Source organism: Quercus robur, chromosome 7, assembly GCF_932294415.1.
Source record: "Quercus robur chromosome 7, dhQueRobu3.1, whole genome shotgun sequence".
In the NCBI taxonomy this organism is placed as follows: Eukaryota; Viridiplantae; Streptophyta; class Magnoliopsida; order Fagales; family Fagaceae; genus Quercus; species Quercus robur.
In genome coordinates, this window is record NC_065540.1 from 41,463,317 (window position 1) to 41,601,461 (window position 138,145).

Sequence of the window (138,145 nt, forward strand, 5' to 3'; positions counted from 1 at the left end):
AAAAGTTTATTTATTTGTTGAAGTGGGTAAAACATGATTGAATACCATAAGTTTATAATCTTTAATGTGAAGAAATGAATAAATTAAAGAAAAAGTTGTGACATGAAATATTAATATAAAAAAGTCCATGCTCTAAATAACGGTAATAGATGATGATGATAAGAGCCCACTTTGCAAAAACACTGTTTTACCTAAAATCAAATCTAGGCTAGCTTCTTTTCTAGATTAAGAGAAAACAAAATTGAGAGAGAACAAGAGAGAGGGGACCATTGAACTAGAAAGCCCAAAGACAGGGGAAGAGAGGGACCATATATATGCATGCGAAAAAGCCAATGCTAATTAGTATTCTACCTGTCAAATTCTAAGTGACAAGCCATGTGGTGACGCCAGATGCCTCCTCATCCAACTTTTCTATAAGCTGATTCATATTTCATTATAACAATACCCACTATTCACATTTTTACTCTGGTTTTCGGGAAATCTTTAGGTATTTTCGGAACACGGAGAAATAATGTTCTCTCCTCTTACATTCATGATAAATTTTACCATAAATGTAAGATGATGAAATACCATTCTTCATACTCTAGGAGTATCTAAGAATTACTCCTTACTTTCTCAGTGACTTTGTCATTGCCTTTGTAAGAGAACGTTTCAACCCAATCACTTCCAAGTTAGATATGCAGGGGCCAGAGATGAAGGCAAAAATCTAGATGGGTCTTGTATTGTCTATTTCATATAATTTTCATTTAGTTTTGTATGTGTATATTGCATGAGAAAAAAATGGCACCCGTCTTACTCATACTTATTGAATCTCAATTAAGGGTTCGATGTGCTTAATTTGGAGTGAGATGCAAATGTAACCAATATGACATGGACAGTCCAAATCTCATGTGTCTTTCACTTTTTCCTCTCACCTACTTTGATTTAAATTGGTAGTTTTGGTAGCACTCTTTGCATAATTGCATGATAGAGAAATTTTTAAGCTAAACATCTTAAAGCAATATTTCTAAGAACTATAATGAATTTGGTGGCATTGTTTTGCGTCTCGATTAAGTTTAGATATGTTTCAATCTAATAAACATATGAAATTAGTGGCCACAAGATGTACGGGAACTTTTTTTGGCCACAATTTTTTTCCAATATATATATATAGAAAAATAGGACCGACATACCCAAAATTTTAACTAAATTTTAATTTAATACTTTCTCCAAAAAAAAAATTAATAAGTTATCTCTCCATTTTAATCACTCATTTTCAAATAAAAACAAATTAACCATTTAAGAGATTTTAATTCCTATTTTATAAAAAAGCGACCAAGAAGGATAGTGCAGAGATATTCTATGGCATCAAAAATAGTTTTTATTTTATAAAAAGTTTTTAAGAGTTATTTCATTCCCAATACTAATATTAATAAAATATTTATTTTGGTCCCTAGCTTCGGACGAAAGGTAGCAAAACCCAATGCAATATTGTCTTAAAACACAATATGTCATTTCTTACAAATATCAAAATACATAATAATTATCATGATTGTTTATTTTAAACATTTTATATTTGTTATATTTATACATAATAATTATTTATTTTATTCTAAGTGCGGTTAGAATAATTTTACAATATAAACAAGTTTATGTTTATTAAAATTGTTGTTAGTTGTTCTTGTTTGTATGCTATTGGTATTTGTATTTTATTCTTGGTCTACTATTATTATTATTATCCCAATCCTATATAATTGATTTTGTTTAGAAAATCTAACTTTTGATATAAAATCTTTTAATGCTTTGTGAAACAGTACAAATTTGTAAATCTATCCTTGTTAATTTAAATTCTAGTGAATTAATGATATTGAATTTTTTTTTTCTTTTTTTTTTTTTATAAGTAAAGGATAAGTTTTTTTTAGTAGAAGGCAAAAGAATAGTTCGCTCTGTGATCACCGCATGGCTGCATAAGTAAAGGATAAGTTAAGAATGAAATAGAGAACCAATAATTTGGGATGGATAAAGTATTATTACAAGTGCATAAAATAAAAAACTTTTTTTTTTTTTTGAGGAGAAGAATAAAAGACACTACTTGATCATGATAAGTTGCAACCAGTTATAAAGTTTTACCATATGAAGTGGAGAAGGGAATTGGTGCCACCGCCATAACTACAATAAGGTATCCTAGGTCTTCAATGTCAACCAAAAATAATTGCACAATAGCTCCAAAAATGGGTAAGAAAGCAGACATTAAAAGTTGTTAGGAAGTCAATTAAGGAAATGTTTTTTGTAAATTCAATTGCATACAGCACAATATTCAAGCCAATCAAATGTTGGCTGACTTAAGCTATTGTTTTGATAATTAATGTTTTTCTAAATAAAAGTGATTAGAATGAATTCCTATATTTTGTGAAAAAGGTACATATGGTTGATAATTTTCAACTGGTATATAATAAATATTCACTCACAGAAATAGAAGTAGATGCAAGTGACCTGCATTTATCACTAGCGTACCCAGCTTCTCTCCCTCATTACTTCGAGGCCAGCACGAGTTACAGGTTTTGAGGTTGTCGCCTTTTTTATTTCTTCATTTGTCATTAAATTTAGAAACTAGATTGTTTTAATGCAGAAAGTTGGATTTGCAATTATTTTTCATCGATGGGTGTGCTAAATTTGTTCTTCAAATTATTAATAACAATAATAATAATAATAATAATACTAAAATAATAATAATAATAACAATAATAAATTCAACAATAAAATTACCAATACCAAGAAAAATAAAACTAAGAATAAAAATAAAGCCAATAACCATTTTAATAAAACATAAACTTATGTTTATTATTGATACGATACTTTACGCACAAGATTTTTCAATTTTTTTTTTGAGCCTTAAAATTTCTGAAAATTGCATGTTTCATCTAGACATTAGGAAACTGCATCCCTATTGGATGTTGGTTGCACCAAGTTTATAATTTAGGAGACCAAAATTCCAAAATTACTCCTGTAGATTCAATTTAACGAAATCTATCTTCTAAAGCCATTTAACCAAGTTTGGCCAATCTTGATCGAGGTTTGACCTTAATTTGACAAAAAATCCAACATTCCAATTGTGATGAATTCGTGCCCATGTGAAAGATCATAAATTTTTCTTCGAAAGGTAGCTTATGGACCCAAATCGGAGTTGAAACACGCAAGATATTGTAAAAATACTGGAAATCTAACCAAAAGACAATCATTTTTTATAAAGTGACGTAAAGCTTGGTTATTGTTTAATTGATTTTAAATCACTATCAAACGGCATCAGATTAATGTGAGAAGTTGATTCTCAAAAAAAAAAAAAAGATTAATGTGAGAGGATGTTGTAGGACGTATCTACTATCTAGTAATAAAATTTAATTTGGCATGCTTAGAGCACAAAATATCTCACAAAAATAAAGTGGAAGGACAAGAAATACCAAAATAGGATTTTCTTTTTCAACAAAAAAATTATGTTTGGGATTGTCTTCCACAACTCATAACCATGGTTTTAAAAACCGAATTGTTCAATAAACTTGAAAATGAAGATGTTTAAGGCTTTGAGTTTAGACAGAGGTTCAATCAAGGTCAAATTGTAATGATGTCAAAATTAATTTAATAATTAATTAAAATACAAATGAATTTATATTAAATGTGTAAAAATATGGAAATTTATCCAAGAAAAAAAAATATAAAACAATTTAAACAACTTTTAAATGAATTTTCATTATTTTTATAAACGTGAATAGAAAATAATAAAATATAAACATGCTTTAAAAAAATTGTGTTTAGTAATCATTCAAATAAAAAGCATTTTAATCAAAAATAAAATAAATTTTAACTTAAATTTACAATTTCACATTCCATGAATTGATGCAAACAAATAATTCTTGAATACAAATAAATTTATCAAACACTATTAAGTAAATGGTAATAAAATTAAATGCAAGACTATGAATCTTGTAATACAAAAGAAATATAATATAAATTCAATGGAAATTACGAGGAAGGTAGCCAATGTAGTGGTTAATGTGCAGAACATCAATCTTAGATGCATGGGGATCACTGTTCAATACCTCAGATTATAACTTTTTCATATTTCCTTAACAGTATGTTACTATCCATGATTTCAAAATGTTTCAACCCAAATCACTTGCAAGTTTTTTTTTTTTTTTTAAAGAAAGATAATTACAAATGCTGCTAACCTCACGGTTCGAACTATTTTTTCCTTAAACCACCAAGCACTTAATATATGGGGAGGTATCAATTCAACTACAAAACCTACAAAACCCTTAGCCAATCACTTGCAAGTTAGATATGAAGGCCGGATGATGAAGGAAAAAATCTAGATAGGTTCGATGTGCTTAATTTGAAGTGAAATGCAAATACAACCAATATGATATATATACTATATAGTCCAATATTCATGTGTCAATCTTTCACTTCTTCTTCTTACCAACTTTGATTTCAATTGTGTAATGCTCTTTGCGTGATAGCAAATTCTAAGCTAAACATCTTAAAGCAATATTTCTAAGAACTATAATGAATTATATGAATATAATGTCATTGTTTTGCGTTTTGATTAAGTTTAGATATGTTTCCATCTAACAAAGATATGGAATTAGAGGCCACAATATGTACGAGAACTTTTTTGGCCAAGAAAAAAATTAATGGAAATGAATTTTCAGTATTTTTGTATATAAAAAAAAATACATTAGTCAAAAAAAAAAATAGAACATTAGGATTGACATAACCAATTTTTTAACTAAATTTTAATTTATTGAGTTATTGGATAAATTAAAATTGCCATCAAGATTGTGCTCTCCACATCACAAGATCTTTGAGAGAGACAGAGAGGACCAAATGAAAATTTAATTGCTAAGCTACAATGCTAGTCAAATTTGACAATTACCGTAGCTCGCATTTGCCTAATGACAATTTAGCCCAAGAGAACTGATTTTTTAGGTTGGACGTGTAAATTTTAACTAAATTAACTAATCCAATTGTAATGTTTTTATAACCATCAAACTATAATTTTTTTATTGGATACTCAATATGGTTTGGTTTTTTGCTAGTCTCTCTAATAAAGTACATGTATCATCCGTCTATGCCAAAAATCAATATTCTTATAGCTAAGTTGGCACCTCTTTATGCATAAAGTGTTTGAGAATTTAGAGAGAAAGGGTTTATACTGTAGGGTTAATAGAATATTGTAAGATTTCGAAAAAAAAAAATCTTGAAACTTTTTTTTTTGAAAAAAAAAATCTTAACTTAATGATAAAGAATAATCATTATAGAACAAATGCCAATAGTTGATATTCTATTTTATCTATAAAAATGTGAAAATCATATATAGGTAAAAAACAATCATTCCCAATTTTTTTTTTTTCTATTTTGTTCTTCGCCTCCAGCCCAAAGGCTATTTATATACTTAGTATCCGTTTGGATACGGATGAAAATTCACACGTCTATGTTTTTGTCTTTTTTTTTTTGGTGACCAATGTCTCTTGCATTATTCATGGGACATAAATAGTACATTAAGGCAAATATACAGTGTTTGGGGGATTGAACAGTAACTCAAAAAATATTTTTTTTTTATTGTTTTTAGCAATAAGTTTTCAATTTTCAGAAAAATAAGCGATATCCAAACACATTCTGCCTTGTGTCTAAAATTAGCCTTCATTGTTTTGTATTTTTTTTTAATCCAACAAAAACATCAAGCCAGAGCCAACTAATTGAGTGTTTTTTTCCTCTATCCTATTTTGTTTCTTTACTCTCCTAATTTGAAATATTTCACTATTATATGGTTTACTTTTAGAAGTCAATAAGCACGGTTTATATACTTCTTTTTCCGGTTTATTTGAAGCACTTGTGCATTACCAATGTAATGGAGAGAAAGAACTGTACTGAAAATTTCCTTCTACAAGCTTGGTATGTATTGCATGCTATTAAAGATGGCAGTAGCGTTTGTTGGGCTAACCTGAGGTGACTAAACCTTATAAAAAATTTTAATTTTAATTTTAATTCAGGTTTCTTTTTTTATTGAGAAATAATTCAGGTTTCTAATGTGTTTGGTTTTTGAAAAGAGATTAGTTTAGACTTTTTAATCAACATATTTTTAACTATTTCAATAACAATTACAATATATATTCATAATGCCTTATGATATCTATAAGAACTTGGGTTCAAAACTTCTTATCAGCATCTTGGGACCATCCTTAAAGAATTTCTCCCTGTAATAATATGGTGTGTGTGGAATGGAGAAACTATATACACTGGAGGGAAATTATGTTCATGTATCTTAGGTTGAGTGGTTAAAAGTTTATTCTTAACCAAGTTAGCTATAAGTTCAAGAAAAAATAATTAAAGTTGGGTTGAAGTTGGTTCATGAATCCCTCTTGCTTAATCTTGACAATCTCCTAAAGATTCTAAGATTAAAAAAATCCTTCATACAGTTTATATGGACGGAAAGTAGCTTTAACTATGGTTTAAATGTTAATAAAAATAAAAATAAAATAAAACTATGGTTTATAGAGCTTGTAAGAATAATAAAATGAACAATTAATAGAGAATCCCGAGAATGATTTAATGGTCCATGAACAACCAAATGTCCTTGGTGAGACACTGGTAGGGTCAAAATGATGATGAAAAATGAGAGAGGGGAACATGTAAGGTTTCTTAAGTAGTTGACAAACATCGTTAGAATCTAACTATTGCAGGGTGGTACCACTGTCCATCATGGTGGAACAATTGCCTAGACCTGTCCTTCCAATCCATTTCATTAACTACCCATTAATCAATTGGGGGCAACACACTGTAGCCATGGATGTGATCACGTTCACTAGACTAGAGATTTGACAAAAAGGTGGTTTTGGGTGAAGATTTTGCCAGAAGAATGGTTCTCTGTCTCAGATGGCCATGCTAAATCAAATTACACTTGATTTTTTGTCTTAATCTCGGATTACTTTTTATAATTAACAAATCATTAACCACTTCTTTCTAATTCTCTGTATTTTATTGCCTTATATTAAGCCTCAGAACTTTAATTGATCCACTTAGGTCAAATTTGGAACACCCATTGGTTAGCAACATCAATAGTTTAACTCTTTGATTCTCAAAAAAAAAAAATTTGTTTAACTCTTTAAGCACATGAAAGAATAGTTCAAAGTGCCTTGGTCACCAACAAGGCATTGTAAAGCTAACAAAGTACTACAAAATTAGCTTGGCAGATTCTATAATTATTTTTAATTTGTTTTTAGGATAGCTAGATAGTCAGGGGCAGGGGCAAGGGCAAGGGTAGGGGAGACCTGAGATTTGAACCACTAATTTGAGGTATCACAGTAAAGGATGTTTCTAGACTCAGTATCACTAAGCTATCACCTAAGCCTCGCTTTATAGGATTATATAATAAAAAATCAATGGCTATAAGATCATTTAAGTAGACCAAAATCTTTCAATTATATGGAATAAACTCAAGTACTTGACCTTTCAAATAATAGTCCCTTCAAATCAGGGGTATGAACTCGTTTAGATGATTTCAACCATTCAACTATAAATGAAGTAGATTTTAATTAACTCAACTGGTACAAAATTTTGTCATCAAATAAAAGATTTAAAGTTTGAACTTTATTTATACTAAAAACTAATTGGTATTTTGGCCTGATGATAAAAAACAATCATCATTGAACAAACACTGTAAATTGAAATTTTATTACATTTATCCAAACAAAAAATATAAATGAAAAAAAAAATCGCAAGAAAAAGAAAACTGGGGAGGATGAGGACAGATTGTGGCTTATAAGCATTGAAGCCATTCTCAAAGCTATAGTACTAAAGGGGTGTTGTTCTTTAGTACTATATAAATTTCAAAAACAATGCAATCCGAACCCAAAAAAAAAATATATAAATATATATATATCTGTATATATTAAGAGGATTCAGAAAGTTAGTTATTACTTTTTTTCCTGTCAAAAATACCCCTAAATTAATTAACCAACAATTTAAAAATAGGGTTAAAATAGTAAATTGACAGAAGAAAGTTAGTTACTGCTTTTTTTACTGTCAAAAATACCCCTACCTAAAACTTAAAAATGGAGTTAAAATAGTAAATTGACAAAAATAATAAATTCATACTCCTACGTTGAAATGTCTTCTTACTTCTAATAAACTCCTACTTTTATGTTAATTTAAATTCCTACTTTTACTTTCTAACTCCCTACAAAATAGAATCACTCTTTTGTTAGTTTTAAAACTCCTCAAAACTAGAAAACTCACTTCACGTAAAAATCCTAAATTATAATAAATACAAATTATTACTATTTACTCAAAAAATAGAAAAGCCTCTGAGCACGCGCGTGAGCGCGTGGTCAGAGGCTAGTATATATAATAATAATAAAAAAAAGGAACCGACCCGAGTGGGTCCAATCACTTTCGGCAAGGCAATTGATTGAAATCGGACTGAATCGGTTCGGGTGTCTAGTTTAATGAGCACCCGACCTGACCGATTACCAAGGCAATGACTATTTGTACAGTGGCTCTATGTTATTACTTATTGGATGCACACCCCCTTGCAACCTCTTTTCCTTTTTCTTTTTCTTTTTTCATTTTTTTCATTTTTTCTTTTTTCTTTTAAAGTTGAGGAGAACATTAAAGTATAAGATTTAACAAAGTTAATTCTTAACAAATAGTTTATGATAGGCCAAGAATGTATTGGCTCATTTGGTAAATTAATCAATTAATTAGTCAAATTTATTAATTAGATTTAATTATATGCAATAAGCATGATATTACATACAAATCACCAACTAAGTTAAATGCAGCGGAAAATAAATTTGACATAAGTAATTTGTTTATGAATGAGGAAAACTAGCGAGGCAAAACCCTACTTAGTGAATTTAAGGTCACCACTCCCGAGAATCCACTATTATCAAAACAAGTAGTTACAAGTAAAAGGAATCTCAGTACGTAATACCAACCTACAGTTGAATCCTTACCCCAATACCCAATTGAACTTGTAATGTAGCGACAATTTCTCATTTCAATACACGGCTCTTATTATGTGACTAATCAATAATGCACGGATCCTAGTACATGACTAACACACCAATTTGAGGAAGATGTTGGCTACAAAGTTCTTCAGTTCATCCAATAATAAAGATCAAGAAGCTCCTTGATTACAAAACCCTTGGCGCAAAGACGCAGTAGCTTCTACAAAGAGGAAGATAAACTAGGGCAAATTGTCTTCGGTCACAATATACATGTATTATCACTTTACATCAAGTTGCATCAATTTGCATCCCCTTTGACGGTCCTTAAAATAATCCTTATATATGTTTAAGGTTATGAGAAAAGAAACTCTACACAAATACATATAGATATACGTGAAATCAGATCTGAAAATCTGAATTTTGTAATACTCGATAGATATAGTTTCTATCAAGTTGCTGTCGAGCATTAGCATTAAATCTCGATTGATATGATTTGTCGAGCTATCTATCGAGATTTAATGAACAACACTTCTTCACTTGTTTCTTGGACAGATTTGCATGGTTTCAATACTAAACTTGAACTCTTATTCCTTGAAATACTAAACCCATCCTAGATCTACTCAATTACAAGTAAAGTGTACTTTGTCAAATGATTAGCCAATTTACATAACATATGTTTCTAACAAGTCTCACATATGTCCTAACAGTTTATATAAAAAATATATAGTAAACAATTAAATAGAAATTTAATTTTTCTATGGTCTTGAGATAAAAATAATAATAAATTAAAAATATGCAACATTTGTTGTAATACTATATTCCAATCAATTGACATTTTCTTTGAACTATATTGATTTTAAGTGATGTTATTGTAGGGACTGGGTTCGAGCGTTCCTTCTATTGGACTAAAAGTCTCAAGCCCAACTAGTCCAATACAATAAATTTTTAGAGAATGAGTTTAAGAACTAGGTCTTAGTCCGAACCACAATCACTAGACACGGTTGTGTGTGGGCTGAGTAACAAGGAAATGGGTTCTTTCAATACTAGGTTACGGAGGTTTTCAAGATCATGCAGACTGCCACAGCTTCCTCCTTTTTCTCCTCTCCTGCTCTTTTCTTGCAATCCCCCATTCTTGGAATGTCTCTCACATTATATACTTCTTTCCAGTCGATCTTGGCCCTCCACTTATTGATCATGCAGGTCACTACTCGAGTGCTCGTCCCATTAGCCACCTTCCCAAACCCTCTGTGAGTTGCGGCAACCAAGGTCACACTGTTCAGGGGTCATTTCCTCATTAATACAGCCAGAACGTTAGTTGGGTGCATTCAATGCGGAGGTGACAGTTTCTCCTTGGATTGCTCCTGCACCATACGTCTATGGGTATCCTACTGTACTTACCCTTCTCCTCGGGGCGCTCTGGGAGGTTGCCTTTGCCGATGCGTTGTTCTCTCCCCTTGGGATTTGGGGTGCCGAGAGCAGGATCGTCCTCGGCAACGCTTCTGGGCCATTTGGACTTTCTTTGTCCATCCTCGGACGTTTCTCCCTCCTCGGCACGGGTCTTAGGCCCAGTATAAAGTGGGCCGGGGTTGTCAAATTCTTTGGCCCCACAGTTATATTTTAACAAATTATTTAAGAAAAATTAAAATAATTGGAATTAGTTGGTTGATATTGTCCTTTTCTTTGATAAGTTCTTTGAATTTGTTTTCTAATTTATCATTGGGATAGTAATAATAAAAATTATTTTCTTCAAGATTCGCAAAATTTACTTAATAGGATCTTTTAGAATTTTAATTGTGACTCATTATTTTTTAGATGTTTGTCCCTAATCTTAGTTAGTTACAAGTATATATTATAAAATTAAAAGTTATAAAAAAAAATAATCAATATATATTTCGTTATCAAAAAAATAATTTTAATAACTAATTACCATTGGAAATCTATTATAAGAAATTTAAATAAAAAATTTGATTATTTAAAACTAAACTGAGAAAATAATATATATTAGAAGTATTAAAAGTATGAAAATATATCTAAATTTTTTTCTATGAGTATTGAACTATTGATTGCTTCTAAAAAAAATTATATCGCATCCAAATAAGTAATTTTTTTATTATTTTAATTTTATGTTTATATACGGCTTTATAAAAATCTTTGAATGTTTAAATTAAAGACATTTAAAAAAAAAAAAATTGAGAGAAAAGAGGGGGGAGGGGGAGTTGATCGACCCCTTTTGGCTCCACCTTTGCTTTATGACACACGTCCACCTTATTTACTTCTTTTCCTCTCTCTTCCTCTCTCCACTTCTCTCATTCTCCGTTATTTGACCATACCTCACGATTGTCATCAATTTTGCCTTTGTTGCCGTCCCTTCCCATCCTTCTATTATCTTACTTGTCATCAGCATCACACTTTTCCACTCCTTCATTATCAGATCTAAAAGATCCTCACCTCACCTTGTTGATGTCCTCGTCACCTTTGAATTACTTAAATCTCCACTTGATCCCCTCCCTTTAACATCCTCGACGAACCAAACTAATGGAATTGGTCAATTCAATTTACAATTTTAAAAAGGAAATTCAGTCTATAATTTAATCCTTCTACGATTAACATCTGTTGCAAACTTCCAACTTGAGGTGATTGGTCAATTGGTAGGATAATGTTGAACCCGACTTGAAATCAACAATAGTATTCTATTTAGAATGGGTTTAAGACTTCCCTTATGAACTTCATTCTCCCTTCACCTCAAATTCTTTTTTTCTTGAAATATCCAATTAAGACCCCTAAACTTAATTAATTAATTAATAGAATAACTTAATATAAATTCTACACAATACAGATAGTCCAACCATAGTTATCATCACCAACTGTAATAGTAAAAACAATAAAATCAATACATAGATTTTGGTGATAAAGTGGAAAAACAGTAGAAGAAAGTTTCAAGAAAAATATAACTCCCGGCAAATCTCAACTCTATAGGAAAATCACTATAGTAGAAATAGCAACAATAATCTATACTTACAAAGTCTTTTACAATTCTAAACGTTCTACGCAATCTCAATAAGAGTCTGTTTGAATACCGCTTATTGCTGAAAATTAAAAACTGAAAACACTGTAGTAAAATAATTTTCAAATGTGTAAATAGTATCATGGGACTCAGTTTTAACTTAATTTTTGTTGTTTTTCGTACCTGTGGGTCCCATGAACAGTAGACAGAACCCACTGTTTAAATGCCAGACGCAAAGACGACAAACGCAATCCAAACTCAACCTAAATGACCCATTGGCCTTCACACCATAATGGCCACTAGAATAATATTGGGTCCTAAGCAAGCAATATACCAAACAAATTTAAATGACATTGTGTTATACAACAACATTAAATTCAACCTTACAAAATACGTGACCAAATTATTGTACTCCATCAATTGACAGCTCAGTCAATAAAGCTTTGCATTAAGAGCAAAATGAGAAGGCTAAACTATACAGCAAATATGTGATGTAAAAGCTATGTTTGTTCAACACAACAACTACTACTACAACATCTACAAGGTTGATCGAGCGAGCTAAAACAGCAGGGCAAATCCAGCATGTTTGGGCAATTGCTTATTTGGCCCCCCACAAAAATAAGCTTCTATAATCTAGCAAAGTATGGATTATATGTGACAGGTTGTACAATGAATTAAAGTGTGTCGGGGAATCTTTGCTAGGAAATAAAAAACAACAGTACCAATTTTAATGTAACATGCTATCCGATGTGGGGATGCACTCCTTGTAACAGGGCCCTCTTTTTAATCAATCTCTCTAATTTATACATACTTCACATTTTTTAGATGTCAGCACAGGTAAAATGGGAGGGTACTATCTAACCCAAAATATAATAATGTATATTAAAAAGAGTTTTTCCTAGCTTTCATATACACATATATATATAATATATTAATTATGACAACAAAAAAAATATTAAAACATAAATTGTCTCCTTATGATAAAAAATTGCGGACCGCAAATTTGAGCGGAATTTTTATTTAATAGTTAAAATACTCATAAAAAATCTTTGTGGTAATGTGGTCATATTTTGTATGAAATGCATTTAACATATCAATTACATGTTTAATATTTCATGTTTAGTATAATACCACGATGATCATAAAACCATATTTAATTTCCTATTTAGACTAAAAAAATTCTAACCTAAAACCAATCGCCAAAAAGTTTCACAAATTTTTTTTTCCCTATCAATTAACAGTAGTCACATCACTTTTGAAAAATTCTAATTTTTCAATGGCAATAGCAATTTCCTTACCATAATGAGAAGTAATCATTTCCAATAGGTTTTTTTTTTTTTTTTTTTTTTTTTTTTTTTTAACAACAAAGGAATTTACTAAATTAGCTAATACTGACATTTGCTATTTTCTATAAAGAAAATAAACCCTACCTTTTATAAAGATAAATTAGATAAAAATTGACTGTTTATAACTGTTAATATTATGTAGGTATGATACTTAAAAAAAAGAATGTGTATTGTAGAATGACCGCCACCAAAGGTGGTGGTTTAATTGTCATTAGACTTCTCTCAATTGGTTTTGGTGGATACTAGGTCCTTGGTTCAACTACTATAATCGAAAGCACCTATGAATTATTGATGAAACATTGGCATAATCACATCAAGATTTATCATTTGAGAGAAAAATTACATAAGAGGCACAAAATGTATGCACTGTTTCAATGCTACCAAATTAATCTATGTGAAATGCACAGTTTAATCAATGATTTCTTTTTTATTTCTTCTTCTTTCCTTTGTTACTATCAAAAATAACGAAGTTGGGTATTCAAATTGAAATGATTTCAAAAATTTCAGACTTGAATTTACAAAATTAAAAATGTGGGATCTAATATGAAATATGGCATAAATTTTGGGTCTTTTATATAATTTTCCCAAATTATAAAGTCCTAACAAGATGAATTGTAATTTTTATTATTGAATTATATGTCAAAGTTTAATTTTATTCCTAAATTATTGATTGTGTTTATTTCCTGAATTTTCTTTTAAATCCCATATATCCTTGTCCCCATACTTTTCTTTCACAAAAATACTGATTTTTTGGAATTAATTTTATAAATTCAGTGATTTCTACCTTAATTTTAGTCCATACTAATGCTAAACCAAATAGTTTGAAAGAGACTAGTATATAAATATATATATATATATATATATATATATATTTTTTTTTTTTTTTTTGTTTGTATCATTTTCCATTTCATAAAAGGTGAAAAAGTAAAAGAAAAAGAAAAGGTAATTTGAACCATGCCCTCCATTCTTAAATTAACTAGGTTCATTTATAGGCTTCAATTAAAGAAGGGAACAACCCAATATTTTACTTTAATTCAGCGACAGCAAAAAAATCAAATAAAATTTCACCATGTTGTTCCTCAAATTTTACTTTAACTCAATTTTTTGTCCCTCAAATTTAAAATATCACAATTTCATCCATGGAAAAATTTAACACTTAATTAAATTCATTCTAGGTTACTTCAAATTTTTTAATATGCCTCGTCAACGCTCCAATGTCCAATGGCTGTGTATGTGTTCCTTTAACTACATATAATCAGGAAGACAAAAGAAATATAAAATGAATTTTTATGAGATAAATTCTAATTTATTAATTTTAAAGAACAAAAATCAGCTTTAATCAAATTTCATTAATGAAAATTATTTTTTTAAATCTTGTTTTGTATTTTCTTTCTCAATAAAACAACTAAAAATAACATCTCTTCACGTTTTATTCTTCTTCTTTTTTGACTGAATGTTTTTATTATTCTTTCCATTCATCTTCCTCGTACAAGATCTGAAAAGATATAAGAGTAATCGCAAAAACACTTTGACAAAGAAAAATTAACGCGGTTTATCAAAACAATCACGACCTTTAAATGGGGTCATGCCCATCCAATCAAGGGAAAGAAAAAGAAGTAAATTTTGAATATATAGGCCATATTGGCCCACTTTTTTTGTGCTTTTTATTTTTTCACTTTATCAATCTCTACCATGTGCAACATTTTCTTCATCTTTGTGTCCACAAGTCTTATCCTTTATCTATTACTAAGAAGAATGCAAGATATCAGATGATTATGAAGATCTCATCATCATAATGATATTTGACATAAAAGACACACACATGCACAAAAATTATAATGGTTTTGCTATTATAGTTTCTAGAGGGTCAAAATCAGTCTAATAAAATTTCACACACTATGGGTTCTTTGACCCATTCGTTCTACATGATAATCCTGAAGAAACTTCTCAGCTTAAAGACAAAGGAAATCCCATTCAAAATATGAATTAGAAAAACTTTCCCTGCAGCTTGAATAGCTAGTCAATTTGATGGATTTTTCGAAGAAAAATTTGTCCTACTCTATTCATGTAACTTCCTTTTCACAATGCTTGGTGAAATAGGAGAAAAAACGTGTGCACTGTTATACTTTAGGACAATCTATCAATATTAGATTCGCAAACTATGTACTGATGAAACTTGAGGCCAAATCAAGGTAAACATTGATTTTTGCCTTTTCTTTTTATATGATACATTAGGAAATCGAAATAATTACTATTTAAAAGAAGTTTGTTGTAAATTTTTAATTTTCAAAACAATCTGTCATCATCTGCTACTGAGGTCAAATAGCCAAATACTGCCTCTCCCATTTTATGAAGAGGCAGGAAAGGGAACTCCAATGTAAAGAGGCATCAATTGGATTTTATTTTAAAATTTATGCTATGGACTTTGTAGTTGGACACTGAATTTTACCTTTAATTAAATTTTAAGAAGATGACCAATATCGCTAATGATTCTGCATATCAAAAATTTATTATGGAAAATTTGTCAACCTCATAAGATAGGACAAGAATCCTTTCAATTTTAAATAAATTCCTAACCACAAAATGAATACATTTGAAATAGAGAAGATTCCATTGTCATAAAATAAAGTGTGTAATAAAAATTCTTCTTATAACAGTGGGTTTATACGGTATAAAATCATGTTATTTAGACTCTGAGATAGATTTAGAAATTATTTTAAAAGAATACCATCTCCTTTCTAATGCTATCTTCATCAGAAAAATTATTAGAATTAATTCCTTTTCAAAACTTTGAAAAAACATTTCACATTAAAAAATTGGACATTGGAGCACAAATTATATGCATTGGTAGTAGTTAGGGACATGCAATGCATTCTTTTCTCCACGCTTAGCTCCTCCTCATCACTCCTAGCCATTATGCATACACTTATTTTAGAAACACAATTCACATTAATAAGTGTGACATTTGAGCAGAAATTATACACATTGTAGGGAGCTTAGGGGCATTCAAAGCTTCATAATTCTCCAAGCTTTGCCCCTCCTGTTTACTCCTAGCCATTATGAAACCTACTTGCATTTATGTGCCTTATTAGCATAAAATTAAAGGGACCTTTTTCCCCAACCATAAAGCATGACACTGGATCACATACCAAAAGATCCCACACAATAACTCTTCTCTCATATTCTAAAATTATTTATCGTATTATTATTCTTATTATTAAAAGTAGGTAACAATTTTTTTTTTCCACTCTAAGGATGTGCATAGCCCATCCACTTTGATTACATAAAAATTACAAACTGACGTATTACCAATCACTAAATCATATTTCAAATATTCATTTATTAGGTGATTAAAATCCAACAACTATATACATTGTGACATCAGTTTCAATGAATCTTTTAGGATAATTTCAAAAAAAAAAAAAAAAAGTCAAATGTACTACAAATTTTATTACTTAAAAACTTACAAATTGATGTTACAATGAATATGATTAATGAATTTCAACCATTAATAAATAAACTATTAAGTTTTTTTTTTTTTAATTGATGACACATCAGTTAGTAAGGATTGCATAATAAAACTAATAATACATATGTAATTTACTCATTTCAAGATATTGATTAAAAGAGTTAGATTCCAAAATCTCATAATAGATCACATCAATTCTTTATAATCCCACCAGGTGGTATAAGAGTTAAAACAGGAAATAGTTATATTGGTATACTGATTATAAAAAACACTATATGATATTGGGGATTAGGATGCATGAATGTTTGGTGTGGTAATGGGGATGATGAATGGGTAGATGGATGGGCATGGGAAGCAAATCTTAAAAGGGAATCAAAAGAAATTGCCCTCTCTTTGCCACCACTCTCCCCACCTGCTCAAGATATGGTAAGCGCCACATGATTTCACACCCAGGGAAAAAGGTACCTCTGCTGACCTCACCTGTATCTCTTGGGGGATTTTCTTGGGTCCCACTCTTCTCCTCTCTTACCCACCTCCCCCACATCACTCTCTACTCTCCCAAGCCCTTTCTCCTTTTGCTTTCATCCCATAACTTTCTTTTTTATATTTCCATTTTTTTTTTTTTATCTCTTCCTATTAACTCTTTTGGTATATGTAGTAGTGGTGCTATAAATAAAGCCCACCTTCCATCAACTTAAAAATATTCATTCTCAAAGAATTATTTCTTTTGGGTTTGTTTTATTCTTTTATTATTTGGATCTATATTTTTTGGGTTCCTTATATATTTTTTTTTCATTGCTTGCCCTGTAATTCAAATCAACTTGGAAATTTTGGAAGATTTGGGATGAAATCTGGTCGGATCTTGCTTTGTGGGACGTGGGTTTTGGTTGGTCTTATTTCAATACAAAGCTCCTCTTCTTTTCTCCTCCTTCTCATCCCATAGGTCTCACAAATCATACCACCAAGAAAAAAAAAAAACGGAAGTAACAAAGAGAGAGAGTAAATTCCACTTTCTATTTTCCTTGTTCTGTGGCTTCAAAGCTTGATCTTTTATCTTCAATTGGTGCAATGGGGATGGCTGCAGAGTCACAATTCCATGTTTTGGCTGTAGATGACAGCCTCATAGATAGAAAGCTGATTGAGAAGCTCCTCAAGATCTCATCTTTTCAAGGTACTTTCTTGGTGGCCAAACATAGAAAAGAGATTCTCAACATTTCTGTGCAAACATTGTATTCATGGGTGGTCGTTGTTTCTTTTGCTTATGTTATTCTGTCTTGCTTTTTAATATTAGTATACTCTGTTTTTTTCAATGGCAGTTACCACAGTTGATTCTGGTACTAAGGCTTTAGAATTTCTGGGTTTGCATGAACATGACCAAAGCAAACCAAGTACACTTACTATTTCCCCAAACAATCATCAGGTATATTTCATTTAAGTCCACTCTTTCAGTATTTGAGATTCCCTACCTTTCTTGTTAATTTTCATCACTTTTTTTCTGTCTCCTGGGTTTCTGAATTTCTTTGGTGTTTTGTGGTTTTGCAGGAAGTGGAAGTGAATCTTATAATTACAGACTACTGTATGCCTGGCATGACAGGCTATGATTTGCTCAAGAAAATCAAGGTATTCTTTGGTTTCTAATGCTTTGTCTTCTTTCTCTACTATCATAATATTCCCTCCCACTTTCTCCCACTTTCTCCCATATTTCCTATTGAGGATCATTTTTTCTTTCCTCAAACGCTAGTCCATGTCAACACTTTTCCCATATTGAAATTCTGCATTCCAACTTGAAAATTGAAATGCTTTGAAATTTCCCATCTGGGTCCTTTTCTTGTCTCACCACTTGCTCAAAGAAAATCTCTCAGAGTATTTTCCCACCTACTTTTAACACAAACAAAATCAGGTTCAAGATATTCCATAGATTTTGTTTTCTTTGACTTTTCATGAGTCTTTCTCAGGCCATCTGTTTTAGAAACATCCATGAAAATTCATAGGATTTTTTTTCCTGATATTTGCAGGAGTCTTCCTCCCTTAGAAACATACCGGTGGTGATTATGTCATCTGAGAATGTGCCTTCAAGGATCAGCAGGTAATTGAGGATAGAACAAAAGAACAATTTTTGGAAATTTCTTTTCTTGGAAAGTTGTAACTTTCTTGCAATTTGGATTCCTAAGGTGAAACTTATTAATGGGCACTATTGGTTTCAGGTGCTTGGAGGAAGGAGCAGAAGAATTTTTCTTGAAGCCAGTGCGACTGGCAGATGTGAATAGGCTTAGACCCCATATGATGAAAACAAAGTTGAAGGATCCAATACAAGAAAAGCTCGAAAAACATGAAGACAAAGATGATGAAACAGAAAAGCCAGAGTTTCAATCACAAGAACAAGAGCAACAACAACAACAACAACAACATCAACAACCACAACAACAGCAACAACCACAACAACAGCAACAACAGCAACAGCAACAATCACAACAGCAACAACAACTTTCAAGTAGTAACAAGAGGAAGACCTTGGAAGAAGGGCTTTCACCAGATAGAACAAGACCCAGATACAATGGCATCGCCACTGTGGTTTGACAAATTAATCATGGAAAATATTTTCCACTTTTAATTTGAACAATGTAATTTCTATAGTTTTTTCTCACTTTTTTTTTATTTTTTTTTTTATTTTTACTTTTTAATTTTTGACGTTGGTTAATACAGAGGCCCAATAGGAGTGTAGAGCGAGTTGTTTCATGTACACATTTTACATGGAAATATTTTAATCCAATTTTTGTCTTGCTAATTCTAACCAAAATACAATAAAATAAAATAATAAATAAATAAAATGTATTGAAATGTGAGATTCATGGATCTTGTAGATCGATAGATTTGATGTTTTTTTTTTTTCATTTGGGATGGGGTTTACAAGTTACAACACAAACAAAGTCATTTGAAATGTGAGATTCATGGATCTTGAAGTTCAAGTTGTCTCAACGGATAAGGAAATAGAAAGACAGGCTTCAATTGATATGGAGTTCGAAAGCACATTATCCTCCGTAAAAGTCTCTCTGCTTCTCAATTAGTGGGACTCTCTCAACCACCATAGGCTCATTTTCTTTTTCTCTTTAGGGGGAGATAAAGGTTCAAGGCTTGGTTTGAGGATAAAAAGGCACGTTTTGCTGCTTGAAGTCCCTCTCTCTGATCTTATGAATTTTGTCCATATCCAGTTGGCTTTTTCAACTGCCGATTCTGTTTTCTTTTTTACTTTTGTTTTATTTTATTTTATTTTTTAAGACAATTAATTTCAGCCATAACATTGTGGCATATATCGCGTATATATTGTAAAAGTTCTTGTTCAGCAAAAAAAAAAATATATTGTTAAAGTTCTTAATTTGAAATCTACCGATTCCCTCAAAAGTTTAAATTATTAAAAAATATTTATAAAGAGTTTCAACGTCTGCTCCTGATAATAGACCAAAACACTAATTAGTTTTTAATGTAGGCAGGGATTGAACACAGATCTTTTATACAATCATCAGAAACTTTATCAATTGAGTTAACTGGAACCCACAATTATTAAAAAATAGTTGATTTAATTATTTAACCACATAATTCTAACACCCCCTTCACGTGTGGGTTTAAACTCATTTTTAATAAATGAGGCCCAACACATGAGATTTTAAATGGGAGAGTGAGACTTTCTGCTCTTTCTGATACCATATTAAATTACCAATTTTCCTAAAAATTTAAGCTATTAGGAAATTGTGGATTTATACCATGTTAAATTATCAATTCTCCCCAAAACTTAAGCTATTAAAAAATCATAAATTTAATCATTCAAACATATAATTTTAACAGATATCTCTTTATAAAGGCTAGCTCAATATGTGATCTAAGAGCATCTGCACCAGTTGATGCAAAAAATCTGTCTATTTTGCAAAAAAAAAAAAAAAAAACTTGCTTTTTCTATTTTTCACATCTATTTATACAAAACTCCCATATCAGTTTCTTTATTATACACATTTATTCAAAAAAATATTCATTTTTTCCCACAGTCATCTCTCTCACAGACCCAATGCAACCCACACAGCCACCATCATCCAACCACCCAACCACCATCAACAAGCCACACAACAACCCAGCCACCATCCCATTCAACCAAGCTACCATCAATGAAATTCACATACCCATTCAACCGAGCCACCATCAACCAGCCTCCAAAAACCCAAATCCAAAGATCCATCATCAACCTACCCAATCACCATCATCAAGTCACACAACAAAAATCCAAAGATCCAATCACCATCATCAACCTACCCAAATCCAAAGATCGAAAAACCCATTTATCAAAATCCCAAAACCCACTAGAAACAAAGGAAAACCATCAACGGTAAAGGTCAGAGAGAGTGAGGGACGGTGATGACCCAACCAACACGTAGATTAGAGCGAACAACGAAGCTGATGGTGAAGCTTGAGTTAGAGAGAGAGAGAGAGAGAGAGAGTGAGGGACAGAGGGAGTGTTCAAAAAGAGTGAGGGAGTGAATAAAATGAGAGAGAGAGAGAAATAATAAAATATTAAACGCAAATGCTACAATAACCATGCATATATGCATGATTACTATAGTAATTGTGCATTTATGTACAATTTTACACTCACTGATGTGCGTGTTTTTTTGGTTAAAATGTGTAAAATGAAGGGTTTTTTGCATTTTACAAGATTTTGCATCTACTGATGTGGATGCTCTAAGGCAACAATCTAAAGTAGGAAGTGAAAAATATTAGTTTCCTCCAATATTTTAACGTTGGTACTCACTAAACACTTCTTTGCAAATCCATTGATTTAATATTTTTTAGCGATGGTCACTCCACAAGTATAAATGCTTGTGGGGTATTAGGGGCAAAGGTTGGGATTTAAGTCTCTAGGAGGAAGTTTCACACATATATACATTTAGATTAGGTTAGAGTAAAAATTCTATCTTGTATCAAAATATATAAATATATATATATATATATATATATATATTTATTTATTTATTTATTTATTTATTGTAGCAGCTCTCTGCCTCACTGATACAACGTCACAAACAAACAACTTTGAACATATATACACCTTGCAAGGCCGAACTATGATTTTGTCTTTGAGATCAAAATATGAACAAAATTTTTCGTATGAAAAAAAAAAATGACATCTTCCCAATATTAATAAAATGAAAATATAAAGAAAAGAAAAGATACTAAATGATGGTCTTTATTAATATATTTTAACTAAATTTAGTGTGATATATCAAAGTGGAACTCATTCATTTTTAAACTGTGAAAATTATTTATGATTAATTATGTATTAAATTTCACTGCAATTACACTTTTAATGTAGAAATACAACAATTCATTAGAAAACCGTCTTTCATTTTGTTGCAAAACCTAGTTTTGACAATATTCCTAGATTGAAATTCTTAATTTGTAATTGCAATGGAAGCAAAAAGAATAAGTAGTGTTACTAATTTCTAGGTAAGGAAAAATACCCAAACACAAAGATAGAAAACTAATAGTTATTCAGCAAATAGGTTTTTTTTTTTATTTTTTATTTTTTTTTTTTTTTAAATAGGATTGTATTTGTTTGTGCTACTCCCAATTTCTCTGTGAAACGATTTAATGTTGAAATATTTTATATGAGGCTGTATATAAAGAGTTTTACACTAAATCCTTACTGAATTTAATTGAATTTAGTCAATCATTGGTGCAAATGTTAAACAAACAAACTTGATTCATTCATATTTCTCAATCAAAAGATTTAGCACTAATCTAATCCTCAAAGTGTCTCTGATCAATTTTTTTTTACCAAAATGTCTTCATAGGTTTTTCTATTCCTCGTTGCAACTTTACCTCCTCTTTCTTCTTCCTTTTTTATTGTTTAATTTTTTTTTTTTTATAATATTAAAATTTTTTTTTTTAACAATAGGGTTAAAACGTAAGTTATAGGCCAAGACGGAGGGTTAATTGCTAAGCCATTGGGCTTGCAGTCAATTTTTTAAAGGCCCAAAAAATTACAAAGCAGGCCCGAATCACGAACCTCTAACTCAGATGCTAGGGCCCAAACAAAAGCAACAAAAGAATTTGCATATGTGTGTTTTAAGAAATTGCTCATTTCTATTGGGATTTAAATTAGTGGGCTTAGTGTTGGACTTGGTCTTTTTCATATTACAAACCCACAACCAGCCCGGTCACTTGTGTCACGCGTGTAAGATGCTGTAGAACTCAGGTTGTGGATGCCCAACCCAAGTCCACCGTGCCATCAATTTAGAAGCTTCAACTTTGGCCTTTATTAGACTAAACTGCGTACTTAGAAAACCATTAATAGGACTTGATGAAACATCTGGTTGCATCTTGGAAGTACAATACACTTACAGTGGAAGAGTAAGTCCATCTTCACATTCCTCATTCCCCAATGTAACGATGTTGATTCAAACATCACATTCCTCGTTATCTACCTACAATATAAACTTTTCGGCTGAATATGGAAAGCTCCAACCACTTTTTACATATTTGGCAGAATTGAGCTTCTTTGTATTAACTATGGGAAAAATGTTGGTGCAAACACAATAATTATGAAAATAACACAAAGAGAATAATTTGGCTAATCTATATCAATATCATATACTATATAATAAAAGTTGGCTTAAATGCTATGGTTACACCAAGAAACTTTACCATATTGCAGAATTTTTTTTAGATTTTTAGATTAAAAAAAAAGTCTAATCCATTTTAAATTGCAGCAATGTATACTATACTAAAAAAGAGAGGCCCTAATGCATTTTGAATTTCAGCAACTCAGACATAGTGTAAAAAAAAGGTCTACTGCATTATTTTAGCAATGTAGTGTATTATAAAAATGTACTATAATAATAAAATAAAATTTAAAAAAAAAAAAAAAAAAACAGTAACTACTTATTAAACAACCACTTATTTGTTTTTATATGTTTTTTTTTTTATATTGGATGTATTTGATTCTTACATCACCTACAAATTTATCCCCTGCATTGTTAACCTTTTTTTTCGAGTTTATGAATTATCAATAATTTTTACTCTCCTTTCCGTCTCCAAGTTTATCAACAACTTTAGATTAGATCATAAAGAATTATTTGATGGAGGCTTATCAATCTGAAATGCTAAAATCATATTTATCTCCAAGAACAGTTCAATGGAGGCTAATCAATCCGAAATGTTAAAATCATAAATATCTCCAAATATATCTAGAGCTCTACTATTGCTAGAATTGTTCTGAAACTAGAAAACCTAGTTATCTATTTCTATTTAGAAAATGAACGGAGGCTTTTGCACTAGAAGTAGAAATCTATTTCGCCTAAGAGCAAGGAGCACGTTGCTTTTTCAAGCAGTCAAACCAACGAATCAACGGACACATGATACAGTACATCTTTCATGGCTTTCCATGGTTTTAATCTTAGAAAACAATCAAGTGGCACATGAACTTGCTTAGCTTCAGTCATCTATTATATGTATTTTGTTGCAGTTTTTCATAGCCTTTTGTACTTTGCCTAATCTTTTGATGTTTGTGCATATATTGTTAATTTTATTTTCCCTTGGTCACTTCTTTTATACTCTTTATATGGATCCCATGCAAGCATGCATAAAATTAAATTTTAATTTTGTGGTTAGAAAGCTTTAGATTTATTTTCTTTATGTGGTGCTCATTACGGGAAAAAAAATTTTAATTCCAGCCATTAAATCAGTTCAAAAACTTTACCCTAATGCTTTGACAATGTTTTAGATAGAGTCGATAGAGATAGATAGATAGACTAACAGACACAAAATTTAATTGTTATTATCAACTTTTTTATATATGCACTCCAAGGTCCTAGGAAACATATCACAGATGGGGCATATCAGTAAAGATGCAAAGATGGTTGTAACAAGTTTGATAGATTGGAGTTTTCAGCACACATTCTTGCATGGTATTCACAACACTTGGATTGTTTTAGAGCTTAATTAAAAGATATAGTAGATTGTATTGCTCATATTGTTAACTGGGAAGCTACTGCATTTGTTTTAATAGTCTACTATTCTCTTTGTAGTTTAAGTTTTATTCTCTATTGCTTGGCATATTGTATCTCTTCGTAGTTAAAGCTTTATCCTTGCTTTGATAAAACTTATTTTGGTGAACTAGATAGCAAATATCATACTAAGCAGTTTTTTTTTTTTTTTTGCTACTTGTTTTGTTTTGTTAATAATTACATAGATAAGTTGAGATCAAATAATAGAGATTATTGTTCACAAGTTCTCAATTCTCATCATATCTCAATGCTATTTTTTCAATTATGGATGAAAACTTATTGCCAATGTCTTAACCTTAGTTTTTCTCAACAACAAAAAAAAGGCTTGAATTATATATATATATATATATATATATGAGATAAGTTCAAGTTACACTTGGTGTAACTCTAAAAAGTTACACATTTTTTAAACTATTATATTTAAGTAGATCAAACAGTCAAAAAAAGACCCTCATTCATGCTAATATTTTGATTAAGATCTCATTAATTATCCCTCATTTATTATATTTTCTATCTATCTCTAAACCCAAAAAAAGTGTTATATTTGACTCTTTCTCTCTACGTTTCTCTCACTGTCTATCATAGCAAACCTTGAAGCTTATTCATCTATAGATTCTTCAAAAACCTGTGAAATTTTAGATAGAGATATAGAGCTCTTGTCACTCACAGGACCACTGACATAGCTTGTAGTCACTCCAAAATCAGCACCAAAACTTCCAAAACCCAACTTGGTTCTTTCAAACTCTCCATGGATGTTAAAGTTGGTTGTTGCTGCCTGTATTCCTTGAATTGTTAAGTCAGTCCGTATGTAGTCCAGGGCAGATGATTTTTATTCTTATCTGGGGCATGTGTACTTTTAAATAAGAGTTTGTTGATTTGGTTATCCAATCAATTTATAAAAATTAAAAAAAAAAAAAAAAAAAAGAGTTTGCTGATTTGTAAGCTAAGTTTTGGTTGTAATAATTATCTGATGTTTTCTGAACATTGTACTTGTGTTTTGCTACTTGAAAACTATAGATTTTGTCATTTTTTGTCTCTATTGCCTAGTTGATTCTCTTTTGAATGAGTAATTGCCATTGTAGGCATGTGTTTTTGTCAATCTTCTTGCTGGAGGAGTTACATCTTCCACAACGCCAGTTTGTTATTCTTCCAAACCATATCCATGTCCCTGAATCTGAAAGAACCAAGTTGAGTTTTGGAAGTTTTGGAGCTAATTTTGGAGTGACTACAAGCTATGTCAGTGGTCCTATGAGTGACAAGAGCTCTACATCTCTATCTGAAATTTCATAGGGTATTGAAGAATCTGTGAATGAATAGGCTTCAAGGTTTGTTATGATAGACAGTAAGAGAAACGTAGAGAGAGAGTCAGAAGTAACACTTTTTTGGGGTTTAAAGATAGGTATAAAATATAATAAATGAGGGATAATTAATGAAATCCTAATCAAAATCTTAGCATTAATGAGGGTATTTTTTGACTGTTAGATCTACTTAAATCCAATAGTTTAAAAAATGTGTAACTTAAACCCATCTCTCTCTCTCTCTCTCTCTCTCTCTCTCTCTCTCTCTCTCTCTCTCTCTCTCTCTCTCTATATATATATATATATATATACACACACACACACACATACATATATATGCCTTTTATAATACATTAGTCTCACACAATTTGCATTCATTATATAATGTAAAAGTAAAATATTCATTTATTTTTATTATCTATTTTATTATTTAATTATAATTAAATTTATATAAAAAATAGTTTACATATAAATTTTGATTAAACTATGCATCACACAAGCATAATACTAGTATATATAAAAGCAGAGACTTATGTTAAAGAGTATGAGGTTATGCCATGTGACACATTCCTTGAAATTCTCTTTATTTAGCTTTCTACTTTAACAAAGTTTGCATTTATATTAAAGTATTAGTTTATGGAATTGGGAAATTATTGCGTACTCCCAGAGTACCATAAATGCGTACTCCCTCCTCTCACATGAATGGTGGGTTCCACTAATTAAATTCATGGTGGGACCCACCATTTATGTGAGAGAGGGAGTATGTATTTATGGTACTCCGAGAGTACCTAATAATTTTCCCATGGAATTAGCCAATAGAGTAAATGCATATATTAATTATTTATTGTTGTGCATTAATTATTTATATTATATGAACTTATATGATTATTTTTATAAAATCTATATAGAAAATAATTTTTAGTTGGAATAATAATAATAAATTTAGAATATGACATTCTTACTCATGTTCAGTTATTTTGCCAACAATTGTCACAAAAGCCATAAAAAAAAATTAAATATTTGTGAATTCACTAAAGTTAATCTTAATCTTTTAAATTTCCTTATTCCTTTGTGTGTGTGTGTGTGCGTATGTATGTGTATGTGGAAATAACATTGTAGTATGTATTCTATGTAATTAGAAAGATTATTAATATAATAAATATGTTTATTTTGTAATATTAATTATTTTAAACATAATGAAATTTTAATATCATTTTTATAAGATTTATATGAGAAACAATTGGTTTTTTTTTTTTTTTTTTTTTATGTGAGAAACAGTTGATTTGAAATATGGCGTTTTTGCTCAAATTTAATTGTTTTTGCAATAATTGAAACCATATCCAACAAAAAGGAGAAAATTTTTTTAGTAACACACAATCAAGAATGCAAAAAATAAAAATAAATAATAATAATAATAATTGAAGGATATATGCAATGTTTTAGTAGGCATGAAACATGCCTATCTATATTAGCTACTATATCATGTAATTTTCAATTTGTAAACACACACACATATATATAGTATGATCAAATCACTATACTACTCTTAGTGTATTTATATTTTGTCTATATATAAAATAGATTACAATTTTTTACAATAAAATTTATTGAAATATCTTTTTTTATACATCAATAGTTGGGGGGTGGGGATCTAAATCCTGAATGTTTCTATTGGAATTTGAGGTACCAATCAATTAAGTTATAAGATTTTTGGTACAACTTATCAAAATATTGGAGAAAACTAATAATAAGTTACACCGCATATCATGGGGAACTTAACTAGTAACAATAATAATAGTACTTCACTTTGGGTATGCTTGTGTGGGGAAGTAAAGAGAGTTTGATTCAAAAGAAACTTCCTACAAGTTCAGGTTTGTTGTTCTTATATATAAATAGGACAAAGTAAAGAGAGTTTGGTTCGAAATAGACTAATAAACCGAGTTTGGTCAAAATCTCGTCCTCATGACTCATTGTCAATCAAAGAAGTGCAGTCGTTTAAAGCTGAGGTCTACAATTTGAGTACCAATTCATGGAGAAGGCTCGAACAACCAGAGTCATTAAGACGAAAATTCTTCAATATTTACTTCTCTTTTAGGGATTGGAGAAACCTGCAATTCATTAATGGAGGTTTGCATTGGATCGTGTATGCTCATGATGATAATGGCTAGTACCCATTCATTATTTCTTTTGATGTCCATGGTGAGAAATTCCATTCAATAGTGTTGCTGAAAAATGGCATAGATTTTTCATGGGTGTCTTGCAGACTATAAGGGATTGCTGGCTTGGATTACTTTAAGTGTTTCTAGACAATGAATTGTCACATGTCTATGGGTAATGAAGGAGTATGGTGTGGTCAAGTCATGGGCTAAACAAACCGTACTTCCCCAAACATTTGTTAAATTCCTTAGCTGCTCTAGCACCAGTGAGTTTCTAGTTGTAGGACATGATTATGGTCTTGCTTTGCTAGACCTTGAGACTCAATATGTGAACCATCTTGGCATTCAAGGGGTTACATGGATTGCTCATACAACTAATTCCTTAGTAAAGAATGAATGTGTTGCATTCTGCGTAAAAAGAAAATATGTGACCTAGTTTTAAGTACTTGTAGGCTCTTTCTATGTTTGAAAAGTATTCAAATGTTTTAATAAACCATAATTTTACCAAAAGTATTGTACTTCAACTAACACATCCTGATGTTTTTAATGGAGATATCCGTTCAAAATAAACCATTATTACACTATTTCTTCTGTTAGAGCTTTTATTGTGGCTATTGATATGTTCGTAATATTTTGTTTGAGTTCCTTATGTGTGCAAGATGTGCGTTCCAATCTTCCAATTCATGCCAATGTCACGGTGGTTAAATATAGATTTGCTTTTTTTTTTTTTTTTTTTTTAATAATAAATATTATACTAGTACCAGTTGTATTGGCTGATATTTATCGCACTGGCCACTAAACCAATAATGATATTACCTAAAACATACTATTTTGTGTTGGATGTGTCAATGAGTTTTTAGGTATTTTAGTTAGTACAAGAAAATTAATTTAAAAAAAAAATTATAAAACATGTTACTTGATCTAATATATTGAGTTAATATACTTAGACTAATATTTGGGCATATAAAATATCTAAATTATATATATATAGCAGTAATCTCGAAATGGTACATCGATAATAATCAATGCCAAAATATTTCGTTCTCCTAATCAAACCAAAATGACTTCTAGTATTGTATTGACGAGGTACTTTGGGTATAGGTCATTATCTCACACCCTCTATTATACAAAATTATTATTTAAACCCTTGTAGGATTTAAACTAGCGCAGTTGACCATTCAATTAGACTTTCACACTTTATTGGGCAGATAATTACCTTAGGGGCATCATATGAGTCAAAATATATGTGTATGATAATTGATTCTCAAATAACACCCTTGTCCATTTTTTTTTTCCAAGTTTAAATTCAATAAGGATGTAATGTAAAATGTCTCTTTTTTATCCTCCTATAACATAAGAAATAATTTGGCTCCAAACATGACTTCAATTCTCAATAGGAAGATGACATTTGTCCTTGTCATATGCTATTCAAATTATAATATTAATTAAGTGGATCATATGCATTGCACCTGATAAGAACAATTGTCATCTTCCTTTTGGTGGTTGGAGCCAAACTTTATCCTATTAATAATATCTTGCTACTTTCTAGGAGATTTATTTATTTGTTATGGAGATAAGATTAGGAGATTTGTTTATTTGTTATTCCGAGTTATTATCTTCTATTGTTTTTTCCTTATTTGTACGTGTAATTTGAATTTATTACAGTAGGTAATCGAGGTTTGTATTCAAATTGAGAAATACATGAATAAGAGGTAACATAAATAAAACTAAATAAAGCTCTCTCTCTCTCTCTCTCTCTCTCTCTCTCTCTCATGTTCAAGAGTTTTTTTTTTTTTTTTTTTTGAGAAACAACACTGTAATTCTATTCAAACATAAACTGAATCGGCTTGAATTACAGAAAAAAGATGCAGAGGAACATCCTCCATCCGCACCGAATACTCCCTAACATGTCTTGCATGTCTAGCAATGCTATGTACTGCACTATTCTTTTGTCTCAATACATGACTGAATTCAATATACGTAAAATCCTTAGCAAGCTCCTTTGCTTCATCAACCAAGTGTCCATATTCTGTCAAAGACGAGTCCTCACCTGCTAGAGCATCTATAGTAATCTTGGAATCTCCTTCTAGCACGATAGTGGGCAAACCAAGATCATTTGCAAAACAGAGAGCTTTAGTTGTAACTATGACCTCCACTGCTATCATCGAAAAAGGTAGTGGGAACGTTTCAGCCGTAGATGCAACCACTTGCCCATTCATGTCTATGAATCCACATTCATCAACTACATCCCTAAACAGTTGCATCTGAGCATAACCCCGATTACTGCCACCTTTCTTCTCCACTCCTCTCAAAATCTCGTTAAAACCATCATAGAAGCCTGTAAATCTCCAAGCACCTTCACTGGCTTTCCCAATAATACAATCAATATGATTTTTTGAGGATGTTTCTACTTTTAGATTCATTGTTTCCTTCCAATATAACATCAGTCCGCCTCCTCGATGAATCCGAGGTACAAAGAACATATGATCAAAATGTAATCTTTGTTTTATTTTTTCTAGTCTTGCTTCATCCGTCCATGTTTCGACAATGAATACGACGGAGGGATCTTTAGCCCAGGTTAAATCACCAAGCTCCTTCTCTGTCACTAAGTTCCCAAGCCCGTGACAGTTCCACACTAATTGACTCATGGCTTCTAGCGGGGCTACACAACAGCCTACACCATTAAATCTAATGAAACTTCGTCATCCAACACTTGCATTCGTTTACAGGGAAAGTCTGAGGTGGACGCCATGCACATGCTCACTTTTCTCTTTTTTTCCAAGTCAAGAGTGTTTGCAACTCCAGTAAGGTTAGCTTGGCGCATAATTCTCTTCCATGACCTAATGTTTGTTGGTTGCACATTAATCTCAGCTATTGATATGTTTAGCTCATCACATGAATTGGTGATCACATGATTAGTTTGATGGGAGGTGGCTAGGATTGAAACCAATGATATTTTGTCATTCTCCAAACCTAACGAATTGGTGGTAATTGCATTCAAGGTGGGGTCTTTAATGTTGTTCCTCACATTCAATTCTCCATTCAGACTCCTATACGTTGCCTTTGTTGAGCTGGAGTAGTTAAATTCCTTATCAAATTCAGTAAATTGAGAAAGGCAACCAGAGTTAATGCTCTTTCCATTAGCCTTAATAGCTTCCTAATTTTTCGGCAAAGAATGATTGTCCCTCATAATCTCCACCGAATCAATTTCAACCCCCAAAATTTGCTGTGCATTTAATTCCATAACTACCTCCAAGGTTTTGAAACCCAGACCGGACCGTACAGTCTGACCGGGAAAACCGTGAACCTCTCAGTTTTGCGGTTTTTTTAGTTTCAAGAACCGCTCTATGGAAAAAAAGCATGGACCTATGCGAATCGTGTGATCAGACTGTACGGTTTTGAGAACCGTGACCGGTTTTTGAGGTTCGGACGGTTTCTTTTTGTTTCAGCTTTTCCGGTGGATGGACCAATGTTTTGAATATAGTTCCGTTCTGACTGGGCCGAAATGTGAATACTAAAAATTTTTCATACCTTGAGAGTGAAATCTTGGGGAAGAAGGGAGATGGGAGAAAAAAAATAAAAGAAAAAATTGATAAAAAGGAAACTATGAACCTGGATCTGCAACAGGAAACGCAGGCTTGAGAACTGAGAAGGACAAATCGAAGGTGATAACAACTAGTGGGAGTTACGGTGCTGCAGAAGGAAGAAGGAAACAAACAAAAGGAAGAAGTAAAAATAAAGAGTGAATGAATGTGTGGTGGGAGTTTGCAGAGAGAGAAGAAAATGTAAATAAAATAAAGATTGTTTGGCTTTGATGAGAAGTTGATGTGACAATTGGCAGGTACGGGGGAGGGAATACATAATGAAATAAAAAGAGGGAAAATTTTTGTTTAGGATTTGGGCTTAAGCTTAACTTTTAGTTGGGTTTGGGTTTAAGCATAGCTTTTGGTCTATTTAAATCAACTCAAAATTAAAATATAACCTAACAAAGATAATTATTTTATTATTATAATACTAGGATTTAATGTTTCTTAAAGTTATGATATAGAAAATACATTTGAAAGATAGATCTCTTTGTTTCTATAAAGGAATAATAGATCTCTATATTTAATTGCACTATTTTAGTTAATTTTTTTAATATTTGTACTAATTTAATATAATTATTTATATTTTAAATAATTATTAAATTAAGTATGACGTCATCACGGTTTGACCCCGGTTCAACCTTGGTTTGACCTCAAAAACCTTGAACCTCTCCCTTTTACGGTTCAATGAACGGTCCGGGTTTCAAAACCTTGACTACCTCTTCTGTCCGCCTGTCATTCCACCCTTCCTCTTCCATGATTGGTTTGGCTTCTACCGAAGACATGGTGACTGAATTTTGGTGAGCCACGTTCTGATCACCGCCTTCACCCCTACTCTGTGTCTTTTCCCTCCTCCTTTCCTCTCATAATACCCTGGGAAATAAATGACATCCTTTCCCGCTGAAGTGTAAGGTGGCGCTCTCAATGAAGGTCCAAACTACTGCTTGTCCAAGGTTAGTGTACCATTGCTTTGGACCCATAGATCGCAATCCCTATCATCGTGAGTCAGACAACCACACCAATAACACAAGCTAGGTTTGACTAAAATAATATTCAGTTGCTCATATACAATACGATTCATTATAGATTGAGTCTTAAATTTCTTTTTTTTAAGTTCTTGGGTTAGGTTGAGGTTGGCAAAGATTTCAACCCAAGTAACCTAACCTAACACATGCTATTAATAGCTTATTAAAAATATATGTATTTTAAGTCTATTAGTTTGATTTATTTGGATTTTAAGAGTTAGTATCCATTCAGGAACAACTTATCTAGTTAATAGGAAATGAATGTAAGACCCACAAATAGTAAGATAAAAAAATAAAAAATAAAAAATAAAAGCAATAAGTTGGCTTGTAATCAAGATCCAAACAGACACTTAATTTAATTTGAGACTTTGCTTTTATTATGGTATTTTAATATTAGCCCCAATTATGTAAATTATAATTAGCTATTAGTAATGACTTTAAATATTTAAATGAAAACCCAATTTTTTTATAAACAAAAAAATTAGACTTGATAAAATGGTCCCAACCAGTTCGATGACCCAATCCCTATGGGTTGGCTTGGGTTGATTGTTAAAATAAATTGAGTTGGGTTTTAGCTGAAATTTCTCAACCCAAATAAGTTGGGTTTAGTTGAAAAATACTCTAAATTCAACCCAACCTAGCTTATGCACACCTGTAATTGCAATTAGACCAATCGACTATTTCTCAAGCCTGGATTAGCTAGAGTTAGTTTTTTTTAGTGACAAACTCATTTAGGCCCTTTATTTGGCAAACACGCATTATATATAAAAGACATCATTTGGTTCATATGATACGTGAAGATTACATGGGATTTTAGTTTTTTTGTTGATAAAAGGATTACATGGGATTGAGTAGTTGCAATGGACTGGCACAACAGCAAGCATGTAGGAGGAGAAGTCTGCCACGAAATTGCCATTGTCTTTGTCGGCTTCAAAAAACAAAAAAGAACGTACTTAATTACTTGTCATTTGTAACATTAGGATGTTTATCCAACGGAGTCTTTACTTGTTTGGTCCTTTATTTTAGTTTGAGTCCATGATTTTAGGATCTGATTTTTTTTCCCCTGAAAAGCATCTGATTGTTGTCAGCTGATAAGTAATAGTTGATTTTAGCTTTTGTACGTTGCTAGCATATAAAGCTGGTCAGGTTGTTAAGAATTATGAAATATTATCATCCCAGATAAACTTAAGGGGGAATGATAATTTAATTATACTTACAAAACATAACATTATTTGTGTTTTATTGGTCAATCATTAATGAATCCAAGTGTTTAAAATCAATTAAAAAAACAAAATGTACGACACTTAAGGCAATGTATATAAGTCCCAGATTACCTCAGATTGTTAAGCTGCCAGAGTCTCAGGCTCCGAGATGAGTAAAAAAGAGTCAATGTCGTCCAAGTATCTCCCACACGAGCTCGTTCTCGAAATCCTCACATGGCTACTAGTCAAGTCTCTTGTTCGATTTAGGTGTGTCACCAAGCTTTGGAACTCTTCCATCACCAGCAGAGGTTTCATCAACGCCAACCTCAATAAAGCGAACCTCTTATGCAAGAATAATAACAAGTCCCATTTTCTACTACTTACAGAACCAGATAATACTTTGCCAAATTTGCGCATGATTACATGCAATAATAGTAGTGAGGTTTCTAGATTAGAATTTCCAAATTCTATTCCACTATCTAGATTTGAATTTCCAAATTCTTTTCCTCCCATAATAGTGGGCGTTTAATGGCATTGTATGTCTTAGATTTACATTAGAACCAACAATATATTTGTGTAATCTTAATATTCAACTGTTTAAGGTGCTAACAACTACTTGCTTGTCAAGTTATTTAAAGCAAACTGAAATTTATGAAATGGCTGTTGGATTCTCTTATTTTTCTGAGAACAATGACTACAAGATTGTAAGAATTGTATATCTTAGGAGTCGTAATATGGAGCCATGGATTGAGGCTGAAATTTACACATTAAGTACAGATTCTCCATGGAGAAGGCTACCAACAGAGTCACTAAGATCAAGGAAAATACACTATGTTGTAATCTCTCGTAGGGATACCTGCCAATTGGTTAATGGAGCGTTACATTGGATGTCACTTGTTTCGGTTTATGCTATTAGATCCAATGGGATCAGGGCATATATCAGAACCTGCCTATCCAGTTTGTGTTTTGATCTCAATGAAGAGAGATTCCGTGAGATTGTTTTGCCTGACATAGACTTTCTTGAGGTGGGGCATAAAGAGTTTCTTGTAGAATACAAGGGATCACTGGCTGTGGTTACTATGAGTGATGCTAAGATAGATATGCCTATGGGTAATGAAGGTCTATGGTGTGGTCGAGTCGTGGACTAAACAAATCGTACTTCCAAAAATTTTTGACTGGTTCTTTAGCTGCTCCAACACTGGTGTTTTTATAGTTGAACAAGATCACAGGGCTCATTTTGTTAGACCCCGAGACTCGACGTGAGAATAATCTTGGTATTCAAGGGGTTACATGGATTGTTCATGTAACTAATTCCATGGAGAACTTAGTTTTAATTGGCAAGTGAACTTGTCATTCTTGTCCTTTAATATGTTGCCTTTTTCCTTAATCCATGCCATACATCATTTATTTGTTCAGCAATTTCATCAATTATTTAGTTGTGATTCAATTCAAGATTTTATGGAGACATGTTCTTCAAGTGATCACTCTTCTAAGTTAGTGATGTTTATTTTTCATTTTTTGATGATTTGATAGTAAAAACAAGAAGATGAGACATTTGAATCATGAACATCTTTCTTGAAAATACTATGAAGTGCCAACTACAAGACTCTTGACAGAATAATGTTAATTTTTTTTTTTTTTTTAGTAAACAAGGATTATGCATTAGCTAAATAGCAATAAGTTTGTTAGAGGCATGTCCCTCCTTATCCAAGGATAAAAATTCTTCCACCACACTCTAAATTTTATTTAAGCCAACAAACTAAACTTGGTCCCTTAATTATATCCTTGGCCTTTAAAAAAAAAACTAGGAAGCCCAATAACAATCTCAAAAAAAAAAAAAAAAAACAAACAAAGAACCCATTTGACACAACTCTTTCGCTCAGTCGGTCAGTCCTCACTCCTTCGCTCAAATAAAAAAAAAAAAAAAAAAATATATATATATATATATATATATATTGGCACAACATAATCAAATTATTCAAAATAAATAAATACAAACCTAAGAGTTTTAGAGAGAGAACATAATCAAATTGACTATCGCTTTGCTCGTTGCTCTCAGTATCTCATCTACCGGTAACTATCATAGCTCTCTCTCTCTCTCTCTCTCTAGAACTGTTTTAAGTTTCTGGTTTTGTGGATTGTGATAGATTGGTGTAAATTTATAATTTATGATAGTGCATAGTCTTATAAGTGTTTGTCCTCTTTATGATAGTGTTTAGTGTTACGAATTATTATTTGCTGTAAGAGCTGAGTGGCTGTGCTATGGGGCGTAGGCAGTAAAAAGTTAAAGGGTAAAGACAAATATAAGTGCATAGACTTTAGTTTAAACTTTAATAAATTATAAATAACACCATGTGAGGAAGTGGGCCAAGTGGCAACGAGGACTGGGGTGTGGGACAATGAATAGTGAAAGACAAATTTTTTTTGATTGAATTGTTGAGTTGAATTCTTAATAAATTAATACTATGGACACTGCAAAAGTTCTTCTTAATATAATTACAAAGGCTACTAAGTTGAGTTGAATTGTTAAATAAAACAATTGTATTTTTTTTATTGAATTATTTAGTTGAATTCTTAATAGAGAATATTTTTTTAAAAAATCTTCTTAATACAATTACAAGAATGAATAATTTGAGTTAAATTATACTTTCTCAAAAAAAAAAGTTGAGTTAAATTATTAAATATAAAAATTGTAATTAAATGGGAGATCAATAGATAAATGATTGCTTAGTTATGGACATTTAAAGAGATGTAGCTTACAACATTGATAATGAAACTAACATGCAATGATTTCAAAATATGAAAACTTGTAAAAGCTTTCACCAAAAAAGAAAACTAGTAAAAGGAAATTGTAAAATTTTATATATTTACCTTTTAAAAAAATATATATATATATATGAGGTTTTCTACTTATTAGGTTTTGTATAATTTTCGATACCACTTGTTTGTTGTTTGTCAATGAGTGATTTCTCTAAAGGTACGTTTGGTATACTGTAACGGTAATTACATATGAATATGAATAGATATTACAAAGAATACAAAATACTGTAATGTAATGCTTATTACTATTCATTTGTTTGGTGACAATACAATAATAAAACCCTGAAGATAATGGAATTAAAGTATTTTAAATCAAACTTAAGATATATTTTAGGAAATATCTTACTCATATAATTCTATTTCTTAAAAAATAATATTTTTTAAATTTGAAAGAGAGATTAGTTATTTTTTATGAATTTTTTATTTTCATAATTGTTATGTGCATATGGAAAGTTTGTTTATTTAGAAATATATTAATTGTAGAAATTAATACACCTACTAATGAATATCTATTACATCTCTTTTAGAAATGAATAATTATTCATCATTTTAAAGAATAACTATTCATAAGGAATTACTATTCCTTGTAATAAAAATATAACCAAACTACTGAATAGTTATATCATAGAAATAACTATTACATTACAATGCCTATTATAGTCTATCAAACATACCCTAAATTTCTTATTGACTACCCTGGAAAAAATTCTTGGAGCCATCACCGATTTGATCCAAGGCTGGCCAAGCCAAATAAATGAATCAGATGGTAATTAATGACGGTCCAAATCCAAAATCCAAATCTATTAAACTCCCATGAGAAATGTTATGTCCATAATATTTTCACAATAACTTCACAACACATTTTAGCTGGCATTACCTGATATGAAATGTCACTTATGATTTGTTGTAAACTTATTGTGAAATTATTGTGGACGTCAGTACTCGGGGCCTATTTAGTAAGTGATTTCAAACAACAGTTTTCAGTGTTTAAACATTGAAAACTGTGGGGCCCAAATAAAAAATAACGTGTTTGGTAGGACTGTTTTTTTTAGAAGTGTTTGAGTCACGATTCTCAATTTAGGGTGTTTAAACATTGTATTTAGAAAACTCATTCATACTAGTTTTTAATTTTCAAGTAACATTGTTCAATGGCATTTTTGTAAATATTTAGAAAAGTGTGGGACGCACTTGCTAAGACCTAACATATCTACAACTCTCTCTCTCTCTCTCTCTCATGCAACACGCCTCATTTTTTTTCTTTTTCTTTTTTTTCGTTCTTTCTTTTTCTCCCTTCTCTTTCATGCTTCCTTCTCTCTTCACTTTTAGATTTCTTCATCTTTCTCTTCACTTCCATTACTTTTCTAAAGAGGAAGAAGAGAGTAGAGGAAGAAGAAGAAGAACCGAAGAAGACCAACTATAAATAGCGTGGGAAATTCTCTCTACTTTAATAAATATTAATAAAATAATTGTGCATGTCAGAAAGTTGCCACTTTAAAAAAAAAAATATACATCCACATACCAAACACACAATTATGTTTTTTCACATTTTAAAATATATTGTTTGAAACATAGTACCAAACACATTTTTTGCATTATGAGTACTTTAAACATGTATTTTTACGACACTTTTTAAATTACAGTTTTCATATCATTTTGAACAGCAATACTTGAAAACTATTACCAAATAGGCCCTCAATCTCCCATATTTGTGAACCCCACTCTTTTCACATGTCAACTGTACGTGCAAGTTAGATTTTTAAGACTGTTAGAGAATGGATGATGGATCTAACAGTACGTTTAAGTGAAAAAACTTAAGAACAATAAAAAGGAAAACTTTAACACTTTAACGTCGAGAGAAATGGAAAGCATATCATGGAAAGTAAAGAAGGCATAGGAAAATACATGGAAGACCCTTTAGAAGGGATGGAAAACCACAAGTGAGCAAGAAGAGAATGTCCCTTACTCTTTAGAGCTCTCTATTATGTGAAATGAAAGCCTTTGTACAGGGGTGATGTTCTTCCCAAAGAAAGCCTTTTCTCTACCTCATTTTCCTACACAAATTTTCTGCTCTTTCTCCTATTTTCTCTAGGTTCTTGGCCTGATTGTTCAACAACATGTTCCTCTTATAGTACTACGAATGTTGTGAGATACATCAAGAAAACCCTTATTTGCCTATTTCAAACCCTAATATAGCTATTGTACTATACTATGGCTAGAAGAGAGAGAAAACACGCCAATGTCAAGGCAGTGGAACGGAGGGTGGCTCTGCTACTACTTGGGGAGCAAACTTTGGACAAGAAAAGTGACAACAGGGATACCAGGAGTGATACACATGTCCTCAACAGTGATCCAACATAAGCTCAGCCAATAAGGGATGTTGTGAGATACAACAAGATAGGTGTTAAACCCTTATTTGCCCATTTCAAACCCTAATACAGTTATTGTACTATACTATGGCTAGAAGAGAGAGAAAACACGTCAATGTCAGGGTAGTGGAACGGAGGGTGGCTTTGCTACTACGTGGGGCGTAAACCTTGGATAAGAAAAGTGACATCAGGGATACCAGGAGTGATACACGTGTCCTCAACAGCGGTACAACACAAGTTCAACCAATAAGGGGTGTTCTATAGTATCTGACCATAAGGGGTCGCTATCTTTTTTTTTTGTGCAAGTGCTAGGTGTCCATGTTAGGTGCAAATCTTACTCTTCCCCAAGATGGTCACTCTATTGGCATGAGCCAAAGATCCCCCTCTATAGCCAACGTCTCCTTTCTTTTACTCACAGCTATTCCATATGTACGGTCTAGATCTAGTTGTGTTAGCACTCTCACGTGCCTTCGCTGGTGTAATGTATATCAACATTCTACACTATCCACCTTGTCAACTCACCCAAAAGCATTTCTTTTTTGAGAAATGATATGTCCACAATATTTTTGCAACAAATCCTAAGTGGCAAGTTGTTATTGGTTGTTATTGTTAGGGCAAAAAAGTAATCTTAGTGTTAGGTTCAAATTTGAACCAATAACAACTAACCACTTGTGATTTGTTGTAAAAATATTATTGACGTAACATCTCTCTTCTTTTTTATCGAGTAATGCTACAAACACGATAGTTTTCATAATAAATTTCAAAACTTTACTAATTATTATCAACTTTTATACAAAAATAAATTCATAACTAACATTACTTTATTATATATCTTTTTTTTTTCTTTTTTTGATTTGGGATTTCTTTAATGACTTGTCACGTTGTAAAATTTCAAATTTGTCATGCCTCTAGATTATTGCAGCATTGGTTTGTGAATGAAAAAAAAATAAAAATAAAAATATTACTTTATATAAAAGCGGATTCCACCATAGAAAGCGAACATTTGCTTCGTCACCTTTCCATTCACTCTCTCTATCGAATTTCGATCAAAATCACCAATTTGCTCCAGAACTTTCTCTCTTAACATATTTCTCAATAACTTCACATCACAACTCTCTGCTTTTGGTTACAAAATAATCAAATTCAAACTCTTGGATGTTTGTCTCTCTTTTTTGTAATACAAAAGCGAGATTAGCTAAAACCATTAGCTCTTTTTTGTGAAATTTTGTTTTTGATGCTATCAAAGCGCTTAATATTCGATTACTCAAAAGGTTTAAGCTGAAAGTGGAGAAGAAACAGCCTGCAAACTAAGCTTCAATTCCAATATTCCTCATAGCGTTCATTCTTATACTACGAGCTTCGTTTTTTTTTTTTTTTTTTCCCACCCAAAAATGTCGAGCAGCTCACTTTAGAACAGACTCGCCCAGAGATATACAAGTGGTAAGCTTTTCAGATTTTAACTTCAAAATTTTTGTTTTCAATTTTTTTGACAAATGGGAGGATAATTGAATATAATAGTCTCCTTTTTTATTTTTGGTTTGTGTGAGTGTCAGATTTTCTAGAGTTCTTAGGTTAACTCTGTTGTAGAATTATTACAATCTTAACTAAAACAGATGTTAAATTAGTGCTAGTAAATGTTTGTTTGAATGGGAGAATTATACGGCACCTCTTGTGTATTTGCAAGTGTTTTAATGTTACTTGTTTGTTCATGAATAAATTAATTGAAATAAATGATTTTTTATATATAAAATAAATAAATAAATAAATAAGAAGAAGAAATAAACGATGTAGATAGAGTATCATTGGCCTATTTCCCAAACAACTCATTTAGTTTGCATTCTGAATCTTCCTATTAATGCTGCTATTATGGCTTTCTTTTATATTATTAGCTCTAATATTCAAGACTCCAATAGCTTTTGTAATTGTGTTATATGTTTACCAAGTTTGAACTTTGAAATCTAAAAAAAAAAATTTGCTCATTGGCCTACTTGGATATTGAGTCATCAACTAACCTGTTGCAATCGGAAGTCATGAACTGCTGCAAACTTATCACTCCTTTTTATATATAATAAAGATAGGACTTCCTCAGAGATATAGGATTGCTCAGCCCTTCAACCTTATCCAATACTTGAACAAATAAACCCAGTGCAGTTGCAGCTGCTCAAGCAATTTCTTTCAAAAGAAGAGCAAGCAAGATAAAGGCTTTTGTATTGTTGATTCATGATCAATGATGAGAAATGAGATCCATGCCCCCACAATGTTTTTAGTGGATTAAAAAAAAAAGCAAAAAAAAAAAAAAAGAGATTTCTAAAAGATTTTTTTTTTCCCCATACAATACTATTTACGTATTTGTTGCATCCTGCCCTTCGCAAACTTTATCTAGCTTGTTTTTCAGATTGGCAGAAGCTGGAAGAAGAAAAGCAAGAGTTCTTCAGGGCTTATTATCTTAGATTGTTTTTTGATATTTGATTATTTTGACAGGTTTAAGCTGAAAGTGGAGGAAAATCAGCGTGAAAAATAAGCTTCAATTTCGAATATTCCTCATAGCGTTCGTTCTTATAGTGATTTTCGTTTCGGTTCTCTGCATCCAAAAAATGTCGAGTGGTTCCATTAGAAGAGTCTCGTGCCAAGATATACAAGTGGTAAGCTTTTCAGATTGAATTTTTTTTTTTCCATAAAAAAAAAATAGTGATGTTAATTAGTAAAAAGTAATTATATAGGTTTATACTTCTTCTAATTGCTCCTTTTTGTGTATTTTGATTATTTGTTTTTAAAATTCTTTGAGCAATTGACTTGTTTAGTTCTGAATAATGATTGTTTTTTCCTCATCCTTTGTATTGTGATTTCAAAAAAAAAATTAAAAATTAAAATTGCATTGTGATGTGTGTGTGTGGTACTATTATTGCTTAGGTTTAGAGAAATTGGACGATAAGCTTAAATATAATCTTCTTATTTTTACTTGTATTTTTTTTTAATTCTGTATATATATATATATATATATTATATTGTGTGTATGTATTAATGTATGTAAGATATAAGGGGATTGAGATTTTATAGAATTTTTACGGTAACTCCATTGTAGAATCATTGAAATTTTAACTAAACAGATGTTAATTTAGTGAACTCTACTTTACCTCTAGTGTTTTGCGAAGGTATAGTATCCACTCTGATAATAACCTTGTATTTGCTTGTGTTTTAATTTTACCTTTTTGTTCATGAATAAATCAATTGAAATAAAAGATTTTGATGGGTACCATACCCTAGAGTTACCGAAAGGTTGATTCCGGGCTCAAACCCGTGATATATGCAGCTTTGTATGGAAGTCACTTGATATCTCATTGAAGTCGGTCCATTTTTTTGAAAATTCAATAGTGGGGGATGTGGTGATTTGAACTTTGGATGTCTCTGATGGAAATACTGGGAGTGCTAGTCGGACTACAAATCTCTTTTAGGATGAACCCTACCATAGAATGTTGATGACATGAAAAAATGTAAAACATGGTTTGTCCATGTATTGTATATAAGAAAAAGAATCTGGCTGTCCTGATCCTTTTTATTTCCTTTTTCTGAGCATATAGGTGGAAAATCTTATAGAGCAATGTCTTCAACTGTACATGAGTCAGAAGGAGGTTGTGGAAACTCTATTGGATCAAGCAAAAATAGAACCTGGTTTTACAGAGCTTGGTAATTATGGATACATTTTTTATAGTTGTCATTATTTTCATTTTATTTATGTGTTCTGAAACATATATGAGTAGGTTGTATTTGCACAAGCAATATATGGAGATTTCTTGCATACTCAAAATTAAAAAACTGCATGATAATAAATTAATACAGTGTAATTATTTTGATAATTAAGTTAATTTTAGAAGAGTTAGAAAATTAACTCCTTAAATTGCATAGCTTCAACTTTCTTTTTCCTTTTTTTTAAAGGAAGAAAACAGGTGAAATAATAGCATGTTGAAGGCCAATTTTGATCAAGTATCATTGGCCTATTGCCCAAGCAACTCATTTAGTTTGCATTCTGAACCTTGCTATTCATGCTTCTTTAATAGCTTTCTTATATATTATTAATTCTAATATTCAAGAAGACCATAGCTCATGTAATTGTGTTATATGTTTACCAATTAAGTTTGAACTTTGAACTCTAAAAAGAATTTTTTACTCATTGGTCTACTTGGATATTGAATCATCACCCAACCTGTTGCAATCAGGAGTCATGAACCGCTGCAAACTTATCACTCCTTTTATCTATAGAGATAGGACTTCTTCAGACATAATAGGATTGCTCAGCCCTTCAACCTGATCCAACATCTTATCTTTCCCCAGCGCTTTCCATCCAGAGCTTTATTCTAACTTCTCCTTGCCAGTTAACTTAAACAAATAAACCCAGTGCAGTTGCAGCTGCTCAAGCAATTTCTTTCAAAAGAAGAGCATGCAAGATAAGGCTTCTGTATTGTTGATTTATGAATCAATGATGACTGATGAGAAATCAGATCCATGTACCCACAGTTTTTAGTGGATTCAAAAAAAAAAAAATATTCAGATTTCTGAAAGCTTTTTTTCCCCACCTAATTCTGTTTACAGTCGTTATGCATTTGCTGTGTCCTTCTACCCTTCACAAACTTAGTATCTTGCTTGCTTTTCAGTTTGGCAGAAGCTAGAAGAAGAAAATCAAGAGTTCTTCAGGGCTTATTATCTTAGATTGATGGTGAAGCAACAAATAAATGAATTCAACAGGTTGCTTGATCTACAGGTGCAGCTAATGTGTCAGATGCAACCAAGTGGAGTTGCTTCACTGCCTACCAGTAATGGATCTCATATCTCATCATGTAAGACCTGTTCTATGTTTAGTAGCTAGGGTTATATAATCACTAGAAGTCCATTTTGGCCCACGGCTTTACTTGTAGGTTTAGTTGTTCTAAGTTTCATTTTACTGTTCTCAGTTTCTCAGCAGCCCTGATCTTCTTTTTCTTTCTTATTATTTAGCACAAACCATATCTATTTTGTTGCAACATTCAAGAACCTTATACCTGCATATTGCTCATAGTTCTGGTCATTTAATTAATCCCAGGAGTACAATTGTTTAGCATTTCCCTGGAATATATTGCTACTATCTAAGTGGATCATGTATCTTTCTCTTTGGATAACATACAGTTTGATCTGTCACTTGAAAATAGAGAAGTCTTTTCCCATTGCTGCACTTATGAGATGAATATTATGGTTGGCATAGGGGGAGTATTTCCTCCCTAACACATTTCATTTTCCCTGTTTCTTCTATTGTTTTTTTTTTTTATTTTGGGCAATATCTTGAATAATTGTTCACTAGAATTGCACCCCTTTTTCACTTTAATAAATTTTCTTAATAATATCTAGAAGAACTTGGACAGCCCCCAAAATTTTGTCTTCTCCACTACTGAATTACTTGCAAGTGTCGCAGAAGACAATTTATTCTGAGAAATTAATTTCTTATTTTTTTCATCTTCTTTTGAATCTTGAAAGCCTGTGGTTTTGGCTTCCATAGGTGGACGGAAGAAAAGGAAGAGGGGCTCAAGTTGCCCCACCATTATGAACCAGTATTTTTCTTTTTCTTTTTTGATGAACTACGTACCAGTAATTTTTAGTCATGTTATATCTCTTGATTGCATTTCATCAGGATTTGTATGGCTAATGGAAAAAACTTAAAAACCTAAAATGTGGTTTAGCAAAAATATTTAAGAACTCACTGCTAGTACTCATTATCAAATGGCTGCAGCTGTCTAAGCTTGAGAATTTGTGTGAAGTAGAATGCTATGAGAAATTCTAGAGAGAGTGGAATAATCTTTGATTTTTATCTAATCTAACTGTGACTTTAATTTTAGCTCACATGAGCTTGACCACTTCTCATTGTTTAACTGTTATAAGTCTGGCGCTGTTGCATTATTCTGGTGTGGACCATGAGCACGTAATGCAGAGTACTTGTTAGGTTGGTTGGTTGTTTGTTTACAAGAGATTAACATTCAAAAATTATAATTGAGTGGTCTTATGTAGATTCTCAACCTTGCTCAAGTGGTTCCAGCATTTGATTACCATAATAAAAGCCTCAGAGTTCTGAGATAGAACACGAGCTTGTTATTGTTAATAAATCCACATTGGTAAATAATCCACAGATTGCTTGCACAGTTGAAAATGCTGCACTTGCATGTGAACCTATTTATTTAATAATTGGCACACTGGTGAAATTTAGGCCTCCATTCCCAATGTATTTTTTTCCCAATGGAGAACATCTCAGGAAGTCAGGATGGCAAACTAGCGAAGTTGCTACTGGTTTTTTTAAAATAAGGACTACTCGTTGGCTGTGTAGAAGCCATGAAATCATATTTCGACAGGATGAATGTCTAATAATTGTAAAATTATGCTTAGAATACACCATAGATCTAAAAAAAGTCAGGATGGCAAACTCACGAAGTTGCTAATGGTTTAATTTAAATAAGGACTACTTGTTGGCTGTGTAGAAGCCATAACATCATATTTTGACAGGGTAAATGTCTAATAACTGTAAAATTATGCTTAGAATACACCATAGGCACATGCAAACAAAAGATTGATATGCTAATGATTAGAACTTATTGAAAACTGATTGCTGCGTTGGGTTTACAATGAATTGTTAGGTTCAAGAGAAAAATAAAATGAACAAAAAAAATTTCTTCTTTACAATGATACAGATACATGCACCATGTGAACAACTTTATTTCAGTTGATAATGCTTAGTGAATAGGTGTTGATCAAGGTGGTGAGAAAAGTAGGCATAGATATAATTACAGGCATAAAGCCAATTTCACATGATGGGGCATTTGACTTTTTTTGGGTGGGCTGCGTGGGGGCAAAGGAGGTGGGAAGTGAACGTCATCTGGCGCTTCCTTTGTAATGCTGGGTTAATTTTGTTCAGAATTCCATATTGTAGTCTGTTACAGATTTATTGGATGGCCTGGGGGACTGTTTAGGCACTTCTATTAATGTTTTCCTTGTTCACTCCTTTGGACAAATTTCATTTCCAGTACATTCTTGTTATGGCATGTCAAATTTTCATCGAATTGGCAATTGATATTTACTTTATTTGACAGTGCACCAGAACTCAGCTTGTTATGCTTCAGAGCATACAGTACCAGCTGTGAAGGCTGAAAATATGTACATCCCTATTGTTTCTGGTTTGCCTAATGCATTTACTAATGGTGGATCATCGTTGCACCCAAGTATGCACACTGCTGTTCAAATGCCTGCTCATTCTAGTAGGATTGATGCCCCACCAAGTATGCTATCAGCTCAAAGTTCAAACATGGGTATGATTCAAGGAATAAATGGGGGCATGATCAAATCAGAAACTGGATATTCTGGCAGTTCCCCTTACATGTATGGCTCTGACAGAAATGTCCTGGAAATGCATCCAACGATTGAAGATGCATCTGTTGCATCTTTCCCTAGTGTACAGTCTAACTCACAACCCCTGAATGAACAAATTCTGGATATGGAATCTTCTTCTTTTGGATCTTTAGGCCAGGATTCTCGAAATTTCAGTCTCTCTGACCTGGCGGCAGACTTTTCACAGAGTTCTGGTATGTTCTCTCTCTCTCTCTCATGAACCTTTTTATATTTTTCCTTTTTTTTTTGGGCTCAAGATTACTGTTCTAGTCGGTGAGGCAGCTGGAACTCAGCTAGTTTAAGTGGAGCAACTATTTTGTTCATATATTCATCTGAGAAAGAATGAAAACCCCCTCTCAGCCAAAAATGTAAAAATAAATATATACTGTTATACCCGCAATTACAGACTGTTAGGTGGAAATGCTGATTGGGTCATGAGTTCAGTTAATGACAACAACTGCACGAGTTTTTGTGTATCTTTAATTAAATAAATTTATGTACAGGATCTTATTCTGTTGGGGTAATTACAGTTTATGCAAATGTAATAATTAGGCCCATTTTAATAATGCCTACCCATGGTTTGGACTTTGTTACTTTATCTACCTGATGTGGCCTCTGTAACCCCCCCCCCCCCTCCCCCTGCCGCCTCTCCACTTAAAAACCCTCTCTACTATACAAGACAAATTAGAACTAGGATCCAAGAGATATTTCGTTCAAATTCCTTCTCCAACTTTCTTAGAAATCAAATCCTGTGGCTGAAATTGCATTTCATGATCGCAATTGTGTGAGATTAACGCAAGATTCGGCTTCTGCTACTGATTGCAAGCAAGGAAATACAAGTTTGACCTCCATTCTTGTCTCTCACAGGTAAGTGCGTGTTCTAGGATTTCAAATTTTGAAAATTTTGTACTGATGATGGGTAATGTTTGATATTTGTCCGTAGGAATCAAAAATTTGTGTCCCACTATGTCTTCATCAAGTGATTTTTACTCAAGTTTCAGTCACCATTTATGTTCGAGAGATAGATGCGCACAAAGGACGTCTTTGACATTGGATAATTTTGGGAGGAGGTTTTATGGCTGTCGCTTTTATGATGAGGTGAGTTATGTAATCATCTTCAGTTTGAAATGCTTTTTATTTTTTAAAACCTGATTAATGTTGATTAAATTGTTGCAATTGGGCTGTTTGAACTGATTTGATTTGATTTGATTTTATGTGTAGAAAGAGGTACAGACTTGTAAATTCTGTGAGTGGTTGGATCAAAAAACTTGTAAGCGTGGGTCTGAAGTTGCACCAATAGTCTTGGCAAAATTCAAGAGGTTGGAGAATGAGGCAAAGGCCTCTAATGAGAGGGAAAAACTAGCTCGTGAAATGGAGGAAAAGGCAAGGGAGAGGGAAAGGATAGCTAGGCGAAGAGAAGAAAAATCAAGGGTGAGAGAAATGATTGCTCGAGTCAGAGCAAGAATGTATAGAGTTACACTGGTTGTGTCATGGGTTCTATTTGCTTTCTTTGTATTTTCTAGTAGGATTGAGGATGTTGGATTGAAGTCATTGAGTCTTGCATAAGGATTGTGGCATATGATATGTAAGATGTTGTATTTTAATGACTTGAAGACAATTTGTAACGAATGTCATTACTTAAAACCAAATCTTTACCAAAACCTCTTCCTTTTTTTTTATTTTTTTTTTATAACTTAAAATGTTTATGGGAAAAATTAATTATCTTTTTTTTTTAAAAGAAAAATTAATTATCTTTATTACTGTTTTCCTTACTGTTAGAATTATTTTGATTCTGACACATGTCATTATATTATGCTTTGATAAAAGAACACTTGTTGTCATTGATGCATTCTCTAAGTGTGAGTTATAATTAGATATGGGCCCAGTTTTTTACCCAAAATTAATTAACTCGACACGTCTGCCAAGTCTAAGATTATATGGTGACATGTGTTATCTGCGGGTGATAGGTATCTTGTGCCAGTGGCATCGCAACCTTTATTCTATTAGAATAGAATATAGAATATAGTATATCTATTTTTCTTATTGTATAGTATAGCAAAAATTGATGATAATAATAATAATAATAATAAACTAAGGCCCCTCACTTAGAAAACAAAAAAAAAAAAAGCCCCCTTTATTGAACAATTGAATGCATTATCTATTGTGTGTAAACTTTTTAATTAAAGCCCAAAATTTTAAAAAAATAAAAATTATTTTTAGAAATTATCATCTTTTCAAATGTTGTACACTATTAATACAGTTTACTCTGGTTGAAAATTTTCAATCTCCCAGACACATGAAAGATGAATAGACTCATCATTTCTGCTTATATCAAATTAAAATCAAAATTAATAGATTTTAAGACAAATTCATTACTAAAAGCCAATGTTCAATACTAAAATCAAATATTACCAAGAGAAATAGTGACTATCTCAAACTTTGTATTTATAATGATATTGATGGTTTAGATTAATTTTCAAAATTAAAGGTTTGAGAAGAAGTTTTACAAATAGATAAAAAATACTCCATTTAATGTATTAAATTATATAAAAAGACTAGATTTTTTTTTTCTTTTGCATGTATTGCTTAAGAATATGACTAACAATACATATTACACTTGTATGTGGGAAAAGAAGTTTTCCAAAATCAAAATTGATAAAAATCATGTTTAAGATCAACTATATCACAAGAAAGACTAAGCAAATTAACCATATTGAGAGTAAAAAGGGAAACATAAGCAAGAGTTGAATATGAAAGCATAATTAGTATAACTTTTGCATCTCAAAAAGAAAGAAAAATATATTTTAGATGAAAAATTAAATGAATATTATTCGATTAATATTTGAATATAATAAAATATGTCACTTAAAATTATTGCCTTATTCTCCAAAATGTGTTGAGCAAAATATGTATCATGTGTCTTTTGCATGTATTAGACGTTTCACATTATGGTTTTATAGATGTGTAGGTTCTACTACCTATTAGACATGTGATGCATACATAAAAAAAAAAAAAAAAAAATATATATATATATATATATATATAAGGATCATTTTTCTCGATGTAATTTTTGAATTGAGAGAAAAGCCAAAGCTATGTCATTTTAGAAAGGTTTGTTCAAACTGCAAGGAATTGGCTAAGTAATTCCTAAAGCCTCATGAATGATATCCATGAAATTTCGAAACTTCTTGCAAATATCTTAAGACTACTCTTATGAGATTCTTTTTTGTAATAACCTGACGTGTACGAAAAGAGAGACTGCATATACTCGAGAGAATATTCGAAGGTTTAGATACTCTCGTTTGTTAAAAAAAGAAAAGTCAAATATGAAACCTAATTAAAATAACAAAAGTAAACTTTAAGAGACCAAAAAAGACAATTTACCAAAATTTAAAGGTATATAATTTAATATTCTTGCATTGCCAAAACTATATGCAAGGGACACAATTTTAGAATCCTATTCTAAAATAATAATTGTGAGGCATACAATGATACAAATGAATTTTCCTGTGGCCTATAGACATGGAAAACTAGAGATATATATATATATATATATATATATATATATATATATATATATAAAACACAATTTTAGAATAGGACTCCTAAATCCTAATTACCCAATCTACTATCAACTTATCAAGTCTTGGTGGAAATGTTTCTTATAAAAAAAAAGTGTTGAAAATGTTTCTTCTCAAAAAAAAAAAAAAAAGTCTTCTGGAAGTGTTATTTACGTGCCAGGCTCATCCTCGAGTCATTGTCTTTGACCACAAATTGACTCAATCCGATCCAAGACTGCAAGTGTAAACAGCAAGAAAAAACCCGCCCCCAGCCAAATTAATGAATTCGATCAGATGGTAATAATGAGAGTCCATATCAACTGATCTCCCATGCCTGTGGACCCCACCTTTTTTTACGTGTCAGCCTCCAGTACTATCCACTTCATTTTAGCCAACCCATCCAAAATCTTTTAACCTAGAAATGCGGACTCAACAGTTTTCCTAGTAAATTTAACAATTTAAAGTTGACGAGTTAATTTTGATAATTCCCATCGAAAAATTATTAGGTAGTCTCAGAGTATTATAAATGTATATTTTTTTCTCTTATATGAATAGTGGGTTTCACTATAAATTTAATTAGTGAGACCCATTATTAATGTGAAATGAAAAAATATACATTTATAATATTTTGAAAATATACAATAATTTCTCATTCCCATCCCAAATAGCACTCCTCTTAATATTATTTTATTATCTATCATTAATATATTAAATTTGATTGTATCTTTATAGTTAATGATTTGAAAGAAAAAAAAAATTGTTAACTAATGTTTTAGAAGGTATTAATTTAAACAATACTTTTAGAAACTTCTTAGAGTTTATAACAAAAAAAAGTTGATTTTTTTTTTTTACCGCGTTTTATATTTCTTATAAAGTGTTTTCAAATTTTACTTAAGAAAAAGTCTTTTAACAAATGCATAGAAGGTTGGACTTAAAAAAATTGATAAAAATGTTACTTTTATAATATTATTTTTACAATAGATTTTATTTTTTTACAACAAAGTAGTAAGCTGAAATTAAAACTCTTCCCAGCTATGACTTCTTTTATAAAATTAAAAAAGAAAAAAATTATATCAAACCGATTCCACCATAAAAAGCGAACATTTGCTTCGTCACCTTCCAATTTTCTCTCTTTCTCTTTCGAATCCAATTCCGGTAAGTTCCATTAAAATCACCAATTTGCTCCAAATTTTTCTCTCTACATATATTCACAACTCTATTGGTTTACCTCACAAATCTGTGCTTTTGGTTACATAATAATCAAATTCAAACCCTTGGATTTTCATTCTATATTTTTTTTTTTTGTAAGCGAGATCAGCTAAAATCATTAGCTTCGTTTTTTTTTTTCGTTGCTGTGAAATTTTGTTTTTGATTCGATCAAAGCGATTTAATATTCGATTATTTTGATAGGTTTTAAGCTGAAAGTGGACGAGAATCAGCGTGAAAAGTAAGCTTCAATTTTCGAATATTCCTCACAGCGTTCGTTCTTATAGTGATTTTCGTTTCGGTTCTCTGCGTCCAAAAAATGTCGAGCGGTTCCGTTAGAAGAGTCTCGCGCCAAGATATACAAGTGGTAAGCTTTTCAGATTGAATTTCTTTAATTTTTTCGATTAAAAAAATAGTGATTTTAATTAGTAAAAAGTAATTATATAGGTTTATACTTCTTCTAATTGCTCCTTTTTTTGTATTTTGATTATTTGTTTATAAAATTCTTTGAGTAATTGACTTGTTTAGTTCTGAATAATGATTGTTTTTTCCTCATCTTTTGTATTGTGATTTCAGTAAATTTTTTTTAAAAAAAAAATTTGTATTGTGATATGTGTTTGTGGTACTATTATTGCTTAGGTTTAGAGAAATTGGAAAATAAGGTTAAATATAATTTTCTCATTTTTTTTCTTGAATTAATTTTTTTTTTAATTTAAATTTTTTTGTTATTTTTAATTTTGTGTGTTTGTATGTATGTATGATATAAGGGGATATGGATTGAGATTTTCTAGATTTCTTAGGGTAACTCCGTTACAAAATTATTAAAATCTTATCTAAACAGATGTTAAATTAGTGCTAGTAAATGTATATTTAAATGGGAGAATTGTACTGTATCTCGTGTTTTTCGAAGCCTGTATTTGCATGTGTTTTAATTTTACCAATTTGTTCATGAATAAATCAAGCGAAATAAACAATTTTGATGGATACCATACCCCAGAGTTACCATAGATGATAGAACCTTGATAAAATGTTAAAGGTTGTACCCAGTGCAACAAAACTCCCAAATCTGTGGAATCTGGAAGAGGTGATTGGTAGGTAGTCTTACCGCACACACACCCCACGACATATGCAGCTTTGGGTGGAAGGCACTTGCTATCGCACCAAAGTTTGACCCCCTTTTTTATAATTCAATAGTGGGGGATGGGGCAATTTGAACCCTTAGCTCTTGGGATGAACCCTACCGTAGAATGTTGATGACATGGAAAAATGTAAACCATGCTTTTAGTCCATGTATTGTACATAAGAAAAAGAATCTGGCTGTCCTGATCTTTTTTATTTCCCTTTTCTGGGGCATATATGCCTTGATTTTTCAGGTGCAAAATCTTATAGAGCGATGTCTTCAACTGTACATGAATCAGAAGGAGGTTGTGGAAACTCTATTGGATCAAGCAAAAATAGAGCCTGGTTTTACAGAGCTTGGTAATTATGGATGCTTTTTTGATAGTTGTCATTATTTTCATTTTATTTATGTGTTCTGAAACAGATACAAGTAGGTTTTATTTGCACAAGCAATATATGGAGATTTCTTGCATACTCAAAATTAAAAAAAAAAAAAAAAAATGCATGATAATAAATTAATAGTGTAATTTTTTTGATAATTAAGTTAATTTTAGAAGAGTTAGAAAATTAACTCCTTAAATTGCATAGCTTCAATTTTCTTTTTTCTTTTTTTAAGGAAGAAAAAAGGAGAAATAATAGCATGTTGAAGACCAATTTTGATCAAGTATCATTGGCCTATTGCCCAAGCAACTCGTTTAGTTTGCATTCTGAACCTTGCTATTCATGCTTCTTTTATGGCTTTCTTTTATATTATTAATTCTAATTTACAAGATGACCATAGCTCATGTAATTGTGTTATATATGGTTACCTAGTAAGTTTGAACTTTGAAATCTAAAAGAATTTTTTGCTCATTGTCCTACTTGGATATTGAGTCATCAACGAACCTGTTGCAATCAGGAGTCATGAACCACTGCAAACTTATCACTCGACTTCTTCAGAAATATAGGATTGCCCAGCCCTTCAACCTAATCCAATATCTTATCTTTCCCCAGCGCTTTCCATCCAGAGCTTTATACTAACTTCTCCTTGCCAGTCAACTTAAACAAATAAACCCAGTGCAGTTGCAGCTGCTCAAGCAATTTCTTTCAAAAGAAGAGCAAGCAAGATAAGGCTTTTGTATTGTTGATTTATGAATCAATGATGAGAAATCAGATCCATGCACCCACAGTTTTTAGTGGATTCAAAAAAAGAAAATTTATATTTCTGAATGCTTTTTTTACCCACCCAATTCTATTTACAGTCGTTATGCATTTGCTGTGCCCTTCTCCCCTTCACAAACTTAGTATCTTGTTTGCTTTTCAGTTTGGCAGAAGCTAGAAGAAGAAAATCGAGATTTCTTCAGGGCTTATTATCTTAGATTGATGGTGAAGCAACAAATAAATGAATTCAACAGGTTGCTTGATCAACAGGTGCAGTTAATGCGTCAGATGCAATCAAGTGGAGTTGCTTCACTGCCTACCTCTAATGGATCTCATATCTCATCATGTAAGACCTTTTCTATGTTTAGTAGTTAGGGTTACTTATCAAAAAAAAAAAGTTTAGTAACTAGGGTTATTTCTATAATCCCTAGAAGTCCATTTTGGCCAACGGCTTTACTTGTAGGTTTAGTTGTTCTAAGTTGCATTTTACTGCTCTCAGTTCCTGAGCAGCCCTGAATTGCATAATACTAGTCATTAAATTAATCCCAGGAGTAAATTTGTTTAGCATTTGCCTGGAATTTATGGCTGCTATGTAAGGGGGTTATGCATCTTTGTCTTTGGATAACATACAGTTTGCTCTGTCACTTGAAAATAGAGAAGCCTTTTCACTTTGCTGCACTTATGAGATGAATATTATGTTTGGCCTAGAGAGTGTTTTTAATCCCTAGCACATTTCATTTTCCCTGCTTCTTCTGTAGTTCTTTTTATTTTGGTCAATCTTTTATACTTGTTTACTAGAATATCACCCCATTTTCACTTCCTTAAATTTTCTTAATAATATCTGAGGAACGGGGACAGCCCCTAAAATTTTGCCTTCACTACTAAATTGCTTGCAAGTGTCACAAAAGACAATACATTCTGACAAATTAAATGTCTTATTTATGACTATTCTTTTGAATCTTGAAAGCCTCTAGTTTTGGCTTGCATAGGTGGACTGGAGAAAAGGAAAAGGGGTTCATGTTGACCCACCATTTTGTACCAGTAATTTTCAGTTATGGTATATCTGTTGATTGCATTTCTTAGGGATTTGTATGGCTCATGGAAAACTTAAAGCCCTAAAATGCGGTTTAGCAAAATATCTAAAAACTCAATGCTAGCCCTCATTATCAAATGGCTCTTGCTGTATAAGCTTGAGAATTTGTGTGAAGTTGAATATTTATCAAAAAATATTTGTGTGAAGTAGAATGATGTGAGAAATTCTATAGAGAGAGTGGAATAATCTTCAATTTTTATCTAATCTAACCGTGACTTTAATTTTAGCTCACATGAACTTACATCTCATCATTGTTTTACTGTTGCATTAATCTGGTGTGGACCATGAGCAGTAATCCAGCTTAATTAGGTTGATTGGCTGTTTACGAGGGATTAATATTCAAAAATCATAGCTGAGCGGTCTTATTACTCTCTCTCTCTCTCTCTCCCCCTAAATTTTGATAAATATTATGTAGTTTCTCAACCTTTTTCAAGAGGATCCAGTGTTTGTACTATAACAAAACCCTTAAAAGTTCTGAGATAGAACACAGGAGCTTCTTATTGTTAATAAATCCACATTGGTCAATAATCCAGAGATTGCTTACATAGCTGAAAATGCTGCACTTGTATGCGAACCGTTTTTTAGAAGTTGGCACTCTGTTGAAATGTAGGCCTCCATTCTTGATGTATTAAATGATTTTTTTTCCCTAAAAGAGAACATCTCATGAAGTCAGGATGCCAGATTAATGAAGTTGCTAGTGATTTATATAAAATTAGGACTACTTGTTGGTTGTGTAGATGCCATAACATCATATTTCGACAGGATGAATGTCTAACAATTGTAAAACTATGCATGGAATGCACCATATGCACATGCAAACTAAAGACTGATATGCTAATTATTGGAACTTATTGAAAACTGATTGCCAACTTTATTTGGGTTGGTAATGCTTTGTGAATAAGTGTTGATCAAGTTGGTGACAAAAGTAAGCATAGCATGTGATATAATTACAGGCACGTAGCCAACTTCATATTATGGGGAATTTGGCATTTTTTGGTGGGCTGGGTGGGGGAAAAGGAGGGGAGGTGGACATAATTTGGTCTTTCCTTTGTAATGCTGGGCTAATTTTGTTCAAAATGCCATATTTTAGTCTGTTACATATTTATTGGATGGCCTGAGGACTGTTAAGGCACTTCAATTAATGTTTTCCTTGATCACTCCCTTGGACAATTTCATTTCCAGCACATGCTTGTTATGGCATATCATACTTTCATTAAATTGGCAACTGATAGTTACTTTATTTGACAGTGCACCAGAATTCAGCTTGCTATGGCCCAGAGCATACAGGACCAGCTGTGAAGGCAGAAAATATCCACCACCCTATTGGTTCTGGTTTGCCTAATGCATTTACTAATGGTGTGCCTAATGCATTTACTAATGGTGGATCATTGTTGCACCCAAATATGCATGCTGCTGTTCAAATGCCTGCTCATTCTAGTAGGATTGATGCCCCACCAAATATGCTATCTGCTCAGAGCTCAAACTTGGGTATGATTCAAGGAATAAATGGTGGGATAATCAAATCAGAAACTGGATATTCTGGCAGTTCCTCTTACATGTTTGGCTCTGATGGAAATGTCCTGGAATTGCGTCCAACAATTGGGGATGCATCTGTTGCATCTTTCCCCAGTGTAGAGTCTAACTCACAACCCCTGAATGAACAAATTCTGGATATGGAATCTTCTTCTTTTGGATATTTAGGCCAGATTCCTCGAAATTTCAGTCTCTCGGACCTGGCAGCAGACTTTTCTCAGAGTTCTGGTATGTACTCTCTCTCTCTCTCTCTCTTTCTCTCTCATGAATGAATGATGCGGGACAGCCTAGGTTTCACCACCTTAGAACAGTCCCACAGTTGTTTGGATTCACCACCAAATACAAACGCAATTTGCATGAATGAATATTCTTAATCAAAATAGTTTGAATACAAAATAAATCATCTGGAGCTTTATAGAGCTTCCAAGAAATAAGAGATAAAGATAAATGACTAATCCTAAGCCAAACTCAATTACGAATCCAAATACTAAACTAATCCCTATCTAAGAACATGAAATTTTAATCCCTATCACAATTCAAACTTAGCTAACAAAAACTTAAAATATAAAATTATCCAATGAAAATCCTTAATTAAATATTGAAATAATTTATGGTTGTGCTCTTGCATCAGTTTTTATATGCTCCTCCTTTATTTTTGCTCAAGATTACTCTTCTAGTCAGCGAGGCAGCTGGAACTCGGCCAGTTTAAGTGGAACAACTGTTTTGTTCGTAAAATTCATCTGAGAAAGAATGAAAACCCTTTCAACCAAAAATGTAAAAATAAATAAATAAATACTGTAATACACACAATTATAGACTGTTAGGTGGAAATGCTGATTGGGCTATATGAGTTCAGTTGATGATATCAACTTAAAAGTTGGCCATTAACTGTGTGCATGAGTTTTTGCGTAGCTTTAACTAACTAAATTTATGAACAGGATCTTACTTTGTATTAGAACATGTATCTAGGTGCATGCGTAGCTTTAATCATTCCAAGACATTGTATGTACGTTTAGTATTAATGTAATACATCTGAAAATTTCAGATATACTGGAGACTTACCCTCGATCACCTTTCCTAGCAACAGATTCAGAAAGCTTTCTCGATTCTCGTGACAGAGAACATCAAGGTTAGATTTTTGCCATATTTTTCATGTTTCATGTTTCAAAGTTTGAAACTGATATTGGTGTGTTGGCCTTACACTAGACAATAAAAGGTTGGAATCTATATCAGAGGGCTTGAGTTGTGAAGACTTTGGGAGTGAATAGTGAATAAGCTATATCTACTGGTCTGCTATTTGAGGTAGTTGCTGGGCTGCTTTCACTTATATGCCATCACTATCTCTTCAGCCAGCTGTAGTTAAAAGCCCTTAGTCCTCAAAAACACAATCTTGACACTCCTTAGTAATTTTGTGAGTCTTATAGCACAATTAACTGCTCATCCTGTGTTTTATTGCTACAGGTCTAACAAGAACCCAAGGATAGAAGTGTCTGTACATAGCATTGTAGAATTGGAGAGACTGGATTTTAAATTCCTTGAAGGTATTAATTGGTGTGTAGAAGCTCATTGACGTTATGTATTGGTAAGAATCTACATTTGGAGTGCTTCTGTAGGAAAAGAATTTGGGGGGAAGTTAAAACTGATGTTGAAAATAGGTTTTCAGTGACCATGAGAAGGTGATCTTACTGCACAGTCTGTGTCACAGAAACAAATATTGGTACTTTGGTATGATGATGATAGATTTGTGGATAATCTTTACTATCCTTTCATTAGAATTAGAGGTTGACAGTTGACAAGGACGTATGGATGCGTCTAAGGATCAAAATCTTCCATGTGGATTTTAAAGTTTTAGTAATGTCTCTTATACCCAGTGCAATAAGAATGTAAATTGGATAACATGTGCTTCATGAAACATTTGAAAAGGCTTTCTTCTTCGTTGATTTGTGTATGTGTCTCATAAAAATTTTTAGGTAAAGTTTAATTCTCTGTGCCATTTGGTCTCGAGTTATCATGCTAATTGCTAACATGAAATCCTTAGAAAATTTGGATTTAAATTATTTACAGTTTTAGAATCCCTGAAAAAAGTGAGACCCTTGCCACAAGAAAAAAAGAGCAACGCTATAGACACAACTGTTTTCACAATAAATTTTACACTCGTTGAGTTGGCAAGTTATTATTGATTGCACACTAGTGATACTACTTTATTATCTACTGTTAACAACTTGCCACTTCATACAAGTGTGAAATTTGTTATCAATTTTGGTGGGTCAATAAACTTATTCTAGAAAAAATCATGGAAAATTTCACTCTTTAGTACCATTGGGTAATTTGCAGTGAATTTTTCTGTGATTTTGTGCTGCTAGGTTTTTTGGAATAAGAAAATAAAACCTTATCGTATCAGTCAGTTGTTTTGCAGATTTGTGCCATGGGGAAAGCTAGGACGAGAAGTGGGACTAGAATGTAGAAACATTAATGAAATGAAGACAATTAAATAAATTGTTTTTTTGTGCTTACTCTTCCCGGTTTGTGGGATTCCAGTCATACATCACGCTTTTAAGCTGTCAATATGGACAAGAAGCGGAGTGGGAACATGGGGTCCTCTGTCTCTGGTAAATAGTTGTTTTCCTATTTCCATAGCCCAAAAAAAAAAATGGTGGTAACAATTTATCAATGAATATTTGTTTATAGAATTAGGTTGCCTTATCTGAATTTTAGGAAACTGATACTGTTCCAATGATACATGTTAAAATTAACCAAGACTTCCATTGGCAAAACCACTCTCTCTTCATCTTCTCTGTTTCCACACCCTTCATACTCAAAACAGTAACTCTTTCATTCAATTGCCACTTTAGAGCTATAGCTGAAATGGTTTCTAGTCTGTACATAGATTGGGACAATCGGAATCTAACATCGACTCGAGCTAGTTTGGACTGTTCTGAACATGGCTCTAACCATTCACAAATTTGTATTTTTAGCGCAATTCAATCCCAATCAATTTTCACTGTAAAAGTTCAATGCAGTTGCGTTGCTCTGATCTCAACTCGATTTTCACGCTGTATATGCTGTATATGATACTATGATCTGCTAGGGAGATGAGAGAGAGCTAGCTGTGGTATAGTGTATTATCTGGATTATGTAATCACCCTCTTATTTAGGAGGCGATCCCACTGATATGGCATCCAACCCTATCTATTACTCCATGGGAAATGTTAACCAATGTCCTAAGGGCATTGGTTTAGGAGTTATTTTTAAAAACATTTTATTGGAAGAATAATAAAAAAATAAATGTTGTTAATAACTTTTTATATTTTTCATAAAAATAGTATCAAAACTTTCCTATTGTGGTTTACTAAAAATTACTCTAAGGGCATCTGTTAACTTGACCCTTACACCATATTACATGGCAATATGGCAGGCAGCCCCTAGAGAGTAATGGAGGGAGTGGTTGAGTTATTATGTGGTATTGTACAAATTAGTTTTTAATTCCTTCATCTATACAATTTTTTAAAGGATTCTCTGCTTTAAACTCAATTTTTTGAATTTCCTAAAATACCAGCAATCAGTTAACTTAAATTTTTCAACGAATGAGAATAAGTTAAATAAAAAATAAATAACAATTTAAACCCCAATTTTTATTTTGTTTTATTTTTTTGAAAGGAGAAAACCCCCAAAATTTTAAACAGCGTACCCTCCACTTTTTTTATAGTCAAATTCAAAGTAAAAAAGAAGCAAAATCATATATTGAAATAATACAACTTCTTTGAGATAAACTTGAAACTATATAACTATTTTTTTTTAGAACAAAGTTTTTCGTCAAACTAGTTTGGAGAGAAACTCTTTAAACTTTTCATATATTTCTTTTTTTGGTGTGAATTTTGAAAATCTAACCGTTGAATTTCATATTCTTTATGTTCTTAACATACATATCAAATTTTCTTTAAATCGGATATTATTTACTATTTGATCAATTAACTTATTTTTTATATACAACTTTAGATTACAAAAACTTGAAATTATAACATTTATTTGATTACATAGCAATTTTATTTTATTTTATTTTATTTTTTTTGAGATGTATGGGCTATCCATCCATTGTGGGTGGGGGTGCCCTTAAACCCAAGGGCAAGGGGCATGCTGAATATTGAATCCACATATAGTGGACAAATCAACATATTAATACCACATCCCATCTAGGCAATCCAAACATACATTCAACCACTTTAATGCCCCAACTTGGTTACAAGCTTACGTTACTAAGCTCGGCTTGATTACATAGCAATTGATCTATGATTTTCTTGAAATTTTGTAAGCATTAAAGATGTAATAAGAACATGCAATCTAACGGTTAGATTTTCAAAATTCACACTCAATATAAATATATACGATGAGTTTGTAGAGTTTCTCTCCAAACATATGATGAGTTTGTAAGGTTTCTCTCCAAACTAGATTGGAGAGAAACTTTGTTCTTTTTTTTATCCTCTCACCTTTTTATGTTTTTTATCTCTCACTATAACTTTTTTTTTAAGATTCTGAGTTATCTTTTATATAATATATATATATATATATATATATATATATATATAATTATTAAAAGATAGAAATCTCTTTCTTTCTTTTTTTTTAAGTAAAATATCAGGTTCATCCTTTTTTGGATATTCTCAAATTATCTTATTGTTTTTATTTGGAAATCCTAGCTTATCTTCCATAAAAAAATAGAAATAAAAACAAAAATTCCAACTTTTCCTTTCCTTTTCTTTTTTTCCTTTTTGATTGATAAAATAGAATTTCATCCTACAACATCCATTCCATAATAATTGTTCTTTATCACTATTCTAAGACATCGATCAATTAATGGTGTAGACAAGATTCAAACCTAAATTTCTCATTTGAAGTGCTATGTTTATAATATTTTTACAACACTTTCACAACAAATTTTAGGTGGTAAAATTGTTACTAGTTCTAATTTGATCCCACCAATAACAACCAGTAACAGTTTGCTATTTAGGATTTTCTGTGAAAGTATTGTGGAAATAACATTTCTCAATTATTTATAAAATAAAGTATTTTTATGGTGTTTTTTCCTAAAATTCATATTAGAAGTAGTTGGTTTGAAATATGGTCTTTTTACTCAAATTCAGTTGCTTTAGCAACTATTAAACAAAATTCAACAAAATACAAAAGCAAATTTGCCCCTTAAGAAGCAATTGACAATATATAAAAATAATTGTGAGAGTAATATAGTGGAAATAATCAAATATTTCTCAATACATTCAAGAAATATGTTCATATTCTTAATTATATTATTAATACTAAAAATTTACATTTCCTCAATTTTCTAACGGCATATAATCTTTCTATACTACTAATAAGAGGATTCTTCTATTTCACCTTCAATTTTTGGCGTATCAAAATATCTTCATACAAATTCTGAAATAATATACCCTTTAGTTTAATTTTATTTGCTATAAAAGACAACAAAAAGGTTAAAAGCATAATTTCACATTATTCAAACCATCCAAGACTCTATAATCACGATCATCTCACTACATGTTAGAATTCAAATCCATCTGTTCTCTATTTGATAAGTTTGTTTCCTATTTGAATTCAAATACTATGAGTTACCCTTTTAAACAAAAATACTCTTTTTTTTTTATATAAAATATAAATAAAAATACTCTTGGTTACTTTAAAGAAGAAAAAAAAAATGCAAACTCTCTTATCAAGAATGGTTCTATCCGTTATCAAAAAAAATAAAAATAAAAATAAAAAATAAAAGAAGAATGGTTCTATCAAAAAATAATAATCAAGCACGTTTTTTATTCTTTTTTAATTTTAATCTCAAACAAATCTATACCAATAATCTATACTACTTACAAACTAAATTATCCTTACAAACAAACGTAAGAGTTAAAAAGTTAACAAATTATAATTATTAAGGGGAAAATAAGTCATATTACCAATTTTAAAAATTCTCGAGTTTAGATAAACTTCTACTCTCCCACTACAAAAATTCAAATCTCTTTAAGTTTATCACAACTAAAATTTTGGGATATTTACTTCAAAAATTAAAACCGTTTAAAACTTCTCATATATTTGAGTTTTAATTCAATTTCTCATCTATTTAACAATTATCACTAATCTCCATCCCTCCTTTTTTTTTTTTTTTTTTTCTCATGCCAAATTCAAAAGTTAAAATCACGTTTAAAGCTTTATTTTAAAAGAAAATTCCACGTTCTTTCAAAAACCTTCACATTTAAACTATTATAATCACAATTGGATAAGATATGATTATTTTTAAAATAAGAAAACTACCACACCCAACTCACAATATTTTCCCTCTTCATTGCACTATATCTCCAATTCCTTCATTTTGTGCCTATGATCTTGACGCTAGGTGGGTTTTTCTATATTTTTCATGTTGATTGATAATGGTTTTTTACTTGATTAGATGTCTCTTATCAGCCCAAATTTTCATTTATATTTACCTTTTGAAAGTGCATAAGTATTTGATTTTTTATTAGAAAAAAATAATGAGCATATTATACCTTTTTGTTTTTTGGTTATGTGCTTAGCTATTCTGATTTTGGAATAATATTTGATTCTAAAAAAAAAATTGGAATATTATACAATGGGATTAGTATGCCTTCACGTTTGTTTTGTCTCCTTCCTTTACCCTTTTGTTTTTCCGTAGTTTCGGGTTCTAGAATACAAGTTTATTTCTTATTGGATCTATAATTTGAAGTAGAAAAAAAATCCAAAGGAAAATTTGATTCAAACACGCGCTGGATAAAGGTATGGTCATTTTCCCTCCACTTTTTACATTTCATTTTTTATCCTATCATTTCACTTTCGCTCAATTGCTCACCTCATTGCTTTACCATTTTTCTTCATAATTTCATATTCACTTTTTATTTTTATTTTATGCTATTCATGGTTCTTGAGAATCATGAAAAATACATGGAAAAATTGAAATAGTTTGGATAAATAGTTTCAGGAATAATTATTATTTTAATCAATAATCAATCTGTGTTAACTGGCCCACTTTTTGGTTTCTTTACCGGTTGAAATGATAGATTAAATGTCAATAGGCCTTTTTTTAAATGTGAAAATTCCCATTCGCCCCAATTTGATATTTGATATTTTTGTGTTTATCTGATTACATTTATGCTTTGTTACTCATTGATTTGTGATGCAACCTAACATAAAAAATAATAAATAGACCAATCACACAAACTAATGACTTATATGTATATATATATATATAATTTGATAGTTACAACGGGGAGGGGATTAGAACGCCAGATGTTTCATTTAAAAATACCAATTGAGTTAAGAAAATTGCATCAATCAAGAATTATGATGAATGAAAAGTTTTGTCCTTTAAAAAAATAAATAAATAGAAAAGCTCTGAGCACACACTGCGTGTGCTAAGAGACTAATATAATTGAAGCTAATTCCTCAAATATCGTTATGCATAGTAAGCATTATATATGTGGCATAAAGATAATTTTTTACAAAATATTTCTTCATGAGCCTGAGCCTGAGCCTGTAGTATGCACATCGGACATCGGCTAGTTGTAGTCTACTTCAAAGATTGCTATGACCAACATATAAAAATGCCCATTTACAGCCTTTACAAACAAAAGGGCTGATTTGGCAAAAATGGATGTCTCTCTCAAATCCGTATACATTGAAAGCACCTCAGAATAATGCTGCACCCAAATCTAATACTACATAAATATTAAGCACGAATCATTTTATTTGTATCATTGTGTGTCAACAATTTGAAACAGATTCAGGTCATTATCCCAATCAAGTGCTTAAGGTTGGAAATCTAAAAGCACCTATAGAGGCCCAGTTCTGAGAGCATTGTCTAAATCAGCAATTAGATCATTCACATCCTCAATCCCCACTGATATACGAACAAGATCTTCAGTTAAACCTCTGGCCTCGCGCAATGCGGCTGGTATGCTTGCATGTGACATAAAGCAGGGCATGCTTATGAGGGACTTCACACTCCCTATGAATGATAAAAAGATAAAAACAATTACAAAAACTAAGAAATTTTCTGAAAATCTATACCAGACTTCATGACTTGTCAAACAACATTAGTCTTATCAAAAATACTAATTTAAAATTGATTTCCACCAAAGAGAAGGTTGACACAAAAGATTCACTACCAGAGATCTTAGAAAGGATGTAAATCATAATTTGATCATATCAGAATTTACACAACATGATACAACACTACTACGCATCAAAATGTGCATAAATTGGCTTTTTAATTCAGTTTTATAGGGAATCATCTACTACTCTTTTAGCTGTAAACTTCAAGATAAAAAAAAAAAAAAATTAGTGTTCAACTAGAAAGGCGAAGAAGCAAATGATATTTTTTTTTTTAATTCACAGTGAGGCATCGACAAACTCCTTGGCTTTGAATTTATTAAGTTTTTCACTGCTACAGATAACAGTATGCAACAAAATTTCAAATTTAAAAGGAGATACATGTTAATGAACTTTTGTAATATGACTGTCTCATGAAAGAGAACATACTAGACATAAGACAAGTGCAATGCAAAGCACATAAGACTCTACACCAAGCAACAGTTGAGAGAGAGGGTACATGGGTAGATTTCAAATTGGAGCCTGCATGGTTATTTTCCCAAAAAATCGATAGGGGTAGACAAATATGGGTTCTTGCATAATATAATAATCAAGATGGATAGAACATTTTTGTGTCAATTTTCTTAGCCATGTGATAACTTGGACAAAGTCATCACTGAGATTTTACAAAAAAATTGCATGAACTTTAGGTAGGAGAAAATTACCAAAACTAACAGTTATGCTGAAGTACTTGGTAGTCTCCACAACATGCTTTGCGAGTGCCATTGAGCCCGTCAAAAAGCTAAGCAAAGACCCCGCTCCTTTTGCCTGCAAGAGTTAAACCGATAAATATTTGTAGAAGTGGTGGGTATTACCATTGCAGTATCAATCTCAGAAAACTATCCTGTGACAGTACCTGAGAATAATGTAAGTCATGGCCAGGATGATCAGGAAGACCAGCATAGTTAACTTTCTGCACTCGTGGATGGGACACAAGAAACTCAGCAATCTTCCGGGCATTCTCCTGCCAAAGATTTGAAACATCCGTTTTCAATAGGAGAATCCACAAGCATATTTAATCATTGTAATAGAACAAGAGGCAGAAGAAATAACAAAACAGAATTGAAATATATTATATGCTTTTCGAGAATGATTCCAGATTAAACATCATATCATGGTCAAGAAGCAAAGGAGTCAGTAGGACCCCTGTCTACTCTTTATAATCAAAGTCTCAACAAAGCTATCTATATTGCCATCTATAAGATAAAATTTACTAATTCTAGGCTCTGAAAGAAGGTTTGAAATAACACCTGCTGCTTCTCAACTCGTAAGGCCATTGTCTTAATTCCTCGTAAACAGATCCAACAGTCAAATGGAGCTAAACCAGAGCCTTCTGCATTTTGTAGGAAATACAAATCTTTTGCCAAGCTGGATAATATGAGAACAGTGGTGAGGTTATATAAAGAAACGCAATAACATGAACCTAAGGTGCACAGCCTCTCTAGAACAAGGTAGTATCTTGTGTAATGGATAGATGCAACATTACTCTCATATGCATATGGGGTGCACATGTGTGAATCCCACATACATGTGAGAGTAGTGTAGTATACACCTGTTGCATGAGATAATTTTGCCTCTAGGACGCAAGTTTGCTTACATACAAAACATGGTTCCTAACAACATAAGTAGCAAGCAGAATGATTGTTAATAATTCTAGGTGTGTAATACTATAATAAGAAATGCAATTGGGATCAAGCCCTGCTGGGAGAAAAGCGTATATTTTACCACTAAACCCCAATTTGCTTGTAAATTAAAAAGTCTAATCCCCACATATTACATGACAGTTTGTACTTTGCCAAATTTCTATATATAATATTTAAAAGTTGAAGTGTTAGTATTAATTATTGTTACACTCTTGTTAAGCCACATCAACATAGCATTTTGGTCAATTTCGGTTCACTTCAGTTCATTCGACCAAGTTTGATCCATTTCAGTCCACTTTGATCCATTCAATCTATTCTGGTCCACTTCGGTCCATCCCAGTCCACTTGGTCCAGTCCATTTCCATCCACTTCAGTCCATTTGTTCCAATTAGGTCCATGTTGGTCCTTTTGGTCCAATGTAGTCCATTCGGTCCACTTAGGTCCACTTCAGTCCACTTCAATCCATTCGGTCCACTTCGATTCATTTCGATCCACTTCAGTTTATTGCGGTCCATTTCGATGCACTTACGAATGAGAAAAGACATGTTTAAGTTGAGATTATATTCTAAATCAGAATTTATTAAAAAATATAGACCTCAAACTCGTTGCCATTTAAATCATCAATACACACACATATGAACATGCATAAATAGGACCACATATAGGCAATTGATAACTTACACTAACAACCAAGGCAGGGTAAAATGTCAACCAAAAAATTTTGAGGAAAACAATTACAAGAAAAAGAAATAAGTTATCAATCAATGTATAGCCACTATTTTAATTTTATCCCAAACTTAAGTCTCAAGGACTAATTAAACAAGAATTATGCGACAGCCATAGATTTAGACACAATAACTCCAACCAGAGGAACAAGAAAAAGCCATGATAGACAATATTATTCATAGAAAACTCAAAATTAAAAGTTTTATAAAAAAAAATAAAAAATAAAAAAAAAGCAAAGAATTCTTAAGCTATTTTTTATCATGGAGTTGAGTACTTGCTGACCAGGTGGAACTTGCATCAAACCACCATCTTGAAGACCTTCTACTGGCTTGAACAACCAAACTATCTTTTCAGGGTTTTCAATCCTTTCAATACATGAAAACATGCCATTTTGGTCAGCAACAAGGTTATCAATAACTTCCAATTGGGTTCATAATTTTCCAAAGACTACATGGTTTCTTTTTTTGGAGAAGGAGAAATAAAATGAAAGTTAAAATAGTACAGTCGAAACAAATTACAAAGATGTATGCTATATGTGGAATCTGAAAGCAATGAGCAAGAGGTATTTTCAAGGAAAAAAAGAAAGAGGTATTACCTTTCCCCTCTTACAGCAAGCACGCCCGCCAGGACATCACTATGTCCAGCAATAAATTTTGTAGCTGAGTGCATAACAATGTCTAAAAGAGAGAAGGAACGGTTAAAACACAAGATTTTAAGGCAGAATTTCAGAATTGGTAAAACCCAACTTTACATCTCAAGCAGAATGTTCATAACCTGCTCCAAGTGTCAACGGTTGTGACAATACAGGGGACATTATACTATTATCCACCAACAGAAGAGCACCATGTGCATGAGCCATCTCTGCTATTTTCTGAAATGGGATCAACACAAAAAGAATTTTTTCCATTAGAAACTAGAGCCATCCAATATGATTTTTATCCACACACACACACCAAAAAAAAAAAAAAAAAAAAACCCTAACAGATAATACGATACTGAAAGTTCTTACCACATAAACACGAGGAAATCCAATCATACCAATCAGGGACAAAGATTGACACTTTTTACGGTCACCAAAAAAAGAGGTGTTGTAACTTGTAACAGATTATCTCGCTATTTAATAATTACAGGCACATTTCTTCACATTATCAGCAACAATGTTCAATGTCAAATGCAATACCAGAGCCTAGTATAGTAAACATTAATAAAATCTAATGACCATTCAGCAGTTTTTTGTCATTTTTTTGCAGCTTTATAAAATGTGGGGTTAGCTTTATAGACCAAAAAAAAAAAGATATTAATATAGGTTGTGGGGCTAATATTATGACTTTTTCTTTTATTTGTTCAAATTTTTTATTAAGTGTGGCCCACATTAGTCTAACATTAACAATCACTGCACGGTGCTTATTAACATTTGCCATAAATAATTTTGAGGGAAAACTTGGTCTCATAGTAAGGTACTTTATATTTTAAACCTTTTTTGTATTAAAAAATGAACATAAACTAATAAAAGGCAAATTTATAGAGAAAAAGAAAAAAGTATCACTGATGTATTGTCCTTGGCCATTAAAATATTTCACACATTATATATATTTATTCTTATAATTAAAATCATTTAGGAACCCACGCCTTGATTTCCCTCAGCCATTTCCACATCTGTCAAATGATGAAGACACAATCCAATCATCAAACTTGAAATTCCTAAAAGCATCCACATCAAAGCCCTCAAAAATTAGAAATGCTATTTTTTAGCATCTCGTTCCAAATAAGCACACTATGACAAGTGTTAGTGTTAAAATTTTTAGCATCTGAGCTACAGTGGACTGTTATCTATGACAATCCACTATAGCTCAAATCTTATAAATATAATAATATTTTTATTAAAATATCTTTTCTATCTCTCACTATTCCTTTTTTCTTCTCACCGGACTCTGTCTCACTATATTTTCTTCTCTCTTTCACTATCTTTAATTAATTAAGTGGTAAAAAATATAAAACATTTGATGTTGAATGTATTGTAAAGTGAGTTGTTAAAATAAATAAAGTAAATTTTTGAGATGCTAAATATTAAATTTTTTGAGATCCTTGATGAGAATGCTCTAACAGGCATTAGTGATGTTATTGGCACTTCAAACAGTCAGGGTTAGTCAATTAGAAGATAGAGCAAAATCATGAAGTAAACTACTAAATTCACAACTGATATTCCAGTTTTATGAGCTTTTGAATGCAAAACATTTATCATTAAAATGAAATGATCAATAAGAAAAGTCACCACATAATGACTACAAGTAGCTTTTGATCAACAGTATGAATGTGACTGCTAAGCTATGTTTATTTGCTAGGAAAATGGAGGACAGGAAAATAAAATAGCTCATTGAATTTCTGTTAATTTTTTCTAATATTACTCAGAACAAAGAGTTCAACTCATTGAGTTTAAAAGGTTTTGTTGGCTCAGTTGGAGTGCAGTTTTTATATTTTGCTCTCAAAAATGCAAATAAGCGGAGAACTTAAGCCTCATATCATATGGGTCTAAAATTCAAAATACATACTTCTGAATCAAAATATGCTGGGGTTTGATAGGGGCTTCAAACAAGCTTGCTGCTTATATGACATATAAGTTTTTGTTTTTGAAGTTAATATTAAACTAGCCATGAATCCGCGCATTGCGCATGATAATTATTTTATAGTGGTTTTATTATTATTTTTTTTTACAATTTAAACTAATTTAATAAAGAGTAATGTATTTCGTAATCATATTTTTATTTATTATAGGAACAATTATAAATGTAATATAAGAACCATCATAAATCATAAATATAAATTTTGTCGTACCAAAATGAAAAACAATACAATTTTTCTCAAAAATGCAAAAGGCAAGTTAATGAAAATATTCATTTTTTAATAAAAGTTATTTATAACATTTTGTGAGTCATTAAAAAGAATATAAAATTTGGAAATTATTCTTTTAGTTTTAAAAAACTTTCTCAAACCTTTTTTTTTTTTTTTTTGCCTACAATCTAAAACACCGAAAAATGTAACTAAGAAAATTAATAAAACTTAACAATGATTAATAGGAACAATTACGAAAACAATTTGTTGTAATTTCATCCACCCTAAACATATTATCAATTAAACAATTATTAGCAAAATCTAAGAATTAAATTTCTATACATGCATTGTTATATAATAATAATAATTAAAATAAAATTGCAAAAGCTAAAATTCGTCACCCATTCGATTATTTTCGTTTGGTTAACATTTGTTTTTCTCTAAATAAATGGCATTATAGTGTACTTCTAATACAGCTTTTAAGAGTACTTTGTCCATCACAAGGGATTAAAGAATAAACAAAAATTGATAAAGTCTCATAGTTTGACATCTAAACTGAGCACTATAAAAAATCATGTTATGTAATAGAAGAAATATCAATTTACCATAAATACTAAATTATCCAAATCATGTTATGTAATAGAATAATACTATATTTTTATATGCTATATTTAATTATTTATAACGTAATAGGATAACATTTAACAATCAAAGAGAACCCAAAAAAAAAAAAATTAAAACAAAACTAAATTGCATTAACCCAAAGTAGAGTTTTAAAAAATACAAAAAATTATCAACCTAAAGCAGATATGTAAGAAAAATAAAAATAAAAATAAAAATCCACCAAAAATTTGAGAGAGAGAGAGAGAGAGAGAGAGAGAGAGAAAATTTTTGTTGCAAAGGAAAACTATGCTTAGAATGGAAGAGATAACAACAAATTTATAGTAAAAGAGTGTGAATAAAAAAAAACAAAAATAAAAGAAGATGAAGGGAAAAAGGAAGAATGATATTAATTTAGATGATAGTGGGAAGATGAAAAGATAAGGAAGGGAGAAAAGTTGGAGAAGTCGTGGGGAGATGAAAAGATAAAGAAGAAAGAAAAGTTGGAGAAGTGTAAATATTATAAAAAATAAATGTTAAAAACAATTATAAGAAAATTGGAAAAAATAATAATAATAATGGTGTGGATGCTGTTATGACTCCACTGAAGCATAGTAATAATATATGGATGATGTAATTGATTTACAAAACCAACTTGGTAAACAATTAAAAGGAAAAAAAAAAAAAAATAGAATGGAGGAACCAGCATACTAGTGTTATCAAAAGATTCACGACCAGTCAAGCGGCATCAAATTTGTAACAAAGGCCCCATCCAAAGACAATATCTACCCATGACAATGTCCCTCAGTGCCTTGACCACCTTCTCAAGCAGCATTACCAGAAAAGGACTTACTCCAACATGAGATATAAGCTATTATACATAGAATCTTGGCAGATTAATAGCCATATAATATAATTCTCTTCATTGCTTATGATCTTGTCTCATAAATAAATTACCAAAAATAGTAGTAAATAACCTAATTTCTTAATTTTAGAACCAAGAGATCATACCCTAATATCAGATATTTTCTGTAGAGGGTTGGTTGGACTCTCCAGCCACACAAGCTTTGTCTGGGATCGGATGGCAGACGCAACTTCTTCCAAATCACTTGTATTCACTTTCCTGCACATTGTAAGCATTATAATGTTAAATACCGATTGGAGTTTATTAATATGAAGGAAAGAGAAGGTAATACTAACGTCACCACTATTCCTCTTTCTGGAAATACTTTTGTCAGCAACTGATAAGAACCTCCATACAGGTCATTTCCGGCAACAATTTCCAGACCTAAAATGGCACTTTTAGCAATTAATAAAGTGGACATTTTTAGATAACTTCAACAATTTGCAATCAGCAACCGACAGAAAATTCAAATCAAGAGTTTTCTTTTTTTCTTTTTTTTTATTGAGTTAATGCATAAAAGAGTCTCACAAACAATAAAAAAAAATCTGCATGCAATAAGGGTTTTACAACCCCAATGGACTCCAATCCAGCTTAAATGACTGCATATTCCTTTGACAATCCAATAAATGCATATGATAACTACATGAAACTTAAATACTAGAAATTAAGGATATAGAGAAGCACCAGGTCCAATAAGATGAGAAACAGCAACCAAAGCAGCTGTTCCACTAGTGAAGCAAAATGCTCTATCTGCTTTATCAAGCTTGGCTAGGAGGCTGAGAAGGCAGAGTGAGTTTAAGGATTATCAAAAATAAAACAGAAAAAGAACAAAATAAATTGAGAAAAAACTGATTTAACTGCATCAGCACATGCAAAACAAGCAAAAAGACTCACTGTTCTAGAGTATCCCGCGTAGGATTTTCCCTTCTTGTATAATCATAAGGGCCATTTCCCATTGCACAAGGCTGCATGACAGAGTGTTAAAGACACAGTTTAAGTCGGAACAATAAATTTAGAATATAGGGAGAACAAGTTATTTAAATTTTTTTTTTTTTTTTTTAAAGTCACACTTCTTATGTGACATATAGAGTAGAGACATCCAGAGTCCAATTAAATTCAAAATCAAAATTTATGCTTAATACCCTTTTACAGGTACAATCCTTGTGTGCTTGTGTGTGTGTGTGTGAGTGTGTTGTGGCTGTGGTTACTGCCTGCCAACACTAGTGAACTTGGTGATTATCACACCAGTCTTTGTTCAGTCCATCTGACAAAAGTAAACAGATGTTTTAGTGATTTTAACTTCCAACTCTCTACTCTCTAGTATAAAGGGAGGGAAAAAGAGATCTATAAAATTTGGAAAAAGAAAAAGAAAAGTTAAACAAAAATTGAATTATGTCCAATTAATAAAATCCTTAATTTTCTAAAATTAAAAGGTGATGACAAAGAAGCTTATGTCCAATTCCTACTTTTTAGAACCTTATATACATCAACCTTTCCTTCCCCCCTCTTAACAAAGAAGCTCTAACTAAAAGAAGAAAAGAAACTACATGAGAAGAAAAAAAGACCTCCTCCAAGAATCAAAATGGACAATAAATACACCCATCACAGATTAGAGAGGTTGCAAATGCAAGGTAATTAGTTAATCCACTTAATGAAATCAACAGTTTCCTCTTTAACTAATTGAAATACATACCAGCTACCTTTTGATTCCTTCAAAGTTCCAACCCTTCAATAAAGCACTCATTTTCCCTAACAACTACCAAAAAAAAAAAAAAATGCAACGGCTTGAATAGTGCTCATATTAGAAACATTCATTGTCCTTCATAATAACCCCAAGCCCATATTAATCCAGGTTAAATGTTATCTATTCCCCAAGAAATATTAGGCTGACATACAAATCAGTTTATATCAATTCTTAATGTCTCAATTAACTCAACTAACCTTTTCTAGAGCATTAGCATCCGGACTTCTAAAAAAATTTCATTTTACCATCTTAAAAACTATTTTATCTATTATACCATACTTAGCATTCACATCCACTTTCTTGGAACTATTCTATTTTACCATCTTAAAAGTTACTTTATCAATTATAACATACCATTTTATAACACACTCAACATCCCAACTTTTATTTATCTCATCTATTCATTAAAATATGAACTTCACCAACTCTTTCTCTCTCTCTTCTTCTTCATAAAAAATAATTAAAAATACCCACCCACCACCATAAAATACAATATAAACATTTTACAAGTTGCTACAGTGCCATCATAAAAATAGGATGGCACTGTAGCACAATTGCAAATTTTTTTGCAATTGCAAGACTTTGCAAGACCGGATAATGGGGAGTTTTAGGGCTCTGATGCTAAATATTACCAACAAATGGCATTTACAAGACCCAATATAAATGTTATACACTCAACATTCTAACTTTTATTTCAACATACAACACATTAAAATAATATAAATTATACAATAAAATAATATAAAACATCTCTCTTCTCGAGCATTCACATCCACTTTCTTGGAACTATTCTATTTTACCATCTTAAATGCATTTTATCAATTATACCATATTATTTTATAATACACCCAACATCCCAACTTTTATTTATCTCATCTATTCATTAAAATATTAATTTCTCCATCTCTCTCTCTCTCCATAAAAAATAATTAAAAATACCCACCCACCACCCTAAAATACAATATAAACCTTTTACAAGTTGTTATAGTGCCATCATAAAAATAGGATAGCACTATAGCACAATTACAATTTTTTTTGCAATTACCAGACTTTGCAAGACCGGGTAATGGGGGGTTTTGGAGCTCTGATGCTAAATATTACCAACATATAGCATTTACAAGAGTCAATGTGAATGCTCACACTCATATATGTCCAAGGGGAAAAAAAAAATTATTATACAATCTTGCTACAGTACCATCTTAGATATAGGATGGTAATGTAGCTTGATTGTAAAATTTTTTACAACTACAATTCCGGGTAATGCCCACTTTTAATGCTTTGATGCTAAATTTGGGTGTTTCACTACCCCCAATGCTAATGCTCTAAGATCAAATCCCACCTACACACACGAATAAAAATTAAAAGAAGAACAAAGTTTCTCTCCAAACTAGTTTGGAGAGAAATCCTACAAACTCCTTATATATCTTTATATTGAATGTGAACTTTAAAAATCTAATTTTTGGATTACATATTCTTATTATATCCTTTATGTTTGCAAAATTTTAAGAAGATCAAAGATCAATTGCTATGTGATCAAACAAATGTTAAAATTTCAAGTTTTTGTGATTTAAAATTGTGTATAAAAAATAAGTTTATTGATCAAATAGTAAATAACATCTGATTTGAACAAAATTTGATGTGCATGTTAATAACATAAAGAACATAAAATTCAACGGTTAAATTTTCAAAATTCACACCCAAAAAAGAGATATATAAGAAGTTTGAAGAGTTTCTCTCCAAACTTTGTTCTTAAAAGAAAGTCATTAGTATTTTAATTAGTAAAAGATAATCATCATAAAATGAAAGTCATAAGATCAAATCTTTTAGGAGCAAATCCATTCATTTTAAAATAAATGCATAAGATTTTAAAACTCAATGTAGAGTTAAAAACTCTAGAAGATCCTAATACCCTTTCTTAAGTTTTTTGGAGAATAAACTGATCTGGGTAAGCTTCATATTCAAAAAGCTCCCTTACCCAGATCCAGAATGATCTGGGTCAACTTCAAACTCCAAAAATCCAACTGCTCAGGACCTAACATTTCACCCAAAATGTGTTTGTGACTGGACCCTTGAAATGGGTTTGCAAATTTTATTGTTCATAACCCAATGGGCAATGGCCTTCAAAAACATAGTTAAGCAGAGGAATTAGAAAGAGCAAGGGCGGCTTCACATTTTGAACACCTAACCCTAAGGGCTTGTTTGGTAAGGGACTCCGACCAAACATGCGTTAGAACCTTGGCATATCATATTTTCTTAAAATTATAGAATATATAGTCCCATACACAAATACAATCATAATACATGCCTATTAATAAGTAATAATATCACCGCGCGTGCACTTTTAGTGCGATGGTCACTTCATAAGTATAAGTGCTTTTTAAAAAAAAGTAATAATGACTACCATAATTTTTTATTTTTTATTTAGACACAAAAATGATAGAGAGGAAAATTTTCTATTATGTTAAACTTTCTCATACATGCATAAGTTACAGACTAGTATAACTTATAAGAAAAATCTTTAATTAAAATCTATGTCATTAACAAGCCAAAAAAGAAATTGAATCGATAACGTTTCTTATACTTTTCAAGCCAACACATGTCTACATATACATACAAGTGTGTGTAAAGGGGGCTTAGAATCATTTTCTATTTTGTGAAACTGCAGCTTAATATTTTACCACTCAATAACTTTTTATATGAGTAATGGTTTAAAAATTCCACAATTAAATTATATGTTCTCTATATTCTTAACATAAACATCAAATTTCATATCAATCAAATATAATTTATTTATTTTATTTATTTTATTTATAAACTTATATTTTGTATATAATTTTGAAGTTCAAAAAACTTGAGATTTGCACATTTTATAGTTGAAATAATTATTGTTTTTTGATCTTCTTGCAATTGTGTGTGCATGTAGGGTACATATAAAGAGATATTATTAACTTTTTTAGAGAAACAAACACACACACAAGGGAGAGAATGCAATTAGAGCATTCACATCAGCTCTTCTAAAAGATTCCGTCTATTTTACACAAAAAACCTACTTTTTCTATTTTACACCATTACTTTTACAAAACACCCACATCAGTTCATCTATTCTATCACCTCTTTTATTTAAATAATCAATTTTCTCAATTATTTTATTATTTCTCTCAACTAACCCGTATACCCATTTTTATACCCGCTCTCTCTCTCTCTCTCTCTCTCTCTCTCTCTCTCTCTCTCTCTCCATTTTTTCTGATTTGTTGCTCTCTCTCTCTTCTATCTCTCTATACCCACTCTCTCCCTCTCGGTCTATCTCTCTATACCCATCTCTCTCCCTCTCGGTCACAAGCACCGATCCACATCATCTCGGTCACAAGCACCGATCCACAGCACCGATCCACAACTCCGATCACAGCTCTGATCACAAGCACCGATCCACAACTCCCATCACAGCCCCGATCCACAGCTACACCGATCCACAGCTCCGATCCACAGCTGCACCGATCCACAACTCCGATCACAAGCACCGATCCACAGCTCAGATCTCCCTAGCTCTGATCCACAAGCACCAATCTCCCTAGCTCCGATCAGGCAAGACCCATACCCACGAGCTCCGATCGTTCTGATAAGCACCGATCTGTCTCTTTGTTGTTTGTCCGTTTGGGTTTGTTTATGTGTGGGTGTGTTTGTGTATCTTTTTTTTTTTTTTTTTAGCAAGTGTATCTCTGTGTTGATTTTTCTGTGTAGATGTGTTTGTGTGTGGGTGTGTTTGTGTGCATCTGAAGAAAAAGAAGAAGATGAGGAGAGGGGAAGTTACTGAGTTTGTTGAGCACGGAGAAGAGAGAGAAAAAAGGGAGCGAATGGGAAATTAATAAAATAATAAATGGACGAGCTACAGTAACCGTGTATATTTACATGGATACTGTAACTCGTGTAGAGATATACACATTTTTACACAATTTTAGAAGTACTGATGTGAAGCATTTCTGGGTCAGAATGTGTAAAAAGAACTGTTTTTTGTATTTTATAAGATTATCTACAGACTGATGTGGATGCTCTAACAATGGATTTGTATAAAAATGCATTCAATAAAAAAGTTATTAAAGTATGTGACTTGATCTAATATTATAGTACAGTCCTACAGACAAAAACATCACTTCTGAACTGAGATGTCGTATTACCTGCTTAAAGGTAGCCGTTTGGTAAAGTGGTGTACTTGTTGCGTTGTAAGGATCAAACTCGTTCTCAAAATGTACTACCATAGTTGAAATACTTGGGTCCTTTACTTCCATTTCTGCAACCAAAACCCGACAGTTACCAACCACAAAATTGATGAAAAACCAAATATTCCTATAGAATCAACGAAACCAAAACCATATGTATATCTTGATATCATCAATGTGACAACCACACATACTATTTAAGCACTCTTCAACACCATCAACCAAATCGGAGTTGCTGCCCATTTCTCTGTCAAGCTAGCAATTCAACTTAATGAATCCAAAACTTATTCAGAAGTTCCTAGCCGTTAACCCCTAAACACAACAATCAAAACTCTGGTTAATGGCCCACAATATCAAGGAAAACAACTTGAAAAGAAAACAGCAACAACAACTTTTAAGACATTTTCTCTATTGTGTAGTTTTTTCAACAAAAACACACACACACACCCGCTTAAAATAAAAATACAAAGTATTCTCCACTTGCAGCCGCTCAAGCAAATTTCTTAAAAAATTAGACCAAGCAAGACAAGGCTTCGATATTGTTAACTGTTCATTCATGAATCAATTTGAGAAATGGGTTCCATGCATGCAGCCATATAGTTTTGAGTCTATCATGCAGCCAAATGATAAAATACTGTAAGAATAGAGAATTGGTCACTTGCTTGCCTTTCAGATTATTGGCAGATGCTGGAAGAAGGAAATCGAGAGTTCTTTCTCAAGTCTTACGTTTGATGGTAAAGCACCACATATATATAATATAATTTCAACAAGTGGATTTTATCAGCAGGTGCAGTTAGTGCATTAGATATATTCGACTAAGTGGACACATGCATATCTTACCATGCATGTGATTATTATGTTTAATAGTTAGCTCTAAATAATGGATAATAATTGGCCTGGATAAGGTGTTGGATGGGACCATGAAAATTATTATTTTGAAAAATATTACACTTTTAAACCCTATATATAGTTCATGAAGGTTTGAACTTAAACCCTATAAGTTTAGAAGTTATAAATTAAAAACCTTATAACTTATTGGAGATTTCAAATTAAATCTTATAGTTTTGTAGAGTTACATATTGAACCCAGAACTTTTATAATTTATTTAATTTCTTGACATTATTCAAGTGGATCCTGCATATGATCATTGTAAAACAGTGCCTGTGACAATATTTGTGGGTGTGTATGTGCATAAAACAATTTACAGATGAGATTTGTAATTATTTCATTTATAGTGCTCTTAAAAACACTAACTTGGAAAGGATTCTTCTTTAAAAATCAAGACAATGAAAGTGCCAAATATTGTCATTTTCAATACAAAATGCATACTGTGCGGATCACATGGCTTGGGGCCTTTGGGCAGATCAACTCTCTTCTCAGCCTCATCCCTTGTACAATCTGAAATTCACCACATTAACAGCTCGTCCTTTTTGAGTGGGCTGTAATTATGGTAAATAGGTACAAGTAAATGAATGATGGTCACAGGTCACCTACAAATTAAATGTTTTCTTTTTTTAGATCCACCTACAAATTAAATGTAAATGAAAATACTGTTCCGAGCAGTTGGACATTTGGACCTCCAAAATTAAGAATGAGTACCCGCATGGATGACTTTATTACTTTTTTTTTATACAAAATAGAATTTTTACTCTAATCTAATTTAAGTATATATGTGTGTGAAACTCCCTGTTGAAGACTTGAACCCCAACTCTTACCCCCCACACCCCACAAGCATTTATACTTGTGTTTCAAACCATATGTGTGAAACTCCCTCCTTAATGACTTTATTATTACTTACTAGTAAAACATCACTGTTATTTTTTATTTTTTTTTTAAAAGGGAAGATTAACCAATGCCCTAAGAACATTGGTTTAGAAGCTATTTTTAAAAACATTTTATATAAGAAAATGATAAAATAATAAATGTTTTTCATAGTTTTTTATATTTATCATAAAGAACAAAACTTAGGTACAGTACTTTAAGTTCTCTACTTAAAATTTTGACATCTGTCTAATTTAACCTCCCAAAAAAACGGCGTTAAAACTAAAAATTCTTTTCTTTTCTTTTTTCCTTCTTCCTTCTTTTTCCAATACTGCAACTGCAAGAGAACCAAGGCTTCAAATCCCCAGTTGCCTCTGATTGATGAAGCTAAAATGAAGATAATAAAAGAAATTCCAAATTCCAATCCAAAACTCAAAAGCTAAAATGCAGAACCAAACAAGAAAGATAAAAAAATCAAAAAATAAAAGCCAGATCTACTGGGTTTCAAACCAAAAAACAAAACCTTTTCAGCTATACCCGAAACTTCCACACTCCTAACATCAACAAAGCCATCGTCACAGCCTCTTTCCTTCTTTTGTCTAGAGAGAGAGAGAGAGAGAATCATAGATCAGAAAGAATCATAGATCAGAAAAAGAAGAAAGGAAACAAATACACCCACACCGAGAGAGAGAAAGAATCATAGATCAGAAAAGAAGAAAGTAAACGGATACACCCACACCGAGAGTGAAAGAGAGGGAGATATGAGATTTTCTTTTCTTTTCTTTTTTCTTTTTTTGGGTTTTGGGTTTCGAAGAGAAGCGTCATGGGTGGTTTGGAAGAAAAAGGTTTTGGGTTTGGAAGAGAAGCCGTTCAGTACAGGAAAAAGAAGGAAGAAGGAAAAAAAAATTGGTTTTAACGCCGTTTGCTTGAGAGGTTAAATTGGACAGATGTCAAAATTTTAAGTAGGGAACCTAAGGTATTGTACCTAAGTTTTGCCCTATCATAAAAGTAGTCTCAAAACTTTCCTATTATGATTTATTAACAATTGCCCTAAGGATGTGGGTTCCAATTAGCTCAACTGGTAAAATCTTTGATGGTTGTGAAATAAATTGTGCTACTAACATTTTTCATAAATTTTATATGAATAAAAATGAAATGTAAATCTAGAAAATTTAAACCACTAATAAATTAGTGTTCTCTAGGTAACAAATAGAATACCATACATCACCAATTTTACTTTCTAAGTATGACTAACACATAAAACTCAAAATACATGAAGAAAATTTTTGGGACATTAAAATTTAATGAGGCATTTTAGTTATTGCACAATGAAATATTCTAGGAATTATAAGATTTTGTTAGGATTTAACTAAGAGAGTAACAGTATGAACTATATACTTGTCTACAAAATATAAAGGAGGAAATTATTCAACTTTAAAATTGGAGGGGATGAAACTACCCCAAACATAAAGGGGGAAAGTACTTTTTTCCATAATTCTTTTTCATTAGTAAAACTATGTGTTTTTTACTTTAAACAATGTGTTAAAAAAAATGTCAGCCCAAGAAAACTGTTCGTAAAATTATGAATTTTGGCTCAACAAATTGCCTAAAAAAAAAGGCCGGAACACAATAAATGTCATGATATTTTCTCAATACCTTTATTTTAGCTATGGTGGACCTTGATATGATATTTTATAATTTTATTTTAAAGTAATGCTACATTCACAACATTTTCACAACAAATTTTAGGTGATAAATTGTTATTGGTTTTTAATTGGGACAACCACTTTAAACTATGTATTAAAAAAACAACAAACAAAAAACCAACAAAAGAAAATTGTGCATGAAACTGTGAATTTTTGCTCACCAAATTTGACTAAACCAAAAAAGAAGTCTAAGAACATAACAAATTGTCACAATGTTCTCACAATACCTTTATTTTCAGTCGTGGTAAGTTTCATAACAAATTCTAGTTGGCAAGTTGTTATTGATTTGAAAATGGACCCACAACTGACGTCACTTTTTTATCCATCAATAATAGCTTACTTATGATTTATTGTGAAATTAATGTGAAAATGTTATGGACTTAGCATTTTTTTTTTTTTTTTAGTCTATAAGAAACTGAGATCTCAACAATTATGAAAATATTATGATAACAACAAGTTTTACAATATTTTCGCAAAACATTTATTTTTAGTTGTGGTTGGTCATAGTCTCATATTTTATTATTTTATTTTGACCTATAAGAAGTTGACACCTCAATAATTGTGAAAATATTATAAAATTTGTTGTGCCAATATAACATATATATGTCAACTGATATAAATATTAAAAAAAAAAAAAAAAAAAACACTCACACACACACACACAAAGAGAACGTATGACTGGGAAAAAAAAAACACTGTAGCTACTGTGCCACTTGAACAGACCAAAGTGGCACTATTTGCGGATTGGCACTTTTTTTATATAAATTTCAACCTATAAGAAATTGACACCTAAATAATTATGAAAATATTGTAAAATTTATTGTGACAATATAACAATATATATGACAACTCATATAAATATTAAAAAAAACGCTGGCTAAAAAAATAAAACAGTGAGTTTTGCTCACCAATTGACTAAACCAAGTTTACGGTAGATAGAGAGGCATTGCCTGTTTTAATGTAGTTAGTAGAAGTAGATGGTAGAAATATGATAAGCGCACTGATTATTAAAGTTGAAAGTGTATAAGATCATAGGAATTATTAAGAGGAAGACTGCTGATCAACATAGAGATGTAAAACAATAAGTTAACGATGATAGTCATTCACTATACACACACTATACTCATGAAATCGTTTTTTTAAAACAGTACTTCACACAATTTTATAATTTTAACTGAAAATATTTATAGAAAAAAAAAAATTAAAACGAAGTATGTACAGAATGTGCTATGCAATAAGAAGTGTATAATAAGATTTTTTTTGAAACAATAATTGGTCTGGCCTAGCTCCCACACAACCCATATGAGCAGCTTTATGGAGTGGCTAATGCACATGTTCTAACACTGAAACCTCCGCATCTTTTAGTAACATTTTGCAGATGAACAGCAGATTAGCCACGCCTTTATTATTGCGAAAATCAGCATCGATGCGCGGGACCCCATATTGTGGTGTGATAAATGAAGGGACGAAAGGCAGACTGTTTTGTCAGTGTCGGCCAATAGGCGCTTTTTCCACTTATCCCTCATGCATGCGTCTTCGAATAATACAGCAGTATATTTGGCAAAACAGAAGGACCCAGAAGATAAAGAAAGGAAAGATAAGGGTAGTATTATATTCTCTATAAATATATGAACACAGCTTGATCCTCAGGTAAAATTCCTTGGGGGAGGAAAAATGGAAATTTGTCTCTGTTTTACAAATTATGTAACAAAATGTTTATATTTGAAAACTTTTTAACAATATGCTTCTATTTTTTAAACTCGATTTTTAAAAAAAAATCGAATTCTATGTAAAGTTCGATTTTTTCAAAAACAAATTCTATTTATATTTTTAAGTAGAACTCGACGTTTATCAATGTCAAGTTCCACTTAAATTTTCAAAAAAATTTAAATGGTAAAATATGCATAGAACTCGACTTTTTTTTTTTTTTGAAACTGAACTCGACATTGTTAATGTTGAGTTACAAATGTAACTCGATTTTATTAAAATCTAGTTTCAAAAATAGGGACATTTTCAAACCATAAATATTTTACTGCATAATTTGTAAATTAGGGGTAAATGCCCATTATTCCAAATTCCTTTTATGTAATACATTAAAGGATAGTTATTGGTTTGTATTGTACTATAAACATAAGATTGTAAACAAAATAAATGTGTACAATATTGTACGCAAATATGCACACATTTTTTTAATCTGTAATGTAAATCTTATATTGATAATATAATGTAAACTTATAATTTTCCTACATTAAAATTTTCAATTGAATTCAAACACTTGATTAATTTGAATTTATTTTTTCTAGGAATATCTAACATTGTTTGTGTCTTATAGGACAATGCAACCAAGTTGTGATTGATACGCAATAAGTGTATAACTAGGTTGTAAAGAAGGAAATGGATTATGATGTGATCCCATGTGCAACTCTCTCTTCTCTTTTATTTCCTTTCAATTTAGGAGGAAAGAAAAATGGTAGGTCCAAGGAAAAATCATTTCCTCCATTTTCTTTTTACTCCCTCAATTTCTATCAACCAAACAAATTATTTTTCTTATCCTCCCTCATATTTCTCTTCATTATTTTTCTATCTTTTATCTTCCCTCCAAGTCTCCAACCATACATATGGTAAATGTAGTGGTAAGAAACAAGAAAGAAAAATCATTTTCACTAGTCATGGTGACTAAAATCCTATAAAGATTTAGGGACAAAATGGGCTTCTGCCCTTTTCAACCAAATTAATTAGTTTTTTGCCCTTCTTCCCAAACTAAATAGAGAAATGCCCCTCTTTTGAAACTCGACTTTTTCAAAATCGAGTTAAGCCCTATAGTGACGTTTTCAAGGACTTATAGTATTGCCTATAACTCGATTTCCTGGATATCAAGTTACAAAACGTCATTATAGGTTCTCAAAACGTCATTATAGGTTCTTAAAACGTCACTATAGGTCCTTAAAAACGTCACTATAGGGCTGCAGAAATTTTTTTTTTTTTAACTCGATTTTGAGAAAGTCGAGTTTCAAAAGAGGGGCATTTCCCTATTTAGTTTGGAAATAAGGGCAAAAGGCTAATTAATTTGGCTGAAAAGGGCAGAAGCCCATTTTGTCCAAAGATTTAGGATAATTCTATATAGGAGTTCATAATTATATCCCTCCATTTTAAAATAAGTGAATTGAATTTTTTTCCGTGTTATCAAATTTAAACACACCTTAACCATCACAATTTGCATGTGTATTTAAATTAATGATTATTATGTGATAAAATTCAATTCATTTATTTTAAAATAAATAGATAAAATTTAACGAAATTACCCTAAGGACTCTAGAAGATTCTAATCTATACTCCAATTTGAAACTTAAATGGTCAATAGTTTAAAGTTTGCTTATTACAAAGTAATTTGACCATTGTAGAGCACACATAAATATGAACTAACCAATTAATTAAATCAACTAAACATATATAAACAAAGTAAAAATTAATTTACTAATGCCAAGAGCTTTGTAGCTCAATTGCAACATCTTGATATTTTCAATAGAGATGTTCAGAGTTCAAATATTCAATACCATATGAAATTTTCATGCTCCAAGTCTTCTGATTCCTTCCAACTACTTGTCTTGACTGTACAAATCTCATTGATAATTATATGTACAATGGAGTGTTTGGATAATTAATGATAGATAAATAATAGCCAAAGATGGAGATTGAAGCAAAAGTAGGGAAATTTTCAAACAGTATTGAGTAGCATTTATGCTTAGAGAGTAAATTGAATATTTTTGAAAATTTTTCATAGCACTTGACATTGTGAGAGTGCTTTTTCTTTTAGCACACAGGCCCAAGGATCCTGGGCCAAATAGTTGTAGTTTGGTGGACTGGGCTTGGTTCACCGCAGCTAAATGGGGGCTGATTACGAACCAAGTTGTGCGCAAGTCACATAAATCTCCTCAAGGCAAAAATGCGATTCCTCCTAAGCAATAAAATACCATTATAAGTGTTTTAGTATCATAAAATGACCCTTTACTCTTACAAAATAAGTAAAATAGATGTTCATAATATTCACAATGAGAAAGAGATTGAAATAGAATATTTAAGGCTTATCTTTTATCATATAAACATTTTAAAGAATTCCTTCACTTGGTACCCCGGGCGTACTGTCGTGGGATCCCGAAACGTACTGTCGTGGGATCCCGGGACGTATTAGGCCTGTAAGAACCCAGAATCTCTGGTTCTCTGCACTATACAATCTTTCTCCATGCTTGTTATGCAATGGAGTTTTGTTCTTTCCTTTTACCTCTATAGGTCCTACATAAGAAAAACTATACAATGCACATATCTTCAAATAATTGTTAGTTTCTTAGATTAGGATATATATATGTTGAGGTCTAAAAAATCACAGTAAAATAAGCCCAAGAAAGAATAAGCTGAGCCCAAGAAAGAGTGAGTTAAGCCCAGAAAAAAAGAAAACTCAGACCAAGTCCAAAGGGATTATACGAAAGGCCCTGAGGATCCCGAAGCCCAGAAAAGGAAAAGCAACCAAAGAAAAAAAGAGAGAGAACATCACAGCAAAGTATAAAACGCAAGGATCCTCAGGCACCATCAATAAGCGCAAAGAAAAAGAAGACCAGGACAGATCGATAGAAAGAAGACAGAAAAAGAAAACAAGAAAAACAAAAGAACGCAAGCGACCCTTCATGGCACAGACAGAAAAGGCGTCGGGGAACCAAGACAAGGAAGAAGAATGATAACAAAACAATTTCAAAAGAGCAGAACAGGATTCCGCCCAAATAGGAAAGAAACAGAAAGGTAAAAGACGCCAGAAGTGAGGATGCCGAGAAGGGCATACCTCAGCACATCCCAAAGAGGATGGCCAACCAGAAGCTTTCGAAGGAATCAGAACCAAGAGAAGGAAAGAATGAGAGAAAATGGAAAAGGGGACTTACCGAGATGATGAGGACAGAACATACTCTGTTTGCAAAAGACCAAAACAGGGGAACCAACGGTTCCCCAAGACGCCCAGAAAAACTCCACTATAAAAGGAGAGGATGGGTTGTGAAGAAGGCAGCGAGAAAAAAAGAAAGGAACAATAGAAAGAAGAGATTCACTAGAAAAAATCATCAGAAAGTCCAGGCAGAAAGAATACTAAGGGAAAAACAAATACTGCTTCCCGATATCCTGTAAAAGCAACTATGACACATACTCGGATCCAACGAGAATCAAACTTCGCAAGTTTTGAAGGCTGAAATAGCCATTCAAGGCTGCAATTTTTGAGCTCGATTGGACCTTGTATCACGTCCTAGTAAGCTTGCTGTAATCAAACAGATAATGCTTTAATGAAATACTGTTTCATAATTCCCAGGATCCCCACAGTACTTTTTTTTATCGTCTTGCTAATCCTGCTTTTCTTTTCTTTCTGAGCTTACGTTGTTAATTTCTGGCACTCCTCGATATCCTTGTTTGTCATTTTTGTATGTTGTCAGGAGTATTCTCTGCATTCACTTGATTCTTAAACAGCCATTTAGCTGCGGTGAGTCAAGGCCCAGTCCACCAAATCCTTTCTTTTTTCATTCAGGCCCGGGATCTTTGGGCCTGAGTATCCCGAAAAAAGCACTCTCACAATATATTAATACATATACATATATATAAATGAATTTCATGAGAATGATTCAGCCACGAGGATCCTGGCCCCAATTCTCACAAACTTAGTGCTTTTGCACAAGACTTGTGGGATTTGGAACTCAAGTCTGAGTGGGCAAAGGACTTAGCTTTTGGCTGAGTAAAAGGAAAAATTAACAAGTAAAAATATATGTATTGAGCAGCAAGAAGCTGTAAAGGAAGATAATATAATAAAGAAATATGCAAAGTAATTGTTAGAAATCCTCAAATCAATATGAGATATTTCATTATTTTTTCTTAATTGTGGATTACAAATGTGCTCACTAAGACGTGATACAAGGTTCAAATAAGCTCAAAAATTACAGACTTCGATGGTTATCCAAGCCTCTAAGCCTTGCAAAGTTTGAATCCTTTTAAATCCAAGTATGTGCTATAGTGGTTGTTTCTAGGATACCGGGAGACGTTCCTCTGTTTTTCTTAAATTTTACAGAGTTCTAATGACTCTGTTATGATATTCTTCCTACTGAAAATCCCTCCCTTCAACATGGGTTTTCTCTTCCTTTTATAGTATGTTTTCTAGGGCTCCGAGGTACTAGTGATTTCTCTCTTTTACCCCTCAGAGCTCGTGCTGTGACAGTTGCTTAGGGGCTGGTCTCTTCCCTTTTTTCTCATGATTTTCATCTTTTAGTGCTATTTCTCTAAAAGTCACTTGCTGACTTTCCATTCCGGGGCGTCCTTGGGCAACTAGCCTTCAATCTCTCTTCTTTCAAGGTTTCTCACTTTTCAGACTCAGCTGTCGATTGTATTTCCTTGCTGTCATTATTCCCAAATAGTTGGAATCTTTTACTGCTGGGTTGAAAGTTCCCTTCCAATCGCTTCTACTTATGATTTTCTCATTCTTGGTTCCTTGTGGTACAGCTCCTTTGTTCATGAATGTTTGCTTTATACTTTCTGATTCTTTGCTGCACCACTGGATACTTGAGAAGGACATCTCTCGTGGTACCTCTCTTAAGCTGTCTCAATCCCACATTAGCTGTGCTGCATTACCTGAGGATCCTGGGCCTCTGGCAGCCTCTGGGTATCCCGGCCCAGTTCTTTCACTGGATTTTGCTGGATTTTTTAATGGCCTTTTTGCTGGAAATCTGAACATAAATAGGGTCTTAATGTTGATTCTTCTTGCTGCTTGAATTGGGCCTTCTTTACTTTTCATGAAATGAGCTTTCTTGTGAAATTTTGGCCTTCAACAGACATTAACTCAAATCTCACCCTTTTTTTTTTTTTTTTTTTTTTGAGGAAGCAAATCTCACAAGTAGATTTTGTATTTTACCCTCTTTTTTTGGCAAAGGAGGAAATAAATTCATTAATTAACAAAAGGTGCTACCCTTCCCACCCTTTACTCTCCTTATTCTCTCTCTCTTTTTTTTTAAAAAAAACTTTTCTTACTATATATTTGTTAATTATTTAATCTTACCATTAGTGTAGGTGTGAAGGATATAAAATATATAAGTTACAATACAATAAATTAGATATGCCAACAAAACCTATTAATACAAAAGGGAAAAAAAAAATCCTCATTATTATTAAATGATGGTGTTTTTATTTTATTTATTATTATTATTATTTTTTTATGGGATGGTGTTGATAATTTTTATATATTATAAACTTGAAAAATAGTTAGATGTATCTATTTTATAATACTGATATAAATATATATATATATATATATATATATATATATAATGAATCAATGATAACCCAAAATGATACACCAGTATATTTAATACTTAATTTTTTTTTTTTTTTTTTTCTAATAGACAAACCGAATAGTCACCAGACCAAAATTGACATCTTTGCCAGTAATGTGCCAATTAACACTTTCATGACAAAAGAGAGATTCAGGGCTTATAAAATGGCATATATATTACAAGAAACTGGCCTCAAATGAAACAATGCAAACAATTTTAATCGCTTCTGGTATCAATATCATCTGAATTTCACTTGTCTGCCTAAGAGAACAGGCATACACAACTACACTGCCTTGCAGAAGAGGGCGTTGCGTCCTACTCCTAGGTCAACATTTAAGGATTCGATTAAATCCATGAACAGCTCATGAAATTAAAGAAGAACCATTTTTTAGGCCCACAGAGGAATTTGAGATTTTAAGACTAGAGGAAATAGCAGTCATGGATAAATCTCAAAATTCACTCTCAAAGATGGCTTTGACCAGCACATAAAATAGCATTTACAAGTTTACAAGTTACAACCGTATAAACTAAGGTGCTCTTGATTTGGTCCAGAATGCATTTTTCTCTTATGAATACATGTCAAAAGAACCTCAAAAATATTCTTAGGACCAATCCAGACTAAGAATAATAATGCACCCAAATCTATTATAAATTTTAAGCACGAATCATATGATTCGTATGTTAACAATTGGAAACAGATTCAGGTCATCATCGCAGCCAAGTGCTTATAGGTTGGATATCCAAAAGCACCTATAGAGGCCCAGTTCTAAGAGCATTGTCTAAATCAGCAATTAGATCATTCACATCCTCAATCCCCACTGATATTCGAACAAGATCTTCGGTTAAACCTCTGGCCTCACGCACTTCAGCTGGTATGCTTGCATGCGACATAAAGCAGGGCATGCTTATGAGGGACTTCACACTTCCTATGAATGAAACATAGATACAATTACAGAGGTTAAGAAATTTTCGGAAAATCAAATCCAAACTTCATAATTGGTCAAGCGAAATTAGTTTTATGGAAATAGTAAATCCCATGTTGATTTTTACCCAAGAATTATTTTTTTATATAGGTATATTTTTAACCAAGATAATGTCGCAAGAGATTCACAACCAAAGATCATAGAAAAATCTAATTCAGAATCTGATTAGGACCAAAGTCCGTAGTACCTTATCATAGATTTTGCATGAGAAACAATACATATCGCACGTTAATCCATATCTTACCAGCTACAAGATAAAAAACGACACAAGTACAATACCACTAGTACTGCACAAAAACATGCGTAAATTGGCTGTTTAAGTCAGTTTCATGGGAAATCGCTACAGCTCATTTAGTTGTATACTTCAAGATAAAAAGAAATTATTGTTCCAACTACATAGTTAAAGAACCACATGATTTTTTTTTCCCAAAGTGAGATGTCCACAATCTCCTTAAATCTAAATTTATAAAGTTTTGTCAATGCTAAAGATTAATGTAATAAAATTTCAAATTTAAAAGGAAATAAACGTTAACCTTTTTTTATTTTTTGGAATAGCAAGTTTAACCAACTTTCAAATATAATTCTGTCTCATGCAAGATAACATACAAAACAAGTGCAATGCAAAGCACATAGTACTGACGCACCAAGTGACAGTCAGGGAGAAGCAGAGAGAGAGAGGATAAATGGGTAGATTTTTAATTGGCACCTGGGTTAGTTATTTTCCGAAAAATCAGTATGGAGAGAAAAATCTGGATTTTTTTTTGCATAATATATACTCAAGGTGGATGGATGGAACACTTCAATTTTACCATCAATTTTCTTAACCATGTGATACCCTGGAGAAACCGATGTTAAACCAAAAATTTTCATTTTTATTATCTGTTAAGGCTTGCAGGAACTTCAGGTGGGAGAGAGATTACCAAAGCTAACAGTTATGCTGAAGTATTTGGTAGTCTCCACAATATGCTTTGAGAGTGCCAGTGAGCCTGTCAAAAAGCTAAGCACAGACCCTGCACCCTTTGCCTGGAAGAGGTAAACATATAAATAGTTTCAGGAGTGTGTATTGGTCTTGCAGTATTAATCTCAGAGATCTATCAGTACCTGAGAATAATGTAAGTCATGTCCAGGATGATCAGAAAGACCAGCATAGTAAACTTCCTTCACTCGTGGATGGGATGCAAGGAACTCAGCAATTTTCTGTGCATTATCCTGCCAAAGAAGCGAAAACATCAAATTTCAATAGGAAAATCCGCTAGCATATTTCTATCCTTGCAACAGAAAAACGATGCAGAAGAACAAAGGCAGTATGTAATACAAAAATGATAATGATGAAATTCCAGATTCGAAATCATATTATATTCTAGAAGCAGAGGAATTGATAAAGACCCCAACCAAATCTTTTCAACAAGAAGTCTCAAATCAATAACGCTAACTCTGTAGCCATCAAAAAGACAATTTTCTAATTATAGGTTCTATTATTCCAATGCTGCAACAAGAATGAATAGAAGTAGCAATTATATTTCCAGGAATACTGATTAGGATAGCAATTCCAATTCCTTCTGTATTTTTATTTTTTGTACCATACATGCCCTAAGCATTTGAGTTAATAAAATTATGCTGAAATCCAATAAATACCACATGAGAAACAAAATTTCATATATCATTGGATAAAATATTTAGAAAGGAAAGTACAAGAGGTACTTAAATAAGGTTTGAAATAGCACCTGTTGCTTCTCAACTCGTAAGGCCATTGTTTTTATCCCCCGTAAACAGATCCAACAGTCAAATGGAGCTAACCCAGAGCCTTCCGCATTTTGTATGAAATACAATTCTTTTGCCAAGCTGAAAAATATGAGAACAGTGGAGAAGTTGTAAAAGCAAATGTGATAAGAATGAATTCCAAATTACCTAAACTAGAACAAACATGCAAAAATTAGAAGAGAAAAATGACTGAAAAAAATAACAAAATACCACACATAATACCCAGGTTTAAAACAAGGTTTATCTTACAATGGAGCTTGTAGCAAGAGAAAGAGAGGAGTCAAAGCTTGAGTGGAAACTTTCAAGTTGAACCTAGGGTCCACAGCCTCTCAAGAATGCATTTTTTACATCCACGATACATGCACAGTTCTTAACAAGTTAAGTAGCAGATAAGCCTAATGATTTAATAATTGTAGGTGTGTAACTGTAATAAGCTTTTGAGGTCGAAGCTCTGCTGTGGGCAATGCACATAGTTTACCACTACAAGCCCAATTTGCTAGTATATTAAGATGTCAAAGGACCAGATTTGAATCTAATCCTCTTAATCCACATATTGCATTACAGTTTGTCCATTGCCAAACAGATTGCATATTGTCAATTAAATCATCATAAATATACATAGATGAGCCAAGAGCCTTATAGCTCATCTAGCACCTCTTAGTGTTTCCAACAGAGACATCCAGGGTTCAAATCCCCCCTCCCCTATTGTAACTATTGAAGTATCAAAAAAAAAAAAAGATGCAACTCACATGCATAGGACCACAAATAGGGAAGCCAGAACTCACTCTAACAACCAAGTCAGCATAAAACATCAACCAGAAAATATTGAGGAAGAAATTATAAGAAAAGAGCAGTAAGTCATTAAACGAATCAATGTAACCCACTATATTAATTCTATTCCAAAATTAATCTCAAGATCTAAACAGCATTAGCACAATAAGCAAAGACATACAAAACAACTCCTACCAGCAAAAGGGTGTGCTCAACATTAGAAAATACTATTCATAGATAAACAATTAGCAATGTTTTCTTGAGCTATTTTTTATCATGGAGTTGAGTACTCACTGACTGAGTGGACCTTGCATCAGACTGCCATCATGAAGAGCTTCAAAAAAATTTGAAGAACTATCTTTTTAAGGTGTTCAGTTCATTAAGTGCATGAAAGCGTGCTATTTTAATCAACATCAAGTTCATCACTCACTTCCAAAAGGATTCATTACTTTCCAACAAACCAAATTATTTTTTCCTTTTTTGGGATAAGGCAACAAATTGAAATGAAAATTAAATAGTGCAGATAAAACAACTTACAAAGATGCATGCTATATGTTCAATCTGAAAGCACAGAGCAAGAGGTATTACCTTTCCCCATTCACGGCAAGCACACCTGCCATGATATCACTATGTCCAGCAATAAATTTTGTAGCTGAATGCATAACAATATCTAAAAGGGAGAAGGGCCAATTAAAAAATAGAAGATTAGAAGGAGAAATCTAACAATTGTAAAAATCCCAACTTTACATCTATAGTGGATGGTTAATAACCTGCTCCAAGTGTCAATGGCTGTGATAATACAGGGGACATTATACTATTATCCACCATCAGAAGAGCTCCATGTGCATGAGCCATCTCTGCTATTTTCTGAAATGGATCAGCACAATAGAATTTTTCCATTAGAAAGTACTGACTTTCTGTATGATTTTATCAGCCCAAAATAAGAAGGATACTATTCTGAAAATTTTATCGTATAAACATGAAGAAACCAATCATAACAACTAGGCACAAAGATTCACAGCCACAAAGAAATGTAAAAGTTTATCCAATTATTTTAAATAGCTACAGATGCATCTCTTTACATTATCAGCAATGATGTTCTATGTCAAATGCAATACCACTGTCAAGTAAAGTCAACCTAAGATGTGTAACAACTAATTAGGCAATAAAAACTGATAATAATAAAAATTGGGGAACCACTCTGCAATATGTAAAGGCTTACTGATAATATGTCCTTGGCCAATGAAATATCTCACACATAAGAGAGTATTGTGAACACTCAGTCATTACTTGACATGGATCCTCAACAGACTAATTGGGGTCGACCACATGTACTTTTTTTTTTGGCCATTCTATCCTATCCAAAATCATGCTCTCTATCAACAACATGGCCTTTTTTTACTATCTGCTAGTGGTATATTAGACTTCCTCTACCTCCTTTTGTTCAATTGACTTGAATCAAATCACTCTTCCTCACTAGCGCATTTATCGCTCTCCTCTGCACATCCAAGCCATCTCAAGTAACTCTCCATTGTCTTTTCCTCAATAGAAGCCACTCCTATCTTTAAACAAATTTCTTCATTTCATATCTTATGGAAGGCAGAAATCATTTTTCTTTAACATATATATATAAAAAGTGAAAACCATTTATTCCTATATGCCTATAACAACAATTATCACTATTATCACCTTACATCAGCTCCAAGAACGCAAATGTCTAATTCTATAGGGCTTTTTTATGCACAAGAATATCAACCTTAAAATTAAAAAGAGTCAAAATAAGTTGTGAAGGGTAGATGCTACCTTGACCTAAAGCTCCTCTAATATCCCCATTTTAAGTTTCAATTATAAACTCAAAACACCTATATCCAAGAAAGATGGAAATATAGAATGAGCTTTTTTATTAGAAAAGAAAGTTGAGTCTAGGATCAACTAATTAATCAAGAAACCAACCCCACTTCTAAAATAGGCAAGTATCTGTTATATCCTTGTAAGTGGCAAGTATCTGTTATATCCTTGTAAGTGTTAAAGCAGCCCTTCAAAGAAGATAATTTCGGTGGCTTTGCAAAGAGAGTTTTCTTTAGAAGGAAATTTCATGCAAGTTGATAGATTGATGAAGTCCACAGACATATGAGATACAAGGACTACACCAAGCTGAAAGACTAGTCAGTAGGCCAAAGAGCATTTTTGGTGTAAAACAGGGAATCAAATAAATTTCTAGCCCAGTTACTGGTATACCAATAGACCCATTCAACTCTCTTCATTAAAATGGTTTCAATGGCCTCCAAGCCTTGGTGTCGCAGACTATTTACTCTTATTACCTGGTGATTTAGTTTATACCCAATTTTTTCCAAGAACCATCTGGATGGCTAGCATGAATCCATGGTTCTCTTTGATGTTACATGAAGTTCTAGCTAGGCAAGGCTTTACTGAATAAAAAGTCTAGTAATATTGAGCTTTAAAGGGCTTGTATGTTATTTCCCCGTCAAAAGCTTAGTAAATCTGATGAGTGCTGAGGATTCTCATTCACAATTATAAGCCTATCATATCATCCTTTGAAAGATCATAAGCTACATTTCTTATCCAACAAAATAAAATGACACAGATATGCAGCCAACAATGAGACAAAGAAGCATCCATGTTCACAATCTGCAACATTCTTTACCTTTCAATCCCTGAATCTGAATTCTTAGATTCTAGCCTCTCAAACTCAAAATATCTTATACATGAAATATAGAACAAAGCAAAAAACATGGAATAGCCAACTATGAGATCAAATCTTAGATTCAATCATCCAAAAAATCAAACTGAATAACTATTTGTGGTAAACTTTTTTTTTTTTTTTTGATAAGTAGAACAATGTGGTAAACTTACCAGAGTCAATGTTTTTATCTTGTTTCTTCGGATCTTATAAAATCTAAATCCAGAAATTCAGAATCCCTTAAGAGCTTAAAGAAACACAAACCAGGAAAAATGGAAGCACCATGCATCCTTAGTCTTATCACAACCAGTCAAGACTCAAGTGGTAGAAACTTTGTGGCAAAGACCCAATTTAAAGGAGGTGGTATTATGTGCAATGGTTACATGCAACATCCTCTCTCGCATTGGAGTGGGTCCCACACTTGTGGGGTCCACTCCAATGTGAGAGGGATGTGGCAACCATTACAAAAATAATAAACCCATATAAAGTCAATGTCCCTTGGTGCCTTGACCACCTATTCAAGCACTGTTACCAGGAACACACATAAGCTATTACACAGAATCTTGGCAGATTAATAGTCGTAGAATTTTATTGTCTTCATTGGCTACGATCTTGTCCCAGTATTAAATAAACCAAAAATAGTAGTCAATAACCTACTTTCAGAATTTTAGATCCAAGAAATCATACTCTTATATCAGATATTTGCTGTCGAGGGTTGGTCGGAGTCTCCAGCCACACAAGCTTTGTCCAGGGCCCAATGGCAGATGCAACCTCATCCAAATCACTTGTATTCACTCGCCTGCACATTGTAAGCAGTGAGTTATAATGTTCAATATCAGTTGTAGCTGAACTAATATAAAGAAAAGAGAAAGGAATACTAACTTCACCACAATTCCTTTTTTAGGAATGACTTTTGACAGCAAACGATCAGTACCACCATACAGGTCATCTCCAGCAACAATTTCCTCACCTAAAAAAACACCATTCGCAATAAATATAATAAATAAATAAATAAATAGATTAAAAATAATAATAAAATCAGGCAGCCAACAATTTGACAATCAGCAAGTATTTTACAAACCCAATGGACATCAATCCAGCTAATTTGACAGCACTGAACATTAATTTGAGAATCTAATACATGTATACCAAGAAAATTAAATACTAAATATTAATGACAGTGGGAAGCACCAGTTCCAACAAGATGAGATACAGCAGCCAAAGCAGCCATTCCACTAGTAAAGCAAAATGCTCGATCTGCTTTATCAAGCTTTGCTAGAAGGCTGAGAATACAGAGAGGTGAAGCTTATCAGAAATAAAATAGAAAAGGCACAAAATAAATTAAGAGAGCTGATTCAACTGCATTTGTACACCAAACAAAAAATCTCACCTTTCTAGAGCATCCCGTGTAGGATTTCCACTTCTGGTATAGTCATAGGGGCCATTTTCTGTTGCAGAAGGCTGCATAACAGAGTATTAAAGACTATTTGAGTCAGAAAAATAGTTGAGGCAATCCAGATATTATAAAAGGTAGATAAATGCATAGGTGTGATGACCAATAAGCACATTTTCTCATATGATATATAGACATCCAAAGTAAAGATGGGTTCAAAATCTCATGTTTTATAATTAATACAAATTTACAGGCAGAATCCTTGTGCGTGAGTGTGCATGTGTCAAGCACAATAATAGGTGCATGCCTGCCAAAAAGGTGGCACAAACTACAAGATGATTGTAATTTACAGCCAACAGTGAATTAGTAATTATCACATCAGGCCCTTTTAGGGAAATGGCTTTGGAGGTATGGCCATGAAACCTCTCATCTGTGGCGAAGGGTCATAGCCATGAAATATGGGGAGGGAAAAGGGGGTTGGTGCACTAGAGCTTGTAGTAGGGCCTATGGTTGTGGGTTATGGCGGAGTATTAGTGAAGGGTGGGAAACTTTTGCTAAGCATTTCTCTGTTGTGGTGGGGGATGGATCTCGTACTCTTTTTTGCCATGATAAGTGGACTAGGAATGTCCCTCTTAAAAATCTTTATCCTCAGTTATTTTTGTGTTCAGCTAATAAGGAGGCTTGTATTTCTGATGTGCTAAGCCCTTCAGTGGGTGATAATAACAGAGTGTGGAGTTTAAGATTTCAGAGAGAATTCAATGATTGGGAGTTGGCGGCTTCCTACTCCCTTCTTCATTTCATCCAAACCCGAATCCTTAGGGGTGGAGGGTGTGACAGGCTTTGTTGGGATCTTAATGGCAGTAGGAAGTTTGATACTCGGTCTTTCTATCATAAGATTCGAAATGTAGCTCCCTCCACCTTCCCTTGGAAGGGTATTTGGAAAGTTAAGGTTCCTAAAAGAGTGGCTTTTTTTATGTGGACAGCAGTTCATGGTCAGATTCTAACTTTGGATAATCTTATGCTTCATGGTTGCCCTTTGGCGAATCGTTGTTATTTGTGCTATTGTAATGCGGAATCTATGGATCACCTGTTACTTTTTTTTCCAATAGCTCATTCTTTGTGGATGTATATGCTTCGGTTGTTTGGGATCAATTGGGTCATGCCAGGTTCAATTGAGGACTTATTATTCTGTTGGTTTCATTGGCTTGGGAAGCATAGTTTTGATATTTGGGATTTGGTCCCAGGCTGTTTAATGTGGACTATTTGGTCTGAACGGAATCAGTGGGCTTTTGAAGATGAGGGGAAAATTGTGGTTCAACTATTAGAGTTTTGCCAGAGGACCCTCTTTGATTGGTCTCGATATTGGGGTTTCTCGGATTGTTCTACCCTTATGGATTTTATTTCTTCTATTAGAATAGATTAGGGGCTGTTTTTGTCTTGTTGTTTCTTTTTTTCCTTTGTTCACTATCGTGAACTCTGTGTTTCTCTTGCTTTTCTTTTATTAATAATAATCTCTTCTTACTTATCAAAAAAAAAAAAAGTAATTATCACAACAGTCTTTGTTCAGTCCATCTGAAAAAGTACACATATTTTTGTGATCTAAACATCCAACACTCTAATATAAAAGGGTGGAAAATGAGACCTTTAAAATGTGAAAGGAAAAAAAAAAGGTTTGGGCAACAATTGAATTATGTCCAATTAGAAAAATCCCTAAGCTTTAAAACACTGACAACTTTGATTGGGCACGAATTTGGAAAAGAAAATGAAAAGGAATCAACAAAGAAGCAATGAAAAATGTAACATAGATTTAAAAGGGAGAGTTACAATACGTACTGAGAACATCATATAAATCAATTTACTTAGAACATCATATAAACCAACCTTTCCTCACCCTCTAAAAAATTCAAGCGTGCTAGGAGAAGAAAAGATATTAGATGAGAAGGACAAGAAAACCTCCTTAAGATGAACAACAAATAAAATTTCAAGGGTACAAGCTAGTTAGACTAGATGACACAAAATGGAGAGTGTGCAAGGTCGCCCATCACCTTACTTAAACCATTTGATGAAATCACCAGTTCCCCTTTCACTAATTAAGCGGATATCTCATATCTCCAACCTTTTGCTTCCGTAAGCACCCACTGTGCCTTAAAGCAAAAACATTGCTCAATAGCTTGAAATAAAGAAATTTTAATGACATCAATAGTCCTTCATACAACCCTACCCACCCCCCTCCCAACCCAACTTTTCTCCCAAAAGGGTTCAAATCCAAAAGTTTTTTAATAAATATAATTAAAGATATCACATTATCAAAAAAAGTTAAGTAATCACAGTTTGGCCCCGCATTTAACTTCTTAAATGAGTCAAACTCATAACTGTCTCTCTTGAATAATATAAACAAACAAATTCACAAAAATTAGCAAGAATTTATCAAGTATTACCTGCTTAAAGGTAGCTGTTTGGTATAGTGGGGTACTCATTGCTTCATAAGGATCAAACTTATTCTCAAAATTCAGTACCATTGTTGAAATACTTGGCTCCTTCACCTCCATTTCTGCAACCAACAAAACAAATTAACCACAAATACGATGAAAACCCATAAATTTGGATATAATTAACAAAATCATATATCTTTATTGCCACAATATGACAACCACACATACCATTTAAGCACTCTGCAACACCATCAACCAAGGCAGATGTGCTGACATCCATTTCTCTGTCTACCGAGCAATTCAATTTAAATGACTTCCCAACTAACAACTGGTTTCCCTTAAAATTGGTATTCTTTTTGAACCCAAAGCTTGGCAAGAAGTTCCTTGCAGTTAAATCCTAAGCAACCACCAATCAGAATTAGAATCAAAACAAAAAAGACCTTCCTGAAAATTAAAGAAAACAACATGAAGGGATGGAAAAAATTAATAATAATACCAACCTTTTCTTCTCTATTTTTTAATTTTTCAAAAAAATAATTCTAAATAATTTTACAGTTAAAGTTTTCTCCATTTCCACAACCAAAATAATAAAACCTCCAAACATTTTTGCTGTTTTCTTTTCCAACATTTTCTCTACAACCAAAGGGCACAATCACCCAGAATAGTGATTACCAAGAACTCAACAAATTTATAGAACTTAAAGTTCAAGTTGCAATAATTTCTAATAAATAAAAAATGCACCATCAATGAGCAAAATAATGTTTTTGTCTCCAACTGATCATGGATTTTATAACATAACAATCTCCCACCCACCCACCCCGCACCCCCAGCCAAAAAAAAAAAAAATTAAGTGTTTATGGATCTGCTTTCCCACACATTCTCAACGACCAAAGAGAACATCCATTCTTCCATCCAAGACAAATAACAATCAACAATCAGAATTATAAAGCATGAAACCCCAACCCTCCATTCATCCACCTAAAAAGAAAAATACAAATAAAAATCAAAGTCTGACTGCTATTTCTCAGACCTCTTTATTTCCTCATATTAAATTTCCCAAGCCAAGACACCTCAGTATAAAAATGGAAAGAAAAAATATCCTTTTTCTTTTCTACATTTTTTAGGGAACCAGACACAGAGTAATGCTGCACAAATAAGTTTTTAGAGAACCAATTGAACATGAATGATGTTTTAGTGTATACCCCAACTCTCGAAAATGTCAAAAATTTCTCTGCTTTCCCACAATTTCTCAGCAACCAAACTGAACATTCACTCTTCTAATCAAAGACAAACAACAATCAATCATCATAATCAAAACGCTTAAGAGTAAGACTTAGGTGCAGTATATTAGGATCCCAATTAAGTTCAAACACATAACTACATTGGATTTAATTTTTCTTAGAAAAGATAACATTTTTTGTGCTTCAATGGTCAATGCAACCACGCATTTAAATTTAATTCGGAAACTTAATGTACTGCACCCAAATAGCTGTATTTAAGTTTCAGCCAACGCATAAAACTCAAACAGAGAGTAACACACAAAACAATCCGCTATTCCTCAACATTTCTCAATTTCCTCATATTAAATTGTCTCAACCACACCAATACCACAATAAAATGGAAAAATTTCTTGTCATTTCCTAGTTTTTTCCTGCATTTTCTGGGGAACCAATCAGAGAGTAACACAAAAAAAAGTTCTAAAATAGTACAGTCAAAAATCAAAACAATCTTAATTATTGAACAAAAACCCTAAACCTTTGCTTATCCATCTGAATAGCAAGAAACAAAAAAAATCAAATAAAAAAAAAATCAAATCAAATCAAATCAAAACAAGTTCTTACTACTATTCCTCAGGCCTCTTAGTTTCCTCATGTTAAATTTTCTCAAACACGACGATCTCAGCACAAAATGGAAAATTTTTCCCGCATTTTCTGGGGAACCAAACAGAGTAACACACAAAACAAGTTCTAAAATAGTACTGTCAACAATCAAATCAATCATAATTATGGAACAAAAACCCCAACCATCTGCTTATCCATCTAAATAGCAAGAATAAGAAATATGATAAAAAGTAATCAAATCAAATTCTGGCTATTATTCCTCAGTCCTCTTAGTTTCCTCATGTTAAGTTTTCTCAAACACGGCAATATCAGCACAAAATTGAAACTTTTTCCCCGCATTTTCTGGGGAACCAAACAGAGAGAAACACACAAAACAAGTTCTAAAATAGTACAGTCAACAATCAAATCAATCATAATTATGGAACAAAAATCCTAAACCTCTGCTTATCCATCAAAATAGCCGGAAAAAAAAAAAATCAAATCAAATTCTGACTACCATTCCTCGGTCCTCTTTGTTTCCTCATGTTAAATTTTCTCAAAAACGACAATCTCAGCACAAAATAGAAACTTTTTTCCGGCATTTTCTCGGGAAGCAAACAGAGAATAAGACACAAAACAAGTTCTAATATAGTACAGTCAATAATCAAAACAATTATAATTATGGAACAAAAACTCTAACCCTCTGCTTATCCATCTAAATAGCAATAAAAATTAATAAATAAATGAATAAAAGAAGAAGCAATCAAATCAAATTCTGGCCACTATTCCTCAGTCCTCTTAGTTTCCTCATTCTAAATTTTCGGGCATTTTCTCGCTAACCAAACATAGAGTAATGCAGAAAAAGAATGAGTTGGGGGGGGAAGCTTACGTGATCGTTGAAATCAGTGGAGCGGAAAAAGCATGGGGTGAGCGAGAATGAAGAGGTGGAAGCCATGAAAATTGAAGAGGAGTTATGGAGGGTTTTTATTTCTAATAAGTTATGGGGTTTGGGCTTTGGTGTTTGGGTTTTGCTAATGTAAGAGAAATGCTAGTTATGTGTTTGAACTTCGAAGTTGGTGGGGGTACTGGCTGGTGATGAATGTACTGAGTCGCCATTTTAAGGTGAGTAATGCTCAGGACACGGGAAAGTGCACCACTTTTATGTCACAATTTGCTGTGTAACGAGTTGTGGTTGTGATTAGTGTAAGTGTGATAGTGGGCTATGTGAGAGCACTCTTGTACTAATCACAACTCGCCATGTGCTGAGTTGTGGCATAAAATTGTGCACTTTCATGTGTCCTAAGTATTACTCTTAAAGTTGGTACATCTAGAGACTAGGGCTTGGTGAGTATTACATGTGGGGTTTTGTTTGGGTTTTAGTGGGAAGAGCACAATGTTTTTGTGTCCCTTGTGGGTGACACAAAACAAGACGAGATTTTTCTCATTTGCTTTGTGAGAAATTTAGGGTGTAAATAAATCATGCCATTCATAAACAACTTAGTTATATAAAAAATTCGTTTATTTTTGTTTGTTTATAAATAAGCCAAGTTTGAGCTTGAACAAATTCGTGACCAATAGAACTCGATAAAATATTGTTACGTGATGAACAATAGTGTTTGATAAAATACAAGCCAAGCTTAAGTTAATTCATAAGCTTGGTAATAAGCTTAATATGAGCTTGAAAAATAAACTTTATTTTACTGAGCCTTTAATTAATTCGAAGTTTGGACCTATATAGTCCAAACTAAATGAGCTTGATAATGTACTTGTTTTAAATATCGAGTTCAAGAGCTTCATATTGAACTTGAGTTTGAACTTGAGGTTGGCTTGACTAATGAATCAAACCAAGCTCAAGCTTTTGAATATTTTGATGAGCTCAAGCTCTTGAACATTTTGATGAGCTCAAGCTCAAACAGGCTTGGTATATGTTCAAGACAAGCTTGAACATTTTTCATTTGTTGTTAATTCAACCTACATGAAGGTTAATATAAAGATGGAATTAGATTCAATCCATGAATCTGTGTCTTAGTGCCATCTCCTAGTTTTTATGGGGAAAATTTAGATTTAAATCACTTTATCCCACTTATTGCAAGAAACACATACCTAATCCATACCTACGGAATATGTAATAAAGAACAATCCAACGCCACATAAGTTTAACTTTATGATGTCTAATATATTTGTTAAAAAAATCCATTTTAAACTCGATAATTGTTTATAATAATTAATAACAAAAAAAAAATTGAACCTCATGGGTGGATGTCTTTAACTCTGAGTGAAAGTTCGGTGTGAAAATGATGAGCGAAATTTGCAAAATAATATTTTTTATAATAATTATTTAAATTGATACCGAAATTATTTGGGAATCTAGTTTATATATATATATATGAAATGTTTTGAATATCTATTAAAAAAAACTACCTTCAAAACATGTTTATTTAGCTAACACCTCCTCTAACTCTAAAGGTTAGTTGGTTTAGGTTAATACCAATTAGGTTTATGATTTTTTTTTAATTACTAACTTAGTTACTAAACCGAACTTTTTTTTAACAAACGTGAATGTTCAAACCTCTTCAAATATTTGATTATTTTCTCGAGTGTATACTGTCCTTCCCCTTCTCCCCCAACAATTATTATAGGGAGAAATTTCATGGAAATGCCCTATCCCTAGACCCAACTTGAACGTTAATACTTTTGGGATTGTTTGATACATACGTTTAAACACATATTTTTAGTTTTTAAACAATATTACATGCATTTTCATACATTTTTTCACCCATACGTATTTTTAAAAAAATTAAAAACTATTATTTAAACACAAACCAAACAGTCCATTTTATTTTTTTGTAAGAGTGACGAAGTTAACCATTTTTAAAAAGTGTCTGGCATTAACTGTATTTTATTTTCACTATTTTGCTCTTATTATTTAAATAATTAATATATAAAAAGATAAAATTTGGCAAACGGCTTAAAGGTGCTTTTCACAGAGAAGAAAGGAGAGAGAGAAAGGACGCGTCCATATCATTTTAGGTGGGCAATGGGGAAAGGCTTTCAGTTGTGAAGTGTGTTGTACTGTCGAGAAGATAAAGCAATAGCAATGGCTGCTAATCGGCTACAGATCCAAGGGGACGATTCCGTGCTATTGCGTGTTACCCACTCCAACCTCAAGACCTTCTCCGCTGACATTCGCTTCTCACTTCAGGTACCAATCTTACAAACAAACCTCCTATATTTTTTTCATATATCAAACATAAATTTGAAAACTTTTTGTGTGTGTCTCTCTCTCTCAGTCCACGGTGGATTCCGTCAAAGAAAAGCTCTGGAAAAAATGTGGGACTTCTGTTAATTCAATGTGCCTTGAGCTTTATGACGATACCAACACCAAAATTTCCGACTTGTCTGACAATTCCAGGCCTCTTGGTTTTTATTCTCCGCTTAATGGGTATACCCATTTCATTCCCTTTTTAAAAGTTGCTTTTTTATTGTTGTTGAAAGCTTAAGAAACATCTTTAGCTCAATGTGGTTTATGTTATGTTTTGTCTAGGGAAAGGTCATTAATTTATTATGTCATTGAACCCCAGTTGTGTGAATGTATGGATGTAACTATGTATGTGTTTCATTTTGTGACTTCTAGCTGGTGTTAAGTGCTTTCAAAACTCGCCCAACTATATGAATATTGCTTTCATTACGTTGTTTTGGCATAACAATATTGGGGGTAAGACTGTCTACCAATCACCTCTCCCAGACCCCATAAAAGTGGGAGATTTGTGTACCGAGTACGACCTTTTTATGTTGTTTTGGCATAATTTGGGAAATCAAGAGTTGCAAAGTGAGTTTGGTCAAGATTTATGCTTTGTTATACTGTAATGATATATATATATATATATATATATATATTTTTTTTTTTTCATGTTGTGCATTGTGAAGAGCAGAACCATTGTTGGTTTTGTCTTTATTATTGGCAATGTGGTGGTTCCTTGGTTTACTGATTGACTGGCTTTTGTTTGTTAAAAGGTATCGCTTACATATTATAGATCTTGACCCTTCATCAGTAACGTCTGGTGGTTGGCTGGAAGACACTTCACTGGTGGAGAAATACTCGATTTCAGAAGAAGCTTATGAGAAACGTGATGGTAAAGTTTTCAAGAAAGCTAATTCTTTTTCTTTGAAGGGAAAAAGCATTTGGATGAAAATACTTATTTACTATGTTCAAGGGGGAATTAGTAAAGTTAAAAACTTGAAATCATGTAATAGATTTAAATAATTTAAAATTCTCTTATTTTTATACATTTTATATTTTTTGTCTGTTTCAGGCACTTTTAGAAAATTTAAGGGAAGATTGGCCTCTCAAAATCCATCAGCTCTTGGCAACAAGGTAAGTTCATGTGTGTTTGTTCTCTTTACTTTGGTGGTAAGGATAGCATTGCATTATGTTAAAGTCTCTCTTTCAAATTAACAACCTTGTGTTTATTGTAAGCATTGTGCTATTGTTAATCACATTAACTAGACATTTGTTTACAGAAACCAGACAACTACATGGAAGATCTCTGTGCCAATATCAAGGTTAGTTGTTAGCATGTGTGTTTGTATGCTTGTGTTTATTACCTCTTTTTTCCCTCAACTGGCTATTCTGTAACCACTGAAATGTAATAATGAAGATTTAGTCCATTAAAGGAAATTGGTATTAGCTGAAATGATGACAAGAGGCTCTTGGCTCAGCAGCTGCCTGACTCCCCCATGGGTGAGCTTGGGTTCAAAGCCAGAATGGGGCAAAGTCCCTACCTTAATAGTCAAAAAGGTATTAGCTGAAGTGGTGTGTTGAATGTTAAAGAAGTAATCTTTATGGGTGACAAAATAGGATATAAAACTTAAAGATGAAAGAAAGAATTTATGGTTATTGATTTTTGTCATATGCATTTCCTTTTAGAGGTTATTAGCATAATTTTTTTAATAATAATCTGATTTCACCTGAAAACAAATAATGCTTCAAATAATCCATGAGATAACCTTCTTCCTATTAATTATTTGAAAGTTTATTTTATACAAACTGGAGAAGACTCCAATTTGTATGAGTGTGTATTCCACACTTCTGTAAAAGATAATTAGCCTTGTCTCTTTGAAATTTATAAGTACAGAGCAAAAGAAGTTTGCTAAGCTTTTTGACAGATTGATCCTATTATTGTGGCTGGCTTCTTAGCTTTGGAAGAAAGGCAAATGGTAAAAGATATTGCATTTGAAGGTTCAGTAACTTCAGTTACATGAATGCTTTTTTCTTTTTGTGTGTTTATGTGCAATCGTCATTAATAGACCTTCCATAACATTTCGCTTGTCCCTTTTTGTAAATCCCAACTTTAAGGGAGCATCATTTATCATTCCATTTCCAGTAAAAAAAGATTATTACTTTCCAAACTAATCCTTGTTTGGTGCTTTATTCTATTTCTAACAAAAAGTATAGGAATTTTTTTGGGTAGTCAAATTCTTGTGTGTACTAATGTATATTTCTTTTTTGTTTATTATTGGACATATCGAACAGGAAAAAAGTGACAATAATTAGATAGAGTGATTAATTCATCAATTGTGTCAAAAACAAAAGTTAATGTACAAAACTTATAAATATTAAAAAATTAGTGTAACGTACAAAGCACATGAATGGACCATGCAAATTTGAACTTATGTTTTTCTCATTCTTCCTTTTTCAACTTTTTTTTTTTCTCATTCTTCTTTTTTATTATAACTAAGGTTGGAGATAGATGCGAAGTTGAACCGGGGGAGAAAAGAGGTGTGGTAAAATTTGTGGGTCGGGCAGAGTCACTGGCACCTGGTTTTTGGGTTGGAGTTCAATATGATGAACCATTGGGAAATCATGATGGCATGTAAGTTGCCACTTAATTCTCATTTTTGTGAACTTATAGAAAAAAAAAAAAAAAAAAAAAAAAAATTCTCATTTTTTTGGTTTGCTTTCTGTAATATTCTTTGTGGTTTCCTCAGACAACATCATAGATAGTCTAAATTTAAGATTGTAATTCTGTCAATTTTGTATTCCTTGCATCTTTGTTTAATAAAAGTGTCTTATTTGTCCAAAAAAAATCCTACAACTTCCTATTGAAATTATATATTGATCATATGTGTAAATGCATGCCAGCCGATAATAGAAAAAAGGTGTTTGAAAGAAGAATATTAAATACACTCATGCTAAAGGTTGTTTAACAATAACAATATTTTACTTCATCCTGATTATTGGAACCCTTGTTGATGCACCCCTAATAGGGCTGCAAAATTAAGAGATTTGGTAGCAGATAAGCCTAAAAGTAGAAGGGGGAGTAATACTAGAATTAATCAAAGTTTCTGTCAAAGATAGTCTGTTATCTTCATATTTTTACTGATAGTTATAAGTGGTTAATAAGCTTAACTAGTGAAGATACATAATAAATGCTAAATAGTTTAGTAAGTAGTCTAAGACATTCCCAAGACACAAGTTAGTAACAATAATGATGCTAGACACATTCTCATGTACTCCACACCTTACTAAATTGTCACAAAAAATTTCGCAAAAAAAGAACTTAAAAACCAATACTAATACCACAAAGAACTAACTGATTATTAATCTGATGAAGGCAAGGAAGAGCTCAAGGAAAAAAAAAGATTAAATATGCCAAGATTCAAGAATAGTGGTTTAGTTTTGATGTCGGACCCTCTTAGCACCTTGGATAGGTCATTTTAGTTATTAGTATTGAGTCTTTTAGGTTGAGAAGCTGCTGGATCAGTTTTAATTAAGTTCTATTAGAATAAGGGCAATTTGGTAATTTCTAGAAATCTGGAATGAGCTGTCCTTGACCGTACCAAAGTCCCATGAGTCTTTTTTTTTATGTTTACGTATTATTAAGTCTTTTATTTAATTATTATTAGTATTCCTATTAATTCTAGGAATAGGTTATTTAGAGTTCAAGTCCTACTAGGAAAAGGATAACTATAGCCTCTATATAAAGGCTCTTTTGTAGTCATGTTATTTCAGAATATATTGTGATTGATTAATAAAATTCAGTAGCTTATCTTAAGCTTTGTTTCTCCGAGGTGTGATGCCAAGGAACCTTAGGTGTGATGCTTAGGAAGACCTAGGTGTGATTTCCTAGTGTTTTATTTAGGTTATTTTCTGTTTATCCCCCATTTCAGCCCCAAACAGCCGTCAACATTCATTCTTTTCTAACCTAAACTCTTAAACATCAATCCTTATTCAAGAATTCATCAAGAAACCTAGTATAGTGCTGAACTTCTTAACGGTCCTGCATCAAATCTTTAGACATCAAAATATTTAATTTATTCAAAGCACTTAATTGCCATTTTTTCCCTTTATGCTTCTGCACTTGTTGTGGAGTTGTTCACTTAATTATTTTAATTGGGAAAGGATGACAAGTATTTGTAGCTCAATTGGGTTCAGCAATTTAATAGCCAAGAGTAGGATAACCAGAAAAACCTAAAATGGAAATGGAAGATCTTTGGGATTAAAATGCAGAACTTTAGGCCCTTTTTTTAAAGTAAATTTTTTATTGAAACTGGAAAAGGAAAAGACATAGAATAATATGCGCAATCCCTTTCCAAAGAACTTTAGGCCATTACAAAGCTGTGTAAACATTCTGAGTATACCTTGAGGACTGAGCCATAATTATACAAGCCATCCTTAATAAATCTAGAAGTTGGAGGCAAGCTTAGTGAGAACTTCAAATGTCTTTAATTACTTAAATTTTTGTGGTTTTGCTGGTTTGAAGCCTGGAGAAACTAGGGTAATCTCAATAGCATGATTTGGAATGTGATTCCTGTCTCATGTGGTGCATTTGAAAAGAAAGAAGTGCTCCAACTTTTATTCAGTGGCTAAGTTGGAGAATAGGATTTTTAAATTACTTTACAATTGGGTGGCGGTGTCTACTAGACTACTAGCTTCCATTCTTTCCATTCTGGGACTTCTTGGATTTGTTATTTTTGGGAGTTACTACAGTTCTTCTTGTTTCTCTTTTCTAGTGTTTTGCTTCTATACTTCCCATGTACTTGGCTAGTAGTACACTTTTGCTTTTCCATTGAATCTTGCACTTCTCAAAAGAAGGGAAAAAAATAAACTAGCAGCTGTAATGAGATGGCTAATGTAAAACTCATGCTCAACATTTATGAGGGCTTATTTTGATAATAGGTTGATTTTCATGGATAGGTTGTGTTTTTGCTAGTAAACCAACCCCCTAAGGTGAAATAGGCAAAAGAAAAGGGCAACAGACAAAACAAAACTGGTTCCACCATAACTAGTTATCCATAATATAAAATAAATAATTTTGTCTGTGGTAAAATTATGAAGCACTATAGTCATAGTGATCCGCCTTTGAACAATTTCATCCTTTAGTCCTTTATGTTTTATTTTATTTTATTTTATGGTAAGTAATATAATTTTATTGAGAAAGAGGAGATACCTTATGCATGCAGGATGTGTACACAAAAGTACTCCTAAAAAATTAAAAGCTCTAATCATTACAAATGAAAAGAAATGAAATCTATAAAATCCATAACAGAAGTTGAAACGCTATTCCTTTGTTTTTGGCTCTAGCTTTTTTTAGATAGGTAATAAGACTTCTATTGAAAAAAATTGAACATCATGTTCACGATGGTGATCACTCTGAACACGAAACAAATACAATATAATCAAGAACTAAAGGAAATAGAGACTAAGAATTCAGATAAAGAAATACGTATACCCCCAAATATGAGTCCAATGAAATAGAGTACCAAAGAGGAGAGATTTTAGATGATCTTTGTTTTTGGCTCTGGCGTTTTGGTTAGATTATGCTAAAAAAGTCAGGGAGACAATGCATCAACAACTGATTGATTTATGAGACATGGATATGCTGGGCTGTGTAATATATAATTTGGCGGCATTCAGTAGCCGTAATTGATTATTGTGAAGCATTCTTATTCTGTCTGAAACTTTGCAGATACAACCTTGTTCCATTCTGAGATTTGCCTCTGACTGTCTTCTACTTAGTCTTCATTCTTTCTTGTATCATGAGTTACTTATTTTCAACCATATCAAGTTTGAACTTTGATTGGGACTCTACTTCTTATGCTCAGTGAATGCCTCCTGCTGGTTGTTTGCATAAAAATTGTTAAATTGAACTATTTTCCTCTCTTAATTGATTGTCATGCTTTGTTCTCGGTATCCATGGGTTAGAATTTTTCTTGGTCATGTTTCAGGGTGAAAGGAGTACGTTACTTTGATTGCCCTCCTAATCATGGTGCAATTGTAAGGCCAGACAAAGTAAAGGTTTGTGTGCAACTATGTTCTAGTGACACTTTATATAGGAACTTTCACATGCATGCTGTTTATTGTCCAATTAAAATGCAGAGGCATCTTACTGTCTTGCCATCCACGGATTACATGGAGTATATGCATAATTAGTTTACCTTAATGAATTTAAACTGTAAATTCAAGGGCTGCAGTCGTGCGACTTCACTACTTAAGCCACTTTCATGAGCAAAAAGAGTGGCTTCAGGACTTGTCTTTGAGCCCTGCCACTGATATATATATATATATATATGTGTGTGTGTGTGTGTGTGTGTGTGTGTATTATATTCACCACAAACCATTTCTTTATGGGATAAGATAAGAAAAGGATTGATTCACTTTTCCCTTGTATGAAAGCATTGAAGCGTCTAATGCCTGTCTGCAAATATCTAAGAAAGCCATTCATTAATTTGCTCTAAACTTTGATTTAAATAATTGACAAGAAATCTCTTCCAGTTAGGGGTGTAAGGAAAACAGATCCCATTGTCAATTATGATTGGAATTCTCTACTCCCTGCAAATGGTTGCTGCCGGTGTTAAGAAAACTGAGAGTCTCGGTTTGAAACTGATATTCCCCCAAACCAACTGATATGGCCCAAACCAACCAATATGCTCCCTCTTCTTATTCTTCCTCCAATCTTCATCATTATCATCTTCTTCTGATCCTGTCTTTCAAGTTATAGATTTGTCTGCGTCTTTTTCACTTGAAAACTGAATTCAAGTACTGATCTGTCAGGGTTGATTTCATTGTCAATCACCACTGCCTTTGCCACAAAGCCAGCTGATGAAACTGACATTTCTGTGATGTTGGTTAAGCTGGTTTCTATCTGTTGGTCAGTGATTGGTTTTTGTTTTTAGAAACTGATAATATCAGTTTCGTGGATGAAAATAGTTTTTAAATTTGAGATAAAAATCAAACTTTCAGGGTTGAACATTATATTTCAAACTTTATTTTAATATTTGATGCATAATGTAATTGCATTTCAATACTATACAACTGAGAGCATAGCTTCCCAATTCATTAGCCTTTTTACTAATTTCAACTTGATCTCTTGATGAATTTAGATGCTGATACAAATCTTATCATGTTCCAGGTTGGTGACTATCCTGAACAAGATCCCTTTGAGGTGGATGAAATATAAGGTCAAGAAGAGAGCACTCCTACGCTTCCAGTTTTTACATAATGTTGATAACCTTTCTGTATGTATGAGACAGCAATTTCTTTATTTGCAATTGGTGCAGTTGAAACCTTTGGGTGAGGGATTGATGTGAACTTGAAATTTTTTGAGGAAGAATGTAGCTCTCTGGGCTCAAGTGTGCTAACAGTAGTATGGGAGTGTTTAACATTTAATATTAAATGGAAAACGAGAAGAAAAGAAAATCAAGAACAGAAGTGTTGAGATCATTTAAATTGAATTGCCTCTAGAGTAGACCTCTAGAATAGAGAATTCTAATTTCAATTGGATTACATATTTGGCATAAGCTTTTTCTTTTAGCTTTTTAATTTATTTGCTCATGTACAACAGTTTAAAACCTTTGCATTCGCATCCGGGTTGGTATAAATGTTATTTTACCATCTATAAAATGTCCTCTCTCCTCTCTAATTTCCGTCTCTTCCCTTCTCTCTCTCAGCCACCCATAATATTTTCACAATAAAAAAAATCTTTACAACTTACTACATACTGTAACATGGATGTTAAAAATTTATATATACACACCCGGATAAAGTGGGTTTTTTATGTTTTGGGAATGTAAAATAGCAATTTGGGGGTTGTAAATGCTTTAAGTAAACTATACTTAACTAACTTTTTGCAAATTAGCAAATAAACAGAAGACTACAACCAAACAATAAAGGTCCTTGCCAATTTGCCAAAAGATTTTGGGAACTCTTGCTACAAGGAGTGAAATGTCGGCAACGCGTCTCAACATCTTTTTACCGAAATTGAGCCATTTCAAGAGCAGCAAAAATGCTTCTGAATCACTGAAAAATGGTTTCTAATTGCTGGTTGCATGAAGTGTCTCTCCTTTGCAAACCACTGGGTGTCATTTGGTTCATTCTTGCTCTTGTATTAACTATTAACGTATGTGCCAGACACGTGTGCGACTTAATTACACCCATTGTCAATTGGCGACTCAAATTTACTATAGTGAACTTAAAAGATCTTAAATAATTAACTTCAAAATCAGAATCCTTGCAATACTACACCTACATACCAGTTCCTAATTCTGCTGTGTCCAGTGAAACATGCTTATTTCATAGAGCAGTCATAATAAGCAGAAAGGTAAGCAAATGCAAAGGTCCAGAAATAATAAGCAGCAACGGGTATGAGATAGCAAGCAAATGCAAAGGACCAGATATGAGATAATAAAGCAGAAAGGTGAGAGCTACTAATGTTTGTGTCTTCATTAAGCAGGGCAAGATATATACATGACTCACTTACAAACATCTTTCTTTTCTACTGGTCAGATAGATACGTAATATGTTCCACCCAACCCCCCACCCTGCCCCTTTTGGTACTCTTTTACCTAACTCAAGCAACAGTATTACATCAAATCATTACAATACAAACACCTTCTACAAAACAACTACAACTTCTCGCTTCCATTCACAAAAAAAAAAAAAAAAACAAAACAAAACAAAACATAGGATTGATCAGAATAATTTCGCACCGTTTCTTCTACCTGCATATTCATAAAAATCTGTCAAATAATTTGTTGCTGCGTACAACATAAATAAAAGATGGGTGAGCTTCAGTGATGATAAAAAATGTGAAATCTATATTATTGATTCTTTGATGCATTGTTCAAGAATATCACTTCTTGCTGGAAAATTATTTCAGTAAAGATTTTAAAGCCCCCTGATTGACTCTTTCTAACCCCCTTCCCAAACCGTATGCTGACTTCACTGCCCTCACATCTCCTGTCCAGGTCATGCCCTTTATTTGGGGTAAGTATTACCAAAATATCATTTGCCTTGTATGTAATTCATGTGTAAAAACAGTAAAATACCATACCACAAACATCATTTGAAACATTTTGTTTGTCTCAAGTTCATTATCCCCATTTTTGAAACTAGTTTGAGTATGAAGTTGATGCTATTAAATTTATCATGTGCCCTTTTACATGGTGTTAAAAAGAATGCAAATTTTTTGTATAAATGTGGCCTTCTTGAAAAGCTGTTTCACAATGCATTTTCTAATCTATGCAATATGCTAAAATCACAAAATAAAGCATGACATAATCAGTAATTTACTTGGCATTTTCAAAAGCAATTTGCAGCATTTATATCATAATTTTGAATGGTGTTTGCTGTAGAAATACAAAAAGTCCAAAATGATGACCAAATTGCATATGCAAAAATTGTTTTATTGGTGAATTTATCCCAACTCTAATTAACCCTTTTGCATTAATCATTTGTCATGATGGCAATCCATCCACTCAACTGTGCACAAGTTTGCTTGAATCACTATTCATAACTTGCCTAAAGAACCCCTATTCATCTTGTTGAAAACCCTCTTGATGTAAAGGTGTAATAAGTCATAACAAATTTAAACATCTAACAATTGCCGTGATAGAAAGGCAGAAGTTCTAACTATGAAAAAAATATATACATTTTTCATGACAGTTTTCTTGATATATTACGTTCATGACTACGTGCAATGCTGGCAATAGCACATTACCAAAAAGGCAGAGAGAGAGAGAACTACAGATTCTACCTTCGCTTTGACCTAATACTTCTTTTGGTGGATGCAGAAACATTGCCCTTTTGATCTTTCATGCTGCTTTTCTTAGCTCTGGATTTAGTGGCCCCTGTAAATGGTAGTACTACTTCAATGCCATAGAACATGGAAAATAAATTGACAAATATAAAATTTTTTCCTTCTTAATTTTGCATAAATACATAAAGTAGGATAGGGCTTAAACTAATTCTAAGTTTAACTTTTGGTGATTGACAGAGTCAGAACCAGCTGACATTGAAGTTCAATAACCAACACAACATTTAATTAAACAATCAAGCAACAAAATTATTCAAAGAAAACAATCAATTGCAAGAGACTTAAAGAGATCTTTCAAGTACAATTAGGCCATGTAGTTTTTAAATTCTTAGCAAAACATATTTGAATTACTTTAAGAAATGGCAGAAGCCTAATCCTAAAAGAAAACCTCATTACACAGAACTGGAAAAGAAAGGGAGAAAAAAAAGATGTTATATCTTGCTGCTTGCATAAAGTACTCAAAGAAGTGAGTGGCTGTGATGCTTGAAAGAATATATTTAGACCATCAAAAGATGCCTTTGATTTACACTGATGAGAAAGGATTAAAATTATTTATAGCAATATCACATGTTGTGGGAAAACATATGATAAAATGTCCAACTAATACTATAAAGTCCTTAAGCATGTTGTTAATACGCTAGTCCTTACTCAACTATATAACGCATCAAAGGAAACCTCATTGCAGCACATCATCATACAGTATGCTTTACTCTGATATGTTTTCAGGAACAAAAACCATATCTGTATCATTAACAGACTAATAAAAGGCAAAGATCAATTTTTCCAGCAATGTTGTTTAAAGCTTCTAAACTAGAGTACCATCAGCATCACGAAGAAAAAAAAAATGTATAAGAAATTAACATTAAACCATATCAAAAGCCAATTGAAGTAACCTTCAGTATCAGATTCTGCACCATCTTCTCCATTGTTCCCAGATACTGGTAATCCTTCCGTGCTACCAAATCTCTGCTGATGAATTTGGGCATTTCTTGCAGTCACTTCTTGCTCCTTCTTTTCCACATGAAATTTATTAAGTTTATCCTCAAACTCCTCAATGCACGATTTCAGTTCTGGTTTTGCAAACTTCTTGCTCTGTTCCCCCAAAACCCCCAAAAAAAGGAGTTAGCGTAAATAGAAAACATATCTTGAACATTTTGAATGAGGTGATACATGAAAATAAAATAAATTAATGCCTTGTTTATTATATTCTTGAAATGGTCCATCACAGATTCCTCTGATAAGGCATGTTCATATGTCTTGAATGACTCCATGAGTTTTTTCATTCCTTTCTCAGTAAATGCCAGCTGAGAGAGGCAGTAAGAAATATATTCCCATTGTGTGATATCTGCACCAAAAGAATAGTCCCCCATTGTAAGTTATATTTTGATCATTTATGAAAACAGAAAACAGCAGACAGCTAAAAAACCAAATTGACTTCTTTTGGTCTAATGGCATTTGGGACCCATTTCAGTCTCAGGAATATCAGCAAAGGATATGTGGCCTTTTAAAATTTTAGAAAATAATAACTTAAGGTATTCTCAAAAAAAAAATTATAAGGTGAAAATGAGAAGCAGCCTCCCACATCCCCTACTTGCTATTAAATAAAAAAAAAAAAATTAAACAAAACTAGAAGTGAAATGACAGCCTACTGGTCTTAAAAATATGAGCAACGTCTTAGCATGTGGATATAAGACTCAGAAATGTATGAAATTAGTAAGAGTATATTAAAGCTCATGCTTAAAGTGTAGTTACAGCTTTCAAATGGCTCAAACTACTAAGAGACTAGAAATAGCAGGGTTATCATCAACTGACCAATAGCAAGGTTATCAATGACTGACCAATAACATTCTATACTCATGTTGAAAGCAACTGCTATACAATACGACACATGATTAAGAAGGAAAAAAAAGGCACAGCATAAACTAGATATCAAATCACTAAATCAATGCAATAGCAAACATGAACCAGAACTTGTCAGGTTGGTGAAATTGCTCTACCAAAAAGTACAATAAGTTATGTTTTCAATCTGAAAAACTGCTATTTCCTAAATCATATTTGCTTCAAAAATATATTAATGTTTAAAAGAAATGAAGAGAGACATGATTTAGCTCTTGCTTGTTTCAACAGTGTCATATTCTGAACTCTGACAAGAGTGGCATCACCTTTGCAAATGGTTCAATAAGAATAAAGTACAAGAACTGAATGAATGCATACCTGTAACTCCATTAAATCTATTGCAGAGCTTTTCAACAAGAGCTTCCATTTGTTTGTCCTGGCGCAATTTCAAAAGATAGCATCTAGTCATCATTATGAAAAATGCTTGGCAATTCAACCTAGTTAAACAATCTAATACCTTCTTGATGGAAGCAATTAGGAACTGCATGATGTTGCAGAAAGACTCTCTCTTCAGATTCCGGATAGATAATTTGCCAAGTATATCGGGAAGCAAATTATATATTGGATTGCTTCCTGTTGGCATAATAGGAAAAAACATTGTTCATTTGACCAGGAAAAAAAATGACACAAGACAAGATAACAATCAGTAAATTTTACTGGATGTCTCAAAACTTACCCTTCTTAGATAACTCATGGAAAAAAAGCTTGGCTAGACTTGAAATGCGCTCTTCTTCATCTTCTAACTGTATAGCCATTTCATTTATATAACCTTTTACCTGATCAAGCAAATGACCACATCAGCCTCTAGATCAATATAACAAAAGCTAAAGAACAAGTAGAAATTAGCCAGTCTCTCAGACCTTCATCATATCATTCAATATGAGATGCGAAAGCACCAGAACAGCATTCTTCCTAACAGAAACTGAAGCATCCTGTAACCGGGCATACATGTTCTCAGTCCATGGTTCTAACAGGTTAGGAAACCGAACTGCCAAATCTCCAAGAGCAATAGTGCAATTGGAACGAACAGTTTCTGAGGATGCATTCTCCACAACAGTGAAGAGAAGCTGTAGGTTCGCATCACTGAAAATTCAAGCACTCAAAAGCTCAAGCATCATGTTTCGTTTCTTTATGAGAGAGAGAAAGAGAGAGAGAGCACGAGATCTCACCAAAATTTTGCATCAATGATCATAAATCGACATAAAGCAAGCATTCCAGATGCTTGTAGTTCCGGATACTGAAAAGAAAGCAGAAGTATTGGACGAGATAAGAATGATTACTCAAACAGTAATGAGCTAAATGAAAGCTTGTATGAAGAACTTTTATCAAATTATATTTGAAACAATCATATCATGTGTTATATTGTAAATTTGTAACCTTAGATGTGACATCAGTCCAATTTTTTTTGTTAAATGGAAGCTTCATATTTTTTTATTTTTTTAATCACGTTAATGACATCTAAATTTAACTGAATGAACTACAAAGCCTGATTTCAAATTTAAATGTAATGGGAAGATCATACTTTGATATAGTTAAAGAATGGAACCATTGAAATGGAGGATGAGAAAACTGAGGCAATCACCTTTTGCATCAGACTAAAATTTCTGCAAAGCTTTGACAGGAAAGGTGCACAATGTCCAATCAAGTTCTTCTCACTGGAATTACCAGAAATAATCTCTTTTTCTGCTTTGTCAGATAATGTATCAAGCATTGCATCTGCAGATGCAGCAAGACCTAGCTCGGCATTGATATTATTGTCCTGCAAAACATTATCAAAGGAAGAAATCTTCTATATCAAACCAAAAAATTAATAATGAAGAAAAATGAAAAAAATCAAATATCAAACAACCAATATTGATACCCTATTCCTTTTCATTGATAAATAAGTACAGAATCTGATCTTACCTTAAGTGTATCAGCAGGTGTTATGCCATTACTTTGTAAGTTGTGACGATCAATATCCGCCTTTTCTTTTGCAGCTCTTTGTTTCTGGATCTTTCGAGCACAAGATTCGACATATAATAATTGATTCATGGCAACATGACTTGTAATAAATAAATATCTACTCAATTTCGCAACTTGCACTGTGGCAAGTATGCTGGCACTACCACTGTCAATGTCATTGTGCAATTCATCTCCTCCGCTACAATCAAACACAGAACTAAGAGATTTCTTCACTATATCAGCAGCTAGTGTTTCTGGAGTGGGATGAATTGTATATATGGCAGCTATTGCTTTATCAGCAGCAGCATACCATATATTCTCTGGAAGCCAAGATCCTGCAATTAAGCTTTCCAGCATACCAAATACACGACTGCCAGTAACTGATAGCAACTTTTTCTTGTCATCATCAGATAATCTTTGAAGAGCAAAGCATGCTGCTCTAGCAAGCAAAGGATCCACTTTAGCCCAACGACCAAACCCGATATCAATAATGTCTTGTAAGTGAGAACCAAGAATAACAGGGGATGATTTTGCTGCCATGCAAAGGACAGATAAAGCACCACGACTTTGCTCTGCAGTGGTTCCACTAACACTAAAGCAAAAGAAATCCCATAATGCTGATATCTGCAGAAACAGTTACTTTATTGAGGAACCACTTCTTCAAGTAATGGTAGAAACATAGTTTCAACAGAGCAAATTCTCAACAATGCTAAAAACTGATAAAGCATTCATAAAGCAGGACAGACCATGATCCATGATAGAAACTAGCTCTCTGAGTAAATTTCCAAAATTAGATCTAACCCTCTCTCAGTGATCATCATCAAACTCAATTATCACAAACACCTTCTATTTGCTTCTCATTTCCAACATGTTTATCCAGTCTAGGACAGATATTCTCGTTGAAGAAGTTCAAGCAGAACAGAAGTGTCTACTCAAACAATAAAAATCCAAATATATTCTTAGCAATAACCAAGTTTGACAAAATAAAATAAAAACGAAGATTAAAACGATTGGAACAAATGGATAATTTTGTGTTTGAATATTTACCCAACTTTTAGTCAAGTGGCTTCAGATTGTGTAGTGAAAAGCTCAAGAAAGGTATTAGAAAAACCTAATGTTCAGATTATAAGGCTGGGCATAAAAGTTCTTAACTTGGCACAAAACCTGAGCAGAATTGCACAATCTACAGTTTGTCCATAACGGGCTTACCTACGGCTTACGCTGTTTAAGCTATTATTTATTTTTAAAATTTGTGTGTTCATGTGTTAGCCTCTATAATTGAGGGCTAGAAATTATATATCATCTTTGAAGCTAATTTATAATTTATTTTATACCTATTTAAATAGTAGATTTTAAAGGCTGAAACAGTCATCATTTTATGCATTTTTGTGTGTCATAATCAAGGAATATACTAGACGTGTTAGAAAAAAAACTCAGAACTATTTGATACAAGATATTATTCAGAAACATATACTCCACATACCATGCCAGTAGATATATCACCTTTGGACACCAAGGCCGCAACAATAAACTCCAGAGCTGCTAGATCTCCTATATTTGAATCTATGGCAAGACTCAAAAGATTTTTTCCAGTTTCTACTGGGTTTTTCCTTATATAAATTGTAACAAAGGCATTCTCCACAGCCTCATAGATGGATTTATCCTGGGAAAATACCTACAAAAGAGAGCAAAAAAATTGCTATTAATTCCAAATATGGATCAAGAACTAAATCTATTGGGTAAATGTCAGCAAATACATATGGGAAATCGGGGGGGTGGGGGGTGGGTGTGGGGGGGAGTATAAACATCTTGACTTCCAAAGAAACTTTTAAGACTGTTTCCATGGCATGACCAAAAATGAAAGCCTACCAGTGGCAACATCTTGCGGAGGCAGGCTTCTGAACCATCAATCTGGAACTGTTTGCACCTCATCAACAAGAGAATTGTGTTCTCAACATCAGAGGCAGAAGATGAAGCCATTAATTGAACAAGTGTAGGCATTGTGGCAAAGACACACTTAGAAAACCTTAAGCCAGCCTCAAGTGATGCAACCAAGGCCCTGGTCTGCTCCAAATTCCCAACATCTGGCACAGAATTCTCCTTCTGAATAATCTCTTCTTCCATCTGAGTCAAACAACTATCAGTTGAACTTTCCTGCTGCTCTTCAGCCAGAACTTGAGCATCTATGTTATGAACTTCACCATTTTCATTGCAAGTATCATTATCAGAAGGTAGATCATCCACAACACTTTCTGCAGGCACATCTGGTTCAAGCTCATTCAGCTTCTTCTTATACTGCTCTAAGGTTGCTTCAAATGAAGCTACTCGAAGTTGTGGGCCAAACGGATTGTGCTGTAACATCATTATAAGCAAATTCAGTGCAGATTTCCTGACAATTGCAGACTTATCCTCCAACCTTCCAGCAGCAACTTCTGCAACCTCATTCCACAAACCAATTGAAACAGAATGCTCTTCACACAGTTCAGCCCAAACCTGAAGAACGCGGCTCCTAGTATAAGCTGAAACATCTCGACACCGTTCAAGCAAAATTTCCAACATGGCTTGCTTGGTTCGAAGACGAACTGATTTAGAACTCACTTCACCCTCATCATCCTTAAACGCCTTTGCAACTAACTTTCCAAGAACCCCAACAAGAGCATTCCTTATCTTATAAGATTCCCCACCAAAGTGTGGGACCAGGATTCCAATGTTGGTTGAAATCAGCTTTGGCAACCGGTCAGCAATCTCTACCAGAAAACGCCCAATATTTTCAGCCCCAGCAGTGTCCTTCACATAGTCTTTTGGGTTAGTCCTACCAATCTCTCTGACAAGGGCACTGGCCAGGCTTCCATCAGCATACTTCTTCTTAGCACCAGCAACTGCTTCAGCCATGGGGATAACAACAAAATCATATTTATGAATTAGGTGCATGATAGAAGCACACGATTGTGCCATGTAGTGGTATTTTGTAGCGCATGACCCAATTATACGGCATAGAGCATCTTTTGTGTCGGAGTCTTTTAAAAGAATTGCATTCTCAAACATAGAGAATGTATGTCTACAAAAACACAAATCATAAAATTTCAACTTAAAGTCCATTCACAAAATAGTAAAACTATACCTAAAATATAATTGTCAGTTATCCAACTTACTTCGCAATGAAAGACAGATAGTTTTCATCTGGGTCCGTGGAACCAAAGAGCAACGCAAGGTTGATCTCTAGTGAATTAGCAATCAAATTGAGTATCCTACCCCTCTGAGGCTCCCAATTCCATGAGTTTTTGATAAGTTTCTTCCTTGTAGTTGCTATTACCTAAATCCATGGCCAAAAAACTTCACCAAATTGCCAGCAAAAGTTGCAATATCACACCCAAGATTGCCACATAAATGAGAACATGCAAATAGTAGAGAGAGAAAGAGTACCTTCGGATTGTTGCTGGAACCAGCATTGGACTCCTCAGCAAGAACAACATTGATGAGGAAAAATGTGTAGATTTTAAAAGCATTACGATGTGAAGCAACCCTATCGTGCACCAGAGTGTCATCATCCTGAGTTCGAGTGAGCGAATCAACATTTGGAAGAAGAACACTGAGATTGGATCGAAGACTCTCTACGAGATTCAATTTACAAGATGAAGGGAGACTAGCATAACCACGAATCAATGAATAAACACGATCAAAGATATCTTGATCTTCAATGCAAAAGAGCTCCTTGTCGGAAAGATCAAAAGAAACACCTATTCAAATAGATAAGGACAAAAAAAAAAAAAAAAAATTAAAATCAGTGAGATTTCTATCATGAAGGGAAGAAATTTGGTTGTGCAAAATTGAAACATAAACTACCTTGTTCTTGCAAGTACAATAACCCACTACATGTAAACAAATTAGTTGAATTAATCTCTTTCTATTACTTCTTTCGTATCAAAATATCGCAATATGTGATACTCGTAATTATCTCTAAACACCCAAACAATAATCAATAAATAAATAGTCTAAACTTTCAAGTTTCAAAAATAGCTCCCTTTTCTTTTCGTACATTTTCTTGGAAATGAGAAACTACACTAAGATAATTGTTTGGTTCCCGAGAAAGATTTGAGTTTTAAAACAGAAACAAAAACAAAGTAAAACCAATTTGACGTCTTACACTTACACTTCTTAGTTCCTGAAAGACATAAAATTCAGCTAACTGTAGCCAAATGCAGAGTAAACCACTCCCTTTTAAGTTGATTTTTCGCTTTTTCTCACTTCAATTTCAAATTTCTTTTCATTTCTACATATTCCTATGAAACAAACATAACTTTACCCTTTTTTTAGGGTTTCATAAGGAAAAAAAAAACATAAAAACAAACTCATGCACTATTTGATTGCAGAAATTATTGAGGTCAAAAACAAAATTCATAAATTTCACTTAAAAGTAGAAGAAGAGGAAAATTTAAGTTAAAATTATCCAAATAAATGTACAAAACGAATCAAAATTGGAGTAGAAATTGAGTTTTGAGTTTCGTTTTCATTTTCATTTTCATTTTCTCAGCAACCAAACGGAATTGTTAAGGAAATGAGAGAGAGAGAGAGAGAGAGAAACCTTTGACGAACTCTTCGAGTTCAGAAGAACGAAGCGACGCGACATCGATGGAGTTCTGAGCGTAAAGGCGGTTATCTTCGTGGTCTTCTTCTAGTTCTCTGAGGCTCTGTGGGAAAACGAAGTGAGGAGCCATAGCCAGAGAGAGAGATTCTTTCTCTGTTGGATCTTTGAGAATTTTGAACTCGGATCAAAATATTCAAACGAAGTGAGCAAGCGGGAATGTGTTTGTGACTGAAATCAAACGAGCCAGGCCGGGTCGGGTTTGATTTTCTGGATCGGGAGTGGGGGCACATAACTAATATAAAAATTAGTCTCATCGCACGCACTTTGCACATACAATGGGTTTTTTTTTTTAGTTTAGTATTATAATTTTCCATTCATCTCAATTAAACCACATGCATAATAATGTTTATTTTGAACATAGAAAATACATTCATTAAAATGAAAAGGAAAAAAAAAAAACCATTAGAAACAAATGCAAAGAGAAAACAATTCAAATACTAACCTATATAAATTACTAAAAAGAAAAAAAATGGAGTACATTAAAAATCACAGTTTTTTTTTTTTAATAATTCAAAAATAGAGAAGAAGAGATTTGAAAAAAATAAAAGCGAAAACCAAATTTTTTTTTTTTTTTAAAAGTGAGATTAGAATTTAGGAGAAAGGAATCTGAAAAAATAAATAAATAAATAAAAATAAAAGAGAGAGAGAGAGAGAGAGAGAGAGAGAAACATTCAAGTCTTGGTAAAGGGGGGAAAAAAAGAGAAGAAAAAAAAAGTAAAAACGTTGGGTTTAATAATCCTATTTTATAGGAAAAAAATCCGTGTCTTTATTTTTTATATATAACTTTTATTTTGAGAATCTTATTATGTACACGGATCAAATTATACCTTTTTTTATAGAAGAAATTGAAATTATACGTAATATTAGCTATTGAAATTGTAGGGGTAAAGTCCCTAGATCAAACAATGGGCCTTGGGCCCCATATAGAATTCAACCACGTCCAAGGAGAAGGTGTGGCCGCCAAAAAGGGCTCCCGGCCCAATTCTTATGGGCCAAAACTTGTTTAAAATTCGGTTCGAGGAGAAACGTCTCCTCGGACATACCAAGTATGGCTCAAACATGCACCCTACCAGCAATAAAGAATCACTCCAACAAGTATTAGTGGCAGGGATGAGTCCCATAAGCCTGTGAGAGGGAAGAGAGTATAGGATGTCAAGGGAGAGACTACAACTGCCACATTAAATGCATGACAACTACTTTTCTGGCAGCATTAATGTGGAGAGGACTGGCGAACAGTATTACCTTGGCTATTACAACTCACAGAAAGATGGGGGAGATGTCCGATGGGACGGGCACTCAAGTGAAGGTCCAGATGATTAACAAGTGTAAGGTTCTGATGACTTCAAGGGGACTATATAAGAGAAGGGAATCCCCACGAAGAAGGGGACCGGGAAAAAAGGAGGAACATAGAACAGAAGAAGAGGAGAAAGACCATAACCTTTGAACAGAGACAAGGATATGCCTCATACGTCTCCTTAGACCATATACCTAATGGACATGAAGGAGATTTTCATACTTTTGATTGTTGTATGGCCCAAAGTTAACTAGCACACACTTCGTTAGGGCCCAGTTCTGTAACCCACTCTCTACAAATTCATTGTCTAGGACTCTTTGGGCTAGAACCCCATAACTGTTGGGCCCAAGCACCGAATCGAGACCCTACAGAAATTATACGTGGTATTAACTTACACCTTTTTTAAATTATAGATTTCTAATATATGTAATGATTTCTCATATTATATATATATATATATATATATATATATATATATATATACTCATTGGTTTTTGCACCCAATACGTCACTTGCCATTCATCAAAAATAAATAAATCACTTGCCACAAAAATTTAAAAATTAGATGGGCACATGGCGCATGATTGGATTCTAATTGAAATCCTATTTAGAATCTAATTAAATTTGGACACTACAAATTTTATAATCAATAATTCACTTGACACAAAAAATAAAAATTAGATAGGATATATGGCGCACAATTGGACTCAAATTGAAATTCAATTTGGATTTTAATTTGATTTTCTTTTAGCTTTGGCTTTTATTATATACTAGCATGTAACTCCATTTAAACACATGAATGTATTTAAAATTAAACAAAATTTTTATTATAAAAATATAAATAATAAGTCAAATTTTTTTTTTTAAAGCATGTAACACATGCTTTCATGCATACATATAGATACATTTAAAATTAAACACAATTTTTATCATAAAATATAGATAATTAGTCAAATTATTTATTTAAAGTAAATGTAATTAGTCACATATTAAAATTCTTACCTAAATTTAATACTACTTATGATCATTTTTTGTCTAATTTTTAATAAGATAGAACATATGGTGATTTTTATTTTATTTATTTTTTGAGAAACATGTGGTAATTTTTATTGAGTATATGTGATTTATTTTATTTTATTTTATAGTTCATTAATATTAGATTTTTAGTATTTTGCACTCATTAACTCACTTGACACAAAGATTAAAAAACTTAAGTACACACATGGCAAAGTAGATAATTATGGTGTAGTTCCCACATAAATTTAGACACATGACACAAAATTGGATTATAATTTCAAATTCTAATTCAACTTTTTCTAAACTTTACCTATTAATATATATATATATATATATATAGATAACTTATAAATTTGAAATTTTTTTTAGTTATATGATTATGTTTTTTTATGGTTTATTATATTAAACTCCTCGTTTTATACACTAAATTAGCTAATTTGGCACAAAAATTTAAAATTTTAGATTAAATGGGACACGTGGTGCAAAATTAAACTCTAATTGAAATTCAATTTTGATACTAAATTAACTCACTTGGCACAAAATTTTAAATTTTAGTTTAGATGAGACACAAAACACAAAATTAGATTCTAATTAAATTCCAATTTGAAATTTAATTGGATTTTCTCTCTGTTTTACCTATTATTATTATTATTATTATTATTATTATTATTATTATTATTATTATATATATATATAGACTAGTATGTAACTCGTGCTTACACACGGGAATGATGAATTGTAGTGGTGCAACTGATGTTAGATTGGGTTATAAAACATATAGAATATTAATTCGACCAGGACATTTAGAGGTACTACAATAGTTTTTTCTTGCAACTTTTATGATATTGGCAAGTCAAGTTTCTCATTACACTGCTATTATGTATATCTAAATATATAAAATATCTAAATACATAGAAACAATATAAAAAATATGTTCATTAGTTTAAAGAAAAAATAACAGTAAAAATCTAAATAATTTAATTTGTATGGAAAGTTAACAAAAGCGAAATTCAATTTTGAATCTAATTAAATTATCTCTTTTATTTTTTTATTTTATTTTTAGAATACTAAGTATTTTTAACACACACACACGGGGAGAGGGGAGAAAGTTTTTTAAAGAAACTTACAGTGGTATATATCCAAAATGGCCTAACTCTTTGATACACAGCACAGGCTTTAAACTTCTTTAACTCACACTCATTTTCCAATGTGGGATTAATCCACTGTTTTTTCTTTTGAGAATACTAAGTATTTTTAACACACACAGAGGGAGAGGGGAGAAGGGTTTTTTAAAGAAACTTATAATGGTGTATATCCAAAATGGCCTAACTTTTGGATAAACAGTACAGACTTTAAATTTCTTTAACTCACACTCATTTTCCAATATGGGATTAACCCACTGTTTTTTCTTTTGAGAATACTAAGTATTTTTAACACACACACATGGGGAGGGGAGAAAGTTTTTTTAAAGAAACTTACAGTGGTGTATATCTAAAAGAGCCTAACTTTTGAATACACAGTATAGGCTTTAAACCTCTTTAACTTACACTCATTTTCATTTGTGGGATTAACCCACTGTTTTTTTTCTTTTGAGAATACTAAGTATTTTTAATACACACACGCGGAGAGGAGAGAAGGTTTTTTAAAGAAATTTACAGTGGTGTATATCCAAAAGGGCCTAACTCTTAGATACACAACACAGGTTTTAAACCCCTTTATACTGAACTCCTCGTTTTCTACATTGAATTAACTCACTTGGTACAAAAAAATGCATATACTTAGTATAGCAAATAAGATAAAATGTATAATAATATTTATTGTTTTATTAAAAAAAAGCCTATACTTGGTTTTTTTTTTTTATATATAAATAAGTTAGAATATCAACCTATAGCATTTATTCTAGATGATTGTTTTTTATCATCAAGCCAAGACACGTATTGGTTTTGATGAGATGACAACTAAATTGAAAGCATGAAAAATTTCTCCTACACTCAGTTTGTTGTGCAATTCACTAGGCGATTCCGTTAATTTTGACATCGCAATTTCTGAATTTGTCCTCATCTTGGACACTTTGTCATAACTGATCTTTGATTTCTTATTTTCCATGCTTGAAGAAAATGGTTTTTGATGTAGGGATTTGGGAAAAAGCTTTTGGAATAATGTCTAATCTTACTCACTATGTATAAAATTATGACTTTTGTTTATGCCAAAATTGATGGAATGGCTGAGTGGACTACACATCAAGCCGAGTGTAGGAGGAAGAAAGAGGTAATTTGAGTATAAGAAAAAAAAAAGATGTAGATTTTATTCTAATTTTTAACCATTTATCCCCATCTTGCACTGCATGAGAGTTAAAGGAGTGTTGTGGCAGCGAATTAAGAGTGCAAAGGCAAACTCACCAAAAATAGAGAGTAGATCTATGTTTGTGAGTTATATGAACATGGACTAACTGATTCTAATAAGTTTTTTGTTAATTTCTTTGTGTTAAATTTGAGGAAACCTTAACCTAATTCTTAGGAGATGCAAGTGGTTCGGTGTGTTTAAAAATACAAAGCTAGATGGCACAAGTTAACAAAGATAAGATGCAAACATGGCAAAAGATTATGGAAAGTATGGAGCTAGTTCACTTAAACTGACCCAAACACATTGCACTGGAAAAAAAAAAAATCTCAAAAGTCCTTTTTTTTTAATAGACTTTTTTTTTTTTCTTTTTCTATACAAGATAGAATTTTTAGTCTAACCTAATTTAAGTGTATATATGTGTGAAACTTCCTCCTGGAGACTTGAATCTCGACCCTTACCCCCCACACCCCACAAGCATTTATACTTGTGGAATAACTACCATATCAAGGGTGCGCGGTAGTAATAGACTTCTTTACTATACTTACATTCTATGATACGTTTATGAGCCTCGCTAAGTCTGTCCTAGTTGGAAGAACGTTTAATAGAAACAAATGAATCATAAATTGGCTTACTTTACTTCACCCTTATTTCAAACTCAACTACTTTTGGCTACAAACCAAAAATAAACATAAGAACGTTTAATAGAAACAAATGCATCGTAAATTGGCTTACTTTGCTTCACCCTCATTTCAAACTCAACCAATTTTGACTACAAACCAAAAATAAACATAACTTTATCGATTCTATCTATGAATCAAGTCGAAAGACTTCGTTTTTTGGTTCCCTGAAGCCCTGAATGGATTGGATCATTTCTGCCAACAAAATGAATGCAGAGCCTGTTCCGAATGCTTCTCTGATCTGGAAGTTCTTGCGAATAGAATAAGATGTTGCTCCCCTTCCCTCTGTCTTTTTTCGCTTTGTTAATCTTCCCCTCTAATGCGAGCCAGGCGCAGGAGGAAGAAACCTAAGAGAAGAGCGTCTTCTCTTAGGTCCTTTTTTCTTTTTGGTTTGTAGCCAAAAGTGGTTGAGTTTGAAATAAGGGTGAAGCAAAGTAAGCCAATTTACGATGCATTTGTTTTTATTAAACATTCTTATGACTGGGACAGACTTAGCGAGGCTCGTAAACGTATTGTAGAATGTAAGTATAGTAAAGAAGCCTATTTTAAAAAACGACTTTTGAGGATTTTTTTTCATGTGCAATGTGTTTGGGTCAATTTAATTGAACTAGCATCCATACTTTCCATAATCTTTTACCATGTTTGCATCTTATCTTTGTTAATCTATGCCATCTAGCTTTGTATTTTTAAACACACCGAGCCACTTGCATCTCCTAAGAATTGGTTACAAGCTTCCTTAAATTTAACATAAAGAAACCAATAGAAAACTTATTAAAATCAGTTAATCATGGTCATATAACTCACAAACATAGATCTACTCTCTATTTTTGGTGAGTTTGCCTTTGCATTCTTAATTCGTTGTCACATCTCTCCTTTAACTCTCACGTAGTGCAAGATGGGGATAAATGGTTAAAAATTAGAATAAAATCTACATCTTTCTTTCCTTATACTCAAATTACCTTTGTCTTCCTCCTACACTCGACTTGATGTGTAGTCCACTCGGCCATTCTGTCAATTTTGGCATAAACAAAAGTCAATTTTTATAGATTAGACATTTATCCAAAAGTTCTTTTCCCAAATCCCTACCTCAAAAACGCTTTTCTTCAAGAATGAAAAAGAAGAAATCAAAAATCAGTTGCGACAAAGTGTCCAAGAAGAGGACAAATTTAGAAATTGCGATGTCAAAATTAACGGAATGGTTGAGTGGACTGCACATCAAACCAAGTATAGGAGAATTTTCATGCTTTCAATTTAGTTGTCATCGATCTCACCAAAACCAATATGTGTCTTGGCTTGATGATAAAGAGTAATCATCTAGAATAAACACTATAGGTTGATATTCTAACCTATTTATAAAAAACAAAGTATAGGCTTTTTTTTAATAAGTAATAAACATTATTGTACATTTTATCTTATTTGCTATACTAAGTATAGACATTTTTTTTTACAAATAATAAATATCATTATTATTATCTTATTTGCTATATTAAATATAGGTTTTTTCTAGGGTAAAATATCATTTTCGTCCCTAAACTATCACAAAAGTTCATTTTTATCCCTAAAGTTTCAAAAGTTCTATTTTCACCCCTAAACTTTTCTAAACGTACTGATTTTTTTCCCTATGTCTGTTTCCGTTAACTTATGTCTTATATGGCCTGATGGAGTGCTGATGTGGTATCTGACCTGGATTAAAATTATTTTGTTTAAAAAAATACAAATATGTGGCAAATAATTATAGGGCACGTGAGAACTTTTTTTTAAAAGCTCAAAATTACCCCTCACTCCCTCAGTTGACCCTCACTCCCTCTTCTTGTGAATCACTGATTCTTCATTCGTGAGACCCTAAAGCCCAAGCCCCACTATAATTAGTGACCAGAATCAACTAGTCCAAACTCGCCGGAGACCCCAACCAGTCAGCCTCCCTTCGTCGACATGGAGGAGATGAAATAGGGTTCAGACTTCTACTGTGAAGTTGCTGTTAAAATCGAAGCTCTTACTAACTTATAAAGTAAAATTGTTGGTTTTGCTTTATAGCTTTATTGGAATATACACATACTTTTCTATAGCTTGATGGGTATGGGTCAAAGTATATTGATTTAAACGTTTCCAAGACAAAGTCTATTTCCAGGTTTTCAGTATAATGAAAATACACAAGAGTCCACTTTAAACCTAAGTTTTTTTTTGTTTTTTTGTTTTTATATTATATATATATATATATATATATATATATATATATATATATATATTTGAAAAGTTGCTCCAGTGGAAAAGTGACAAGGCAGCTTGCAAGGCTAATGAAAAAGTGTGTCATATATATAGAGCTTTTTAGTTTTGTCACTATAACGAATTGGTTTACATAAAGGTGTGATATGCTACTGAAAGGGACAAGGGTTTATGTTTAAAAATTGGCGTAATTTGATTTAGTGGTCCCTAGTGTTTAGTGTTGAAGACTCCATCAGACATTGAGGGACCACATGCTATATTTGAGTGATTTTAATAATTTTGTTTGGCTTGCTATATAGTATTTGCACATGGTAACCACTATGTAATTTAGGGTCCATTTGGATATAACTGAAAATTGAAAACTGAAAATTAATGTAGCAAAATGTGAGTACTGTAGCGCAGCTGAAAATATATAAGGGTTGCGTTTTATTGTAGCTGAATTAATTAACTGAGGTCAAGCTACCTCAACCCAACAATAAATATTCATCAACTCATATTAACTATTACTAACATGTTGTCTAGACTTTGAGACGATTGGCTACGCTTAACTACACCCTCTTCCACCAATACGCACCCCTTGGCATAATGGTTATCCATAAGTACAAAGTTCTTGTAGGCAAGAGAGGGGGGGGAGGGGAGGGGGGGAAGACAAGGACCAAGGTTCAAGTCTCCAGAAGGGAACTTCACACACATATATACTTAGATTATGTAGAGTATAATTTCTATATTGTAAAAAAAAAAAATTACACACAATTCAATATAAGTTTGTGAAAAAAGTTAATGTAATTATTTGTGTATAGATTGATGCTCACAAGTTGGTGTGGGGCAAAAAGTGTGAGACAGCACGCAATGAGCTCTAAGACTGCTGTGAGGTTAAGGGAGGAAGACGAAGAGTTGCAACGCAGCACAAAAAAGGTCAAGGAAACACATAGAGGTGATAAAATTACAGAGGATGTTTCTACCCGTGCTAAAGGGACAAGAAGCTCCTACAAGGCGAAGCTTACTGGTGAGATACCTGGAGCGTATGAAAGAGCATTCAGGTTTGAAGAGGAAATGGACATGGAAAATGACTCCGATGATGAAAGCTGGAACCTTGAAGCAAGCGTAGTAGCTCTAAATCTTTCTGGTGCTAGGAAAGCAAGCGTTAGGGCCCTATGGTCAAATGCACTGATAGTTAAGGTGATTGAAAAGATTGTGGGGTATCAATTCCTCACATTGCGGATCATGGCCATTTGGAAACCTTGTGGTAGATTGGACTGCATTGATCTAGAGCAAGATTTTTTCCTAATCCGCTTCTCAGTGAAAGAAGATTTTGATAGAGTTCTGAAAGAGGGTCCTTGGTTTGTGGGTGGGCATTACTTTTCTATTAGAAAATGGGAACCAAACTTCAAACCATTAACAGCCAGTGTATCCTCGGTAGCTGTTTAGGTGAGGTTCTCTGAGCTTCCCATAGAATACTATGAACCATCAGTGTTGTGTGATCTGGGGCAAATTATTGGTCTTGTTTTAAGGATTGATACATGTATGGCATTTGAGTCCAAGGGGCGATTCACTAGGATTTGTGTTTAGGTTAATTTTGCTAATCCCCTTATCAAGATTATTAAGGTTGCTGGTGTTAAACAACCAATTCAGTACAAAGGGATTAATTCATTATGTTTTTCATGCGGTCGTGTTGGTCACAAGATGGAGAGTTGCGCTTACATAGCCATGGCAACAGAGAAAGTTGAAGAAGATGGAGCCAAGATGGTCGATCTACCTGTAGTGGACCGTTCTGTTCCTAGTGAGGAGACTTTTGGGCCTTGGGTTTTGGTTTCACGAAAAAGGCAATCTAGTAGGAAAGGTAATAAAGTCTCCCCCCAAGTTTCCTAACATAGCCCGGCTCTACATCAAAAGGCCCGTTCCCCTTATCATGTTGCAAGCCCATCTACCCATGAGCTTGACCTATTAGGCGCTATATAGAAGGAAAGTAAGCACGCTGCCAGTCCTTTTTCAGTAGATAATGCCTTTGTGGTAGATCACACTCAGCTAGAGAATAAGGACCAAAATCATCTCCATTCAGCTAAAACATTGACCAAACTGCTTTCTCGAAACTCTCAATCCAATCAAAAATTGCGTGGGACCTCAGGTTTAAAAGGGGAAAGGCTGAAACAACTGGTGGAGTTTAAGGAATTAAAGTGTGGTTTTGGCTTTGAAATTCCTCTTGACAAGCCGATAGTTTTCACAGCGGGTTGCTTCGGTTACAACATGTCTTCGGCTTAGGTGGAGATAGATACGGATGGGACTGAGAAGGGGGCTGACGCAGCAATGGAAGTTGAAATTACAGAGTTGAATGCTTCAAAAACCTAGTTGGGAGAAGTGGTGGCATTGACAGCTCTTAAAATATCCAGAGCTAATCTAAAGCACATTGATCCTAAGTTAAGATCGCATAAGACCAGGAATGAGGAAGGCTCAATTTCAAACTCCAATCTAGCTGTGGACAATATGATCCAGGAGCTTGAACCTCAAACTGACCCAGAAGATAATCATATTGTGGAAATGGATGGCATGCAGGTCGAGGGAGGAGGTGAATCCCTTGGCACTGAATAATTTTGTTTTCCTTCTTCCCTACCTTTATTTTGTTTATTAATTAAGATAATAAATTGGAATTTTTGGGGTGCATTAAGCCCATCCTTTCAAAGTTTTGTTCATAATATGGTTCTGAACCACTCCCCTACTATTATGATTATCACTGAGACTAAAATCAGCAGTCAGAGGGCTAAAGATATATCAGATAGACTGCCTTTTGATAGGGCTATACATGCCAATAATATCAGGTTCACCGGTGGTCTTTGGGTTTTATGGGACACCACGCAAGTTGAGGTCTCTGAGCTCTCATCCACAGAGCAAGAGATACACACCTTGGTGCGTGACCTCTCCTCAAATAATTCATGGTTATTGTCAGTGATTTACACTAGCCCCAGATATGCAGAAAGGCTTTTATTATGGAACAATTTGACTGAAGTTGCTGATCTTCATTCCCTCCCTTCGATCATCGTTGGAGATTTTAATGAGGTGTTAATGGGTGAAGATAAGTTAGGTGGCAGACCAATCAACATCTCAAGAGCTATCAATTTACAGGAGTGCTTGAATACTTGTGGTATGATTAATCTGGGATTCTTAGGACCGCGGTTCACGTGGTCAAATTGACAACCTTTATCCAGCCTCATTCAAGAGAGAATCAACAGGTTTTTTGTTAATTCTAGCTGGAATGTGCTATATCCAGAAGCCCATGTCACTCATCTGGAAAGATCCCACTCTGATCATAGTCCAATTGTCCTGTCCCTACAGACTGATTAAGAGGTACGATTTCCTCGACCATTTAGGTATTAACCTATGTGGCTATCTCATCCGGATTTCCCTGATTTGGTCAGAGATGCATGGTTTGGTACTCCATATTTACCTAATGCCATTTGCTCCTTTACCACCAAAGCCAATATATGGAATAGAGATCAATTTGGAAATATTTTCCATAGAAAGCAAAGAACCTGTGCAATACTCAAGGGAGTGCAAACCGCTTTGGGGAATAATCCCAATAATTTCCTGATTGATTTGGAAAAATCCCTCTTAGTCGAGCTTTCCAATCTTGCTGACTTGGATGCAAAATGTTGGAGTATGAAGTTGAGAATCACTTGGGTGGTTAAGAGTGATAGAAACACTACCTTCTTTCACAATTCAGCTTTGATTCGCCAACATAGGAATCGTATTACTAGTTTGAAGGATAGTATGGGGAATTGGTTAACTGGGGATCAACAAGTTGCTGATTTTATTAGACAAGGTTTTATCCAACTTTTCACTACTTCCCATTACAGTGCCTCTAGGCAGGAGTGGCAACCTCCATTCTAGAGATGTTTCTTAAAAGCTAAAGATATTTCCAAGTTGGAAAGACCGGTTACTAATGAGGAGATTTTCATTGCACTACACTCTCTTAAACCTTACAAAGCTCCGGGTCCGGATGGACTTCATGCGGGCTTTTTTGAACGGTTTTGGTTAATTGTTGGCAATTCAGTTAAGAGTGAAGTCAAGCAATCTTTCTGCACTGGAAAAGTACCGAAGTATCTCAACAAAATTTTAATTACTCTTATCCCTAAGTGTAACAACCCGGAAACGCTAAATAATTACCGACCCATTGGCCTATGCAACACGGTGTACAAGGTAATAACTAAGCTTATTGTGGCTCGCCTCCGACTAGCCCTAGAATACCTTGTCTCGCCATTTCAAACAACGTTTGTGCCTAAGAGAAAGGGTGTGGATAACGCCATCATTGTTCAGGAGCTTATTCACTCAATATCCAAGAAGCGGGGTAGAGAAGGAATCATGGCTATTAAAATTGATTTGGAGAAAGCTTATGATCATCTCAAATGGAGCTTTATTAAGGACACTATTTCATTGTTCAAGTTCCCTAGCCACCTCATCTCCCTTATTATGAGCTGTGTATCGTCTTCATCCATCTCCATTCTCTTTAATGGCGGGTCATTGGATTCTTTTCAGCCTTCCAGGGGTATTAGGCAAGGAGACCCCCTCTCTCCTTAACTTTTCATCTTGTGCATGGAAATTCTTGGGGCACTCATAACGGATAAATGTGAAGATAATTTGTGGGATCCAATTTCGGCCTCTAGGGGTGGTTTGCCCTTTTCTCATTTATTCTTCGCGGATGATCTTGTTCTATTCACAAAAGCTGATGTTAATATTTGCCAGGTTGTAAGAGAGGTGCTAGACACGTTTGGTGAGATTTCTGGCCAAAAGGTGAATGTTGGGAAATCTCGAGTATTTTGGTGAGATTTCTGGCCAAAAGGTGAATGTTGGGAAATCTCGAGTATTTTTCTCACCTAATTTGGATCATAGTTGCAGAGAGGAGCTTTGCAACATATTGGAGTTCTACTCCACTCCATCATTGGGTAAGTATCTTGGTTTCCCCTTAAAGCACACATCATCTTCGCAAGATTTTGGGGCGGTGATTAAGCGGGTTCAAGGCAAACTTGTGGGTTGGAAAGCTCATCTTCTATCTTTTGCTGGACAGCTTGTTTTGATTCAAGCTACTCTTTCCCCTATCCCAAATTACTCAATGCAATGTGCTACCCTTCCATCAAAGATTACCCAAGGTATTGATAGATTGTGTCGTAATTTCATTTGGGGTACAATGGATAAAAAAAAGAAGCTGCATCTAGTTAGTTGGTCAAAAATCACCAAACCAAAAAAGGAGGGCGGCCTTGGTCTTCAATCGGTAAAAGAAAAGAATTTGGCTTTACTTGCCAAACTCAACTGGCGATTTCATCAAGAAAAAGATTCACCTTGGGCTAAAGTTCTTGTGCATAAATATACTAGAAGAGGTAGACTTGCTGCTTTCAAACACAAATTTTGTTTAACCACGTGGAAGGCTCTTAGTAAAGGAGAAATAATATTCAAGAAGGGCATTAAGTAGATTTCAGGCAAGAATAGTTTATTATCCTTTTGGCATAACAAATGGTTGAGCGATGGACCTATTAAAAGCCTCATTGCAGGGCCTTTTTAGAGGAATGAGGATACTATTTTGCTGAGGGATATTACTCAGAACAATTTCTGAAATTTCGGTTGCTTATCATTTGTTCTTCCTCTCTCTTTAGGCCAGAAAATTAAAGCCACTCCCATCCCCATGGCAGTGAATGGGGTAGACCGAATTTCTTGGTCTTCTTCTCCAAATGGGGAGTTCAAGCTTAAGGAAGCTTATAAGCTAGCGTGTATGATGCATAACAACCCCCTTTGTGATCATTTCATGGGAAATTGGATCTGGAAAATTTCTACATTGCCCAAGATCAAATGTTTTCTTTGGCAATGCTTTCACCGAAGCATACCAACTAGAGAAGTGCTAAATATGAGAAGGTTGAACAAACCTCCCTGCTGCCCGTTATGTAATGCTGATGTAGAATCCATTATTCATACATTGAGAGATTGACAACATGCTCGGGATTTTTGGAATTCTTTTCCCCCTCCAATTCAGTCCAATCTGTTTTATGGCACAAATTTATTGGTTTGGCTGTGGATTAACTATACTTCTCATCTTCTTTCCTTTGTGGGCATCACTTGGAGTACTCTCTTTACTTTGGTGTGTGGTGTATGTGGCTTAGATGTAACAATTTTATCTTTAGGAATCAACACAACAAGAAGAATCTTATGGCTGAAACAATTGCTAAAGCATCTGAATTTGCCTTTCTCAATGTGAATGAAAGACACCGCCGCTTGCTGACAACTATTCAGGTCCGGTGGCTGCCTCCTCCGAAGCATTAGTTCAAGTTAAATTCAGATGGCTCTTCTTTAGGCAACCCAGACAAAGTGGGTGAGGTGGTTTAATCTGTAACCATCGTGGGGAATGGGTGTGTGGATTTGCTAAAGCCATTGGGCACACCACCAGTGTGGCAGCAGAACTATGGGCATTGTGGGATGGCATTAATTTGTGTGTTGTGTTAAACTTGCCAAATGTCTTAATTGAACTTGATGCCAAGCTGGTGGTTGAGTTATTGCAGAAGGATGAAGGTAGTTTTAATAGCAATGATACTATTATGGTTGACTGCAAGGCTGGTCTGTAGAAGATCCAGAGAACTAGAGTTCTTCACTGCTATAGAGAGGTCAATAAGTGCGCCGATGCTCTTGCTAGAAGAGGAGCTCTACTTTCCCATGATTTTGTAATTTTCCATACCCCTTAGTGATGTTTCTCTTTTGCTCAACCTAGATGCTGATGGAACAATGTATGAGCATAAATGCTCAGTTGTTGATTTTTTTAGTTAATGATACTATCCTGATTACCAAAAAAAAAAATTACACACATATACACTTAGATTGTGTATCGTTTTTGAGACACATGCCTAGTGTACAATGCAAAGGACAAAAAGAACCCCATGTACCCATGTATTTACTATTTAATGAGTATTGAATAAAAAATCTACTTTATTTGCTAAGAATTTTCTAAGAATTTTGGACAAGATGACCAAATTGACTTATTTTGACAAAGTGCTGGACTAAATTAACCAAAATAAGAGTTGGGTTAGAGGAGTCATGATTGAACCTAGTGGATATCTTCTCTCTCTACAACAAGTTGTTACACTTTCCTTGCACCAAGTGGTTACCATCTATTAAAGACTTTGGTAATTTGCATAATTCTCATTGTGTTTTTTATTACTATTTTAAATTCATTAAAAATATTAATATAGTTTAGTTTAAATGAAAATTTTTAACCAAAGTCCTAGAAAATTTAAAATACTACTTCATCAAAAACTCAATTATTAAGTTTAAAGAAATATAGAAGAATTTTAATTATTTATTTTAAATTATTTTATAATTCATGAGTTTTTTTTAACTAAAACTTGGTCTTACCCAATATAAATTCTTCATGTAGTTCAGGTACTTTTGTTCTTTTATTTGTACCATCTATTTTATTATTTATCTTTAATTTTATTAAAATATTTTCTTTAGTTTATATATGATTCTTGATTTGCATCTCACATATTTGATTCTAGAAATATATTTAAATATAAACTTAATAAATAATTACAACTAGATTCTAACTACACTATAATTTTGTGTCAAGTTCCTCTCCAATTTAAAATTACTTTAGCTCATTCCGCTTTAACCTCATTAACTCAAACTACCTTGCCAAAACTTATTATTATTTAAAGTATAAACGTGAATGAAAAAAAATTACCATATTCTAAAATTTGTATTCATTTTCAATATATTTTTATAATAAATCAATCTTCATATATTATTTGAAAAAAAATTAAAACATTATATAAATTCATTACATCACCATAACAAAAATTACGTTAATGAGTACAAATTAAATATATACTTTTCTTCTTAACTAAAATGGATCAACAAAAAATGGATGATTTGCATACTCTACTAAATATTATCCTACAATCTCTTATTGATACTATTAAGTTTAGGTACAAATGCTAATATGTATCTAATTGTATTTATTTTTAAATGCATTCGTGTGTATCAAGGGATAGAAGGCAATTACATAGAAGAATCTCTTGGGGGTGGCTCAAATATACTAGCTAAAGGTTTTGAATGCTAATTAGAGATTTCAAACCTAAGACTTCATAGATCTCAAGAGATTTTGAAAACCACTAACTCAACATCTCAACCCCTTCCGGTCATGAATTCGATACACCTAATTCTTTTTCCTTTCCTTTCTATTGATATCAATAAGAGATTTTACTAGTCGAGCTAACAAAAAATTATCTTTTATTATTTCATATCAAATATATAAAAGCAAATAGATTTTCACCATATAATAGTAACCATCTAATGATTCATTATTACCTTATTGATCAGGGCAACAACAACCATCATTATATTCTATCACAGTTACCATTCAAATAATTGTTTTTCCCTATAAAAAAAAAAAAAAAATAGTTTTAGACCTCTTCTAAGCCTATGATCAATTAAGTTTTATCAAAAATATTTTCATTCTAAAAAATATCATTTCACTTATAATTTCTGTATGGCCTAATAGCATCATTTCTCTTATCAAATAAATTATCTTGTTAATAATAATTTACCCTTGCAATTAATATAGCAATAATAGTATTGCACAACTTGTTGCGAGTCCCCATATATTTTTTTAGAAGAGAGTCCCCAACTCCCCATAATTAATTATGATGATTAAACGGAATTTTTTTTTTTTTTTGCCATAAAGAATCCAAACAGTACACCCAATAATTTTAATTAGTCAGAATATTTTTTAAAAAAAGTTCTAATTTGTCAAAAGTTATTAATGCAACTCATAAAATAATGATTTTTTGTAGTTGGGAAATATTAACTAATACCTTTAGGAAATTGGTTTGAAAATTATTTTTAAAAATATTTGTTGTTAACAATTTTTTATATTTTTCATAAAATTAATATCAAAACTTTTTTATTATAACAAGTGACCTAAGGTGATTCATTAACACGACTATTTATGGTAAATCTCGGTTCATGCCTTGAACTGCGTACACATTTTCAGCCTTTTGCTGCGACCAAAGCCCATTCAAAGTTGTGCTGTGCCGCAACATTGTGGGGTTACGTTATGGCAATTCTCACTGGCAATCCAATCCAACCTCCTTTATCATAAAAGCATTTTTTTTTTTTTTTTTTTTAAGATA

The 138,145-nt window shown here is 32.7% G+C and overlaps 7 protein-coding genes across 18 annotated transcripts; 4 read left to right on the plus strand and 3 right to left on the minus strand.

Moving 5' to 3' along the window:
• Positions 1–17,431: 17,431 nt before the first annotated feature.
• On the plus strand, positions 17,432–19,573 carry LOC126693478 (two-component response regulator ARR9). The gene is made up of 5 exons (XM_050389466.1): positions 17,432–17,974; positions 18,120–18,223; positions 18,346–18,423; positions 18,819–18,889; positions 19,008–19,573. Exons 1-5 carry the CDS (start codon positions 17,872–17,874, stop codon positions 19,378–19,380), a joined length of 729 nt encoding a protein of 242 aa, XP_050245423.1. The 5' UTR covers positions 17,432–17,871; the 3' UTR covers positions 19,381–19,573.
• A 20,741-nt stretch (positions 19,574–40,314) lies between these two features.
• Positions 40,315–48,364, plus strand: LOC126693479 (uncharacterized). Of its 3 annotated transcripts, none has more exons than XR_007645372.1 (7): positions 40,315–40,745; positions 41,787–41,947; positions 42,884–42,989; positions 43,955–44,137; positions 46,409–46,897; positions 47,705–47,801; positions 47,925–48,225. XR_007645372.1 is itself a non-coding variant. In XM_050389467.1 (7 exons), exons 2-7 carry the CDS (start codon positions 41,900–41,902, stop codon positions 48,267–48,269), a joined length of 1,326 nt encoding a protein of 441 aa, XP_050245424.1. In that variant the 5' UTR covers positions 40,315–40,745; positions 41,787–41,899; the 3' UTR covers positions 48,270–48,364. The 3 variants fall into 3 exon arrangements, 1 of the variants encoding a protein (XP_050245424.1); XM_050389467.1 differs by having other exon boundaries at positions 47,647–47,801; positions 47,925–48,364; XR_007645373.1 differs by lacking the exon at positions 47,925–48,225 and having other exon boundaries at positions 46,409–47,570.
• A 2,920-nt stretch (positions 48,365–51,284) lies between these two features.
• On the plus strand, positions 51,285–58,867 carry LOC126693480 (uncharacterized). Of its 9 annotated transcripts, none has more exons than XR_007645375.1 (9): positions 51,285–51,418; positions 51,674–51,836; positions 52,843–52,948; positions 53,892–54,074; positions 56,070–56,582; positions 57,400–57,483; positions 57,561–57,656; positions 57,816–57,936; positions 58,756–58,867. XR_007645375.1 is itself a non-coding variant. In XM_050389468.1 (8 exons), the coding sequence occupies exons 2-7, from the start codon at positions 51,789–51,791 to the stop codon at positions 57,620–57,622; spliced, it is 996 nt and encodes a 331-aa protein (XP_050245425.1). In that variant the 5' UTR covers positions 51,285–51,418; positions 51,674–51,788; the 3' UTR covers positions 57,623–57,656; positions 57,816–58,294. The 9 variants fall into 9 exon arrangements, 3 of the variants coding, with proteins under 3 accessions (XP_050245425.1, XP_050245427.1, XP_050245426.1); XR_007645376.1 differs by having other exon boundaries at positions 58,760–58,867; XR_007645374.1 differs by having other exon boundaries at positions 58,771–58,867.
• Positions 58,868–63,937: 5,070 nt separating this feature from the next.
• On the minus strand, positions 63,938–101,036 carry LOC126693482 (cystathionine beta-lyase, chloroplastic-like). Of its 2 annotated transcripts, XM_050389472.1 has the most exons (14): positions 100,741–101,036; positions 98,260–98,428; positions 98,038–98,150; positions 95,597–95,667; positions 95,398–95,489; positions 95,089–95,176; positions 94,894–95,005; positions 92,276–92,372; positions 92,094–92,175; positions 90,698–90,815; positions 90,075–90,182; positions 89,894–89,996; positions 88,741–88,916; positions 63,938–64,198 (listed from the first exon to the last, which is right to left on the minus strand). In XM_050389472.1, the coding sequence occupies exons 1-13, from the start codon at positions 100,804–100,806 to the stop codon at positions 88,741–88,743; spliced, it is 1,395 nt and encodes a 464-aa protein (XP_050245429.1). In that variant the 5' UTR covers positions 100,807–101,036; the 3' UTR covers positions 63,938–64,198. The 2 variants fall into 2 exon arrangements, with proteins under 2 accessions (XP_050245429.1, XP_050245428.1); XM_050389471.1 differs by lacking the exon at positions 63,938–64,198 and having other exon boundaries at positions 88,412–88,916.
• LOC126693483 (cystathionine beta-lyase, chloroplastic-like) lies at positions 64,065–77,982 on the minus strand. Its single transcript, XM_050389473.1, has 13 exons — positions 77,844–77,982; positions 77,372–77,489; positions 77,136–77,248; positions 72,114–72,184; positions 71,904–71,995; positions 71,516–71,603; positions 71,327–71,438; positions 67,661–67,757; positions 67,482–67,563; positions 65,768–65,885; positions 65,374–65,481; positions 65,183–65,285; positions 64,065–64,374 (listed from the first exon to the last, which is right to left on the minus strand). The coding sequence occupies exons 2-13, from the start codon at positions 77,418–77,420 to the stop codon at positions 64,199–64,201; spliced, it is 1,209 nt and encodes a 402-aa protein (XP_050245430.1). The 5' UTR covers positions 77,421–77,489; positions 77,844–77,982; the 3' UTR covers positions 64,065–64,198.
• Positions 101,037–102,823: 1,787 nt separating the features above from the next.
• Positions 102,824–110,580, plus strand: LOC126693484 (tubulin-folding cofactor B). The gene is made up of 8 exons (XM_050389474.1): positions 102,824–103,053; positions 103,142–103,293; positions 103,866–103,984; positions 104,165–104,226; positions 104,373–104,414; positions 105,591–105,724; positions 109,080–109,149; positions 110,264–110,580. Exons 1-8 carry the CDS (start codon positions 102,949–102,951, stop codon positions 110,309–110,311), a joined length of 732 nt encoding a protein of 243 aa, XP_050245431.1. The 5' UTR covers positions 102,824–102,948; the 3' UTR covers positions 110,312–110,580.
• A 917-nt stretch (positions 110,581–111,497) lies between these two features.
• Positions 111,498–121,606, minus strand: LOC126693485 (condensin-1 complex subunit CAP-D2). Its single transcript, XM_050389475.1, has 16 exons — positions 121,368–121,606; positions 120,209–120,522; positions 119,938–120,098; positions 118,655–119,843; positions 118,269–118,460; positions 116,747–117,409; positions 116,424–116,600; positions 116,011–116,078; positions 115,702–115,924; positions 115,518–115,617; positions 115,299–115,414; positions 115,160–115,217; positions 114,139–114,290; positions 113,839–114,037; positions 112,886–112,979; positions 111,498–111,851 (listed from the first exon to the last, which is right to left on the minus strand). Exons 1-16 carry the CDS (start codon positions 121,498–121,500, stop codon positions 111,848–111,850), a joined length of 3,843 nt encoding a protein of 1,280 aa, XP_050245432.1. The 5' UTR covers positions 121,501–121,606; the 3' UTR covers positions 111,498–111,847.
• Positions 121,607–138,145: the final 16,539 nt, after the last annotated feature.

Excerpts from the sequence above, each read along its gene's own strand:
- LOC126693482 (XM_050389472.1), bottom strand. The coding sequence starts at position 100,806 with ATGGCTTCCACCTCTTCATTCTCGCTCACCCCATGCTTTTTCCGCTCC. Across the intron at positions 95,668-98,037 it reads AAACAGCTACCTTTAAGCAG|CCTTCTGCAACAGAAAATGG; the intron begins GTAATACTTGAT and ends TCTGTTATGCAG. Across the intron at positions 95,006-95,088 it reads AAAAAAGGAATTGTGGTGAA|GCGAGTGAATACAAGTGATT; the intron begins GTTAGTATTCCT and ends TACAATGTGCAG.
- LOC126693485 (XM_050389475.1), bottom strand. The coding sequence starts at position 121,500 with ATGGCTCCTCACTTCGTTTTCCCACAGAGCCTCAGAGAACTAGAAGAA. Across the intron at positions 115,925-116,010 it reads ATCATTGATGCAAAATTTTG|TGATGCGAACCTACAGCTTC; the intron begins GTGAGATCTCGT and ends TTGAATTTTCAG. Across the intron at positions 115,218-115,298 it reads TAATTGCTTCCATCAAGAAG|GACAAACAAATGGAAGCTCT; the intron begins GTATTAGATTGT and ends AAATTGCGCCAG.
- LOC126693478 (XM_050389466.1), top strand. The coding sequence starts at position 17,872 with ATGGGGATGGCTGCAGAGTCACAATTCCATGTTTTGGCTGTAGATGAC. Across the intron at positions 17,975-18,119 it reads CAAGATCTCATCTTTTCAAG|TTACCACAGTTGATTCTGGT; the intron begins GTACTTTCTTGG and ends TTTCAATGGCAG. Across the intron at positions 18,890-19,007 it reads GTGCCTTCAAGGATCAGCAG|GTGCTTGGAGGAAGGAGCAG; the intron begins GTAATTGAGGAT and ends TATTGGTTTCAG.
- LOC126693483 (XM_050389473.1), bottom strand. The coding sequence starts at position 77,420 with ATGGGCAGCAACTCCGATTTGGTTGATGGTGTTGAAGAGTGCTTAAAT. Across the intron at positions 67,758-71,326 it reads AGAAAATATCTGATATTAGG|AAAATAGCAGAGATGGCTCA; the intron begins GTATGATCTCTT and ends ATCCCATTTCAG. Across the intron at positions 65,482-65,767 it reads TACGAGTTGAGAAGCAGCAG|GAGAATGCCCGGAAGATTGC; the intron begins GTGTTATTTCAA and ends AATCTTTGGCAG.
- LOC126693484 (XM_050389474.1), top strand. The coding sequence starts at position 102,949 with ATGGCTGCTAATCGGCTACAGATCCAAGGGGACGATTCCGTGCTATTG. Across the intron at positions 103,054-103,141 it reads ACATTCGCTTCTCACTTCAG|TCCACGGTGGATTCCGTCAA; the intron begins GTACCAATCTTA and ends TCTCTCTCTCAG. Across the intron at positions 109,150-110,263 it reads TAAGGCCAGACAAAGTAAAG|GTTGGTGACTATCCTGAACA; the intron begins GTTTGTGTGCAA and ends ATCATGTTCCAG.
- LOC126693480 (XM_050389468.1), top strand. The coding sequence starts at position 51,789 with ATGTCGAGCGGTTCCGTTAGAAGAGTCTCGCGCCAAGATATACAAGTG. Across the intron at positions 51,837-52,842 it reads CGCGCCAAGATATACAAGTG|GTGCAAAATCTTATAGAGCG; the intron begins GTAAGCTTTTCA and ends TTGATTTTTCAG. Across the intron at positions 56,583-57,399 it reads AGACTTTTCTCAGAGTTCTG|ATATACTGGAGACTTACCCT; the intron begins GTATGTACTCTC and ends TGAAAATTTCAG.
- LOC126693479 (XM_050389467.1), top strand. The coding sequence starts at position 41,900 with ATGTCGAGTGGTTCCATTAGAAGAGTCTCGTGCCAAGATATACAAGTG. Across the intron at positions 42,990-43,954 it reads ACCTGGTTTTACAGAGCTTG|TTTGGCAGAAGCTAGAAGAA; the intron begins GTAATTATGGAT and ends CTTGCTTTTCAG. Across the intron at positions 46,898-47,646 it reads AGACTTTTCACAGAGTTCTG|GAATCAAAAATTTGTGTCCC; the intron begins GTATGTTCTCTC and ends ATTTGTCCGTAG.